At 40.1% G+C, this 140,023-nt stretch overlaps 13 protein-coding genes and 3 long non-coding RNA genes across 40 annotated transcripts in view; 8 read left to right on the top strand and 8 right to left on the bottom strand.

Moving 5' to 3' along the window:
- The window catches only part of LOC147754924 (uncharacterized), a 3,840-nt gene extending 610 nt beyond the window's left edge, over window positions 1-3,230 (top strand). For both annotated transcript variants that reach the window (XR_015330371.1, XR_015330370.1), the window contains exons 2-3: window positions 2,566-2,720; window positions 2,898-3,230. This is a non-coding gene — a long non-coding RNA (uncharacterized LOC147754924). The remainder of the gene's footprint in view (window positions 1-2,565; window positions 2,721-2,897) is intronic.
- The window catches only part of hob (bridge-like lipid transfer protein family member hobbit), a 22,731-nt gene extending 11,677 nt beyond the window's left edge, over window positions 1-11,054 (bottom strand). For 2 of the 5 annotated variants that reach the window (XM_022810460.2, XM_022810459.2), the window contains exons 1-16: window positions 10,295-11,050; window positions 6,754-6,886; window positions 6,341-6,634; window positions 5,566-5,760; window positions 5,131-5,442; window positions 4,591-4,916; window positions 3,974-4,197; window positions 3,710-3,807; window positions 3,324-3,540; window positions 2,878-3,131; window positions 2,576-2,671; window positions 2,258-2,389; window positions 1,722-1,993; window positions 877-1,234; window positions 345-523; window positions 1-176 (exon numbers count right to left, since the gene is read on the bottom strand). The exon at window positions 1-176 is cut by the window's left edge and continues 1 nt beyond it. In XM_022810460.2, the coding sequence (XP_022666195.1) occupies window positions 1-176; window positions 345-523; window positions 877-1,234; window positions 1,722-1,993; window positions 2,258-2,389; window positions 2,576-2,671; window positions 2,878-3,131; window positions 3,324-3,540; window positions 3,710-3,807; window positions 3,974-4,197; window positions 4,591-4,916; window positions 5,131-5,442; window positions 5,566-5,760; window positions 6,341-6,634; window positions 6,754-6,886; window positions 10,295-10,368 (3,340 nt within the window). In that variant the 5' untranslated portion in view covers window positions 10,369-11,050. Of the gene's footprint in view, window positions 177-344; window positions 524-876; window positions 1,235-1,721; window positions 1,994-2,257; window positions 2,390-2,575; window positions 2,672-2,877; window positions 3,132-3,323; window positions 3,541-3,709; window positions 3,808-3,973; window positions 4,198-4,590; window positions 4,917-5,130; window positions 5,443-5,565; window positions 5,761-6,340; window positions 6,635-6,753; window positions 6,887-10,294 lie in introns of those variants that run through there. The other 3 variants (XM_022810462.2, XM_086993136.1, XM_022810463.2) reach the window with 2 other exon arrangements.
- Window positions 11,055-12,537: 1,483 nt separating this feature from the next.
- LOC111253258 (uncharacterized) lies at window positions 12,538-17,977 on the top strand. Of its 2 annotated transcripts, none has more exons than XM_022812409.2 (6): window positions 12,538-13,382; window positions 14,271-14,426; window positions 15,024-15,234; window positions 15,511-15,911; window positions 16,330-16,467; window positions 17,062-17,977. In XM_022812409.2, the coding sequence occupies exons 1-6, from the start codon at window positions 13,266-13,268 to the stop codon at window positions 17,419-17,421; spliced, it is 1,383 nt and encodes a 460-aa protein (XP_022668144.1). In that variant the 5' UTR covers window positions 12,538-13,265; the 3' UTR covers window positions 17,422-17,977. The 2 variants fall into 2 exon arrangements, with proteins under 2 accessions (XP_022668144.1, XP_086849298.1); XM_086993172.1 differs by lacking the exon at window positions 12,538-13,382 and adding an exon at window positions 13,424-13,561.
- A 236-nt stretch (window positions 17,978-18,213) lies between these two features.
- Window positions 18,214-21,582, bottom strand: ND-SGDH (NADH dehydrogenase (ubiquinone) SGDH subunit). Its single transcript, XM_022812410.2, has 4 exons — window positions 21,192-21,582; window positions 20,196-20,446; window positions 19,846-19,968; window positions 18,214-19,275 (listed from the first exon to the last, which is right to left on the bottom strand). Exons 1-4 carry the CDS (start codon window positions 21,253-21,255, stop codon window positions 19,144-19,146), a joined length of 570 nt encoding a protein of 189 aa, XP_022668145.1. The 5' UTR covers window positions 21,256-21,582; the 3' UTR covers window positions 18,214-19,143.
- Window positions 21,583-21,684: 102 nt separating this feature from the next.
- Dbp73D (putative ATP-dependent RNA helicase Dbp73D) lies at window positions 21,685-30,200 on the top strand. 7 transcript variants are annotated; one of them, XM_022812355.2, is made up of 16 exons: window positions 21,685-21,806; window positions 22,130-22,223; window positions 22,381-22,412; window positions 22,565-23,078; window positions 23,296-23,411; window positions 23,632-23,739; window positions 24,212-24,261; window positions 24,603-24,754; window positions 25,037-25,152; window positions 25,396-25,579; window positions 26,640-26,745; window positions 26,867-27,008; window positions 27,537-27,759; window positions 28,001-28,355; window positions 29,366-29,561; window positions 29,882-30,200. In XM_022812355.2, the coding sequence occupies exons 3-16, from the start codon at window positions 22,399-22,401 to the stop codon at window positions 30,009-30,011; spliced, it is 2,406 nt and encodes an 801-aa protein (XP_022668090.1). In that variant the 5' UTR covers window positions 21,685-21,806; window positions 22,130-22,223; window positions 22,381-22,398; the 3' UTR covers window positions 30,012-30,200. The 7 variants fall into 7 exon arrangements, with proteins under 7 accessions (XP_022668090.1, XP_086849274.1, XP_086849273.1 ...); XM_022812356.2 differs by having other exon boundaries at window positions 21,690-21,801; XM_086993145.1 differs by lacking the exon at window positions 21,685-21,806 and adding an exon at window positions 21,861-21,879.
- A 10,026-nt stretch (window positions 30,201-40,226) lies between these two features.
- On the bottom strand, window positions 40,227-46,522 carry LOC147754925 (uncharacterized). Its single transcript, XR_015330369.1, has 4 exons — window positions 44,401-46,522; window positions 43,824-44,005; window positions 43,057-43,203; window positions 40,227-41,574 (listed from the first exon to the last, which is right to left on the bottom strand). It is a non-coding gene; the product is annotated as an uncharacterized LOC147754925 (long non-coding RNA).
- Window positions 41,901-50,520, top strand: LOC111252778 (uncharacterized). The gene is made up of 5 exons (XM_022811205.2): window positions 41,901-42,946; window positions 47,851-48,008; window positions 48,365-48,479; window positions 48,820-48,945; window positions 49,243-50,520. The coding sequence occupies exons 1-5, from the start codon at window positions 42,836-42,838 to the stop codon at window positions 49,426-49,428; spliced, it is 696 nt and encodes a 231-aa protein (XP_022666940.1). The 5' UTR covers window positions 41,901-42,835; the 3' UTR covers window positions 49,429-50,520.
- Window positions 50,521-52,422: 1,902 nt separating this feature from the next.
- On the bottom strand, window positions 52,423-55,164 carry LOC111252634 (protein patched-like). Its single transcript, XM_022810854.1, has one exon. The coding sequence runs from the start codon at window positions 55,162-55,164 to the stop codon at window positions 52,423-52,425; it is 2,742 nt and encodes a 913-aa protein (XP_022666589.1).
- A 4,952-nt stretch (window positions 55,165-60,116) lies between these two features.
- On the bottom strand, window positions 60,117-69,176 carry Pex5 (peroxisomal biogenesis factor 5). 7 transcript variants are annotated; one of them, XM_022811774.2, is made up of 8 exons: window positions 69,005-69,176; window positions 67,108-67,219; window positions 66,246-66,474; window positions 64,607-65,013; window positions 62,652-63,212; window positions 62,003-62,250; window positions 61,672-61,849; window positions 60,117-61,490 (listed from the first exon to the last, which is right to left on the bottom strand). In XM_022811774.2, exons 3-8 carry the CDS (start codon window positions 66,463-66,465, stop codon window positions 61,302-61,304), a joined length of 1,803 nt encoding a protein of 600 aa, XP_022667509.1. In that variant the 5' UTR covers window positions 66,466-66,474; window positions 67,108-67,219; window positions 69,005-69,176; the 3' UTR covers window positions 60,117-61,301. The 7 variants fall into 7 exon arrangements, with proteins under 7 accessions (XP_022667509.1, XP_022667508.1, XP_022667507.1 ...); XM_022811773.2 differs by having other exon boundaries at window positions 67,108-67,222; XM_022811772.2 differs by having other exon boundaries at window positions 67,108-67,286.
- Window positions 69,177-69,709: 533 nt separating this feature from the next.
- On the top strand, window positions 69,710-76,393 carry PrBP (Prenyl-binding protein). Its single transcript, XM_086993175.1, has 5 exons — window positions 69,710-70,803; window positions 71,739-71,801; window positions 72,724-72,847; window positions 73,227-73,360; window positions 73,735-76,393. The coding sequence occupies exons 1-5, from the start codon at window positions 70,658-70,660 to the stop codon at window positions 73,814-73,816; spliced, it is 549 nt and encodes a 182-aa protein (XP_086849301.1). The 5' UTR covers window positions 69,710-70,657; the 3' UTR covers window positions 73,817-76,393.
- Window positions 76,394-78,580: 2,187 nt separating this feature from the next.
- Window positions 78,581-81,235, bottom strand: LOC111253353 (retinal rod rhodopsin-sensitive cGMP 3',5'-cyclic phosphodiesterase subunit delta-like). The gene is made up of 5 exons (XM_022812617.2): window positions 80,994-81,235; window positions 80,293-80,355; window positions 79,965-80,088; window positions 79,412-79,545; window positions 78,581-78,814 (listed from the first exon to the last, which is right to left on the bottom strand). Exons 1-5 carry the CDS (start codon window positions 81,074-81,076, stop codon window positions 78,733-78,735), a joined length of 486 nt encoding a protein of 161 aa, XP_022668352.1. The 5' UTR covers window positions 81,077-81,235; the 3' UTR covers window positions 78,581-78,732.
- A 13,169-nt stretch (window positions 81,236-94,404) lies between these two features.
- Window positions 94,405-101,646, top strand: LOC111253174 (proteasome activator complex subunit 3-like). 3 transcript variants are annotated; one of them, XM_022812224.2, is made up of 4 exons: window positions 94,405-94,728; window positions 97,694-97,837; window positions 98,831-99,019; window positions 99,454-101,646. In XM_022812224.2, exons 2-4 carry the CDS (start codon window positions 97,778-97,780, stop codon window positions 100,009-100,011), a joined length of 807 nt encoding a protein of 268 aa, XP_022667959.1. In that variant the 5' UTR covers window positions 94,405-94,728; window positions 97,694-97,777; the 3' UTR covers window positions 100,012-101,646. The 3 variants fall into 3 exon arrangements, with proteins under 3 accessions (XP_022667959.1, XP_022667958.1, XP_022667960.1); XM_022812223.2 differs by having other exon boundaries at window positions 97,697-97,837; XM_022812225.2 differs by lacking the exon at window positions 94,405-94,728 and adding an exon at window positions 98,304-98,449 and having other exon boundaries at window positions 97,697-97,837.
- A 3,441-nt stretch (window positions 101,647-105,087) lies between these two features.
- Window positions 105,088-113,957, bottom strand: frtz (WD repeat-containing and planar cell polarity effector protein fritz). The gene is made up of 12 exons (XM_022812591.2): window positions 113,518-113,957; window positions 113,145-113,231; window positions 112,816-112,857; window positions 112,359-112,537; window positions 111,865-112,041; window positions 111,400-111,674; window positions 110,996-111,216; window positions 110,170-110,393; window positions 109,407-109,866; window positions 109,066-109,168; window positions 108,821-108,905; window positions 105,088-108,606 (listed from the first exon to the last, which is right to left on the bottom strand). The coding sequence occupies exons 1-12, from the start codon at window positions 113,597-113,599 to the stop codon at window positions 107,779-107,781; spliced, it is 2,763 nt and encodes a 920-aa protein (XP_022668326.1). The 5' UTR covers window positions 113,600-113,957; the 3' UTR covers window positions 105,088-107,778.
- An 18-nt stretch (window positions 113,958-113,975) lies between these two features.
- pen-2 (presenilin enhancer, gamma-secretase subunit) lies at window positions 113,976-118,059 on the top strand. Of its 2 annotated transcripts, none has more exons than XM_022812597.2 (4): window positions 113,976-114,100; window positions 114,461-114,604; window positions 116,242-116,343; window positions 117,175-118,059. In XM_022812597.2, exons 2-4 carry the CDS (start codon window positions 114,590-114,592, stop codon window positions 117,361-117,363), a joined length of 306 nt encoding a protein of 101 aa, XP_022668332.1. In that variant the 5' UTR covers window positions 113,976-114,100; window positions 114,461-114,589; the 3' UTR covers window positions 117,364-118,059. The 2 variants fall into 2 exon arrangements, with proteins under 2 accessions (XP_022668332.1, XP_022668333.1); XM_022812598.2 differs by lacking the exon at window positions 113,976-114,100 and adding an exon at window positions 114,183-114,201.
- Window positions 118,060-120,519: 2,460 nt separating this feature from the next.
- Window positions 120,520-140,023, top strand: part of VhaSFD (V-type proton ATPase subunit VhaSFD) — a 20,775-nt gene continuing 1,271 nt past the window's right edge. The window contains exons 1-12 of one of the 4 annotated variants that reach the window (XM_086993164.1): window positions 120,521-121,179; window positions 125,112-125,227; window positions 127,645-127,722; window positions 130,042-130,144; window positions 136,081-136,162; window positions 136,483-136,579; window positions 136,917-137,237; window positions 137,462-137,559; window positions 137,847-138,042; window positions 138,208-138,372; window positions 138,623-138,861; window positions 139,327-140,023. The exon at window positions 139,327-140,023 is cut by the window's right edge and continues 1,271 nt beyond it. In XM_086993164.1, coding sequence (XP_086849290.1) covers window positions 127,684-127,722; window positions 130,042-130,144; window positions 136,081-136,162; window positions 136,483-136,579; window positions 136,917-137,237; window positions 137,462-137,559; window positions 137,847-138,042; window positions 138,208-138,372; window positions 138,623-138,861; window positions 139,327-139,537 — 1,551 coding nt within the window. In that variant the 5' untranslated portion in view covers window positions 120,521-121,179; window positions 125,112-125,227; window positions 127,645-127,683 and the 3' untranslated portion in view covers window positions 139,538-140,023. Of the gene's footprint in view, window positions 121,180-125,111; window positions 125,228-126,468; window positions 126,795-127,644; window positions 127,723-130,041; window positions 130,145-133,535; window positions 134,315-136,080; window positions 136,163-136,482; window positions 136,580-136,916; window positions 137,238-137,461; window positions 137,560-137,846; window positions 138,043-138,207; window positions 138,373-138,622; window positions 138,862-139,326 lie in introns of those variants that run through there. The other 3 variants (XM_086993165.1, XM_022812596.2, XM_086993166.1) reach the window with 3 other exon arrangements.
- Window positions 135,564-140,023, bottom strand: part of LOC147754926 (uncharacterized) — a 10,878-nt gene continuing 6,418 nt past the window's right edge. Inside the window, exon 2 of the long non-coding RNA XR_015330373.1 lies at window positions 135,564-140,023. This exon is cut by the window's right edge and continues 4,301 nt beyond it. This is a non-coding gene — a long non-coding RNA (uncharacterized LOC147754926).

Here is a 140,023-nt window from a genome sequence, read left to right on the forward strand (position 1 = left end):
TTTTTGCTCGAGCAGTTCCTTCCTGTTCAGCTCCGACAAGCTTGCCAAACCAGAAAAAGTCGTCCACTTCGAGGAGTTTCCGAGGGAAGTCTCGGAGACGGCATTCGACGCTTTTGCAACTACCGCTTATCACACGGCACCAAAGCGTCGCAAACTCCATATCGTCCGGCAGAGGACTGGAATAAAAATATTACAAGGTTTATGCAACGTGCTTAACGTAATGAAGGTTGGCCTGTGAGCAGAAGATCGAGACACCTCTTATGTTACCTATGGACTGCTTAGCTTCCTGAACAAATAACATATCATTAGTTGCTTCATACTCTTTGAAGCCAGAATAATAATACCTATTGGGATTGAGGTGTTTAATAACTGCTACCACCCGTTCCTTTCCATGGAAACTTGGGTCCGCCATAGCTGAAAACTCAAGGTGCTTGAAGGTCCAGTGCACCAGTGATAGCTTAGAACTTTCGTAGAGCTGTCGTGACCGTTTAATGTATTGCTCGGAGTTCATTTTATCCAGGCCCTGCGAAAACCGAATACGATATAAGTAAACAATTTGTAAAATTACAGCATTTACCAGGAAATTGAATACTGAATTTTCCAGTATTGATATAAATCTATCTGAATTTCATAAGCCTCAAAATATCCCGTATATTTAGCCGGGTCATACAGCAAAGACAAGGGAAAACTGTGTTACTAGATTGATTTACCATAACGATCAGCAACGGCTTATCTAAAAATATGAAATTTCTTCCTGTCGTTCGCATAAGAGTTTATTCATTTTCAGAATGTCTATTCCATGTGACTTTACTCTGCGTAGTATCTAGACACTTCTCTTAATGATTTTGCCTGAATAGAAAGCGGCTAGTTACGCACCTGATAAAGTTCCGCGATAGTAGCTTCTGAGATAAGTATATTGGTTCTGCGAAGTTTGTCAATTTTTTGGTCGAGTGTCTGGCGTCGTTTGCAACTTTCGAAATATTCGTCCTCAAGCAGCTGATAGTTTTGGCGAAGTTTTACTTCAAATGGATCATCTTGAATTTCGAACGAGACACTTTTTGCCCGCACAGTCAAATCGGCTGGCAGTGGAGATTCGGTGGTAAATGGTACACGTTTCTTGCCGTGAACTAGTCTCATCCATTTGAAACAGAGGATAAAATCTTCACTAAAAGCCTCCGCGAAGTTGTAGTCGTGCGGGAACTCCACACCAATATGTCCAAATGACAGCAGCCATCTACGACAGAGCCGAACAGGTATCGGATCAAGTTAAATGCTCTGTGCTAACTATACATAACCCTTGCGCATCGACTGGACAGAATTGTTCAGACGTCCTTCATCGTTTTGCTCCTGGTACTACAAACTGCACTAGTAGCTTGTCAATTAATCACATTTCACTATGTAGACTTAAGTTATTAACGTAAACAGGCTGTCTGAGCACGACATTGATTCCACAAATGAGGATAGATAGCTATCAGTCCCACCATCGTTGTATCGAGATTGAAAAGGACTAAAGATACCTTACAGAGCCACATTTTTTCCTTATGGCGATGTGAGTTGTTGATTTTATCCTAAAATTACCAAATTTCAGTCCTCAATACAACTCGTATAGTCAGTGGATTTCGGCAGTTAAAACATGTGCCTTCTGCGGCACTTCTACGAATTCGTAAACGAAAAAAAAAATAATAATCATACGCTTTTAGTATCGATAGATAGAAATATACCGTCGATTTGCTTCCTGTTCGACCGCACCCGACGATTTGAAATGTCTTCGCAGTAACCTGCTCTCCTCATTAACGGGGCAGAGTGCGTACTCAACTTTCTCAAACGTGAATATGTCGTGCTTATCAAAACGCCATATAAGTCGCTCACTGCTGATGCGAGCCTCGCGAGGTCGACGCTTCCACACGAAGTCGTGTGCAACAAGAAACATCGAGTGGCGTTCGCTCAGGCGAAACTCTAGCACCGAGTCACCGCAGAAAATCAACTTGAAGCCCTGGTCAAAAGATCCAACAAATTTATCAGCCCAATAGCTATTACCGAAGAGAAACATGTATGCTTTAAGCTGAGGATTGTTTATGAGACAAATAGCTATTAATGTAATCTGCTGTGTAACTCTGAAGATTTTCTTCGCAGAGGGCTTTGCATTAATGCAATTATTAACCATAACAAGTAACATCTCCTATTGTTGTAATAAATGTATCCAAAATAACAATGTCTTAACAGCTAAATCTATGTAGCAATAAGGTAAGATACCCACTCTGGCCTTAGGCGGATCGGTTGATGCGGTACTCGAGGTTGACTCACCGGACGATTTAAATATGACGCGAGTGTCATCAATGAGAGTGATCACGTGCAAGTACGCTGTCGTCGTCCACCATAAGCGCGACATCTGAATGATTCAAACAATACCGGGCTAGATACGTCAATATTCATTCGGTCAAATGAATCTTTAACGCCTTATTTGCGGCGTATTTGGCCATCTTCGAAATACGTTGCTGTCCTTGTGATGCCCGTTCTAGTTAGGTAAAAGAAAGGAAAAGACCAAATTACTATTTCGAATTAAAGGAAAACTCACCTCAGCGAACTCTATCGAAGTCTCCTCGGGTCTGCATCGTAATGTCATGGTCTTCACGTAGGCGGAGCAATTTGACATTAACTTGGCAGGAACCACCTACACAGAGCGAGTAGTCACAGAAAGCAACGACAAATAATCGGCAAAGGTATGATTTTTTTTGTCTTTTGAAAAGTGATCAAAAAAAGTTTCAGCACAGTCGCTTCAGTCCATCTAATACCCATTAAGCGATCCTTTCAGATGAATTTTTGACGCTGCTTTTATTAATATCCCTTTAAGTTCTGATACATCCACTTATCACTCACCTCGAATATTCCACCTTCAGGCTGAATCACCCTTAAAGCGCTCTCTTCTGCAACGAACTTGAAAGAACGACGATCGGCATTCATCCGTAATGTGTCCATTCGCAGAGCCACGTAATGTCCCACTGAGTTGAGGGCAAACAGATTCCCGTTGGTAACTGTCAGCTCGATCCCCAGCCGCTTCGTTGAAGTAGCCATCATTTGGCCATTTTCGGAACAGCCACCATTATCAGTGTTGGATTTCCCACATGTATTAGCTACAATATCGATTTGAACAGCATAAGGTTTACTAAATTATACTGAGTGGATACAAAATAAGAACATTAAATGAAGGAGCACAAACTGTTAAACATCAATGAGCCTAATTAGTGTATACACGTATTATATACGGGCAATGGAAAAGAAATTAACAATTTCCATTTAGTCTTTTAATCTAATTAAATACGCACCGTTTTCACTTTGAACGGACGCATTTGAGTCATGCCGTTTCCTACGCTCCCGTAAAAGTTCACGCAGAATATGGAGCAACTGTGGGGTCGTCTCGATGTGGATGTCGTTCATGGACCCCTCAAGATAAAACTCCTGCGATGTGTCACGAACCTGAAGGACGCACATGCCAAACGCAAGCGGCATGTTCCACGGATGTGACTTCTTTAACGTAGACGCCTAAATATGACAGAGAAAGTAGTAATAATGGTTACTCTGTATTTGAGAACAAAAAACAAATTTGTAAGGTCAGAGAACAACACCAGACGCGGAAATTGTTTAGTAAACATTTCGAGTTACTTCTAGAACTTCAAAGGATTATCAGGGATAGTGAAATACAAGAACGCACCTGGATTGTCGGGGGGAACGGACCAATCACGCAAACTCCTGTTGCCATCAAAAGCTCTGCTTGGGTCTCCCATTCACCACAAAGGTTGCGTTGGAGATCTGCAAAGGGATATCCGTTATTCAATAATTAGTCCATAGATTTTTCAACCTGCTTGTTTTAAGCGAAGTTAGACTTGCAACTGGATGCGTTTTTCACACAATTTCTATGAGTCTAATCTTATATAACTTGTTTTTTGAGTAACACAGTGACTGTAAAAGGACTTACCGAGCTCAACGGTAAACCGCGATACACCAGCATTAAGTTTGCGTACGCGAATCTGCGGTCCTGAAGGTTGCTCAGAGCTAGCGCTGTTCGGAGAACTTGGCGTGAGCGAAGTCACCAGATCCGTCACCTGAAGCGAGGCGTTTATTGTTCGAAAAAGACCATCTTCCGCTATAACGTTAAGCTGGCTCGAACCCTTCATCGGAATCTCGTCAGTCGTCTTCCATCTGAAATCATTACATAACAAGCGTTCCTCATTTTTTGAACTAGGAAATGCACTGGCAACGACACTAAGCGAACTCGACTTATCATATGCGAAGCTCAAATGTTTATCTACGCAGGAGGACCGTATAATAGCCGCGGTAAAAAAGCTTGGTAGGTACAGCCAGGCCTGTCGGAGATATGAAGCGATATCAGTTGTTTTGATGTGCTATGGCCAACCCTTCATCGTTCGCTTGTATGCTGATGTAGTAGGCAAAAATAATTGATATTCAAGTCGACTATCTATTGAAGCACGTGAATCTGACGAACGTTCTAATGTTTTAGTAGCTTGCTGTCTCAAAACAACCATTATCTAAGGTAATACTTTGTTGGTTTTGTTTGAATATGTATCAACGCACATAGTATAATTACTGTCAATGGTGTTGGCATCATGGCGAATACCGAAGCCGCTGTTTGTATTGGCTATTGCGCTTCCGGTACTGTCTTTATCGTAGGTAGAAGATGGCGGATGGCTTGGATTTATTCCTTGACCAATTTCTCCAACCTTCGCTATCCAGTAGTGCATTTCATCGCTATTGTAGTGCGTGTGGAGTGATTGCACCTTAAGAGCTACTGATAAATCGCAGTAGTTTTCCAGCGTTGTTTCCATTTCGGCTAATGCCAGACTCGCCAGCTGTGCTGTTTCCGCACTGAAGCGTGCTTCTTTCACACAAATATTACAGACCTGTACGAAGCAGAACAAAAAAATTGAAGAATCCAAGGATAACTAAATAGCGGTATTTTTGCTCTATCATCATAACTTTGTAGTTTCTGCACTCATAGGAAGAATAAATGTACGTTGGTAAGCTTCTTTCGTCGCCGAATTTCTCTACGTGGGACAAACAGATACGGATTTCGAGATTAAGACAGATGAAACTCAAGAGACACGCTTTACCTACCGCTCCGCTATCATTACAGAGTGAACCTGTGAAATGGACGAGTTCGAAAGATAATCCTGGTACCCAGTTATCTTTCATAACTTGAAAGCTGAGGGAATTCATTGAGAAATTGACTTTTCTAGGCAGGCGCAGCATGAAGCCACGCAGTCGGCCTCGACGCGATAATTGCGATTCCTCGTTCAGGGTACCGCCGTCCAAACCTGAAGCATCAGTTGACGACGCACGACGGCCGCCCCAATCGCCCAAATTATTTAACATCTTGTGCAGCTGAAGATTCTCACTGATCGTCAACACTGGATTGCGGATGTCAACCTGAAAATACATAGAAACAAAAAAAAAATATAACCTATATTCCGTTGCAGTGCTGCATTTGGTAGACGAAGACGAATACAACCACCTCCATATCCGTAACCTATTCAGAATCTCCTAACTTACTTCAAGCGACTTGAGCACGACAGGTTGTGAAAGCAGAATTGAGAGACGGCACTCAGCGTCAACACAAGCGTTCGCAAGGCACGTGTCCCGTTTTCTATCAGGCGGTTGGTGAAAAATCCGCAGAGCTGCCGACGACACTGACGCAGTTAGAGCGCAGGCCTCTTTGCCTTTCGAATAAGCGTTCAATGTTAATTCCTGTAGTTGATAAGCATGAATACACGAGTTAGGACTGTATATCACAACTTCATCTATTAGGCATGTAATTGCGAAGGGACTTTTAGAGATAAGTATAATTAGTGTTCAAAGGAAAAGGCAGCTGTCTTCTCGTATATCCAGTAGATGAAAAGTACAAATCGCGTTAAAACAAGCACTAATCTAGGACTAGTGACAGAGTAGTGTGTGAATTTAGATGGTACTTGTGTAGCCGGATAATTCTGGCCAAGGTATCATACTACTGTCTTAAATACCCAGGCATAGGACCCGGTGTCTAGAAAAGATGTACACATTATTTCCTTAATTTATTTATTATTTCCTTAAAAAATACAAATATCTAATAGATTTCGTTCGTATCATTCATTGAAACGAAAGCAACCGAGAACAAAATGGGCCAGTAAGAAACTAGAAATAGAAAACACTGGCAACCTAAAAAAACTGTCCAATCGAGCTACATATATGCCGTGCCGATGATAAACTGACAGACTGATCCTTACAGGGTACTTTATAGTGACAATATTTTATCTGCTTTTAATATAATAGTAGTCATAGTATTATCAACCTTAAAAGTGGTATGAACAAGAGAATCATTGCCGCCGTCCAGTCGCATAATATCTACGTTGTACAGATGAAGCGAGATGTTCTTAAGGGCTGTAACAAGCTTTGCTGGCAAGCGATTTCCACTTGCCCCGCCCACAGCGCCCTGTGCCGAACCCTGCGCCGTCTCATTTCCGCCCTCATCCTCGAGAAGTCCATCCAAACTGAGCTGCAGCCGAACGTCAGAGAAACAAACAGCTACCAGCGAGGAATACTCGTTGGAGAAAATGCAGGATGATATCCACAGTCGTTCAGCCTCCTGCAATCATATCAAGGAATGTAGGTAGAGTTTAGATGATTTTATTCAGCTGAATATTAACTAGGTAAATACGTTTCCTTTACTAAGTAGTCCTTTGAATTATATCGGAGAATACTCACGAACACTGTTCCATTTTTTAACTGTACATAAAGGTCCTGGACGGAGAAGAACTTGAAGAATTTGAGAGTGCCGATTCTCACTTTTACACTTAGCTTCCGTTGAATATAACGCGTAATCAAAAAAAGAGCTAGCCTGAAACAGATCAACAAAAAACAAGTATCACCTAGCTTATCATCATCATTATTAATAAAGCTTGGGAACAGTGATAGAGAAAGGCAGTGGGTACAGTAGAAGGAAATTAAAAAAGAATTAGCTTAAATTTACTGTACAGCTAGCTTCACTATTTCCAGTTTTGCGAGTCCGGTACTGAAGTCATTAGACAATGATTCAGACGGCTGGTCAACACCTTCTTGTACGAAACGGAGTGTGCCTGCATTCGGACTTGAACTTAGACCCCCTGTGTTCCTAAGTTTTTTAGGCAAACACGTTAACGCTGTACTCTCCCAGGACGAGCTTACTTGACGGCAAGCATTCGTAAAAAAATAACCTATGTTTACAAAAAACTTGCAAAACTAAAGTAGAAATTTACACAAAATGCGATCAAAATGTTTCAACTGAAGTCATTCGACGACAATTTGAAGGGCCGCGAAGGTACGACGTTATTGTGCCGAAATATATGGATTATATTCTAATTAGACAACCGTATTACACTTCAGAGTTGTTTTACAGCGTGCACTCTTTTCTAGAAAATGTATGCCATTAATATTAGTTTATTTAACTCATAAATATCAAAAACAATCGCGATAAATTGGCTTTGCCATCTTCGGACTGCCGAGAAATATGCACGGTTATATTAGAATTCCATTTGGCTAATAGCTCATGTTGGGAGAGAATTTCTACATTTGATCGTCAAAATTTGTCTGTCCTTTAATTGCCTAACTCTTGCCACTCGGCCTCGAAACACTACTTACAAACTATGTCATATGTCTATATATGTGTGTGTATGCATTTGTTTTTTGGGCTTGTATATTCAGTTTATTATTCACAAATCGCTTATAAATAGTGATATTTATTAGCCATTTATTAGACATAAATTTCATCATATTTAAGTTAACATTTATGTCTACGGCTTGTATAACAGCTGCGTATTACATCGAACGGTCCTGATCTCAGCGAAAGATAACTACTTCATCTATTGACGACATTTTTCCATTGTATCTTTGTGTCATTTAAATAGTGTACCTTTTACATTAACCACAAGAAGCGCAGATACACGTGTTAACATTATCCGGACTCTGGAATATCATATAATTCGCATTCAGCTCAGCATTGTATACACGCATGGTATTGCGGCAGGCAGTAGAGAATTGGCAAGTAATTTTTAAGGACTTTCAAGTGGCCCAGATGTGGCCACATCTGATGATTGGCCCAGTGCTTGCTGATGCCAGGCCAATCGTCAGATGTGGACGACCTAGCCTGGATCAATTAGGCATATCTTTCAACGTCGTAAACTTGTTAAAACCTGTAAACAGTTGGATAAGATCAAGCACTCTATGGAAAACTCCTCGAATTGCACGACCTTTCTTCGTCATGTCTGAAGTGTTCCCAAAAATTAACCTAAGTTCATTCAAACCAATAAGATAAATAAGAGGTGTGTACACGGTAACAATTTCTTCCATGAGGGTAGATGGCACGACTTCTGATTTGCCAAAACCAAAAAATCAGACTCACGATTACATGAAAACAACAATTCTATGGCTCGCAAACCCGGTTATTTTATAATTAGAGCTAATTAAGCTACTTATTAAAAAAACACTATTCAACGTTAAAGCAGAGTAAACAATGATTGACGGTCCACAAAAACCGATCTGAAACTGACTGTCAACAGAATCTCAGCTTTAGCACAAGTTCATCAAGCAATCCGGTGCTTATGATATCCATAACATATCCTAAATGGACGAAGATGGCGCGGCGGTAACGTGGACGCTCACCACTCTGGCGGGCCAGCTATTCCTAAATGTTCGATACTTAATAGACAGGTCTCGTAGAAAAAAAAGTTTCGATTAAGATTAATGCCTAAAACGCAGCTGTTCTATTTACAGCTCGCACCATATGATATCTCACAAAAAGAAAGCGTAGCCTGGCACTAACTCAAAGCCGTGTTGTCGAGAAGCTATTCCACTAGAAACTAACCCAGTAAAATTATCTCAGCAGAAACTACACTGACCTGGTATAAAATTCAGCTTTACAAAGTCAGCTAATACTTTTTCGTTTGTAATGTAATAATCGTCTAGTGATATCATATTTGAAATAAAATTTATAATGACAGAAGTATGTATTCGTCTGTACTGTTTTCAGTCAACGGAGAGACATCTTAAGAATGCCTACCAACGTATCATTGTTAAAGTCTATAAAAGGACGGGAGAATATAAAAAATTATCAAAAGCAAACATTTTACAACACTACGTACTATGATAAGTGAGCGGCTTCAAGTAATTCACACAAATCACATGTACTGCTAGGGAATGCGTCAGAGCTGACATGGGACAATACTGATTGTTGCCACCCAAACTACATTTTGTTCCCATCGGAAAGGCACCAACGGGTCCCATTAGGCTGGATACAGAGAGTTAAAAATACATATCTATATTCTACGTTAATGACTTCCAGCATATTCTGTATGAAGGCAACGCCAGAGAAACCTGGCATAAGCTAATTAGCCGAAACAATAGCGCAGCGACAGGAATTACATATTCATTTGATATACTTGTCGCCTTCACTATAAAATGCGGGTAATAACCCTCCTTCATATGATGTTGAATTCTAATCCATTTAAGTATATTAGATCAACATCATGTTTTGCATAGCTACTTAAGCTGTTCGGTATTAAGTCAGATGGCTGACCCACAGCACGGAACGAACTGATTCGAGCCTTCGCCAGCACTACGTCTAAGCCTCTATATTTCGAGTTTTACGTCCGGCAGCGCCGTTAGGATGATTTGACACGCCTAACACCCAGAAAAGTTACCCACTAAGTGACAAAGAGGCCGACATTTATCGGCAGAAACAAGACTGAAGACTGTCGTAGCATCTTTGTATTGGCCTATTGCGCAACACACTTGTGGCACACTACAAAACCGCATACATTAGTGAAGCTACCCAGCTCGTGTTTGTATATAAATGATGGTTAAGTTTTTGCACTCAAAACTTCGAATAAGATCCCTTCCGAGCCGGAAGCTGATCTTGTATCACGTGTCTGTGATTCGGTTTTCCGTGTCTTCACCGCAAGACACTCCAGCAGACGGGTGGTTCCTAGCACGAAATGAAGGGTGTCTATCCCCGGCTTTGAACCTAGACAACGTGTCCTTAAAATAAGCAAATAAATGCGTTACCCACTACAGTTCATATCACCCAAGCAAAACTAGCCGTGTACATCTTTTCTCTATCAATATCGTGATCTGTTTTGGGTTGGCACCAATAGCCCGCGTACATTCTAATCAAACATAATTTTTTGCGCGATCTGATGAAACTGCTTTTTATTCAGTAGCAAAAATCATTGTCTTATTATTTAATTAAAATCTCGATATTAGAAGTTCATACCTGTATAACAGAGCTCCGGCGCAGACGAGAAAAGTTACAAGTCCCGCTAGAAGTAGAATGCTTGCTAAAAGCATCTTTTTATTGGTGAATACGATGACGGTCTTAGGGTAGGTGGTTCTGTAGCGCCCACACACTAATTAAGTCGACACTTTTCCCACTTTAGAGGACACTCTTCAAACAGGAGGCGGCTTATGAAGCCACTTCCTAACTGCAGTTTCACGAAACATTCACATATCGTTTTAGATTACATCTACATCTGACCTGTGTCAGTCGGAGTATTCTAGTCACTTCACTTGGATCCATTCATTGAGAAGACATTCTAAAAAATGGTTGGACCGGCAAGCAGTCGCAGTTGATACTGAAAAATCTTCCAATGCAGAACCCAACAAAATAAAAATGGTGTAACAAACGAAAACCTATGCTGCCAACTATGCGAGAAAACACAGTTGTTTGCATCTAGTCGACCATCGCGAAAGACTCATAACTCACAACAAAGTCCCCGGAGCACCGCATAAGTCTCCGAGACTCTCGCTTCGACAGTGGAGTGGTGTTCTTGAGCGCCAAAATAACAGACACCTTTCGACAGCAGCACTGTAGTCAGCTGAGACAAGCGACCAACAATTAATCGTCACGTACTGCCCCAGCAGCTAGCAAGTTACCACCGGTAGCGTCTATTTATCTGAGCAATAGTGGGCAAATGCCAGTTAGCACAGTGACACCCACATGCGCAGCGATGCCAATGTGTGTGTTCTACAGCCTGGACTGCGCCATCTTTGCTTGTAAGAGAGGGTTTATCGTTTGCAGCCGCGAACTCCAAGCCGCGCCTATTACGAAATAACGCAAGTTAAGTAAGAATAGCGAAAATCATGAAGTTGCCATACCACTATAAGTGAACAAACAGGATGTATTGGAATTGAAAGTAATATAAACATCCTTTATGGATTCATGTACACATGTATACAAGTAATTCAAAGCATCGGGTGTCGCACATTTTTGTGTGTGATGGATGAAGGTTATATGTGAATTTTGCTGGCATGGACTAGCCGTATTGGTCTAACATTTTCGATATATATATTATAAGTGCTTCGACAATCTGTGTCGCCGCCCATTCGTGCCGTTAATCACGGAGATATATCTTTATATTTCAGGACCGCTTCATGGTTGTATAATACATTAAGGGTCGGTGGAGTAGCCACGTTGCTCTAGTTTAATCTTTCCGGAACTTTTTTTTCAGTGTTTAGTAGCGCTAACAGATCCCTAGGAGCAGGCGTATGCCGATCCGTAACTTTGTACAACTGAAATTCTAATTAAGTGAAGCGATGTTAAATTTTGTATTAAGATAGAAAATAAGTTCCTAACTGTTTTTTTTTACAATTGCAGTAGCAAGGGCCGTTGCTATCTAAAAATGCATTCTAGAGAAAAAATGCTAGGCGAATTTTGGGCATCTTAATATCAGATATTTCTAAATTTGCTTCAATTGTAGTTTACATATTCTTACACATTGTCTTGTTAAAGTTTGTAATAGCTTAATCGCCAAGTTGGTACTTGATGAAGTATTCATTTTAGGTGAGATATTCCAGACTTGACACAGATTGCAACGCATATACTTAACGGATATATTCTCTAAAATAATTAAGAGTCTCACGAAGTTTCGTTAAAAGGTTTGGCGTATATAACAGCCATAATCCCCTGCTTCTTCCTCCTAATTTTTATCTGGGCAGCCTGTCAGGTGCAGCGTCTTTCAAAGTTGGAAGTGACCCGATTCTCTGGACTGCGCTACAGCTAATGGTCTATTACCTGACGCGAGTTTTATTTTTCACAAAACTGTAAAGCTTCTCAAGAGAATCCGCGTACCGGTAAAATTGTACACGGTTCTTCTTTAATATTGTTCACTTACCGATTATACCTGTTACCTCATAACAGTTGTTTTCTGCAATGCCAAATATGAAAGTCTTCCGCAATGAATCGGAAAGGCCTGTGGCCATGAAAGGCCTACAATCACACTTTGTGCACAGGACAGTTTTTTGACGTTCCACATCACAATGTTCTGCGTGTCGAGTTGTGTTTTACATAACGCGATTCGAGCTATGCGTTTTCTCTGACCGGTCCCCATTGAGCACCTGAACGTCTACTACAGTGATATTATGTCATGATTCACATTTATCATCGAAAATTTCTACAATAAGCGTTTTATTGTTATCATAAAGCTCTTTTCGATATGGCTATGTTTAAAAAAAATTATCTATTAGTACAGTGCTTACGGAAGCCGACGCTCACGAGCTGGATTGGCCTATTAATAATAAATATACTATTTTAAGATTTACTGAATCAATTTACGTCGCTTTCTTGATCGCCGTCATATGCAGCACATATGTTAGAATCACACGCTCTACCACTGACGATCTCGGACAGCATGCCGCCGTTCGGCGATCGAAACGCACACACCATTGCTGTCACATTAATACAAGTTGGGGGCATGAAACATACGTTGACTCGCAGTTCGTGAATCAATCGAATCGTAACCGGCTATTGGACGGTGACCGTGTCGATGGACTAAGTGAGGGAGAGAAGTTGCATTGGAGGTAATGTCATATTTCTTCGAGGATCGTCAATACCGACAGGTGAAGTAGCTGTTAGCCTAATACCTCCTGCGATCAACGGTGGCGGCGTCGATAGACGTCTGCAATGAAGGCGCCACTGTCATCAGCTCTCATCCCACAGGCCAGTCGGCGATGACCAACAGAGTTCCTCAGTTGATAAGACCTTGCCTAGTCGAAAACATTAAATCTTATACTAGTCAGACTATCGCAGGGTACCCACGCAGACACTAGCGACACTGTACTCTAACGAGATAGCAGTATTCTTGGGTCGAGAAAGATTACTGCGATTTTGTCCGTCCGACGTTTTTGTGGAGTTCGACAGTTCCGGCTGGTCCGTTTCGAGTGGAGCTAATTCGTAGTTTCTCGTTGAAATGGATACGCTGGCACAAGAAAATCCAGATTTTTTCGACCCAATCCCGTTGCATCCTCTTCTGCGCCATCGGCGTTGTCACGAAAAAGCCATGTTCGAGGAGAATGTGCGAAGAAAGGTGCGTCTGAACAAAAACAACAACCTCGAACTATTCTGTATATCCATATATCTTTAGTGTAGCTCATGCTGGTGATCTTTCAGCATTGCCTCGGTAGCCAATGTCTGTTATGCCCATAATTTGGCGGCAGTTGACTATTTTTGGTTCTACTCTTCTCTAAATTGGTTCAACTATGCAAAGTCTGTAGAAAGGATGACATTTTATTTTCCATTTTATTGGTAAACAATTATGAAAGTATGTTAGTGAAATATTCTACAGGTGAAGCGAAAATAATTTTAATTAATGATTTCTTGAATTTTATTCAATTAAGATTGACTACAGTTGTGAATAATTGATCAATTTTATTAATTTGATTCTAACGAAAGGACGTCCAGAACGTCTAGGTAGAACTTAGGAATACCATGGTACACCGTGTTTGTTGTCCGTATGCATCGAGAGTTTTTTGGTTGATTTGACCAAACCAGTTGCTCCAGTTATTGGCCCAATCAACATTTTCAGAGACGTCACACTACTAATAATCGAGTGGTCAAAACGATCATATGTACGTTATATAACGAACGCCATTTGCCAGTTTGAAAACCTTGATTTTACATTCATCAGAGTATAATAGGATAATGACATTTAATGAAAATAAGAGTAAGTGAATAAGAGAATACTTTCAGATTATCAGGAGATTTTGTAAGTGAACATTTTTGCACCTAGATTAGATTACTAACTACGCGACCTTCTCGTACCCGTCCGCCCCCCGCCGAATGAAACCCTGGTTTTATATTAGCACAGGCATTGAGAATTTGATGGGGTGTCCTGTAATGATGTTGAGTAAAATACGCCAGTTTTCTCACTGTCGATTAAAAGTATTGCGTTGTCTTCCGCCGTTTCGAATAACAGGCGATACAGCTCGTAACATTGATCAAGCCTGAAATCATCTTGTACACAACAAAGGATAACCCCGGAGCTGTCTACTATATGGAGTTGAGCATGAATAAAAAGCCCAACATTGGAAAGAACGGATGGGTTTATCATTTTCGAAGCAAAGTTGTAGCGGTAAGGATTCCATTCAACTCTATTCTGAAATCACCATGGTTTGTTGTAGCTGACTAGGTGATTCATTAATTTTCATTTTACTGCTTAACACCTCGTAAGCAGCTACGAAAGCTATTCATAAATCTATTTTATTGTCTATTTTCCAATAATATAGTCGCATAATTAGCGAACCGCTCGCTAGTGGCTTTTTTCTACAAAATAGTTTTTTTTCCTTTATTTCTTTCGAGTTCCACCGTTTCTCCGGTATCGAAGCTTCCGCTCTCTTATAGCTAACTTTTGGTTTTTAATGTAGGAATGAAAAATTGCACTTGTATACGAAAATGGTTCTTGCCTAAAATAAAATCTCCCAACAAATAATTTGTCCTAACAGAATTCTAAAGTTGAAACGTTCTCGGCAGGTGTTACACTCCGTTATGCTGATGTCATGATGCACTCATTTAATTCAGATGCAGAATCTCCTTAAAATCCAATGTTTCGGTTGAATGTGTAGCATTTGGATAAGAATATTGCGTGTGAAATGTGTATTGTTTTTTAAAAGGGCTTCTTAAGAAGCCACTACTATACATAACTATGTGTTTTATGTATGTTTCTTATTAGATACTAAATCTATCATTCGAACACCGGGTTCGGGTCGGATTTCTTCTTACGGACAATACCATGCAAATTGCCTTGATTGATCAAGAGTTTCGTTGGCAATCGAAAGGGCAAATACGTGGTGCAGCTTTCGATTTAGAAAGATCCCATCTCATGGTCTACAGCCGCACTTTAAATGCTCTTTTTTGGCCATTCCCGAGCGAGCAGTGTGACGGTAAGGTAACTTAAATTTAGTAACACCATGTTTATATCGTGCCTACATATTCCATCTTGGGCATCCCAATGCAGCAGGCTCGTCAATATAAACAATACGTAATAACACATTCTAGTTTGCAACCCCGCGTTGACGCAACGTTTGAACATACGACTAGCTTTCTTTAGGGAGCGATGCGCGCTCGGTGGCGCTGCTCAAATGAACTAAGTTAGCAATCGTCGATGCGAGTTAAAGTAATTCACCAACCAGAACTACCCGGTATTTCACCTTCAATAGACGCCGATGCTCAGACCGACGAAAAAAAATGGGACGTACAAATGTGCAACGTGAATATCCGTCAGCAAATCACCGTTTTACGCGGACTGCCCGAAATGGAGTTACAGGCACTCAAGGACGAACTTGTCATCTTGTTTCGCCGGCACGGAGTGCTTTTCCTCGAATACAAACAACTGAAACCTCTGCTACCTAGCCATGCGGGGTCGAATCGTTTATATATAGACAAATACGAACGTTATCATGGCTGTATAGCTCATCGTCACACATCGCATCTAGGTAGGGATCAGAACGACGGACGTACAAACGAAACCCGCGATTGGTCTGACCGAATGAGGCCTCATGATGAAGATTCAGCCATCGGTTCAACTTTTTCGGACTCCACTGAAATGCCTCCGCTACAGGTTCGTATTAGGTAGCAAATGGGCGTTTTTTCCATTTTATTTGTTACTCGTTTTTTTTGTATAATAATGTTAGCTTGAGTGTTATTTGTCGCAGCGAGGCAGATAATTGCTGTAGATATTTTCAAAATACAACTTATATTTAGGATATATATAAAAAAAAGCATACACATTTTTGTCGATTTTTGTGAATCATCAGTCGGATCAGAATTCTTAATTTCTGTCTGAATTATGCTGTAAGCTACAGCAGTTTTTACAACGGTCCACATAAAATTGACAAAAAGCTTTTGTACTTTACCGTGTCACTGCATTGTCTATCGTCACATTTAATAATATCGACAATTTGTCGGTAATAATAAATACATATCGACAAAATTGGCCTTCAACTCACTCACCCATCATGTACCCGTTTATATTGCAGGGAATACACTGGAGTCCAGACATGACGTACTTCGAGTCTATTAACGATCTCAATGCTTTTAAACCAAACAGAACGAAAGTCGTCTTGAGAGGCCATTGCCATAGTAAGGATCAGAAAAGGCTATATGATAGAAAGACGGTAAGGATCATCACAGCTTCACTGTAATAACAACATATCATTGCGTTATTATCAAGCTATACGTACAAATACACTTTTCAAAGGCAGAAATACTGCGCACAAAATGTGTGTGTTTAATGAGCATTACCATAAAAAGAAATTGGTTAGCATTAATTTAAGGTTAAAGTTTTAATGCTCTACGGATCTTTAACGTTCTGCCAAAAGCCAATAGATTATAGAAGGAAGGTATTCTTAGTTTGCAAAAGCATTTTTATTTTACTGGTGTCAACCTGGGTTTCTACTGATCTGTATTACAGATTTGTTACGTACTCAGGCCGGGTTTCCCTCGACCTATAAGCATCATCTTCAAACTTTCAAATTTTGGCTATTTTGTCGCGCTATTCGTTCCATTACTGTTCGTTTCCTTTGTGACCTTGTTTGGGATATCTGCAAAGAATTATAGGGCACATTATGCTAACGAGTTTATGAATTGTTTCAGTATACGAAGAACTACTGCATTGAAAGCATTGTCACTGGAATTAAATGCTAGCTTTATCGTTTTATCCAAAGTCTTGATCGTGGTTCAGTGTTTGAATGAATGTCTTTCACTTGCAGAATAATGACGAGGTGAAGCGAGTGATAGCCCTCTATGGTGACATTGTTTATAAGCTCACACCAAGTACCTGCGTGCCCCTCACGTCGATAAAGGTGCCGATTGATCTGGTCGAGCCATTCCAGCTGATGTTCCTGAGTCGAATCGTGGTTGTGTACAACAACCGAACAATCGCTGGCTATATGAACTCGTCAACGCCGGTCAAAGTTCGCAAGGGGGAGTTTCTCCTAGCAGGTTATGGTATCGTCGTGGACAATGACGGCATCTTCAGAATCAAAATGTCGTTGCCGAAGTCATACGAAAATGAAGAGAGAGACCCCTATCAACACCCGCCATCACCCTTTTTGCCAATTCAAACGTAGTGCGTTATCTCTGTCGACATGCTTTGGCGGCACTTTATTAAAAGTTAAACTAAAAACATCGAATAGAGAAAAAAAAAACAAAAAACTTGGGACAAAAATGAGCAAAAAATCTGAGTCAATGTTTTCTTAATTTTTTTTAACTCTTGGCACCATATAAGTGCAGCGATATTTTAAACCAATATATGTATATGTATATATATATATATATATATATATATATATATATATATATATACACATATATACATATATCTGTCACAATAATATATAAGTATACACATACAGTATATAGATGAATGAGCACATATTTAGATATTTAAGGTAATGTATTTACTATTATGCAAATATATTTATATAAATATACTCCAAAGCGGAATTAGTCTTATTTTTACAAACTTAATACACAATCACTTCGGATTTTTAAAAGCTATTGTGAGTGTGATTGCACACATGTGATTCCGCTACATTAAGATGTTGTCGAGCTGCAATTTATCGGCCTCAATGAGCGTATTCTGGCAAAAATAAAAGGTGGTGTACTTTATACACTCACAATGCACATGCTCTGTCCTTTTTTTATTCTTTATTAGTTACCTGTGTATGGAATCAGCCGTGTCCGCTGCTGGGCGACATAGCTGCCAACGATTAAGATAAGTCCAGAATATCACACTTGATATATGGAACACAGTATGAGACTGTAGATGTTCAATACCTGTTTACACACATCAGATCGTTGTCTAATATGGGCCACTATAGTAACGGTAGCCACTCTCTAAACGATGGCTATATCCTGAATAGTGAAATGAATTGCTGTTTATTTAAATCTAACCAATTTGACACACAAGCTGCCATGTGTCGGATTAATATCTTGTAGAAAAAAGTTCTGTTAGGATATCTCTGTTTTTATTTGTACACAAATGTACAGATTTACAAAAACACGAAGCGTTAGAATTGGAAAACATAAAACATTCTGCATTACCTGAATCGCCATGCCGGAAATAATTTTGTGTTGCACTTCCGCATATAGGTTAACTAATTGCGAATGACGACCAGCTCATAACTTTCTAGCTTCCGAAGGAATTATTACGTCTCCTTTTACTCATCATGTACATCATACATTGCCATCGAATATTTTTCGTGCGTACTTCCTATGCGTAATTACAATGTGCATAGTCAGTTGGCCATACCATGTGTACCTGCCTGTTATCCGTGAGGTATAACTTCTAGACGTCTATATAGCTTACTGTAGTGAACACAAATAAGGAACGTTAACTTACATATGAAATGCATGAAGATGATGAAAATGCAAAAAAACAACAAGAGATAGATTGAAGACGATAATTTTAAGAATAGGAAACACATTTTTTCATTACGTTGTTCTATAACAGAGCCCGGTCCTTTTTATTTAAAGTGACAGCCATACATCATATAGAGAATGGATAAGTTTTAGTCAATGCACATCCGATAACACATTCTTTTGCATTTTTTACGTCAACCTAAAACACAGTGGTCAAAACGATATTGTCCCTTCTTCGAACACGAACCGCCTCTCCTTGTTCCATTGGCTTCAATCTAAACTCAATTTATCTCACTTTTCTCTTCTAAAACTATCGATTTCAAGTGTTTAGCTCTTAAGAGCATCGATGTTAGTTTACGCTCTCCCTTCTTTAGCTTGTTTCCCTCCATGAGCTAATATAGTGTCGTGATTCGCTTTGTCTTTCGCGCTTAGTCGACACGGCCATAACCTTCTTTCAAATTCTCACGTTCATAGACCTTAACTTGGGTGTACTTATACGCGTCAGTGGGTATGTAGAAGTTACCCATGTAATCACCGCGTTGTTTCTGCAGCAGGTTTACCTGAAGCAAAAATCCTGAGATATTATTGATGATCATTTACCGCATAATCGCAAAAAAACACGTTAAAATCTAAAGTCATATTTAGAATCACCGGGCTCGTACCGAGTACTAACTATTGCTATGTCCGCTCTGGGCAAAAACAAGTAATATATTATTTACGGTCTTCAAAATATACGATTACAACAAGGAGACCACTAGTTAACCCTAACATGGATATCGAAATTTCATTTATACAGACCATATCAATAAGCTGTACAAGATTCGCTTTTTTAGAATCTGCCGAATGTGACTCCGTTCACAAATGCTAACACTATTAGATTAGTGGCAAAAATTTGAATGGGCGGCCAGAAAACGTGTTCAACAAACTTTTGGTTATAATATGATAGTATTACCTTTGAATTACGCAGTTGCCATACGTTACGTATGTATGAGACACGTGGAGATTTATGGAATTTGCTTTAGAACACTTTTCAGTTTCTAGCATTACGTGTTACGTTAAAACGTCGCTCATTATCGCTTACAAACGGAGAACATCAAGCCGATTCTTCAGATGTTCCGTTTAGCACTAACCTTAGCTTCGATTCTTCTCATTTGTGTCTTTTCAAACTCTTGCTGAAGATGGTGCATAGCTCTCTCATAGTTAGCCTGATGATCACTATAAACGTACTTGGCAAGCCAGCGAGTAATCGGGTGCTAAAAATCATATCAAAGAAAAACGACTTCATTTCGTTTAAAACCCGTGTCTAGAAAGGAATTACTGATATAACATATTTTTTCTGCCTTAAATCTTGATTCATCTATTCAAAAATCGATTTCCGTGACAACAGATTGCACTCTACGGCGCTAACGGGATTAACAGGCACAGGCAAATATCACCTCGTGAATATTTAGAGCTAGTAAGTCGAGATTGCTTTTCTTACGCTGTAATACTCGTAATACTCAGGTACATAACCCTCGGGGGTTTCAGCCAGTTCCGCAGGGCCGATAAAGATGTTGACGAGATGGATGAATACGAATACGGGTATGGCAGCGCCCCAAAAGTACAAATGCAGCTCGTCTTTGCATTTATGCCACGACCATTTCGATGGCGTAATTTCCATTATGCGATGGTGGTCGCTACAAAAACGGGTCGAGTGCCGCTGCACAAGGTCACTTGTACTACTTTTGCCATCTATCAATAATACCGAAAAAATACAAAGCGTCAACAAGGTTTAAGCTAATGGCTACGTAAATTCGAACGTTGAGCGTATTGCATAGCTGGTCAATAGTAGCTGCACTACTACTATTAATAATAATAATACAATTATTATCATGAAACGAACGAATTAATAAGATGTCAGTGTCAAGATTGCGTATATAAACCTGTATGATCTGACCAAATTTCGTGTTATAATAATTATTGGTTGTAAATGGACTCATGTTTTGTACGTATGTATGATAAAATATAATTTATGGACCACATTTAAGCCAGAAATATTGCGATTTTGAAACAGTGACACCGTCACAAACCACTAATTTACTCACTGTGCTATTACCGAAAAACTTCTTAGGAACTATGCATCTTTAAACAATTTGTTTATTGCTAAAAGAACATGAACGTTCTTTTCAATCCTGCATCCTGGGTGACGCTGTTTTGCTAAAAATCATGTATATGATAGAAGAATGTTCATTTTACACAGTATCTATTATGTCCAATTTTCTCATTACATACTACATAGCACGCAGGCAATCAGTTGGAATTCAAGCTGGCGTTCCGCCTCATACATAACGAAAAAAACACGAGTATTCACCGTCGTTTGTAAATGCAGCAAAGAAAAAAGGACATAATATTTAAAGGCACAGCATAAGGCAAATATAATAATAGGAAAGATTACACACTTTGGTACCTAACGTATCCGTTCAAAAAAGGTACACACTATTTAGGGCGACGCGAACTATCGGCCTGGTGGTTGCGGCAAGAAGGCGACTAAAAACTGCCATTGTCCCTTGAGCTAGATGATCACACTGAATTCATGAGCAACGAAAATCCGCGACAACAGCGTGTCTTGCGCATACAGCGCTCCGATAAATATTTCACAAAGACTCTAGCAGGAGTCGTAGTGTTAGCTGACCCTCTATAACACATTCGCCGTTCAGGACACGACGACCCGTTTTGTTTTGATCATCTCTCTGTTCTATGCTAAAAGGTCGCTGTATAACCCAAGCAGGCAGAAGGAAAGACTGGTAGATGGCAACACTTGACAAGAAAATGTATGAACCTCTGTGTATATGTGCAGTCATAAAGTACAAACAATAAAATAAACAGGTCTACGAAAGTCGTTTGGACAATATCTTTGGGGAATAAGTCTGCTATAAAAGTAATAATCTGCTTTGGTAAATGGCAACCGTGGAGTCGCCAAATACCCCAGATGATTCGCGATGTTTAGCAGACCATCTCCCTCTACTTGGTTTGTGTGTCAATACAGCAGATGATTACAGCGCACGTGTTTAAGGAGTAGAGCGAGCCATTTAAGACTAAACAGACCTGTAAAGTTTGTATATCTATTTTTTTAAATGTAAATACCGTTCTTTGTTTATTGTTTTACGCTTAAAACTCATCTTTATGTGAGTAACTGCAGGTGTGATTCCGGTAGCTACTAAGGGTTTGAAAGATGTGAAAATATTTCATTATATTATTATAATGTAGCTGTTTCAACAATTACTGAAATACTTAGTGATCTACAAAATTTAAAAAAAAACAAAAAACGGTAAACTTACACCTATTTGTAATGAGAGTTGCGTCGAATGTATATTAGTATAAAAATCTTGAAAAATGAAAGATTGCCATAAACTTGGTGTTATATGATGATTTCAGCTCTCAAAACTGACGGAGTCTATAATAGAAAATAGGTGTTCTGCGGCGGATTTTACTTGATGAGAAATCAAAAAAGCTGATATAGCTTAATAAGGTAATTTCGCCAAACGTAAAGCAGAAATAAACATATTTTTTTTATATCAATAGCATCTATTAGTTACTCTAGTTCGATATACTAAACAGTGTTTTAGAAAAATTAGAAAATTGCACTTGCGTTAGGGTTTAACTTGGTCCGCGTTCTCTCATTACAGATCACAGACAAATTTCAGATGGCGTTTGCAAAGTAAGTGAATTCTCGATTTCAACGTTATTATAAGGTATTTATTGCTAACCTGTTTATACTATAGAGTTTTAGAGCAGCTTCTAGGTAAAAACGTTTAGATTATTTCAAGGCATAACAGTGATAGCTAAAATATAGTGTCGTTTGTTATGCAGAGTCGCAACAGACGTCTCACCAGGCGTGGCCGAACGTCGAGTAAAAGAATTACTGGCGAAGGCACAGCGTCGAGCAGCTGGTCTGGATATCCCAAGTAGCCCAACCCGCTGCAGGGCAAGTAGTTCGGGATCCAGTGGTGATAGGGATGCTGAGGTTGAAGTCGTGAAGGTTAAAGAACCAAGATCAAAACAACTTATTAAAGCTTCCCTTAGCAGCGGCTCTGACTCGGATTCAGATGAGGATGTCAAACCCAATATCGTGAAGTCATCGGGCGTTGTTTCACAAGAGTTAGCTGTACTAATCAGAACCCCTAAACGGTCTCCGAGCAGCGACTCCAGTTCAGAATCCGAGCTAAAGCGAAAGCCGGAACTGAGAATTACAAGAATGAGTTTTCGAAACCCGTCCGAAACACCTAAAACCAAGGCTTCTAGTAGCAAGCCTATTCGAAAGCGAAAACGGAACTCGATTTTACCCGTAACAATCATAAACCCTTGGAAACGGAAAGCCCCTGAGGTGAAGTGTAGGGATATATCCTAAAGAAAGAAAAACATCATTCTTTACTTTCCGTTATGCTTTCATTCGTCAATCATCGCCGCGCTAGATGACACGATCTTTTGTTCAGAGCTACTCGTGTTGCGTTTTTTTATGAATTTGCTATGCTGTCATGCAAAATTTATAATGTTTACTTGATCACAACCGTTAAATATATAAACACTATTTATTTTTACAGCCGTTGGATACTAGCTCCGATCAAGAATGTCCGGTTAAAGCTTCGAAGATGGAAATAAGCTTTAAGGAGGTTTCGTCTTCTGAATCAGAGGACGAAAGGCCTCTACGGCCAGTACCGTACGTACTGCAGATAATTTCAACTTTTTATTCCCTGGTGTATCTTGCTAAATTAGGCCGCAATGCGTTAAACGATCGGATCTGTAGGCGCATAATTGGCGCTAAGAGATATGAATAAGAACCATATTTAGTCAGAAACGTTTGGACGCGCAGTTCTCTTTCATTTTTCGTACTGTAAGTTGTCTGTAATTGAAATTTCTAGAATATAAATGAATTGCAGGATACTTCAGAAGAAATCATCTTCAGATGGTTCAAAAAAACTACCGAAATCGTCTTCGTCTTCGAGTGATAGTTCCAGTAGTGAAGAAAGTGATAACGACAATGAGCAGTAAGCGATCTTTTAGTGTTAGGAAAAAACTACAGATATATGTATAATCTAGCTTTGGTCGATAAGAACAAAGATGATAATCTATATGCACAGGTACAATTGTATTAAATCGTGTTGTTTTAATTTCTCTGTTGGGCATTGATGTGCGAAATACCGCTCGCGTGCCAATTATGATATAAATAGTAATAATAATTAACGTCTTATATACGTAATACGTAATATATTTGTAGATAAGTTTCCTTAGTCGAATAAAGCTGTACTTGGTTTTTTGAACAGTTGAATACTAGAAATTTTCTAGAACAGCTTTAGCTGCTTAGAGGTATACTTTTGGTTGCTACACAGATTTTACATTTGCTCCTTTTTGACTTTAACACTAAAGATATTTAATTATATGCTTTTAATGGCATGTTAAAATAGTGACGTCTCATCTAAGATTCATCATTTATTTTCGCATTTTTGTACATTTTTTTAGGGATGTTCAACCAAAGGTTGCACCTAACGAAACTGCTTCGGAGGGAGCGGGTAGGTCAACATCAAAACTAGTGGCATTTCATTATTCGGTCACAAGAATTTTTATGTCATAACCCACATTTCGATAAGTACAATATATGCCCTCTATAGGCATCCTACAATATTCGACACTGGATAACAATTTACTTGATTTGAATGAAGGTGTCTGCTTTCTTTGTTCCGGCTTTTATTTTCCTAGAGGCTCACCCTCTATCTTCTAAAACTTCTTGATTACAATTGTTGAACCACGAATATTGATGAATTGTTCTACTTATGCCATCCTGTTATTGGTTACCTATTAATTGAGAAACTGTGTGTAGCTCTAGTTCATTTGATGATTTCGATTGCCGCAGATACTAAGAAACCTGCAAGTGATGAAACAGAAGTAGTCGCGGACACGGAATACTTCCAGACGTTGGGAACTGCCGAGGTTGGCAAAAAAAAAGCTCCAGTAGTGGCTGCAGTTCCCAAGTGGGTGCAAAGAGCTGTGCGCGTATCAGCAAAGGTTTGTCCTTGTCTAGCACGATCATTACCTTGTCGTGGATCTGTTTCTTCACCGCGAATAGAATTAGAACATTTCAGAGCGTTAACTAAGCAGTAGAGGTTATGCGCTGGATGCGTTCGATATGTTAAAATAGTTTTCTTACGAAGGTTCTTATGAAGGCACAATGTATCTCAAACCAAAGTGTGAAATTACTACTTTCCTCTTGATAAATATGATGATAAATATTAGTGTTTGCTGTTTGAGTCAAATGAGTTGAAGCTTATTCTGTGTATAATTATAAAGGTGGAATCACTCGGTGATCTTGAAGATGAAGTGGAGCTCCTTGGAACGAACTTGGTGGCCGCCCTAAGACAAAATGGAATCCAAGGCCTATTTCCTATTCAAAAACAGGTTATCAGGTATTGATGCGAATCCTTGTTTTATGAAGCTATGCTGCTGTTCTGTAATTAGTATTATTAAAATTAGTGAAAAATGTGTTCATTTTTATATCCATTCACACAGATATAATTGCAGGCCAAAATTTACAGTTTATTGCTTATTGATTGATAGAACTTCTAGCCGTACGTGAAACACATCAGTGGCCTAACTATTGGTGGATAACTGAGAAGACGCTTTAAAATGACGATGTTTTTTGCTTTCAGATCTCTCTTGGATAAACGAGTTATTCGAATGGGATGTCCTCCGAGGGATATTTGCGTCGCGGCTCCTACTGGAAGTGGCAAAACACTGGCCTTTATTCTGCCCTTAATTCGGTTGCTTGAGAATAAACTGGAAAAACTAGTACGAGCCGTTATTCTTTTGCCAACGGCTGAATTAGTTAAACAGGTATGAGATATATCTGTACTCGTCATTTTCAAGTTATGCGGACACCAAATGTGTATATATATATATATATATAATCAAGTGTTGATATATATATATATATATACATATCAATATTTAAATTTCGAACGGGTCAACATAAAATTAAAAAATAAAAATGTAATTTCTTCTTTTACAGTGGATGTTTTAAAGTAACCGCCGTTCCGATTAATACACTGTTTGTAAGGGTGCGTTACTTGTTCACAAACTTCAGCAAATACTTAAATAGGTGTTTGTGGCGCATTTTTGCTTAAATGAAGCCTTGAGATATTCCAGTGTTGTCATTTTTGACGTGAAGTATTCCTGCAAGGGAATTTGTTAGCGTCAGTTCTTGGAAACGGGCAAACTATTCTATAGAGTCTCTTCGTCGAACCCGTTTTTTCAGAACATTCTTATCAAAATTATTCGCAGTCCTCTAAATACTATTCGGAAAATTGCTGTTTTCGCTGTCGGTCATGTTTATAGATGGCATGAGCCGTTGTTAGAAAGAAACGTTTCTATTCACAACGCTACAAGATGCTATGGGAGGTTAATTTGCTGATACCAAGTTGGTGACTCAATCGTTTGACAGATTTTCTGGATGTCTCGTGATAGCTTTCCAGTGCTCTTTCTCGGCTGGAATTTCATGTCCTTGATCTTCTGGAATGTTGTCTTTAAACCATCCGTTTCAAATTTATTAACTTCAATTAATTGTAACTTGCGTAGAGGTTTCTGAAACTTCTTGCGTTATTGTCTCTATACTTCTGATACATACTTTCAGTAGAATTTTAGATTCATACAGAATTATTCAAAAGCGACTTTTGGCCTATTTTCAATTAACTGCACCCTGAAAGGAAATTACATTTAGAAAGTTATGACCTGTTATACAGGATACATAATGTTTTAAGACAATTATGGTATATATATTTAATTGTTATTAAGATATATGAAAATGTGGATCTTAAATTGCGATTCAATTGAGATCAAATTTCACGACAATTCATCTAAATGAATTACGTAATTATGTTATGATTTCCAATTCAAGGTGTTCGATGTGTTCAGCACTTTTGCTGAAGGTACAAACGTACGGGCTGCTATGCTAGCCGGTTACAAAAGCCGCTTGGAGGAGGAGAAGCTTCTTCTTAAAAAAGGTTTGTGCTTACTTCCATATTTAGCTTGTGTATCTGTATAATGGTGCTGTACAACGATTACTAAAAAAAAAACTGTAGTAGTTATTTTGGGTGGTTAAATGTTGTTTGTCACGCATTACAGGACACTCGTTGGTGGATGTAGTTGTGGCCACTCCGGCAAAATTTCTCCAACATCTTCGTGCGACGCGCAACTTCAGCGTGCAACAGCTTGAAATGTTGATACTCGATGAGGCTGATCGGATGGTCGATATGATACAATACGGGCATGTTGACGCGAGAATATATACTCGCGAAGTCTATTACTTCAAGTTTTGTCAAGGGAAGCTTTAAATTGAAGCGTGTCTGGCAAAACCATAGTAAACTAGAGCTTTAAATATTTCATTTTCCAAACCATAGTAAGCATCCGACACGTTGCGCTGTGATTGCTGGTTTGAGGAAGAAAGACTAGTCGTTATTAATTCATGTGACTCATTTCGATGTCTCTTTAACCGTTGATCGATCGTAGCTTGTTATTGAAAAGTAAAACCATTACTGAAGAATGCATTTCAAATACATTTTTTTTATAATAATTTGTTCCCAGTTCGACACTGTTTTTGGGCAGCGCTAGTAAGCTGATTCACTCACGGAGCCATATTTGTCTCTGTGATAATTCCGTATTGAAATCTTAAGGATACGCCAGTGAAACATTCTTATTCTAAGATTTTTTGTTAGAGAAGTTGCTTCAAGTGCTAAGCATACTGAAACCTTTATACTAACCATCGAAAGTCTTCCTCTCTTTCTGTTTGCCGTAGACTTATCCAGGAGATTGAAGATGCTGTGTTTACAAAAAGACCGGACGGAAGCAACCTAAGTGTGTGCAGATGCAGCGGAATAACAATTGGTCGACCAAGGCCAGGTGCTATTAATTGTTGCCTCTTCGACGCTAGCCATACGCCTTTACGAAAGCTTCTGTACTCTGCAACACTGATGTCTGACCCGGAGAAGCTCAAACACCTCAACTTGTTCTATCCGAAGGCATGTCTTGAAGATTTGCATTTTGTGCAGTCGGTAATATGTCGTCGATGTTTGTTCAGGCGAAAAATGGCTGTTGCTCGTTTTAACTCGCTTGCTTAAATCCATCTACACATCTATTAATTTCTTGCCAATTCCTGTTCATTTGTTCATTTAATCGCTTATAGCACAGAGCTAGAGTGTAAGATGTACCTAATTCTAAACAGGCCATTGTGCCAGTCTAATGAATTCCATTGTTGAGCAGGTATTCCATGCGTCCCACATTCATGAGCGCATTCTACAAAACGCTGCCACCGCTGATGACACTAGTCAGGAGCGGCAACCTGTAAAGCCAATAGTCATGTCGCAGTTGGCATTGACTTTGCCTGATAAGCTTGAGGAACGGTGGATGGCATGCGATCTCCAGACGCGTCCGCTCCTTGTTTGGTGGCTAGCGACACGAAAGGCTCATAGTCACATGCTGGTCTTCACTCGAACCCGTGAAGAATGCCATCGATTGCGCGTTGTTATTGAGCACATGGGAGATTGCCGTGTCATTGATCTATCAGCGGATATGAAAAAGCGTAAAAGACATAAGGCACTTCAGGATTTCGATAACGGTATGCTCGTGGATGGACGATGACTAGTAGGGATTAAACTAAGTAGGACTCAGTTCTGGGGATTTAGGTAGTCTGCATTTACAAGAGGCGAACACAAGAGGAGAGGTGTTAGTGTGGCAGCCTTCATTACCTTGATAGTTTATGGTTTTCACTTTTATTCGTATTGTCTTACATAGGACACGTTTAGGACGTTTAGTGCTGTGTAGAGTTTCTAAGATTTGTCGTTTGTTTTTTTAAGTTTTTATCTATTTATTAATTATTAGTTTCAATTTTGTTATAGTACGCACATTTCTATAAAATGTTCTAAGTATTGCGTAATATCCGCTTAATATCAAAAAGTTAGTTTTAGCTATCGGTAGGTTGAGTGTGACACAGTGTTAATTTGTATATTAGATTATGTCCGCTGCTGTCCACCGCCTTCTGTCTCGAAATTTTCGTGCATGTATGAATATAGCTCTCACTATCTTGTCTGTATTCCAAAAAGTTCGATGATTGCAACGGGTTTCTAAAAAGTCTCGACACTTTCTGTTTGTCCTTCACCGAGATCAGAGGCTGCTGAATCAGCCGAGGGCCGAAAGAGGTGCTTGTCTGATACGGACATCCGATAGCTATTTCATGTAGCATGCTCACACAAGCGACCCTTTTGCGCAGAATGATTGTCAGATGAGCCTATATGGCTTAGTAACAGAGTTCTTTCCCCACGTGCAAAACAGGTAGCCTCGGTTATTTCAGCAACGTTTTAACATTGGCAAAGACGAAGGATATCTCAAATTAAATACTAAGCATATTAGTCTAACGAAACGACACAGTGTAGATAACATAGTACCGAACCAGCTTTCTAATTGTAGGAGACTGTGCACCATGTGCAAACGAACGAAAGCAGTCAGAACCCCAGTCAGCAAGTAGATGCTTTTATTTAATTAAATCCTTCACCAGCTGGTCCCATATTTTGCTGTTACCCGCTGGGCCAGATGCATCTGTAACAAGTATTCAATGTCTTTACATTACAGGTTTATATGACGTACTTATCTGCACAGCTTTATTAGCTCGTGGAATGGATTTAGCGAACGTTGAGCATGTTCTACTGTACCATAGTCCACGCTCAGCCGAAGAGTACGTGCATACAGTTGGTCGAACGGCGCGGGCTAATCGTCATGGCATCTCAATAGTACTCATCAATGAGCAGGAAGAGCGTCGCCTCAAAAAGTACATAGTTAATACAGTCTTTTCACTTTGCATATATTGTTGATTTTCTTGTTGAGCCTCAATAAGTAGCAAACGATGTTACTGATCAAGTCGGTAAGGGCATTATTAAGATTACTATTATTACTGGCGCGCGCGCAAATGTAACAAAAAGCGGTAACGCGGTCCTGTTTTTCTGATTCTTAATTAACGCTATATTTCAGCATGTGCTTCGCTCTTTGAGAGTTCCAATCGTGCTTGCTTGTGTTTTATCGGTCACATTTTTAAATGTACCATGTGTAACTTTTTCACCTTAAGAGTCACGTTTGCTTGTATCTTTGTAGGACACTTAAGGTTATCGCTAACTCAAAGATTAAATCATATCTCTGGAACGCCGAAGAGCTGACGGAGTTCTACGGGCGCTATCAGCAAGCACTAGCCCTAGCCAAGAAGGAACTTCTCCGAAAGTCGTAGTCGAACGACAGCTCTGTAAATCACGTTTAATTTGCGGAAAGTCTGCAGGGTGCAACGACTACACTTAATCTTGCAAAAACATAAATCATGTTCTACCGTTCTATGCAGAGGGAAAGGGGCAAAAGATTTGTAAATTTGTAAATGTGAACTCTATAAATAAAGTTCGATATGTATGATATTTTTTACGAATATATGTTTCTGCATGTAAAACTGTAGAATGTCAATTTTCGAATTTGGGTGAAATGGGCCAGAGGTAAAGATACAGGCGTGAACCTGCTCAACGTCGCTGGATTTACGCTTTCGATATGATCTATCTCCTTTTAAAACCAGGGACTAGTTAATTAGATATCCTAGTTGGGTTTTTGGTCCAGTCAGCTGTTTCAGCGCAGTTAAAATGCAGGACTCATTTTTTTTAATTAAAATAATTCCATCATGTAAAGTTTTGGTAATAAATTTAAATGGTCATGTTATATCCTGAACAAATAACATCAAATGAGTCCGATGGAAACGGTTTCCGTTGTAGAATGTGAAAATTTTCTAAAGAGATGATCTATTTTAGAAGTTCTACATCGAGGGTGTCTAACGAAGGCATCCCTTAGCATAATGAAACATCGCTGCGGACCAAAAGCATGGTTTCGTAAGCAATATAATCTTGAAAAGGAAATAAAACTTCGTACGGTTGTCCCGTTTTCAGCTGTCGCGGCGTAGACACACTTCGTTTGATGTGAGGAGTCACCCGTCTGAAGTAATGCCAAACGGCTTACGTACCGGACGTAAAACACGAAAAAAACATCAAGCTATTCAGTTTCTCAATAATTCTATAAAGAGCCTCATATCATGTGTACAAGAAATCATGATAGGTATTGAACAAAAATGCTCTGAGCTTTCGTCATTGTCAAGGAGCTAATGTGTGCTTACTAAAAATTACATTTTTCATAGTATACGATAATATAAAATGTCATTTATCTCTGCACAGGGCTTATAGATACATTTCCCTCCGGGTATAGGAAAAGGCTCTCCAGCGTACGTTCGGTGCTGGGAACCGCACCGCGTTGTCCATGCGACTTAGACCAGCCAGCGCTAATGTTTCCATATCTCCTTTTCAATTATTTACGCAGATCGGTCCGTAAAGTTTTCATATATAAAGGCAAGGTTCATAATCCCAATGTTCGTTATATCCCTCCCCAACCAGCTTCTTGCCACTTCTAGCCTATATTTAGCAAATACACTTAGAAAGTGCCTTCCACGCTGTGAATATATGTTCGACGATTTCTTCTGTAGACTTGCAGCACACTTTTAAAACGCTGCTTTTTACGCTGTCTATGCTCTTAAGATTTGTCGAACAAGACTAGCTGCACTTGTAGGATGTTCAGTGCAAACTAATGAATGAAAATAATTAATTTGATCTCAATTCACTGAGTTTTATAGCGTCTTATTTATCACAGGCTCAAAACCATCGCTTGTACTCATACATGTATGTTTAGGTTCTTCGTATGAATATCTGATTTCAATTTCATTATTGAGACATAATAAATATAATAAATAAACAGTCTGCACGAGAAATAACGTAATGTACCTATGTAAGCCTCCCGTGGAGCTATTTTTGACCTCAGTTGTTACTGGAACTTCACGAGGCGCTTTTACGGATATGAGAAGCACACATCTATACGAAGACACGCATTCGTGAGCACAGAAAATATGAAAGTGAACATTTTGAAATTAATTGCTGTGTGTTTGGTACCGGTTGTACGCCTCAACTTGAAGCGTCCGTCCGGATAATATTGCCGACGCGGTTTCGTTGTCGAATACGTTGTCGTCTTGTTGTAGTTGTAAACGAAACGTAGCACGTTTCAGCAGCCGGCTAACATATATATATATATATAAACTGCTCAATGTTCCTTTGTTACCTTTAGCTATCTCCTCATTGGTTCGTTCGTCAAATGTTATATTTTACCAGTTTTTTTTGTATTAGCAACGGGACAAGCAATTGCAGTGGTAACAGTAAAGGTAGTGGTAGCAATCTAATGGCTTGTTCACAGCTAATTTCTTAACTCGCGTTTGTCTTCATTATTCTTAATATTCGAGTTGTTACAATATAACGAATGCCAACAGTAATACTGTGCACGATGCTTATGCCGTGTTGAAATATACCAAACGCTCAAGTTTTCGACAGTTACAGCTGTTGCTGCTGCTGCTATGCTTGTGCACAAGTCATATTGCCTTAAAGTAGCCGATGCAGAGGTAGATAGCCTGTGGCAAGTACAGCCGCGGCTGTTCACCATTGGCAACAAAGTCTAATTGGTGTTTGCTGTCGCTTCTAACGGAACATCGCCTCTGTCACCACCGGGGCCGCTATAGGCCATAGCAGCCGGTAATAGCAAATGGCAGTGAGCGACCGTGTAGCAGCGGCGGCAAGCGTTCTTATTCGCGTTTGCATCGCGTCAGTGCGCGCGTCCGTTAGAAGCGAGCTATATTATCTGCAGCTACGAAAGTAAAAGCGATCAAGTAGCAGCGGTTGTGGCAGGGGGTCGCTTTAACTAGGCTAAAGGGAGGCGGGGACCTTTTGGAAGTATTTTGAAAGCTGCTACGTGATTCTCAAAGGCTGACTGTAAAGTTGCCGCCGGCGCAGCAGCTGTTGCCATTGCTACCACTAGTCTTAGCTCCACTTCTGCCCCTCTGTCTTGCCGGGATCTACCTGACGAATTGAAAGGTATGTTCATAGGAATTAAAGGTTTGTTATTGTTGTAGTTGCTATTGGTCAGGTCTTTGTTAAATGTAGCTGCTAAGCTCACTGGCCCGTTGCGTGGCACGGACCTTCATGCTTGCCGGCGTTTGCACAATGGAGACGTCTATGACGATGCTGGGGCAAGAGCGCAACCCCGCCGTAGTGAGTGACTGACAGTGTCGCCACCATCGCACCGACCAGGCGAGTTGGTCACCCACGAGGGCCAACAACTGAACGACAATAATGACAGCCAACATAGACCAGCCCAAGTTGATTTGCATTTGGCGAGGAGCAGCACAACAGCGCATAAGGAAGGTGGAACTTGCTGTATTAGGGTAACGCGAGTCGACATAGCAGCAAGAAATCGCTTATTAGCTACTATTACCATCACGGCTAACAGTAGTTCCTATTATACTTGCTGCTCTCGCGTTATCATGGCGTTCAAAATGCGCAACGAAAGAGTGCGTCCTACGCCACGCAAACATGACTATCGTCTGAAAGATTTGTCTCTGACACCGGCCTGCAGTCCCTGTCGTCAGGAGCAGCGCAAGAAGTTCTACAGACAGCAGTCAGACATGAACAGCGGTAATAGTGACAGACGAATTTAGCAATGATCGACGTCGGGTAAATACGCTCTAAAACACATCGTCCGTAGAAGAACAACAAGTGCTTCAAGTACCGCGCGATTTGTTCGCCTTGGCCACGGTGCTAGTCTTGCGTAGAGACTTTGCCAGGGACGCAGTAGCGGTAAGGGGGAGAGGCAGTGAATCGTTTAAGCTTTGCCCCCATATCTTGCGCGAGCCACGATGAGAGTTGTGGGCTGTGGCCAAGGAACACAGCCTGTGTATTCGTAACAAAGAGCTTTATAGGGGAAGCTATCGTCCATCAAGTATTGCAGTAGAACCGTGCGCGGCAGTAGTAGACCAAATAGTGTTATATTCAGATCGACTAATTGAACGCGGCCGCAAGCAAACAGCATAAAAGCCGTTATTGAGATTTGTTTATTTTATTGCTGTCATCGTTGTTGTTATTGTTTTTCATGTTCCAGAAATGGGGGGTTGAAGTTGTCCGAATTATTCATGAGCCACTAATAAAGTCAACAATTAACTGGCTCACTCGGGCATAACGGAGTAACATATAATACAATAGTTGTATTAGTTAGAACTAGCTATACGGTTGCTGTAATAACAGCCTTTGTGCTGTTTTATGGTCAAGGGCGGCGGAAAGGATATGGAGCAAGGCCTTACCTTATACGGATTTCAGTATCTAAAAAAGGAAATTGTCGTACTCTGGTGTCACCCTTCATGTGTTTGGTAGCCTACAAGCAAGAGTCTTGTGTTGTCTGGTTAGACCTGCTACCAAAAAGCGAATATTATCTAAAGATGGGCACCCTAGCATAACGGGTCATGTCTGACTTGTCGAAGTTAACTAGCTGGCATAAGCAGATTGATCTGTCATGATTACTTTAGCATCTAGCAAGAATTGATTATGACGAGTACGGTCTGAGGGCCTTACGTAAACCCTCGACTGCACAGTCTAACCACGGTCTTTCACCTAGAAAACGTTTTGAAGCACGTATCTTCAACTGAAGACTGCGTTTGAGGATGGTGGTGTCTGCAAGACACCTACATCGAAAATCTGTAGGATCTATAATGCAGCATTTCAAATAAAAGTTTTCATTGCACTTCTAACAGGTTTCAGTGTAGAGAAGATGGCGCTCCGCCTTAAACTGATTCGAAAGTGCTACTAATTGGCTCAAACGTAATGGCTATATTAAGGATACATGTAGAAGCAAGTAAGGTACCTATTGTTAGCGAGTGAATCAAATCACTAAATGAGAATATTAATGCGTGAAAAAACCTGTCAAAGCCCAAAAATTGCGATTTTTTGCCCAAAACAAACAGTGTCATATGTTATAATATTATAAAGCTACCACCTATTTCCAATATGTCGTAGTCTCATTTTCCTTAGAATTACTCTGCAAAACAGAAGAATGTATAATGTTAGTCAGCCTGATAGTCCAAAAGGACTTTTTTTGATTTCAGGTTTATGATTATGTGCCTCACCCTAATCAACGAAACTAAATAATACTTAAAGGCCGTTTATGGAATTAGACTTTTAATCTTTAGTATTCTTCTTGTTTTTGCACTAATACAGTTCCGGTTAATACAAAACAAGTAACGTGTATGGCGCGTAACCATGTATGGGCGTGCTCACAGAACTAAAGACAAAAAAAGGCAGGATATATTCTATCCTTTTGATAAATACAGCCGCTGTGATAATATCTACCCATGTAGAGGTTTTGTGCTTCTTGGCCGTACTCCGCGCTTGGTGACTAAATACAACGATTTAAAGTATCGACCAACTTGCCTATTGTTTAACAATCCTCGTACATTTTAGAATGATTAGTAAGTTACTTAACTTGTTACTTCTGTCAAAGCCGTTTCTATATCTTGCAGGGCTTATTATTCTACAAAAATCATCGAAATGTTTGTCTCTTCCGATATTTGATATATGTTCTTCGATGGCTGTCGTCAGATGATTATTGACTAGGTTGTGTGAAGCAGGCCTTGTTTTAGCATATCCAGTCAATTTCAACCCTGCCAGTGTAGCTTCTCTAACACTTTAGCAGAACTTCCTATTTGATGTCCTTTTTATTCCAAGAGTTTATACGGGCTCTTTTCCTGTGGGGTCTCTAAATATATTAAAACGCGCGCGCTCTGTCTCTCATATGTATCCTAATTGTTCTGAATCTGGAATATTTGCAGTGCCTTCGCTTGTATTATCCGTCAATGATCTGACTCGTTGAGCCCCTATCACCTTCCTACAAAAGATGAATATCGAACTCTTCAACGACTTATAATGCCATCCACGATGACTAGAAATTTTCGAATTGCGAAATTATTAGTCGTGACTCAGTTTCAAGCTATGCAAACAACTTTATCACCCCCAAAACGGAAAACGAGTACCTCTGAAATAAAACTTCACGCTCTTATGCCGGAGGATACGAACGTTTATGAATTTGGACGAATACTCAGATTTTCAACCAACATTTCTTACGCAAATAGCTATATATTCATACCTATGACAATATAATACTATAATTAGGTATAATAGCATTTGTTACTTTTTGGCCAAGCAAGCGAAAGCCACAACGAAATGTTAGTCATGTGAACAGCTGGAAAGTGTCTAGTCCACCACCGCACCCACATGTTAGGTTAGGCTGGGTCACAAGCAGGTAATTAAGACTTATTAAAAGTTCGTTACCTCTCCCATGATTGTTGTAACACTGAATGCACATGTTCATGTTATCATTTACTATTGGATTCTGTATTAGTAGTACTGCTATGATCTCACACAACAACGGCTATGTAATCTATCAGCTAAGCGTATGATCTGACATGAGCTAAACGAATTGCTATTCTTGTTATGTAGCCATCCACCCGTCTGTCCATCCATCTAACCACTCGTCTGCCGAGACACCGACATTGTTCATTAACGTTCTGTGAACCAGTATCAACAGCATTGATTTTCCGCGCCAGCTACGCCTCCAGACACGCCTTTCCCCTCTTCACCCCCTCCTTTTCGTCACCTGACTTTCGCTTCCAGCGGAGCATTGATCGAGGGGCAACAGATTTTACAAAGCGTCAGTCCAACAACAACAAAGTAAACTATTCACAACGCTGATTGTTGCTATAGCCGGCGGGGTGGTCGACAGCCGTCGACGGCCCGTTCTGTTACCCAATTGTGTTGGCGGCTGTGGTCACGCCACAGCAATGTGTCCACGACACAGACAAGGACCAAGGCAAGCAAATTGGCGCCCCCGACAACGCCATCTATTATACTTGCTTAGGTAGATAGATGGATGGATGATCGACAACATCAACATTGACTATGCCAATGCTAGCGACCATCAGTAAACTAACACTCGCCGCATGCCAGCTAGCCGGCCAGCCAGTCACAAAAGCAGCTACTTTTCGAACAGCGACGGAGACAAATTCTAATATATTTTATAGGGAACATACGAGAAGTGAATACGACATCACTGCTTCTTATTCGGTGCTCGTTGCGACGGAGGCGATAGAAAGTTTTACATTGTCTTGTTTCGTTACAAGAAGGATTGCTGATACACGTCTAGGTATTGCGTTGTTGTAGACGTTATTGTTATGGTTTACGTTACGTTGGCAGCTTATTTAGGGCAACATTTTAAGCGTGCGCTCCGGTTGAATTCAGTTTATTTGCTCGCCTGCTACCAAAAAGCGTCAACAGCACAGAAGCCGAAAAAGAACTTTAATCGGAACGCCTACAAATCAGTTATTACCAACTACAGCAGCAGCTTGGACTGCCTCGCAGAGCAGCAGTTATTATTATTATTATTTTTATTATTACCGTGAATAAAATGCAGGTGGAGAACGAAAAAGTTAGGCCACTCAAAAATACCGTCCTAACGACTAATAACCAGATGTGGAATTATGCATCGAAATCGGATGAAGCGACGATTGCAATAAACAAATAAGCTGAGCAGCTGAGCTAGGGCAAAGCCGAGGAAGGGGCTTAAAACAGCAACAGTCGCGGTAATGGTCTATGTTCAGTCACTGAGCACCTGTGATTTAAGCAAATGAAGGATGAAGAAAGATTAAAACGAACTCAGTGGGGTAATTAGACAAAGATGAAGATTCTTCTCGATTTTGTTAGCAAGACCACTGCTTTTTTTCTTTTCGTGAAATCATTCTATTGTGAGTTTTTTTTAAGTGATCATCAAATTCGCTTATTCTTGTTGTTAATCTTGCCCCTTCAACATTTTGAATCGTACATGGCTATCAATCGACAATATGTCAAAAGCAACGGCTCGAAAGGCCATGTACCCAGTGTGGTAGGTTCATGCTCAATTTCGCGTACGACCATACGCCTGCCCAGACACCAATGAAAACGCAAAATCTCACCACCAGCGGATACATTTGCATTACTATTGCCAGCACAGATCCGGTCATTATTAAGCAACTAGAAGTATCGGCGTCACAATAGTTATACTAGGAATACGTGTCCAAATCCACCGTATCTCCACCTTTTATTTTGCCGACGTTCGTCTTGCGTGCTTAATACACCCTTACTTATATGTCGTGGTTGTGATACTAACTTTTGGAGAGCTCGGCCGCATCGATTACGCGCTGAGAGCACGGCTACCTGATTTGCATAAAACTATTGAGGTGTCATCAGGAGCAAGAGCAAACCTCATATGCAAGAATGAACAGGCAGACATGCATGCAGACGTACGATACACTGTCAAGAAGTTGACGCAAGGTTATCTTGACTAGCACCGTCATTCCGGCCACACAGTTTTTGGGTGACTGCTGCTACTGCGTCATGAATTACTGTTGCATCAGCCCAAGGCATAGACTGCCAACTAATGGCATTACGAGTTCCACTGCTAGAGTCAAGCGTCCACCCAAGTCAAGTAGCGGCGGGTCTCTGTTCTTCGATTCCCCCGAGACACTACCATAACAACAACGGAATGGACGGCTCTTTTAAGCGCCCACAAATGCTTCGATTTTGAAATCTACCATACAATACGCATGTATAATGAGTGTTAGGTATCCACGTAACACCAGCCGTGTCTGCATGTCTTACAGTTGTTTATTACAGGATATAGCTGTACAAAAATTAAGGACAAAAGATGTAGGACACATCTGTTAAAATAATATGACCGTGCCTATCTATTGTGAAGGAAGGGGCGCCGGTGTACGATCTATATCATTGTTGAATATGATACAGGTCGTACGGTTAATGATATATATTTATTTTTTATATTTGTCTCTTATTAACTCGGACCTTCATTAGTTGGTGCTGTTGTTCCAGTGTTTTAGGCCGGTAGGTCTTTTGGTACGGTGCCGCCGCGCCCTGCTTCAAGCCTCCTACTAAGATCTATTTGGGTTATGTTAGATTTAAAGTCGATGCGTATCAAGCACCGATATACTCGACCAGTTATTTCGCAACGGTTTAAGTCATCAGATCTAAAGAAAATGGCGCTTGAGGGCATGTTTCAAGATATATATATGTACGTTCAGAATAATTTTTTTTTATTGGCAAAATGTTAAGCACGGGGAAAACGCCATTTGGCTCGTGGTAACTGTGATCAAGCTAGTGTTGCTTATGGAAAATTGGACCTGCGAGGGACTATCTGTGCCTTAACGAGTATGGTACATACGAACTGAGATGTAAATGAGAAAACTATGACCTAGCTATACATGCATTATAATTCAGCCTTCTAGTCAAAACATTGCTTGTTTCGGTTTTATAGCAATATATCAGGTTTTTAGATTTTTTTAGTTGGTGCTGCTAAGGCCAAGAGTGTTACAAAACAGAACACATTTACACAAAAATAATCTTATTCTTTTGCACTAAATAGAAGGTTTACGTTTCGACGAAGGCTCATCCTGGGGACGAGACTACTTTGGGGATGTATACAAAGAACATCCACATGGTTCCGAATTCGTCTTTTAAGCACTGTCAATCTATTATAACTGGTTTTGATAGCCTAATGTTTATAAGGTCTAGAATATTAGCTAATCAATAATAATAAGAATAGTGAATAGTTTTGTGCTATTACACAAGCAGGTCAAGTAAACGTTTTCGATCTCGTTCGAGAAAAGGTCTCATTGATGATGCCTTGGCTGTATTCAGTATCCAAGAACTACAGGGAATAAGTTTTGATAATCTATTTTTCGATAAAGACAGTTATGAGATAACCTGAATTACTTACTAAATAGACCTTGGGCTGGCCCCCGCCTTACCTCAGCTGCTTACTCGAAGGCCCAATCACTGCTTAGTTCGTAAACAACGAGCTTAACCGCTATCGTGTTTGGTTTAATGTAATACAAGTGATTCAAGCAAGACGTGTATCGTATAAGGCATAATGGCAAAATCCTTCATTATCCGTGTTCAACCTTGTAAGTTTGTATTTCTCCATTAATCCAGTACTGATTGTCTGTATGAAAATAAAAATAGCATATACAGCCTAAAAAAGATAAGTCAGCAACAATAGATGGCCTTGTACTCTTTGAGTTTTCAATTTAGGTTAATTATCCAAAAGATTCTACATTAAACACTTGATAAAGCAGCGTTCTTGAATCCGAGACCGTTGCCATGTAAGAGCTTCCAGTGGGTGTCAATAGACTCTGATCACCTCTATAATCTAGAAGTTGTCAATTTTTTATAATCTGTTTTTACACGCCAAACGCCTAAGTCTTCAATAAACAAGCGCCTCAAAAAGCTTGGGGAAGCTGCATTTTACTAAAAGCAACAAATATAGCCAGCTGATGCGAGATTTGTACACGCGACCAACAATATCATGCAAGTTTTTTTTGCCAATGATAAAATGGATAAAATTTCGAATCCAATCATGGCATGGAGCGAACAGAGTTTCTGCTCACAGTGTGTAGATTTTTTAAAATATCTATTTACAGTAAGTTGCAGCTATCCCTAGATGTATGTAGACGGTCACAATATGTTGAAATTGAATTTTATTGACTCCCCAATTCGTATCCACTGTCATTGTGAACTTTTCAAGCACAGTGAGTATGATTAAGCTTATTATCGGGTAATAGTGTAAATTGTTTTATCTGTGACAGGTAGAAACTGTTGATGTTAGGGAAATTTGGACTAAAAAATTGGTAAGATGCTTAGCGTAGAGGAAATTTGCGAAACAGAAAGATTAACTGACCGAGCTGACAAAAAATCGGGTTAAACGAGACGAGTTCTCCGTACGTTAAAAGTCACTCGCCATTATCGCCAACATTATTACGTCTTATATGGTCTGAAGCGACTTATGTTTAGGTACATGCATTATATGAATTTACATACCAGCCATGCCAATTTTTTGCGCATGGATTTTACTTGACAAGGAAATACTGTCGTGAAAACGCCGTGAGTGAGAAAAGTTATTTGTAGTAAAAAAATATAAGTAAAAACTTGGCCACAGGCTCTAACATAAACATGGTTTTTCTTTGAATGAAAGTAAGCATTCATATATAATGATAATAATAAGACACATGAGTTGATACGATTCAGAAAAGGCCCACACAGTATAGATGAAAACCTTTAAAAACAAATTGTAGAATTTTCTAGGAAACTAATTTGTAAATTGGCTCATACTAGTTAGTAGTAGTTACGCTAGCCAGTTCATTAAAAAAAAAAAGGATCTATTTTATCCATTGTCTATCTATTTATTAGTTTAATAAAATTTGTGCTTATGGGAACCAGGATTTGACCTAGGAGGAAACGCCTGATTGCCTTGGATTCTACTGTCCTTTTGCCGCAAATTCTATACTCATCTATTTGTTAATAACATGACAGTTCGTCCGCTGTAATAACTACTAAGTGTGTGCAAAAACTATCGGGTGCAAAACAAAATCAAAGTATAGATAGAAGGAATAATTTCGCGGATATTAGCAAATGATTACCGTCCATTGTTTGTATTGGCACTGCACAAGCAGAAACGATATCGGCCTTATTAATTCGCTCTACGCACATACTACTCAGAGATACCTACGTGTTGTAGATCTATAGCAGTCGCACGCAATCGATTCATCAAAATGTTTAAGACAGTCCAAACATTGAGATACCTATACGGACTAGAGACGTTCCTGCTGCCGTCACAATACCAATCTAATATCGCATATAACATAGTATTATCGATATCCGTCGACGCTGTAGCGTTCGTTATCTCCTTTCGCGTACGAAAATGACGTCAATGATTTTGTGCGATCATGACGTATCGTTGCGGTCGAGATGATGCTACCAATCTAGGAAATCCACTACTTCGACAGCAGCATTACAAACCTGTAAAACAAACCGCCTCTGTTATGGTTATTTTGTTGATGAGGATTATTACTCTAACGATATCGATTCGACATATTCGATGTATCCTTTTATAAATTTGGTCGTCTGACTATGGCGGCACTGGCTGCAATCGCAGGCCAGAGTGGTACGGAAGGCCTGTTCTGGCGTACGCTGAGATGTTACCCGTCTCCTATTCACTCTCAGTCCATTCGATGGATCAGGGCGGCCCATCAACACTGCGGACTGGTGGCTGTTACCGCTACGACGAACGCCGACCAGCCCTATATACATACATATATTACGAAGCCGCCAATCGATGGCGGCGACTAGCACAACGACGACGATGGAGAAGACGCGGGCCGTCTGTGGTATCAGCTTTTTCGTCACCAGCAGAAGTGGCAATAATAGGATCGCTGCTGGCACAACGTCTGCAGCCCTGGGTGCCAGCTCTTGACCCCAACAAATGCCCCCTCGTAGCGGCCGTCAGTCGCGTCAGTTTCGTTCGACAGGTCGACTGCTGCTGCCCAAACTGCCCATTGCTGCACTCGTCGCAGGCGACTATGAAACAACGACGAACAAGATGCTGGCCGCCCTTACGCGATTTTCGCAGTGCGCGCCGCCTCTGTGGGACGTCGTCTAGCATTGCTTTGGATTATTGCAATCGCAGCTACTGGGCTTCCATCAGTTCCCAGTCATGCCGAAGCTGTCTGGATGGATGCCTGGCTGACTCCTGTCACTCAGTCAATCGTTGCTTGTTCGCCTGGGTCAGCTATCGCGTACAGCAAACAAGCTGCAAGTTGCTATCGAGCTGCAGTGGCGTTCGGCTCTACTCCCACTCCGCTCGACTGCAGAAGACCCTGCAGACCCAGACGTCGACGGTAACCGGCAGCAGCTGTTGCTATTGGCTCGTATCTGGTTGATCGTTTGCTTCGCGCAGCAGCGCCCTCCTCCTTTTGCACGGTGCGAGTGGTTTGCCTACAAAAGCCCTGCATAGCTCGGCACCTGTCGAACGAACAGCCAGCTGTCCGCCGTCTAAGGGGGCAGCCCAAAGCGACCCAGAGCAGTTACACTCACTATTACTGCTCGGTGCAGTTGAGTTGTTAAGAATTCGGTCTATTCAAACAAATCCGAAATCGCCTCAAGTCTCGAAATTGTTGTTGGGTGCTAGACGGAACACAGCTTATCAGTGCCTGCTTGATCAGTTCATGGTTGTTTTCTTTTGCAAGTAGTGATTATTACTAGTAAAGTTCAAGTTGTAAGGATGCATCGCAGCTTTGTACTTCAGTGCTGTGGCTTGTTGTTCATCGTCGGACTCGCCCTCGCAGGACCTCTGGCCAAGGACAAGTCCGAGAGGATCACTCCCAAACAAACCGTAAGAAATCTCGTTCTTCAAAATATGCAAAAAAAATTATGCATGCCATGAACATACCACAACACAATGACTATAAAAGAAATATCTGTTAGTAAATGAAAAGGATTTACCGATTGCTACTTAGACGTATATCGAAGGATAGCATCACACAATTCAGCATAGTCAAACTTGTTTTACGAAGTTATCCTTGGCCGATGGCTAAACCCTTTTGTGTTGTCGTCCGTCCGATACGAGACAATGTTTGAACATAGAGTAATCTAAATGGATGAACAGAAGTCAATGTTCAGTATTCTGTAGTATTCTTTCAAAAATCCAAAATGTTCTTCTCATTTGGTTTATATATATTTTACTAACAGGAAAAAAATCCGCGACACTTAGGTTGAGGGGTGACGTTTGAAAGGCATGATATAGAGGCGGTATTGCTAAACGGAGTGACTACGTTAAATTCTGAGGTCTTTTGAAAATTTTAATTTAAAGTGTAAAAATTTTATTCTGAAGCTGCGCTTATCATACTAGCCGAGTTCGATAAGCGTCACTTCCTGTAATTATTAGACAGACGATATATAAAACGTCATCTATTTACTTTTAACTTGATACATATATTAAATGTACGGTAAATGTTCATAGTGTTTTTGTATAACTACGTACTCAACATAGTCTTAACTTTCCTTTCTATTGTCCTCGACATATAAGAAAATAATATCATACATAGATGTCAAAATGAGCCTTTATTAAGTCCCATTGGTCTGAATTAGTCGAATTGCCACGGCAGAATGTTGACGTAAGCCTTTTACGTTTTGACAAACTGCGTAGCTGAATTTCTTTGGATTACTGCATCTGAAATTGAACGGCACAGAAACCCGTATGTATAGCTCACCTGGGTAGTACAGGCCATGGAAGTAGCTTTTGATGTAGTAGTTTTCGACATGTAGCTCAACGCTGTCTCACATTAGCCTGAGCTTTGCAAGAACATCCCTCAAAATGGTTCAGAGCCTCTGTTTTTGGAAAACGTTTGTCATAACGTTTGGATAGGTCCTTGGTTTGCCTGATTATCAATAACTGATCAAAATACTATATATAAATATACAATTTTTATTAATTATATATATATATAATTCGTGTGAATAAGGAAAACATTCATCGTATTGGTACCTACAAAGCTTGCCCGAATTGAATGATATATCACGTGATTAACCAAAAACAATAGAGGACTATAATAGAAGACTGTAGGTGCATTTGTTTACGTATACTTCAATCAGGCCATCATGTTGTGTTTAGTACAAGAGATGGGCTGATATGCTTCCTGCACCACGAGAACTCCCTAATCGCTAGTTTTCGAAGTCTGCTTATGCCGCGTAAATCATTGCCCCTCTGTATTGTCTATATATATATCAGTTGCAACATTTCAAGTCTGAACATTTCCTTTTAGTATTAGTGTATTTAATAAAGCACACTTTGGAAACTCGGTCTAATGCCATATGCTGCCGTTCCAATGTTGCACAACTTTCTTCTTCCACCGTTTTCGTCCCGTGCAACATGGCTCGCAGCTCAGAGTCGACATCAAATCCACCATCCCCTGTCGTAGCTGTTCGTGCTCCAGTCGAACGCAGTATCTCCTCTTTGATCGTTTCTCACTGAGCCAAAATCCACTCGATTTCGTTTGCACTCCCTCTGCCAGTCCTACTCTGTTATATCTTACGTTGTCTGCACAGCCTCGAATCACCGGTAGTGGTAGCGCTTACTGGGTGCGTTCTTTCGGTCGTTCATTGTTTGTCCGCCTGATGCATTCATCAAATTCGACTGTAAATCGCGACAGCCTACGTAGCTGGTCAGTTCACCTATGTCGCTGTTGTTTCTGTTTTCGCCAACGTCACTGCCAGTCAATGTACGCGCTCGACAATCGCCACCAAAACGATGTGTTGTTTTTGTTGTCATTACTCATTCACTATGCGTCTTACTATTTGCGCGATGACGCACCAACGGCTCTGAAGCGGCGTTTTGAACATGCTAATAGCCAACAAGGCACGAGAATACCGCAACTCTGATATGGTCTTAGTTTAAATCTGCTGGCCTATCTTGCTGTTTATCCACTAACTGTTCAATTTGTCGAAAACAGTTTTGGCCATTGGCTTCGAGCAATGTTATAGACAGATGGATAAAGAGAGAGAAAAAAAGGGAGAGAAACCGTTCGTCGGGGACGTCTTGAACGCAGCAACAAGAATCAGTGCTACCGACGATGACCGACGAAGTGGTCTTGTTCATTCGGCCATTGCTTGACGATTGACATGTTTACCTGGTTCGATCTATAATCGTATGCTTTGCGTCGTCTTTTCCTGCTCCTCGTTGACTTGCTAACTTATAGCTGCTACTGCTCCAGCTCTGTAGTAGCTGTTGCTTACCGGCTACGACTAGCTTGACGGTCCTCAGTGTCGTTATTATCGCCATTATGCTGCCTGTAGATTTTTGTATGCGCCTGGCGACGCGCAGCGAGCGAGTCCCGGAAGCCTAAGGTCGCGCAGCTGCTATGGGAGAATACCTGTGCCAGCCTACGGTGCTTTCAGCAGCATCTACAGGGTCAGTTGTAATAATAATAGACGTTCATGTAGACGCTGGTGTACGCGAAACCCCAACGTCTGCTTAACCCAGCCGTTGTCATGGCCACAGTCGCGAAAACTGTGGTAATTTCAACTGCATCCGCGGTAGCTGTCGTTTGCTGAGCCAACAGCGCCGCTGGAATAGATTCGAAGGGGGTAAGGCGTCGCTTGCGACGCATCCCTTTAGACGACTTTCTTTCGTTGATGTCCCTTCAAACGGTGAGCAAACGTACGAGCTCCCGTTCGCCCGCGGGGCTCATTCTTTACATTTGGTTGTCCCGACCTCACTGCGGTAATCAGTACCATCGCTGTATGTAGACATATAAGTTGACGATGGCGACTCCGCGGCTGCCGCAACTGTCAGAGCTCGTGCTTTTGCTGTTTTGGTATTGACCATCCAGATGTAGTTAACTTCGTACATCGAATAGTCATCATCGTGAAAGCCGATACTAGCAGCGACCGCGCCAAGGACGAGAAGGCAGTACGGCGACGCGGTTCGTTTAACACGGCCTTAATGCGCGAGCACTTACCTTGAGTCATTTGTGCAAAGCTATGAAAAAGGAAGGCAGGGTTCCAGCGAGCCAGTTATCACTTTCTACAATGTTGATAAAGACGGTGATGTTGCCGACGGCGACTAGAATTATGCCAGAGCATCCGAACAGCATCCGATCGATCGTTGATCCTCGCGAAAAGTAAAACCGGTCGCCTTTTATATTACTTCCATTACACCTATCTATTTATTGAGGCCGATCGGGTAGTGTTTCTTGTCGGCTCTGACGTGCTGATGATTTACCGCGTGCACTTAATGCCAATCTACGGTGTGTGGATCACGTGCAACAGCTTGACAGCACTGACGTACTGGGTTGAGCAGAACAGCAGCAAGATTCGTAAACGCTGCTAGAGCAGTGGGCAATTGTAAGCGCGCAGATCGAATAGTGATAAGACGCTGATGCACGCTGGTCGACCGGTGGAAATAAGATAGTTTCGATTACAGAAGAAGTAAGACGTCTGCTAGATCTACCATACACGCCATGTATTTTCGGTGTCTGGTAGCATGTCGATAATGTGCAATTTTTTTAAGGCCGGATTTGCCGCGTATGTATGTATGTTTCCCCCGGGCTGGCCGATTAGGCTCTACTCTATTGAGTGAACGTAATCAGCAGGTGTAGTTATTGCTGTTCATGTGACGTACCGTCGAGTAGTTGCCCGAGGTCGAAATGATGAGGAGATAGGAAACGCTTTTCTCCCTAAGAATATTATGACACAAGACAAACTATCGCGGGTTCTATTGATTTTACCGCTAACACCCCTTTTTTTTTTTTTTTTTTCCAATAGGCAACGGACAACAACAATTTTGAGAAATCCATTGGAACGTTTCGATCACTGCTCGAATAGCTAAGCTTATTACGGGTTATTGACTAACTATAATTACGGTAACACAGGCGAACACGATTGGATCATTTAGATAAATTGAAAAATTTGTTAGAACCCAAAACGATACGATCGTTTGAACTATAACAATGACACTAATAAACTTGGGTAACATAATTATAGTATTAAGAATCTAACTTTCAACTTATCTCTTTCAGCTACTTGATGATTTCTACAACACATCAACATTGGATAGCAATTTAGAATAGGAATTCAGGCCGAGCTTGAACGTCCATGCCGACAGAATATTTAAACTCTTAAAACGTTATTCTAAGTTTGGTATTAATAACACGCTTCCACATCATAACTAATTGCTATTTTTGCTACCACTCCACATTGGCTTTCTGCGTAGGCAGCAGACAAATCCGATTAGACGCAAAAATATTTGCTTGGCAAAATCATACCTGAAATAATTTTCGTCATATTTTTTGAAAACAGGTTCCAAGTGAATAGAGAAAAACAAACAACAGGCGTGCTAAATTTTGTACGTTGGTGTCAGCTATAGTTTTTGCATAAACACGATACTCACTATTGCCATAAAATCTGTATAATATAACAGACATAATATGAGAATTCCTTTAAGGATTTTAAGGCTTCTTTTCCAAGTATATTGCCTGTAGTGAAAATGATTGAGCATCGACGCACCGATGATATCCTGAACGAAACATCGCGATTGCATCGACGATGCTGTGAGTTAGATGATTAACAAAAACGTTCTCCAAAAACTACAGCGGATTAGTACACCATCTTGTTAAATGTTCTGAAATGGAGAAGCTCAATCTGAAGCCATGTTATTCCTAGAAGCATCACATATGCACCAGCATTCATTCTGGCTAATTTCTGGCATTTCTAAATAAGAAAAGTTCCGTGCCTCGTCAGGTCGAGGAGTTCTTTACATCAAACTGGGGCGAATGCGAGCCGCTGAAGAACCCTTTGGTCCTTCCTGAAATCAGTGACGCTGCCACATGGGAACGCTGCCGTGTTCATATCCCACTTTCGCCAGATCAAGTCGAGGAAGCTTTGCCTAACCTTAGCAGGTATTCTCGTATTCAGTTTCTAGGACAACTATAACGTACTAGATATGATTAAAACGAATGAAATTTCATATCGTTGCATAATAGCGCCGTATTCAGGATGCGCATACCTTACAATGACGTTGACAGCAAATATATCTGTTTTGCACAATGCCGAAGAGTGTGAACGGTATTACCATATTTAGCTTATCTAGAAGCCTTTCTGGTTTACGCTATTCTTGCACCACTATCGATTCTATCATAACACACCTATTTAATATAGATTCATATTTCACAAATAAGACAATATCTTTAGGAATTGTAGCTAACTTCGACTCTGGTTTTGGGTGTCGTTCGTGATCCCCCGTTCATTTTGTCAGATGTATGTTGAAGGTCATCGGTTGGGTTCGTGCCAATGGAAACATGAACTTGACGAAGTATATGGATTACCTTTCGCAGGCTGGACTTGACGACAAAACCCTGGAGCTGACGAAGGTCTGCCCTTATTTCATCTATAGTCCTAGATACATTAGTTAGCCGAATCCGATACTAAACTTGCTTGGTATGGTTATCCACAACTTTATGATCGCTTGTCAATTTTGATTACGTGGTGGATATCTTTCATGCTTGTTGGGTGATCGACACCGCATAGCGAAAACTGAATTTGTATAGAGATTACTTTTAAATGTTGCTTGTTTTTAGTTGTTTTCTCTTGCTAAGATTATGCGTTATTTATTTGTATGCGGCTGCAGCGTTGCAGGTTATATTTATACACAATACACTGATTTAACATAATAAAACAGGATGTCTTCTTTGACTCATATAACAATCGCAGACTGCTCACGAGAAATGTTCGCAGCGTGCTCTGTCGGACGGTTCTGGCGATTACAAGGAGCAGGATAAAATATACGTGGAGTGCATCTTCAGGCACTTTGATAAAACGTGCCCGCCCAACTTCCAGGTAAGCTATCGTGTTTTAATAGGCCAGCTAAGTAAAAACAAGCTTAATTATGATTATCATCGATATAATTTAGTTGTCAAACAGTAGAGTAAAATTGTAAATGCAAATGTGAAACAAAAGACTTCAGCGTATTGAATACTGCATCATTGCGGCATAGCTTACTATTGCGGGGTAACATCAATAACTTGAAGCCCAATCAAATGAACAGACTATAGATGCGTAATTAACTATCATTCTTTGTGCATCTAGTATAGGTTAATCTGATATGTTATACTGTTTTTTCCCGTTCAATTGTAGGCCGCTGTAAAGCAGGGTTACATTGTTGGCATTACCCAAATCTCTTTTGTGCCGCGTTACGACGAAGTTGAAGTAGAGAGTGATACGGACGCTGAAACTGAGGGTCAGGCTGGACCTAGTGTTGCTGACGCAACCGGTGAGGCGGCCGCCAACGACAACGCCAATGGCAGCGGCGGCCCGCAGTAATTCTAAGTCACAAATGAGCAAGCAGAGCGGGTCGATAGTATCAATAGATAGGGCTGCACCACCCCCTTACGAAACACTCCTGATAAAAATGCATGAGTGGATAGAAATTCTTGGAGTTTACTTTGAATGGTCAAATACACATCTGAGTATTGGCTGATAGATAGGAACAAAGCCTAGATCTGTTGAATTTGTTTTACTGGGGGGCGTTCAACCCCGGGGGTTAACCCCTCTAACACCGACGTAACTGTACAAAGTACAACCAATGCTGAGGTGAGACCGCAGGGTAGCGAGACTGACAAGCAGTTACCATTGTCGTTTATCAACGCGAAACACTGAATCTAGCAAATATTCATCTAGCTAGTATCATCTAGTAGATACCGAGACGTACTTTTGGCTGTATTTTAATACGAGCAAACAGTAATCACCCAAGCTCATTCAGTCAATCTAGCCCATCCAGACGTTCTGACTTGCTATAGGGATCTCATATCCATATTTTTCACATTTATTCTTCTGTGCTCCGATAACGGACTCTGTTCAAAAGGCAGCACCTAGTTAACAAGATTTCAGAAACAAATGTACTTGAAAAAATAGAGCTACATAATGTGTGTAATGCAAATTTACGCGCGCAGGGATCGTACATTAGTAATACGGTAATAACTCACCGACGTTAAAGCCTTAAATGTTCAAAAGGCTTTAAAAAAGATAACCCGAGGGATACTCTGCGGTGTGGAGCGTGTACGTGCGCTGCACGCCTTTCCGTCGGTGAATTAGAACTCATCGTTTTAAAAGGTGGTAAAATTATTGTGTTTGCTGTATTCGGTTTGCCAAGCCTGCACTATAGCCAGGTACCAACCCATCATTACAAAGAGATCTGTGATACGAACGAAAACATCCTACTCCACACTCTGCATGAAGTATATACACAAAGATAAACCGATTATCGCTCACTTCGAAAAAAAACTACGTATAAACTATATATAACTGAAAAGTGCATCTGTGAAATTTACATAGACGACATATTAAGCGATCGTTATCAGGCGAAACAGTTAATTCATTAAATCAGCAAGATTTTTCCATTAGACCCGATATAAATGCGTGTGTTCATTGTGTAATGTTACTATCAGTTAACATAGAAAACAAATATGTCGTTAGTAACTTATGTCATATAAGTTCGCTTGGAGGATAAATAACTTATTGCATGCAGAAGTAAACCTAGTCTAAAAAGTGTGATGTTTCTAAGAGTACCAGTGGCTAGAATCAAGCGATTAAGTCTTGCTTTTAAAAATTTTGGTTCTGTACGATTGTCTATTCAATAGACAATCAGCCCCGGATTTACGTACTTATTTTAGTTGTTACTACCTAAACATCAGTCTCAAAACCTCTAGCTGTGCAAAAGGACATGCATGTCTCCGTTCATGTGTTCTACGTAATACCGTCTAATACTATGGAGTAATCTAGTGTACCTTGTTCTGTCCAATAACTACAGGGTAAAAAATCATTTCGACTACTACCGAATAAAGTTACTCCTCATATTAACAGATCCTTCAAATAGGCATTTTAGAACTTACGAAAAAATCAGCTGTTTGAAGTATCCCCGTCTAGGATTATTACACTTCAATGTTGCACGAAAGCCAAAACCGAACGGTTTATAATAGGCGTTTTGTGATTGTTGTTATCGTAATAAGAAGTGCGATTTTGTTTCCACAAATCTATAGCGTAGCGATCTTCCTCCTAGGGCAGACCCCATGCAAAGCCTTAGCCGTAGCCCGCTGTTAGCTTGGCGCTTATCGACGGAGAGTTTGACACGGCTTTAGATCTTATTTTAATTAGCAATTTGCAAATGGAGTAGATTTCCCAGCAGCTCATATCACAGCAGTACTGTGAGGATTGTTACTGTAGGGGTTGGTGGGAAAAATCCTTGTAAACTCAGTAAGATTCCTTATCAGGAACTCATGACGAACAACTATAAATATTGAGCGAAGCCAACGACAGAAAAATTTTACTATTGTTTTGTAAATAACAGAGTGACGACGACCTTTTGATCTATCTGAGGGCAACCACTCCGGTCGCAGTTGGAGTGCCTGTTGTTCTGGTAGTATAATACAGCCTGCTCATCCGAACAGCGTCAACACGATTTTTCAATTGAATGATCTGTAGCAGCAAATCGGTTACGAAGCGATTTCGATAGAGTCAGTCTGTTTAGAGGTCTCAACAAATACCAGCGAGGGGTGAAGTCCTCTCTTTTAAATACAAGCCATCAGTAGACTTTCCTCTAAGAAAAGCAATTCGCGCAGTAAAAGAGGCATGCACTGTCGTACTTATTGTCTAGTAGTAACCAGTAAAAACCGATACAAAATTTAACAAAAAATTATCATACGAAAAATCGAAAAGGTTATAATAGTTCTAGTTTTATACATATTTGTGAGCCCAAACGCAATGGATGGTAGATTATTGCGCTGTGCTAACGGTAGCCCAAACTAATCCTGGTCAATAGTATATTCAGACATCTAACTGATGGTCCAACAGTAAACATGAAGCTGGGGTAATTAAAAAATGAAGACATTACATAACCAAATACCAAATGTATATCAGTCGTGCGAGCTCTACGTTTGCAACATGTACTCCTACAATATTTCGTGAACTGCATAGGTCCTTATGCAGCTATGCAATATTGCTCTCTTCTGTCTTCTTTGTAGCCTATCGTAAGCTGAACTCTTTATTGCAGCACATGCTACACTGCAATGAGCTATTAGACTTAAGAGAATAATAATATATAAAGGAAACTACAATTTCGATTAATCTTTTTACCGCGTTTTTAGTTTTACTCCCGGTACTGCCTCAAATGGTTAGCTCCCAGTGCGATTTAGAGTATGTCTACGTTTAGTTTTGAACCCCGACCATATGACCGTACCATACCTATTTACCGTAAAGTACATCCATGTATACTGAGATGGCACGTTGGATGTACTGCTAATATAAAATTATAATTCACGATTACCTGTCGTTTGAACCTTTATTCGCAAACAATTTCGTAGAAATGTCCTGTCCATTTATAGAATTATCTGCAGTATTGATAATCTCAATAGAAATTCGAAATTCAGACGCGACTGAAGTCGATGAAGGCTCGATTGACATTAACTCTGGAGTCATACACATGGAATCCTCTTCCCTGATAGTGGATAACGAGCCTCTACGCTGGTAACTGTGCGTAATAACAATATCTGACAAGGCACTATGCACCCCAATTGTTGGTAGCTGTGGTGACGTGACACGAATGCCTTCAACCGGATCGTTCTCAGGAGCCAATTCGCAGGAAGGTCCCACGTAGCTAAGAAGAACAGGCAGAGCAACTAAACTGTTATAGGCATAAATGGCCCATACCGCCGACAGGAAGTAGAAGAAATGGGTCACGATGAAACCAAATTGTGAGCCCAGGTATACCAATATTGAAACACCCACCAGCCTCATCATTGTGGTGTAGACCATAGGAACGCCGATATTGTTAAGAGCCACACACACGCGAGCCTCTTTGACACCGGCGGATCTTAAGAATTCTGAGGTAAAACAGACCATTGAGTCTACTCCTAATCCAACACTGATCACGATCAAAATAGCAGATATTCCATCAAGCGTCATGCCCAGCGTATGCAGAACGCCGTATGTTGATACCATACTAAAGCTGAGCACAAACAAAATAAGTATGGCGGCCCGAAAATTGCGAAGCGCTAAATACACCATGATAAATGCCGCCGTTAAAATGATCGTTGTTGCTAATTCTAAACAGTGTTGCAGATCTACATGATACTGTGCCCAGTACTTGGCATTAGCGAAGATACGAAATGTTGCGAAGTAGCGATCCTGAAGGCGAAGAAATTCATATTCAGTCGTGTCTGCAGGAATAACGTCGGGGAGAATTGAGCCATACTCGACGCGTGCACTCCCCCAGAAGCCAAAAGCGCTAAGGCATAAGAATGAAAGAATAACCAAGCTTTGAAAGAACGAATGGTTAATTAGCGATGCATACCAGCCCAATTCTGTGCCAACAAATATGGATTCGCCGCATTTACTCTCGGCATCGCGTGTTGCCATGGGCAGTCGGCAAAGTACCTTGTTGCACGCTGCCGGGAATAGATAGAGAGTTCCTATTGCTGAACACGCGTGAACGATCGCGCCTTGTACGGCAAAGTCGTGCAAAGCTGGTATCGGTATAATAGAGCCTGCCGTGAAGGCTAGAACCATGACTATGCTCGAGAGAGCAACTGGTGCACCAGTCAGCTTCAAGCATTCGGCTATGTGCTTATTCCTGGTCGTTGTACTGTCAGACATCACTTTGTTTAGTCCATGTGCCACTATGAACATACAGTTTCCTCCAAAGACAAGGGATAAAACTGGCAAAACGTGTAGGGTTGTCACGTTGAAGGCAAATAAGCCAGCACATAGGCCGAAACCGGCAGAAGTGCTAAGTCCATGTATGAACATGCCGATGAAAGCGATGTAGAGCTGTGACGATACTCGGCCGTTCAGAAGGACTAAGGGAACGCATTGGACTGCAAGCAAAACGCTGACTCCGATAGAAAAGTTACTTAGGTTCGGTGGCGTGGACTCACGTATAACTTGCTCAAGACTATTAGATGTAAATGTTATGACGCTGTACTTCTGAGCATAATGTTTTGTCGCAGAGAGGTGCCTCATTTCTTGTGCAAACCTCTTCTGCCAAGTTTCGACAACTTTATGCGCCTTTTCGATAGTCCAGTCAACGCCGTACATGTAGGGCGCCCCCATATGAGCTTCAAAAACAGCCTCGTCGTCCATGATCTGAACGCTGCTCTGTAGTGCTGTAGCACGTACCACGGTGTCAGAGGAATCTCTTTCGATACCTCCGATGGTGAGATTCTCCGACCAATGCAAGAGATTTCTAGCAAAATCATAACAACCTCCTGTTAGTGTCATGCCGATATCTGGAATGGTTCGCGATCGCTTGTTTGGAGCGGCATCCGGACACTGCCTGTTATAGGGATCTAGGCAGGGCTTCTCCTCGTATGGTGTAATTCCAGATCTTGACATAAAGCTTTCTAAAAGATTTACGGGTTTGTTGCTATGATTCACGTGTTGCTTTGTAAAATTCAGGAGACTAGTGAGGGCCAACACAACGCTACTCGGTTTGCCTACATTAAGTGTAGATCCTTCCCAGAAGCAAGTAAGAGGTGTCACTATTAAGCAGGGCATAACCTCCATAACTTTTTGATTGAGCTCGTGGCGACCCAAGTTTGAGACACTCAATGTCAAGCAGATATCTCGTAAACTCCATTGCTGGTCGAAGAGTTCGACTTCGACCTCAAGAGCCCTCCGCAATAGCTTGTAGTGAACGAGAAGAGCTTCTTCATTTAGTATGTTAGCTCCAGACCTTTCAGTTTGAATAACGAGCTGTTCGTTACCTGCAGAGTAAAGCCCAATGCGTGCTTGACTATGTTTCAGATTTTCCTCAAAGTTACCTTCAGTTTCAGTCCAGTTTTTCCAAATCGGGTTCGATGAAAGCCAAAGCTTTTCCAAGTTATATTCGTATTGGGCTGATTTGAAAGCAAGACATAGTAATGCTACGGCAAGAAGACCTACGAAAAGAATTTTGCCGGAGTGCTTATGGATCGTGTAACCAACTCTAACGAAATGCTCTTGAAGAAGATTTCTTCCCCAAAGAGATGCTCTTTGATTCGCTATCGGTGCTTTTCCTTTGTGCATTGTGATGGGCTGCATGAGGTTCAGTGCTAAACTGGTCGCTAGATAAGTCGCGTTCAATCTATTCAGATGAAGGTACCCTGGATTTACGCGTTTTTGCCGGAAAACTTCGAGCTGTTTTTATTGAGTTTCACCTACATAACAAAGAAATGAACAAAAGCTAGGTGTTAGAGCAACTCGTAATTATGAAACATAAAAGTTGCAGTTGGTTTCGCACTAACGTTTAGTATAGTAATATTTCAAGAAAAACCTGAACATTTGTAGTTAGAATTCAGTGCAAGATATAATATGGTAGCATTTAGCTTCGAACTATTTTAGCAAGCTATATGGTTTGTGCCAATAAATCAGTCTAAGGTCATAATATTATGGTTTCTCGCCCCATTGAACAAAACGATGTCTCAATGTGTAAATTCATGTGAAAAGAAAGTTCAAAAATGGGTGTTCCAAATGGCGAAAAATTCATTTTCGACACTTTCATAAATGCCGCCAAAACAATGCGGAAGGTTTGCCTCATATATAATAACGACGCCATCGCTAAAAGTATTGCTTAAAAGTAGTTTGAGAAGTTTTAAAACGGTATCCGGTACGTAAAGGATGCCCCACAACGACCGTCTCAATTTTATGACCGCTATCGTAAGATACTTGTGAACAAACAACTCGAAAACTAGCTAAAAAAAATTAACTGCACCCATACTGCCGTCATTAGCCTCCTTAGGTTTTTTTAGCTTTGCACAGAAATTTGGAGCTTGTGTACCTCATGAACTCTTTGAATTCAACGAGGGATAACAACTTAACGCTGCATCTCAACATGTCGCCCTGTAGCAAGCGTCACACGGTCAGAATTATGGCAGACCTATTATTATGTCTATGGCGTTTGTATGTCAACGTGAACTAGAGATCGAAATAAATAGTTCCAAGAAAGAAGCTAATACTTGAGATTAAACCAAACATTCATTAAAAAAAAGGATGTTTTGCGTTTGGTGGGACTGCAAGGGCCTGATTCATTAAGAGTTGCTTTCTACGAGCCAGGCGCTTGAGTAGGCACTTTTAGTTGGCCAAATTGCCTCAAGTCAACGGCTATCCGAGAGAACAGATAAACGAGGTTAGGCCATCTACGACAACAAAGCCAGACACGACAAACATGGTGCAAGTTTCCCTTTTGAATATCGAAAAGAAGCTCTCTTACATTCTTCATTTTTTTCTGGACTCTGCGCTGACAACTTCTTACCTTTTCCGTTCACTGGGCGATCACGTTCGTGGCCTTGCCTTCAGTACGAACATAAATAACTCAAAGTGCGGCTGAGAAATTTTTACGCGATGAAACCCATTACCTTCTCGTCAGACGGTATACATTGTTTGGTGGAAAAATAGGAGAAGGTCGTGAACAATGACGAGGGTTACATTATCTAATAAATGGTTCTTACAAAAATACAAGTTATGATGTTCTATCTAGTAAAAAAGAAGCGTGGATATTTTCTTTCCAACCCAATATAACATTTTTTTTTTAATCTGTGTTTAAAATCTCTCAGTTTGAATGTTCCAATCAAAAGTCGATTACCCGTAGACCACGTTTCCACGTTGAATTAATGAAACGAACAAGATCGTTTTCTCGAGATAACGCAAATAAAGCTAGTGTAATACGCGCAATTTTTGAAAGCCACACAAAACTCACTGGGCACACAAGTACTTCAACAAGGCGCGCTTCGTGTAGAACGAATCAGCTATTTCGCTGAGATGCGTGATAATCTTAGCCACTGGTGGTAAGTGCACAAAGCGCAGGTACACATTGGCTATACAAATGATCTTATTTGTATCGTAAATTGTTTCGCAGCGCTCCTTTGCTAGGACTTGATCCGCTCGTCGGAGTACGTCTCAGCTTAGTATGCATATAGGATATAGTATGAATTATATTAAAGCTATAAATCACTACGCACTTGTATGCATTTTGTAACGTCACAGTTTACGTAGAAAACGTTTAGGCAATGCCGATTATAACAAAAGCAATTACTTAGTTCTTGTCCGCGATTTCACAAAAGATTGTTCAAAAAACAAACTAATAGTCGTAAGTTCATGTGTTTATGAATTATATATGTCCGCCCAAATTTCCAGCAGTAAAAGATCGCAACTGATGAAGTCCACATCCATGTTGTCATGAAAAGGGAAATCCCCTAAAGGATTTAGTAGTAGTGCGCCTGGTTGCAAAGCTTAGAAATGGTAGTGAGGCATGCGCTAGAAAGTTGGCACAGTCCGTTTCATGCTGCAGATGGGCTATCTGTTGTAATTCCAAATGGAGGTTCTGAACAAAAAACTCAAAGCTTTTATTTCGGCCACTTAGAAGCGGCGTAAAAAAGGCTAAAATAAATTTTTTGATCGTTGGTTGATTCTCAGCTTAAAGTGCCTCATAGCTTTCGGCTTTGAAGTCTCTTGGATTTCACTACCAGCAGGCAAGCCGTAGTCAGCATTGTCGATGGGCAGTCAACATGTATGTCCTTCTGGCTTTATTGGTGTATAGTATAATTTTTCCTCATATAGGAGACACTTGTTGCTTTTAAAACTAGACCTCTAACGATCTCATATCTCAGGTGAATTCCGCCATTTTCTTATACAACTTTATGACTCTCCCAGCCCTAACGGTTAACGCAAAGCTATCTGTGTGCAGGAACTCGTATATTGCTGATTCGACACTTGACGTGGGACATTTCTGTGATCGAAAATTAAACTATTTATTAGGCTATTGTCTACGCTGCAGTGCCTCCATGCATACATTGAAGCCGAACTGGCTTCCAGAAATTTTTGCGTATCTATATACAAAACACTAAACCAATTTTCGCGGGCACCTTGGATGAGCGAGCATGCGTTCATCCGCTGTGCTCGGCATTGGCAGGAGGCTTGTGCTTTCTAAAACAAAACAACACTTTCAATTGATTTCTGAAATATGAAAGAAAATCCAGTGTTGTAAGTATATTTTCGCTGGGCAAACTGCCACTGACACTGACAACGGATAAAATCGAGGTCTGTAACAATGCCCGTTACTTTGTAGTTTTTTAAGGATTCAAGAATGATTTTTATAAGCGGAAACAGAAGATTATGTATTAGGCTGATATGACTTCAAATTTTTTTTGAAGAAGGCCAAAAACACTTCACACGGACCTATAATTTGAATGCAGAAATTAGCGGATTTGTAGCCTCTAATTACGTCACACATACTACTGATGAAGCTACTCACAAATTCAGACCGGATAAATTTTAAAACGACTTGTGTACGAGTTAGGGTCCGACCTGTAGTCGATATCAAATGAATGACAGTTACAATGGGTAGACGCATTTATCAGTGATGTCTTGATCAGCTATTTAGAAACAATTGATCACGCAGTTCGAATCTTGGCGAAGCACTCGTAAGCAAAAATTAATCACTTTTATAGCATAACATATAAATTATAAAATGAACTAAACTAGACTAGTTCAGACTGTCAACTTACGGGGCCTCCTTGTATATTGACACACAAAACATAACACACCAAATATCAAATTATATTGAATAAGTTAAAAAAAACAGCACAGTTAACACTTATACAAGAGAAGCCTCGACACCGGGGGCAGACACTGATTTGAGCCCTCCTCTAAGCAAAGCAGCCCTAGCGCTAAACCACTCTTGGAGGTAACGGGCAAGAGGACGAATATGAAGAAATGGGCAAGGGCTACCTCTCGTAGTGCCATTACAGTTTTGGTGGTTCCCGGTAGCGAGCTGGCGAACCAGCCAATCCGATCTTCAGGCCTTGCCTCATGTCAATGAAAACTTCGTAAAAGCGCTGGTTCGTAGTTACAGGTGAGGCAAATTGGACAGACTCGAGAATATTGGTATATCTCATTGCTTTTAAATGCTGTTACGATAAATGAGCTGTTATCAGCTCTCTGTTTGTATCTGCCTTGTTCACCTAACTTTGATGTCATTACAAACAAACGCCCTCGCACTGTAATTTATAGAGACTGTTAGATTTGTCAGCACAGCAGCTTGAATCATCGGTATTTATACGTGAAGTGTTTATAACAATAGGCCTTAACCGCGTGAAATTGAACCCCTTAAAATGAAAGCGTGCTGAGTAGAGCTTTTATGGAAAGATCTAATGGAATACTTGGATCCGAAACACTTTGAGTACTAATGACTTCCCAGTATCAACAGAGAGATACACAATTCAGTCGAGTAAAACGTTATTGCTGCCGTAAAATTATGGCGGGATCGTGACCAAAGGCTTTCTTCGAATAGTAGTACATCGCAACCTCTTCTGAGCTTGTATACGGTCTTTTTTTTTGAGCTAGCTTAACGCATTGTGTTTGGCATTCGTCAACTCACTGCGTCACAGAAACATCTAGGCAGAGCAGTGCTCCACTCTTTTAGAGGAAACGTTGAACGGACAAGAAAATGCCAGTATTAAATAACCCATCAGAATGCAAGTAAAGAACATCTCAGAGAACAGGTGTGCCAAGCTGCAAAGCAAACGTGTAAATAAATACGTTGCGAAGCTACGTTCAAAGGTTGACGAAATTACTTTCCGACCGGCCTAGCATAATTAGAACGCGTCTGTTTCCACGGATACATTTTGCTCGTTCGCGAATCCATTCGTCTTCTTTATTCGCAAAAGTTTATCCGAATATTCGTGTTGAGTGCGTTGAAAAAAATTCTTGCTTTGAGCAGTTTGCACCGAGGCCTACACGAGCCCGGTACTGTGTGTCTGTGGGCCATTTTTGGGATAAGAGAGAAAAGCTGTGTGGGGTCATCGAAAATGAGTGGAAAGGTATCTCGCTAGAAGCCCATATTAGGCAGGCTTATTACATCATCGTTCACGTGTTTCGCCCTTTATATATATACATGTCGTGTTACAGATTGTTAGATGTTCATATACAGAATTGTTTATAATTAGCTATTAACAGAAGAGTAACAAGTAAAAACTCATATGTAGATGTTGTAGAATATAGTACATATATTTTAATGGTAACACAGATAGAATATTGCAGCTACAGTAGAAAAATAATCATATTGTCATGGAAACTTCTCTGTTACAGCTTCTCGCAACACGTGATATTTAATTGTAACTATTGTAGCTTTATATGTCCACAATGAGCTAGGCTAGAGCACGTATTTAAGTGTACAGGTAGCTTACTTAAAAGTGTAAGATTCTCTGTAAGGGTTAACCACTAATAGAAAACTGAGTTATTCTGAATAGATTTTTGTTTAAGCGTTCCTTTTGCTTCGACACATTTCATTCCCCGTTTTCCTGTATGCCAAGGCAAATGCCTAAACGAGTTACGACTCAGTTTTTTCGGACAGCAACTAACGGCTACCACAAGATTGAGGTTTTTTTGCACACGAAGCTTTTGGCACCCGTATATTGTTATTAGGTTTGGGAAAATGTGAGATGGTCGTAGTTCGAAACCGGCGTATTTTGTGCTAAAAGGAATTAGCTCTTTGAAGCGGCGGCATTAGCACCAGATGTGAAACGCGTAGCTACAGTTCAGTACTAGACTTTGTAGTCCGACTAAACGATTTTTGTGTGTAGCATGTACTTACAAAACTGTGCGCACCCTGGCTAGTAGATTGTTCCGTTGTTTTCGAATATTTATTCCAATTTCTCAATTACACAGAAACTATTATTACACTTTGACACATGTGTTTGATTTAAGTGCCGATAAGATTAGCTGAGGAACTTAAATCACCCGCATTTACGTTACCCTAAGCCTAACTTTCGCTGCTCGTTCTGTCATACCTGAAGCTGAATAGTAAAATGAAACATATCCCTGTTTTATACAACGCAAAACGAGTTGAGAAAACCATCTATGCAACTGGCTTTTTGTTTCCTTACTCTTCTTTAGAATCTCTGTTCGTGTTAGTCCTAAACGTACACGTTTGTCAGTTAGATTGCAAGCGTAGAGCTGATAGCTTTATTAAGTCTATGAATAGTGGCCAAATATAAAAGAAATACTTGTTTTTGGGTACTCTCAAACAGGTTCCACCATAAACTGGCAAAAGTAATCAATGAGACATAGGCTGTAGAAATAACTCTGTTTTTAAGTACCGCTAGCCTTCGGTTAATATAAAAATAATCCGTATGGTTTATCTACACCATTTCATAGGATCCATTTGGTCAGGAAAGGATGGGTGTGTCTTGTTTGATGAAAATCCGGTTAAGTTTGCTGAGGTCTCTAGCATCAACGTCAGGGTACAGGTCTGTTCGGTTCATAAGAGTGAGCGTCATTCGAAGAGTGTTCCAGATATTATCCGACATAGCTCTGCTTCGTACGATTCCGTTTGCTGCTTCGGCTTTGGCGTTATCCTGTGAAGGTCATTATGGATTCATAAGTGTTTTCATCTAATAGGTCGTGTAGTGTTTCCATACGATTAAAGTACATCGTATTTTCAAACCCAAACTTCACTTCTTACGCGCCATTCTCAAATGAAAAATTTACAGATAAAGTCGCACCGAAAGGACAAATAATGGTATCATAAATACATACTTGCAGATTCAGCGCTGTGAGAAAATGCTCTGCAGCTTCCTGGTGTGCACCGAGGTTGATACATGAAATGCCGAGATTAAATCGCGCCCGGATAAATCCCGGGTGCAGCTGCAGTGACTGCCGATATGCTTCAACAGCTTCTTCAGAGCGACCCCCATTTGCTAATGTAGCTCCCAGCCTGCAATGATCAGACAGCGGTGTGATTAAACAGAAGTGTACAATTAACCAGAAACCACACCTATTCCAATATGGTATAGAAGCCTTCCTTAACATTCAACTCTGTGGGACCAAGTAGAACGCTTATTCAGCCAGGTAATCGCTCTCTACTTACCGATTCCACAGTAAGGAGTCCTCAGGCTTTACTGCAACAGCAGCTCGAAAACAATCAACAGCCTTATCAAAGTCTCCAGTAAGACTTAATAGAACACCAAGACAGGACTGTATATCGGGGTCTGGAGAGTCTGGGTTAATTTGTGCAGCGCTAATGTACATATCCAAGACCCGCTTGTGTTCTCGATCTTCGAGCACTGACATTATATGCGGCTCTGACGTCTGAGGCCCTGTCGGCTGAGATACCGGCTGGAACAAATGCATCAACGAACTTATTTTCAAATTTAAGTCAATGTCGTATTTGTCGTATTCTGAATATTTTTGCTCGTATATTTAGTTTGTGAGCAAAAGTCAATAGAGAAAATGCTAATGAAGTAATGCAGGTATAATGTCATTGCAGTGCACTCTGAATACGTAAAAATCGCCAACCTCATTAGCCCCGTTTTGTCGTGGTCTTTAGCTAAATATCCCAATTCGCGTATGGCATATTTACAGATAGTCTTTTGAAAATCAGCTTAAAAATTTCCGAATAGTTTGAAAATTTTGTCTAGCTGATCGTCTCCAACCAGTCACTAAATATTTTTGAACTTGGATGAAATGACGGTGTACCTAGAATGGCTTTTTTTTATCTGACATTTTCTTGTAATTACCTGTACAAGGTGTCCATATTTTGGGCTTGCGCGCAGCCACTCAGTGAGTACTTCACATGCTTGCCTTTGTAGACCTTCATTCGTATAACTGACCGCTAACGCCAACATGGCCGCAGCATTTTGCGGTTGTAAATGAAGACACTGACGTAGTGCTGCGATTGCCTGAATATCTTGTTCATTTTGCGCCTGAGTTGTCCCCAGCAGCTGCCAAGCTTCAGCATGTGCACTGTCCTTGCGGACCGCAGCTTCGAAAAGAAGTACGGCCGAAGGTAGATCGCCTTCACGAAGTTTTTGTAAACCTTCTTCGAACGGATTCTGCACTGCATCTTCCAGAAAATTTTGTTCGTTAAAACGGTAATTCCTATACGACTCAGGCAGTGATTCGTTTCCTTGCGCCCCATTGGAGCCCATTGTGTTAAATGAAGCGTTGCCCCAAATCTCAGCTAAATCTTTCCACATTTTGAAGTCATCGCGAGCAGCAGTTTTTTCCATTGACCTCTCTTCCTGGTCCAGTTCTTTTGCCCATCGTTCCGCAGTTGCGGCACTAGATTCACCCCCGACCTAGAATGCGTCCATATATCCGTTATACATAATGAAAGTCACCTGTTAAATTAGTTCGCAGATATATTCAAACTATTTATACTCCTCACATTGCTGGAGTGTATTAGCAAATCATCCATGCGGCCACGATTACAATGCATTGCAAAATATGAGGTACACATGTGAGGGATGAAAATATCTTGACAATGTATATATATGTATATGCCTCGCACGTATGTATTAGGTTGGAACATAAGTAATTTCGGTTTTCACTTAACAAAGACGCAAGGTTTTCTCTAGATGGAAATAACGAATAAATTCATTATGCCTCGCGGTTCTCCATGACCTTGTTTTATCTGTCAATGGATTTGTTTGTTTTGCTTGGTAGAAATTTTCAATCCCAGTGTTGTAGAACTGATCCAGACAAATTTTGAAACCTCCTTCATGGTCAAAACTACGATTACGTATTCAATTATCAGCGACTGGAAGAAATGGTAAGTCGCTGGAGCGAGGTTCGGAGAATGGTGACTGCAAAAGAACTGCCTCTCAAGCACTCACATTTTTTGCAATGTGCAGCCTGGTAGTATCTTAAAGAAGGATGACAAGGTTTTGTCTATTAGGCTGTTTTTTTCCTGTTAGAAAGCGTCATTTACTAAACGCAATTAGGCCATATACCGATCTTTGGTGACCGTTTGATACTTCTCAAGCATCTTTCAATATATAGGATCTTTCTAGCCCTGCTAAATGCAAATCATCGTCTTTTTAGGATCTCTTAGTCTGGGCTTAGGTGTATCTTCTGGAGTTACTGATCTGGAGAGTTATCCTCTGGAGTTCTTTCTCTGTTTTATGTCGACGGAGAGACAGCGCTTCCCTCGCCGAGGCCAATCTGTGTAGAAGCCTGCCATTGTGAATGCTGGTTACTTGGTACGGAGTAAAATACTTGAAATTAATACGAAGCTATGTTTCTTTTGGCATTTCATTCGGTCCATTAGGGCACACCCAAAACAATAGCTTCAGATAAAGTTAAAGTGTCGTTATTTTCACCTCCAGCCTTGATATTTAAAGCTTGAGCGAAACATAAAACGGCGTTCACTGCACAATCAAATTACAACGGACTTGCGAAAAAAAATTATTTCCGACCGACGCACAGAGCTAAGCAAACAGTGGAGGAATGAAAAGGAACGGAAGCAACAAAAACGAACCAAAATTATTCACGTTCCAATTAAATATATTGCAGAAATGTAAAATGACTTTCAAGCCGCTGTCAAATGTTTGCTCTACCATACATGTATATATATATATATATTTGAGCGCATAAAAGTTTTCCCGTTAACCCTAATCCATATTATAGCTTAAATAAGACTACATTTATTTGGCCCGAGACAACAGCATCAATATACACCTGCATCACTGACCTGTTGGACGAATTTATAGAATTCTGTCTTTTCTACACTCGGATCATTTTCTGTCCGGACGAAGTCTCTTGCAACTTTTTGCAGCTTTAATAATTCGTCAGCATTTTTCTGTTCACTTTCCGCTAAAATGTCTTCAGCCCACTTTCCACCAGCGCCCGTTTCTTCAGGGCGTAATGCAGCTGGCATCAGTTGCTTTATCGGCATTAGGATCGGCCTCTCTGGACCGTACAGTTGGGGTGTCATGTGTGGATCTCGAAGAACGCTGGCCACACGGAGACTAGCAGCGGCTGCAGAGGAAGAGGCTGTACGCGGTTCTGATATCATAAATTCGGTCGCCCAAGATCTAGCTTGCGAAGAAGGGTCCACTGTGCCGAATTCACGAACCCATTGCTGACCCCTCGACGTCGCTGCTTAGCACAAGATGCAAAGGGAAAAGCAAATTACCAATTAGTGTCGTTATAGCTAAGCACTAGAAAGAACAACTTGTCCGGGATTGGCTCGGGGGACTGGTTGTCTGCAGCAGAGATACGCTTAAGTCGGTCGTAACTTCCAAAACGTGTGAAAATAGTGCGAGGCCTTATATTTCGAAATTGAAACAGGTGAAAACCTGCAAGCATTCTTCTGACATTAGTCTATTACTGAAGTTTGCTGATCTTTGTGTAACAGTTAAACACCGTTGGCTTAAAAGAGCGCATGATGCAATTTCGATACCAGTGTTTTCGGCAGAGACGCTCTGGTGTCTAAAAGCATCTGGAAAGAAGCCACTACTCTAAAGTTCCACAGCTTACAAACGCAATAAAAAAATATGAGCGTCGCGGGTTGTAAAAGGAATAGGCAAAGACTGCGTATCAATGAATTTTACTGAAACCACATCCTCTAAAAAATGTTCTAAGCGAGACGGAATTTTAAAAAGTAACGAAAAGCGAAAACTTGTCGATCACGTTCCGTTGCTATTTGACAAGGTATATAGGTTATTTCGTCTAGATTCCTTGATAATAGACTACCCAAAAGTCATAGGTGACACATGTTAATAAGTTGGTTATTACAAGATATTAGCGACAAACGTAATTCTTTTTTTCTTCAAGACTTCTGAATGAGCGGCGTGTAAATCGACAGCACTTAATTTAGCGATCCACCTATAAGAAGATGTACAAGCGCTGAGATTACGTCCTAGATGGGTAGTTACAGTGTGGAAAAAGAAATTCGAAATCCTGGTATTCTACGGATTCAAGCCTATGCAATTACTCGCGACCGAACGTACAGTTTAATTCGCTTAAAAAAGTAATAGATAACGAACTTACGAATGGTTATACAAAGTACTGATAGTACAACGGACTGCTAACGCTTAACGCAGAAATATAACCAGAAGAGTTCCTGAGTTATATTGAAAAATGCTTTCATTTCAGTTGCTCAGATTAGAAGTACTGCTCATAGCTTTGCTCTGGAAAGCTCAATGTAACTAAAAGATTTACCTTTGTTATAATAATCAAATTACAATAATCTTCATCACTAAGCCCGATGCACTGACGTTTTTACCTTTGATCGTGCATTATTACAAACATTAATAACTAGTTACGCTGTGAGAAACTTTGGTTCACATCGACTCGGAAAGCGAATATGCTGATAAATTTTGACTTGCCAGCTTGTAGTTGTGTCGCTCCCGTTTGATTGACCTGTTGTAAGAGGTCGCCCATGTGAAAGGATGATGGAGCTGGGATAGCGGCTCCAGCCCCTGCACCTATAGGTGAAACATGCTGAGTGTACTGCTGAAGACGTTCGCGACGGCGCAATTGTTGCGAAAGCTCCCCGAGTGGATTCTGAGTGCCGCATTGAGCACTGATCAGTTCACGCGTCGACATTTTAAAAAACTAGCAAATACAAACAGCAAAAAACCTTTATCTTCAAGATACTCTAAAATAATTATATTTAAAAGCCATAATAATAAATACCGATTTGATATTTACCTACTGACGGCACTGCTATCTAGAGATTTTGACACATATATACTTTAAGTATATACTTAAATTGAAAAAAAAATTGACTATCCATTGTAACATACATTATCGTTGCTATGGCTCCTATCGTAGCAATCCTTAGCTAAACACGCATCTTCAATGAAATGGAATAGATCTTGTTGGCAGATATTCAGGAGTCTTAATCATTAAATAATTATACATTATTTTTACTTAATATAATAAACACAGTGCCATCCCATCGAGTTCACAGGGTTTGCGTAATTTGCAGTTGGACGACTCAGTTTATGGTTGATACCTTAATCTTATCGTTGTCGTAAACTTTCTTTAAAGTGGTTGCTAATGTAACACTTAAGTTCGCTAATCGAAGAAATTTGACAGCATTAATAATTCGGCTACACTTAGATAAGTGGTGATTTATATGCTCATAACAACAATAATTTAATTACTAAAGAGGTCGCGAACATGTCATCTATGGGGCAAACGGTACACATATCTACTGTTATTATTTTCGAGCATGTTCCTCACTTGGCAAGCTTAACTTTGTTCCGTCCGAGCCTATTCCATAAAGGCAGCGATCCTAAGAGCGAGTGCGATTGCAGAGAGACGATACACTGACCCACGCAGCGCTCGACGGCTCCTTCTTGGTTATGCGGTGACGTAACAAGTAGCAGCCCAGAGAAAATTGATTAATGAATCTATTCCGACTAAACTCGTATGACAAATAATCAAAAACATACTTTAGTGGCGTACCCGAATAAAACTGAACGGGTATAATTTTCCTGAATGAAGCCATGCTGCTAATACCTGTCATTGGTCGCAGTAACCTTCATGAAACAAAAGACAGCATGATCGAAAAATGTTATACACGTTTTCTCTGAAAGAAAATTGATCCACACACAATTACGGGTCGTATGTGCACGAACATTGATAGACTGTGTAGATCAAACAGTAAGGAAAGCAAATAAATCTAAAATACTTAATTAGGTAAGTTACAACTCCGTATACAATCTGAGGTACACGTCATGTGAGAGCAGATAAGTTGAACTGCATTGAAGGGGCCGCACAGGCAATGTTCGTCAGTCGAAATCTTTAGATAAATAAATAAAACAATGGAAGAAAAATTTTAATTTGGCCTTCTACGTATTTGAATTCTACGTAAAAATTGCTTTGTCTAACTACTGAAAGGTGTTTTGTTTCTTAAAAAAAAAATGTTAAAACGTAGTTAATTACGGTACTTTTCGTTTCAAAACTTTACCCGTTGCTGCCATTGAAGCCGACTTTTAAAACTATGACAAAGCTAAGCTTTTATTTATTTCAGGTCTACTCATTAAGCTTTACATCTTTAGGTACTGACATGGACCTTCTCTCTGAATACTATTTGGCTTCGTTAACAGACCAATTGAGTTATTTAGGCTGCATTTAAGTTTATTCCCTCCCACTTATTAAATACCTCTGTGTTATTGTATTGTAACAATAGACAGCATGTTTCGTCCAGCAGTAGTGTACGGTGAACTAAAGCACCTTTATAACATTTCTCGGCAGTTCTATTCATGTTTAAGTAGCGGCAAGGCGAAAGCGAACGTCCGACTAAAGAATGTCTAGAGATAGGTCTCTAAGACACTTGTACGCATGTGACAACGTTACTCAAAGTCAACGTTCGTATAGAGGTAATTTCCTGTTCAGACAGAGTTACTCAGCGAACTACTGTGTGCATACACGACGTTGCAGCTATGCCAGTAGGATGTTGTCGTAGCACTATGATACGTATCTAGTAAAAATATACTACGGTAATTGAAACGGATCATCCACTACGGGACTAGCTGAGGAACGTGTATTTATTACGGAACTATTTCTGCTATTTGTTTATTCATCATCAAATCCTTTAATTGTACAATTTCTGTTTCGCAGACGGCTCAAGTGCATCACAAAACACTTTAAAGTAGGAAACTTTTCTTATCAACAGGTTGCCTAGATTCCTTTATCATATTTATTTTATATGTTGCTTATCATCGACGTATCACATAGCTTGCTTGTACTCCCGTTTCCACCGTCGTACCAAAATCGAACTATGTTCTCACACTTATACACACGAATCAGCTATTAACTAGATATTCGATGCCGGTGTTTTTGACCGCTCGTATATATGTCTATTTGTTGGGAATGCTATTGGAAGTCCACCCTGTGAAGGCAGACGCGGCTTCCCCTCGCCGAGCACGAGCCACAAAATCAATCACAATTGAGACTGCGCCACTTACTCCTACTGGCCATCACTATTGCTCTTGTACGAGGCGCACACAGGTTCATAACAACACAAACTGTTCTACAGCAGAGCTATTCCCTCACAAACAATCGAACTAATTACATTTGAACAGCATGGCAGGTTGGCGCATGCATTTCAAGGTGAGGTTTTCTAAAAACTTACGAATCACTGCTGGCGCTGCTATCTGCAAAATGCCCAATTGAATCAAACCATTTTTAACCTTTCTTTTGCAAATATCTTTCCCTTTTTCTTTAATGACGATAACATAATCCATTCATCTTTCTCGTTTCGTCTCCACAGGCCGATTTCCCTCGCTCATGATTGCTCGTGACTTAGGAGCGCCAGATAAATGGGTTGCCAGCGAAGCCAGCTGCGCGGGCTCAGTCGTATGTTGGACGACAGACGAGGGATACTTGATTGAACGCATTTATGTCGAGATCTCGTCAAAGCAGCAGCAGCAACAATGCTATTATGCGTCCGCTTTCTATTGGGTAATTTTAACTAACAATTTGTTATGCGTCAGTTAACCAACTTAAATATCAAATGCGTGCAGTCCACGCCTCCATAGGTTGCCTTCACGGTGTGTTAAGCCATCGGTGATGCGGAGCAGCAGGTCGTCATGATATTACATCACAGCAACTAATCTCGAATCCTATATTTATTCATGTGATAGATTAGTTTTTATCTGTGCTAGCTCGGTTCATCAGCACTGGCGCGAATGTCTTCGCGGCAACCGAACACCGCTCTCGTTAGTTCGCCGAACATGCGACGCTTTCCACGCTGCTTACCTGTGCTGCCACCATGGCAACAAGCCAAAATAGAGAGCGCCAGGGGCGAGAAGGAGATTTAACGTGTTTGTGAGTACAATAAATAGAGAAAGAGAAGAACGATACCGGTCGTTGATGAGCAACCCTTAGTGCTAGTCTATCGGGCAGTAAGTTTAGGGCGAGCCATAGCTATAGCTGCCCATGGTGGCTTGCATTTCTACGTATTGAAGGAACCTCATCCCTGCTCCGTTTACAGCTGAAGGTGGCTCGCCTCATAGCTGTAGTGCCGTTTGTTATTGGTTCTCCAATAGACGTTATATTTTTGATGCTGAGCTGCATTGTAAAGTGAGCGAACATTGTAGTCCACATTCGACAGTTTGTTGGGTCGCGGAGGGTTTTGTGCTTTTGTGATTATGAGAGATAGAGGTGCTGGCTGACGGATTGTTAAATTATTTGCCGTAGTTGGGAGGTTTCACGCGTTGTGCAATAGGGGGTACCTGTATTATCAAGATCAAGTTATCTGCTGCTCACAAGAACCGCATAGAGTTCGACTAGGTATCCAATAGAATAGAATAGGCTTCTGGATTTTGCGGTCGCTGCGGGCTCAAACTGAAACTGCCGCGCACCACAGGATATCGTACGAAGCATTACGGTGGACAAATTTACACTTTAGAGTTGAAAGTAGATATACCACTATTGGCGAAAAAGTGAAGTATTGAAATAACTTTAAAACCCGATGTTCGATCCCGGATCGAATTTTCAACTGTTTCTATTTGGAGCTGCTGCTTGGAGCTGACATTGTTGCATATCTTCAACGAAAGACCCATCGCCTGCTAACCCCATTGGATAAAAGTGTCGCGGATGTAGATTGTGTAAGCATAGTGTAACATCCACAAGTGGTAGAAGACGTTGCTCCGATCTACAACGGCTACCAGTGGCGACGGTACCGTGCAGTAGAAACGCAGAGATACTCAACTAATTAACAAGAGAAATCGTTACCGAGCGTTTACTATACAGAGTAGCACACTAGGAAGACAAGTAGATAATCATGGCGTCAGAAATGATGGCCAGCGATACCTGCGTGGACCAGCCTTCATCGTTAACGATGTCGGAGTGCGACTCGATGGCGGACGATCAGTCGTCACAGACGTGTCCACAGACAGCCCCGGTTCTACCCGGATCCGGATTTCGAGTGTTAGTATATATTTGCAGACTACCCTAGTACGTTCAGAGATCATATATTCACATAGGCAAATTATTGACCAGATAGGACTTTATGTTCGCTGTAACCGCTTTCGCTTCAACTGGATAATCTCACCGACAAACTGTGAGGGAAACATGGTACCGTCTACTAGGATAATCAACTGAAATGTATGGAGTTGTTAATTGTAATTGTTATACTGATATGAGAAACACTTAATCTTCTAGAGTCGTTAAATAGACTTGAGCATTTTACTTCAATATTTTATGGTGGTCCGATATTGATCTTTTCGATTTCGCTGTTTGAGTTGTTTGTTAAAGGCCAATTTGTTTATGGATAATGCTCGTCTTACAAGTATAAAGTTTACGCAATTTTTTATTACAGTAGCATGGATCTTTTCGATTTTTCTTATTGTGAATTTATTTACTGCTAGCCCTCTTTGTCCATTGCGACAACAAGGTTCTACCATGCATCAATATATTAGTTGGTATTAACAGTACAACAGCTTTGTTTATTATTATTAACAGTTAACACCTCACTTCAGAATATATAATGACTCATACTTATCCAATAACTAATAGTAAACTGTATAGTCTTTCAAACAAGAATATTTTTTCGCATACTACAAATAGCTTCCATATATATAGACTCCTTCATTTACTACATTTTGCCATTGTTGAGGTTGTCCTTCAAGATTTTTTAATTTCACATTCATCTAGTTCTGTTTTCATCTTTAAAGTGTATACTAAAGTATTGGCGCGCGTGACTATCTGGAGCCAGTATCTTCTCTTCCTTTTCGAAACTGGAAAGATCATTGTTATCCTGATAGTAAAAGCGTAAAGCAAACACTGCTTGTATTTTTATTATTTGATATATGATATGGTACTAAATGTACAATTCTGTTCATCTTTTTTCCATTTCCTTACAGTAATTGGATGAACCTTCGAGATGCTGACACAGGAAAAATCCTTTGGCAGGGCGTTGAAGACCTGTAAGTACTCAAAAATTTTAACATCGGCATCAAGGGTTTGCGTCAACCTCCAATATCAATATTTGGTTGCCTGTTCCGTTGATTTCATTAGTTATACTTACAAGCATAAATCTATAAACATTAAGCCTTGTCAACGCGGGAGCGTTTCAATAAAGTGACTCTTTGCGGCTTTTCTCAGTAATAGGCAAACGACGAGTTGCCCCGACGTAGTGATGGCGTCCTTTTGGGGGGAATTTGTACTTTGACCTATAATCTTTGCATAGTGGTTTATAAACAAAGCAGGTCAAGCCCGCTTTCAACAGCCATATCGGAGTTCGTAAAACGTCGTATAAACACGCTTTGCTAGAAATATGTAGATTCAGAAGAATTATTCAAAGAAATCTTCTTGTACTATGCGCTATTCGGACGGTAATTTTTGCGTAGGTGATCGTTTGGCTGTAGTTTAATTTCTGTCATCCTAGGGAATCTATAGTTGATACGCAGAAGCCTTCATCTTCAAGTCAAGTATAGTTTATGCGAACATAAGAGATTATCTGGACTGAACAGGATGCTCCTCAAGCTTTTCCATAGCAGAAACTGAACATTGCTAATGTTTAGGCTCTATAAAGATCAATGCATGCCTTCTAATATATATAATTTCTATATAAATTATTCTCTATATAAATTAATGAGCTTAGTTATGCACAGGTTTACTTTATTCCTTTTTCAATTGATGTGCGCAGCTGTGAGCCACGGACACTAGCCATGACATGAATCGCAGTATAACAGTAATCTACAACAGTTATTTTTGTAGAAAAAAGTACATATATGTATGCATCTTTGTATGGCTTTTTATTTAGTATACATATGTTTTTGTCGTTTATCAAATCCGAGTGCCTGATAAGGACGGCGATAATATCCAATCTCACCCTTTCTCCTGTAGCTCAAAATCCGATGTCGAGCACGAGGCGCGCGTTCCAAAGAAAATACTGAAGTGCCGCGCCGTCTCCCGGGAGATCAATTTCTCATCATCACAACAATTGGACAAGTTCCGCCTTGAACAGAAGGTCAGACTGGTCATAAATTGATCGCGCAGCATTTATTTTAACGCGAGTATATATAATACGCCTGTATAGATTTTAAGAAGCAACAGTAGATTGACGAACCAGTCACAGACGTTGCCAACTATCCATTTTAAAATAAGTTTAAAGCACATTAGATTGCGCAATTCAACTAATCAATCAATGCAGATGTGAAGGAAGTTCGTTGATCAATGTATTTGTACCTACTCGATTTGGTATTTAGAATGAGTATTAATTGATTAAGCGCGCCCTAGAAAAAAATAATATGCCTCTTTGAATAGCATTACTGAAATCAGTTACAAATATTAGTGGTAATAAAATAGTTGCCTGTGAAGGTAATTCAACGCATGGTTATAATTTACAGGTAATGTTTAAGGGTCGCGTTTTGGAAGAGTGGTTTTTCGAATTCGGCTTCGTCATTCCGATGTCTACGAATACGTGGCAATCGATAATCGAGGCTGCACCAGAGAGTCAAATGATGCCAGCAAATGTTCTTAAGTGAGTTGTCGTTTTTACGTCGTGATTGGTTTTCCAGACTCCACATAGATTTTATTTTAACAATCCAAGTTTGCAACATTGTTATATTATTTTCTAGTTTGTTGGGTATAATGCAATCCTACTGACGTAAAATTGCCAAATGAAATTGTGAAAACGTTAATAATGGCAAGTGTACACCAGTTACCGGTTAAGAAATACATCAGTTAACCCACTACAAGTTAGAAACTTGTAGTGGGTTAGAAACTTGTAGTGGGTTAACTGGTGTATTTCTCAATCTGTGCACACGTTAAATCAGTATTTATGAACTGATTGAATCCACAGTTTTGATCTTATTGTTGCTTGTCTTTCTGTTTCCTTTTACTTCACATCCACAGCGGCAACCTGGTCATCGAGACCGAATTTTATGACGGCGAAAACCTACTCTCAAAATCAGCGGTTCGACTCTATTACATTTGAATTAGTAGTTAAATCAACTTACGTTGCTGGTGGTCGACCTCCAGGCAGTCCTGTGATTCACCCAAGCAACAAACAATAGTCGGGACGAAGCAGTTAAGCCGACAGGGCGCAGGTCGAAGCACCAGACCGTGTCAGCCATATGCGAAATCATCGTCTCACCATAGCCAATTGCCCATATAAATCAACCGTATTTCTTAATCAATTCATTTACGTCTCAGACAAATATCGGTTATGTAGAACAACATAGGCCTAAACACTGGGTACCAGCTGTTCACATATAAGTCGACCGCGCAGGATCCTGTGCAAGAACTGTGCAAGCCAACAACTATTCAACAGTACCAATAGCAATCGTTGAAACAATAAAATTGTTTATAGTAACAATAATAATATAAAAAGGAACGAGCGGAGCAAACGTTATCTTACCTGTTTGGGTAAAAACGTCGTACAACGCAGTGAGTGATCTACAAATAAGGTTTCTGTATAGATACCGTTTTATAATTGCGTGATATTAGTGTAACCTGTCGTTCCATTTTATTGAACAATTTCCCGCTTCAAGAGAAGTCGAAGATTCCGTAAGGTTCATGAGACCCTTAGCCCATGATATTATTTAAAACAATTATGGTACGATATAGAATGATTGACAACGCCTTACGGGAACGAAAACAAACAAGCAGAAAGACTTGGATCGTTAGATTTGACCATTCATATGAATAATATGGATATGAAGTTGGATATATCTATAATATAATTATTGGTTATAGTATTGTTTTGTATAGGCCTTGAAACACACAATATAATTATGGTCTCTGGGCTTACCAGCTAAAGAATCTCAGAGCAAATTAATTGTTAGTACTAGGTAGATATAATAAAAGTTTTGCCTAAAAAGAGTATACTTTCTAGATATTTTGCTGTCGAGTCCAGACGTATTGATCATGTAATGACATTAGACGAGACGTAGAATTAACCTAGGCCAAAACATGTTGTATCGCCTGACAGGACGGTCAGTCTAGGCCAAGTTACCACCTGAATTAGTGCTACTAGAAAAACGTTGTGCTTTTGTTTAACTTGCGTCAATATTCGGCTAACTGTCAGTTTACCAGAACTAGATGCCATGGCAGTATCAGTTTGCAATTGAAGCAAGGGAATTTGAAGTGGGCGGATGATAGAAGCACTGTTCAATGCCGCACACTCGTACTGAAAAAGGCACTGTAATAAGTATGCTATCGTTTTGTACGAAGCAGATTTACAAGTTTTGTAATATTTGCTAGTATTTAAAACTTCAAACGAGAAGTTAATTTATATAAATTTATAAAGTCAAAATACTGTATATCGTGGGGCCTTATTAGTCTAATTTGAGAGTAAATTATTTATGTTCGTATCACATGACCTAAAGATGTTCTAAGGCATCGCCCGCTGTATGGGTTCTGTATAACGGCAGATTATCGCAGAATTTAGCAAAGTAGTGCAGAACTATTCATTATATTTCGTAAGTATATTAGAAAGAAAAACATCTTGTTTCCTTGATTTCGAATTTTGTCAAATTCTAATTGTAAAATCGGCTTCTTCTGAGACCTACCATTAATAATGCGTACCCGTATTGTTTGCGGCTATTAAAATCTGTTATTTTTTATGTGTTTTACTATATATTTATATATAATGGTCAGAGTTCTCATCCGTCTACGGTGCTGATCATTGTGTATCGTATTGGCACACATGACTCTGCGGTTATCTGCAGTACTTCCGTATCCAGTCCAGCAATGCACAATCAAGAAGATTCAAATTGAAAATAGTTGCTGTTTTTGGGACGATCTATAGATTACTGATGTTGATTTTGAATTACTGAGTAAACGAAAGTGGTAGACTGAAGCGAGCGAGAAATTGTAACGGATGTCTATGTATAATATTGATAGCAAAAGTACGCGTCTTTCTCATTAAGGAGTGCTCCAAAATGTTATGTCGCATGAGACAGCGACGCGCTTCGTTGGAAATAAATCATATATTCATTTTCTAGGAAGATTATAGAATAATAAACCCGCCCACTCAATCGGTATTACTGCGCTGATCCTAATAAGTTGAACGCGTGAGCCGTACAAGATTTACCCGTGATGGAGAACGCATTTGGCAAAAGCATGAAAATATCCGTTTAAAGTACAGTTAGTTGTGATTGTACTAAGCAACGTAGGGGTGGTGCTTTGGCGAAGAGTTTTACATTATTATGGAAAACAACATTTGTCCTAGTAAAGGGTATGTTCGCATGACGCTCATTAGAGAAAAGTGCATCAAGAGGTAATTAAGACAATGTCTAACTGTACTTCCCGTCACCGCTTACGACCTGAGCATCACTCCGAACCTATTCAAAGGGAACACACAATAAATATTGCAAAAAGAAGCCTAGCATAGCACGATAACAATACTCACTTTAGACTCATTTCATAAATCACCTGTCCGCTTTAGCCGATGTGCACAACCAGAGCTTCGTGTTATAATACTCATAACAGCAAACACAGTGTTAATAATGGTATTGATAGAGAGGAAAATATGAATAAAGTAAGTGATCGTCGAGTCATAATAAGAGAATTTATCGGATGCTCTACTTTATAGAAATATTTTGCTTTCTAAACAATGATAAAGAAGCTGTGCTTAGAATATTGTTCTAATGTCAAAAGAATAAATTGTTGTTTGCAATACAGCTGGGGCTCACATTGATCACATTTGGGTTAGTTAGAAGAATTATAGCGAAGAAATTGCAGACGCCTGAGTTCACGGTAAAATGCAGAAACTTCTCTAGAGTTTCAATCGTGCGTTGGTTTCTAACATACGGTGAAATTTGATTTTAGGCTTCTCTCGTTTCTAATTCAAGTAGGGAGGACGGTAAATTTATTCCTGTCGATAGCATACTGAATTTAGTGTCGTTTACCTCCATATTTCGAATTTTACTTCTGGTATCGGCATTAGGTATTTCATCATACTGCTGGTTTCCAGCACGAGACAAAGCGTGTTTGTCTATGCCCTATGGATTCGAACCTAGACCACAACGTGTCTCTAAGATGAGTAGGTAAATACGTCACCCGCTAAGCTATCACGGGTACAGCGACGTTTACTTAAAGTTTGTTCTTCAACGATAACTCGGGCTACAGTAATGAGACTAGACAGAGTGGTATAGTATAAATTAATAGGAGTGCAAAAAAATTCGATAAATAATCCAAGCTGCACAAACTTGTTAATTTCAAGGCTTTTTTTTAATGTGTATGTCGATATTAACGATTTCGTACCAAGCTCCAGAGTGAGCGCCCGTATTGTTGCTGACAGGTTGAAGTAGAGCCGTTGCTGAAGAATCGGCACATATTTCTTGCTAGACCTGGGGTAATCCCCGGAGCACAAAAATCGGCATCCCTTTATTGGGATGCCGATTGTTGTGCTTGTCACCCTGAGCAACTTTAATGTTTTGACTATATGGCTCGAGTCTCGCAATACAATCATCCTCTATGGTCTGCTTCTTTTCAGATATGTTTCTCATAAATTTTAGGGAGCGAAATGGGCCTTACGAATGACTGCCGTAACCTGACTGCAATCAGGTTGTTAAAATCCTGACGAGAAAGAAAAAAGGTTTTCTAGAAAAGGGAAAATATGACACTAATGCGAGTCGAAAGGACACATTCAAAGAATACATAGGTGTGAGTCCAAGAGCGTGCGTGGCCTTCTTCGCAATGTCCTAAATCTGAAGAGCCGAAAGCTGTACGTCAGGTGTTGGCTAAGGGAATACCTCTAAACGGGACACCTATCTGATCGAGTTTGAAAGGATTTCAATATTTGATGCTGTAGCAAATGCTGCTCAAAGCCCACAAACATAGTGTGAAGAGATTGTCCTCTCGGCCTGACATGGATCGAATGTGACGCAAGGAGATGGAACAAGCAGAAAGCTTTGAGTAATGGGCTTAAAAATTTTGCTACTTTTCCAAAATAATTCTACAACTTCCTAAGAACTCGGGACAACGGCAGGACAAAAGCAGGCTAGCAGCTTGCGCCATCAGCAAACACAACGCCTTTTTTGTAATATCTGTTAACGTAAAGGTCCTTCGGGATCGTTTTTGCGCTTAGGACTTAGTGTAAGAAATGTTTTGCGCCAATTATTGGGTATCCTCCCATAAGTAGGTTTTAAAAATGGCAGTCCAGTTAGTTTCCAAAAATAAGGCTGGCTTAATATGGTAAGAATAAACATAAGACCACTTATCTCTGCATATTTCTAACTTGAACTCGATCATGGTTGCATTTGGGACCTGTGTGGCATTAGTCTAGGATGTACTAATATATAATAGCTCTATCTAGACCATGGTCCAGTATCAATTATTTTTGATCCGTTACTGCACGGCCATCTTGTAGCAAAACAAGATCGAACGAGTTTATTTAACAATTTCTATTTCAAACAAAGAAAACATGTTCACGTGCGAGATCTGCTAGATTATAGGCGAATCGAAAGTTGTCCTGAATGGCAGCCTTAGTACGATGCTAAAAACCCCTATTACGCTTGTTAAATAAACGAACTCTCCCGATTTATGTAGCATATATATTAGGAATTGGTCATGTTTTAATCCGTCAAAAATGCTATAATACGCCTTGCACACCTCTTCATTACCTTCAATAAGGAGATTCTCTGTGACTTTCAACTGATTTCAGTACAAAGTGTGACCACGTAAAGCAAGGGTTTCATTAGGTTCAATAAGATTGCGCTGATAACGATGAGACGTATAATATAATAGACAAAAATGGATGGAAAGGCCATTTATTTAATGTTTTTCGGTGATTAATTTACTCATGAGAACGCTGGCTATTTTTCGCTCGCTGTTCTGCGTGTGAACGTTGACTTCATCATCGAAACGCCTTTACAAGGTCTACTACACGTCGCTACAAGCTATTAGTTAAACGTAGTAGAGTCTCACGTTTGACTCCGTGAGCAGTTTGTTTCCGTCGAAAAAACGTGTCTCGATAACGACATTGCCACTGAAACGTTGATAGAAAGTTAAAACGCAGTTACCACCACAGATTTTTTCCAGAGGTGCATATTCTTACTTATTCAGTACAGTTTTTGTGTGTGCGTTAATTTAAGCATTGTTGTCTTTAGATGAAGTCTCTATTCACACAATATTTGCGTATTCGTTCAAACAAGAGACATTTTCACGACATACGGATATTCTGACCATTTATTGTAGAAGGTTAGACCATAGTTATCAAAATGCGCTTAATAAGGCTGCTCATAACGAGTCTTTAAGTTCAATGAAAAATTCAGCCGCTCGGTGGATCGAGTGACAAGGTCGAACAAACTGAATAATTAGGCTGATCATTTTCGCTCTTATTACCCCTACTGCATCCACCGTGGTACGTTATGCTGTAGACATAAGGTGTATCTGAAAATTATAACTGTATCTAGTATTCTTCTGATAACCCCTCTATTCTAGAATCGATACATGGAAGAGCTCACAATCAGTCGGACTCGCTGGTACGTTTTTGTATCGCTGTTTTACATTTTTGGAATATATGTTAACCTATTTTAGAGTAAAAATAATGTCGAACCTATGTAAACCCTCGAAAAAAACTTACCTCAGGACGCAATCTGGCATCATTTGGCTTTCTGGCGCAGCCTCAATGTCAGATTGCCACGTGTTCGTTGACATCGGGGTGACTTGGCCAAACTTAAAGAACCATTCCTCAAGGCAATGACCTTTAAACAAGACCTGTTGATAATAGGTTTATAAATGAAATAAATTCGGTAACTCGCTTCAGTTACTATTTGTTATGTGAGAAACGGCATTTAGGAAAAACTGGACAGTTTTGCTTAACAGAATCTAATATATACTTATATACAAGAGACGTAATATAATCTCTTGCCAAAAAACGTAATTAACAATAAATGTATGTCCACTGGAGATCGTTTAAAGTAAAGTTTATCATAAATGCTAAAGACGTATAAACCTCAATGTTAAAAACTTATAAAACTTAATTTGAAAGCTATGCTGAACCCAGTTGATATAGAATTAACTGCAGCAACGATGAGAGAGAATCGAAATCCTTTAGAAAATATAAGAGAGACTGGTCCCAGTAAAAAGAATCGTCAAATCTTATTCCTTGAGCTGTAAATTAAATTTAAGTTTACCTTATGTTCCAAACGAAACTCTTCTATGCGATCCTCTGATGAGAAGTTAATTGCTCGGGAAACTGCGCGACAGCGGAGGATCTCTTTCGGAATTCGAGCTTCATGTTCGACCTGTGGCAAGGAACTGTATTTTGCAACGTTTGGGGTTAAGTTTATGATCAACAATAGTATAATAGCCTATATCATCTGTTTATTCAGAGTAAATATTTTTAAACAAATATTCAGTGTGGAATCGTGGTCGAATTTAACTCTTTGAACAGCCTTGAAATGGTAACCATAGAGCAGGATCTGTACCACTCTAACTGAAACAGTCAACATAGACACATACACATCACTGTCTCCTATCCAAAGCATCTTTCCAGAGTCGGCGTCACGAAACGTTATCCAGTTGCTGGAATAAAGTAATTACAATAAATTATAGGAACGTGTTTTCCACCAAAATTAGTACTTGGTAATTACAGCTGTTCAAAATTCGCCCCAGTAATATGTGCATTATGGACAGAGTGTTTTAATCCGTGGGAAAAACGCGTGCATTCCTTTTTCATTTAAGGCTATTCGCTTCGTCAGTTTCGCCTATCATGTTTTGTTGTTCGGTTGTGTCAACACACTATTGTCTTGTTTTAGATGCATTTATATGAAGCTTTGCACAACGTTACTCTTACAGGTATACAACCTATAGGAATAAAAACACTTGTTATCGTTTTCCTTTACAATATTGGTCCTGATTAGCTGGATCTTGTGTTTTCGTATCGTGATTTTCCGTGAGTTGCATTCATAATCGATATATAACGATTGTTTATAATGTCTCTTGTACATGAGATAAGTCGTTTTGACAATAGTAAAAACAATGGCGACTTGCTCTTTGCCTTAGCAACAGCACAAATCAACCAACTAACAGAAAAGTTCTGCTTAATTCAACAAACAGTGTAGCTCATGCGTGCACACATGCACATTCAAAATTAAATATATTTTTAAGGCATGGACGATTTTTTATTAGTCGCCCGAGAAAATGAACTGATTGGGACTTACACTTTAAATCCAGGTCTGGGTGACACGCAAAGACCGAAGTCGTCGACCGCTGGCTGTATGTATCGCAGACACGTACTCACCATTTCGGATTGTATTGAAATCAAGCTTAACAGCTGTCAATGTTGATTCCACATTAACAACATCCGCTTGTGCTTGACAGCAGTTATGTTACCTAATGGTCTGCTGCTGTCCATAAAAATTGATGCCTACAGCTACCCAGTAACCATAGCTGCATTGCGATCGTACGTGAAATCAAATGACGCAGTTGAGTAAAGGAAAGTCCGGTCATCCTACCCATTCCACCGTAATAAGCGAAAGTCCATATTAAGTCTACAATCAAGTAACTTCAGTAAAATTATGCTATAACTTTCAGCATGGCGTCAATTCACCATGTATTACATTGGACCATCTTATAGAGCTTTGCCATTAAGCTATTCTTGTAGAGTGTTAAAGATTCATCACTCAACATGCAAGTACCCTTGAATAATGATGCAAATCGATTAAATTACACCCAATAGACACCCGTATGTAGTGAGGCCGCGCATGCCCTTGCTAAACCCATAGGCTACGTACAAGCTAAAAAGGAAGTCAGACAACAGCCGTGGACGCAAACCGGCCGAAAATACCTCAAGATCAACCGAACGATAATCAGCTCATATAACGTGCCCTTGAGTGCGCAATATTTGATTAACGGCTTCGCAAAATCCACTACAAATATGACTAAAAACAATAATATTTACAAAATGAGCACTTTTGGAGTAGGCCAGTTGAAGTAGAACGTCAAGCGAGCACTGTTGAGCTTGAGGATCAGATATTTCGTCATGTATGAACGGGCAAACAACTTAGACATGGGGCTATGTTCGTACTGTTTTTAGGTGTAGATGCATTTCATATTCCTATTTATGTGTATAATAAACTTGGAATAAACGATCCGTTTGAAAAAGGTCTTGCTCCAGTACACTGAGATGATGGCCAGAGATACAGAGTGATCTGTTCTGAAGCTTCAAAGGGGAAAATGCGACGTTTTTGTTATTGAATCTAAGAGCACCATATTAAATGGTACAGAGGATTTCCGAGTACAGAGCTTAATTTTATTTTTTGGTTCGCTTCGAAGAAGTCTTGCGCATTAAAAATATTTTTGTGTGTTAATAGAGAATATTGCTTAAATTAATTCTAACGCAGCTTTTGCCAAAAATTGACAGAGAATAATAAGAAATGTTGGTTTAAGCAAAAATATTAAATTATTTTCTTTATGTATATCTACCACACTAAAGGTCCACGCTTGAGATTAGACGCGCCTATCCGCCTAAAGGTGGATTTACAAACGTCTTGTTTTTTGCGCAATAGCTTTTTTCGAGGCTATATGTACATAGATTAAGCTTTCCATACTTACGTCTCGCTGAACAGCACGCGCCGCACCTTGTGGCGTCGTTGAAGTATAAGCGCTTCACTTCATAATCGATTATCAACCTTCAAAATCCGCAAAAAGTAAAGCGTTACAAGGTAGATGTGTAGAAGTGCATGATACAATTAACGATATTATAAATCGTTGTCCCAATGTCTGAAGCGTAATATGTGTACATAAAGTAAATTACTTATAGTAGGAGTCATCAATCAAACCAAGTCGTTTGTGGTGTTCACGGAATCATTCGAAAAAGGCTATAAAATGTATTGCATTTAAATAACGGAGGTATTAAAGCTTGAAAAATGGCTTTTTTTTTTTGTTTATCTGTCTGTAGGTGCAATGTTTAAGCTGTGTAAAGGCAGACCCTTTAGCGATTCACCTGAAGCGAACGTGAGATGCTTCTTTTTCTGTTAGGTTTTGGGTGGGGCAGATGATATTACGTGAGTTCAGCATTGACGCCTGAAGACTCAAAGCACTTTTTAGAAGATAGATGCAACTAATTAGTCTGGAAATGCTTTTCTCTTTCATTGTATTACTAATGCCCAACTAGTCGATGTATGACTTCTACAAAGTACCAGCCTGTGGAGATATATATAAATGTTCAAAAGATAGAAATGAAATTATGGAGGTATCTCGTAAGTATGGACAAACAATCAAGATTATGCTTAGCTTTAGGTTGATACGGCGCGTTCGATTTACGCATAAACCAAGTTTAAGACGTTCACAGGGCTACACTTCAAACATGGATCTCTAAACATACGACTGAAGTAGGACGCCTCTCGTAGTCCTGCCTAGAGTTATCATATTTTTAGACGATAGAAAGGTGTAGAGTAAGCATAATGTTTTTTAGATCTGCGTTCATAGTAAGTACTATTCTATCATCGATAAAATGCTCCGAGTCTCGCCAAAGACGCATACTCAACAGAAACAGTCTTTATATGTTTGGATGTTTGTTCAATAAAGTTGGTTAATTGTCCAGTGAGGAATTTAAGGCCAACGGAAGGCGTCTGGCCCTTATCTGTGGTTTAGAGCGCCTCGAGCCTATTTGCTTTAAATTATGTAAAAATATAAATGTAGTTATGTCTCTATCATATCTATTTCTACTCAAATTCAGCAACGTGTCACATTATCAGTGAAAGAAATTATCTTTACTTGTTGTATTGACAAGTAATTGTTTTACTCGACTGACCTTCGAACGTTTGGAGTGCCTTAAAACCTCCGGCTTTGGAATCTCCCGACTACTACGCACTCTCGAGCTCATACCTAGACAACTCATTCATCGGTGTACCTCTGGCTTTCTCTCAGTCTTTAATGTATTCATATTTCCAAGTGACGTGAGATGTATGCCAAGCCAGTTGACTACACCGTGTGTATCCGCTGACGGCTATTGTAACACACATTTTTTTAAACTGAAAACGTAGCCAACAACTCTCTGCTTCAAACTTCTACCAACTTATAACTTTTAGTGACTGAGAGGGCGCAAAACGCAACCGACTGAACATACTTTTCTCTTATTGTGACCTCGTATGTAACGCGAGGATGTAACACCACCTGAAATTACTATAATTACCAGATGCGTGCGGCATAACAGGAAGCCAGGAATCCATTAGTCATGATGATGCAGCAAAATACAGGCTGGTTACTCGAGGGAAGATCATTTCGACAGAGGAACAATATGACAAAAAAAAAAAGAACAATTACTACGTCCGGATGATTAGGATCGGATCTCTTACATATTCGTAGCAGAACTGTTTTATCGATTAAACTGCTATAGTTCTATGAGCACAGGGAAAAATGGCACTTCTTATGTTTGAGCCAGCTTGACCGCGAATTGCGTACTGTAGGATTTTGGCCTTTTGAGTTACGCCTTGTTGTACCTACCGGAATGCTAGGCCAGCTCGCTTTCCAAGGCTGACAGCGTGACACCGCTATAGACCTGAGATCTGTGAGTACACCCAGGGGTTACGCGGAGGCAAATCGGCTCTGCCAAAATTTCCGTTTGTGTCCATTAATAGAAAAGTCCAAGGTTGCCACGCGACTGGAATCATTAACAGAAGAGCGTTATTGATTTCGCTCAACAACAACAGCAGTGGAGGCAGCCGTGTTCATCAATACTGGAACAACGAATCCCAACAGCTGAACGCTCATTTTGCCTCTAATTGATATTAGCGGAACAGGCTTTATTTAAGATACCTTCTGGAGTCGTCGAAATGTAAGGGCGCCGGTATTGGCTCAGTGCGTCGTTAAAAATGCGTTAATACTTCGGCGCTCCCTTTCGTACGGCAATTTCGCACTCCTTCAGATATGAGAAAGCAATTTGTTCTTAATATGTTCAACGTCTATTGCCGAAAGGCGACCAGGTAATAATGAATTGTTTTGAAAAAAAAAAAGTTACTTGGCAGATTTGTAGCCATCAGTACTGTTCTACTCTTTAGATGACCATTTTTTACTATATAGATGCTATACGCAGGGTGAAATGGCTGAAAAGTTTGAAAAAGCTTTGTTCGAACGTTTATCAATTCAGTTCACTAGCACATCAGAGCTGACCATCCCTCTGATTGGCTGGACAGTTTTAATGGAAAGGATGCATACATAGCATAAAGTTAAATATATATATAGCTTTTAAGGTGATTTCTTGTTTTCTAATAATAGCTTTGTCATTAAATTAATGAATTTTCTGTTTTTACAAGTTTTCATCTCGCTGATGGTTGAAGCGGTAGCAGCGTTGGTACCATAATTCAGTTTTGGATAAGTCGTTTGTCGGGAAAACCCGACACTCACGTGAGGTGAATTTTGCGGGGATTGTTCTCACAAAGAAGTTATCTTGACTATAAGGGTCATAGTGTGAAATATAGCTAACATTTTAAAACTGCATGACATACTAACTAAGCCAAGTGTGCGTACCTCACGACTTCCGTCACATGGTCGACGCCAGGGCTGGAGGCGGTAAAGCACATTGAAAGTATTTAGGTTTTTCGATAATTCTTACGCTCATCTGTATGTTTACTGTAAATTTTACGGATAACCAAAAGAATGGTTCGAGTTTTGCTTCCAATACTGCCGCTAAGTGTCGCTTCAGATAAGTTAAATATACTTAGTCGACCAAATCGCGTTAGACAGGTTAATAGCGGCATACATTGGGTACCATGCGTTGAATAATCAACAAACGCTTCCTTCAGGAGCGAATATAAGCGGGTTCGGCGAGTTTTCTTACTCGGGGTATAAAATGAATATCATAAGCACTGAATGTTCACAGGCCAGATTAACAAGGAAACGTAAATTCAGTGATACTCAGTTTACTTGTAGCTAACAGTTAGACAAAATTTGTGCTTTCAGACATTTAGAGAAAAAACGGTAAGTATACAAGATATTCTATCAGTCGTGGACATTCTAAGGACGATACGTTTAGATGTTTGCGCTACACACTTATAATACTAAACTGTCAAAATAAATGTAACGTTGAAAGCTGTCACCGCCTTGAGATTTTGCCAATGGAGGGGCACAGAGATAATGACACACTAGCTTACACATGGCAATACCTAACCGGACGCGTGCCGAGTCTGTATATGTTTAAGGCTAAATTTATTCAGTTGAATCATAGCTTTATTGATATAAAGGAGGCTAAAGTATAGTGCGTGATGCAATCATTGTACAGTATTCACAATAAAATTAATGTTAAAAAAATGTTGCTTCCCGGTGCCGGGTGCCTTAACCAACTATGCAGCCTCTAATGGTATTGGTTAAATTTGAGTTCGCGCAATTGAAAAGTATGGTATATTTGCCCTATAAGCCTAAGGTTAAAAAAGAAAAACGATTTTTAGATCATTCTGTGTATTTGGAAGGGAGTACGAGCATTTTGCTTCTCAAATAACGATTTAAGGAATCATAAATAGACCCTTTGATTGATTTCGCACAGTTAAAATACATTGTATCTAAAAATACTTAATATCTTTTACAATGCGGTGTGCACGATAATTATTCAAAGGTACAGTCAATCTCATCGGGAACCTCGGCTGTGATCAATCTCTCCACTGTGATTGCGCTATTATCTTAAAAAGAACATAAGCAATTATCTGGTACCCTATCAAATTGTGATTTGTTATCATGCATCCGTATCTCAAAGGATCTTCTGTCAGCTTATCTAGAAACACACCAATGTGTCATTCGTATTCAAACATAATGCCGATAATCTTAGATTTATTTAAATTCGCTCAAATCATATGCTTTATGCTAGCCTATTTTTATTACCATTAGGCAAATGACCCCATTTGATCGCAAGCCGATTTGCAAAAAGCCTTAAAGCTGGTGCTGATTTCCAATGTTGACTTGGCAAAAACGATTTGTCCATTAAAAGACTCTTCATCTGAAATGCTGACATTTAGTCATCGCGCAATTGTCAGCTAGCAAAAAGTCTCCTAACAATTGGAAATACAGTCTCTTGAAGATTGGAGGGTTTCAACTTCAAGTAGTAGGATGTACGCAAATTATTAAAAAGGAGGTTTAACTATGAAACACCTTTGTAATAAAGGCATGCCACCTCTATAGTTCCTATAGTACTCTGTTATAGCAGCATAGCGTTAGTATTTGGGAAATGCAGTAAGTGTAACAACGACTACTATGAGCGAATGACTGTATGAGACAGGAGATATATAGCCCATTCCTTTTTCTTTATTTAGGTAATGTTGACTTGAAATTGTAACACGATTAAAGTTGCTGTATTTATCAATCATTATACATGCGACCGAATTTACAAGATCGATTGGTCTTTATCTACCGGTGGTTTACGAAGAGATCGCAAAGTCTGTTTCGACTAATTCTTGAACTATCGCCTAATATCGTCGGAGCGGTTACTCCATCTAACTCATCACTTGCTGCAATTAATTTTATGATTAGTATCAATATTGAAGATATCGGCATCCTTCAGCTCAAGGCTTATTTATAAAATATCTTCATAGTTATTATATCTTTATTATTATATCGATAAATGTGTGTTGTAAAGCAAATTTTCCAAGTAAAATTTGCCTTACCTTAACAATCAAATGTTATATATTCTTTGTAATAAGATAATATTGTAGATCACACTTTTCGCTATTATATTTGAGTTTAGAATTACGTCTTTCCTATTTGAATGAAAAAAAAAACGAACCCTTTGAATTTTTCATTGAAATAATTTTATGAAACAAACCTATCTACTCCAATATCCAAACCCACAACTCTACGTATAAATTATAAGACTTCATAAAGGCAACGTCAATTGTATATATCGAGGAGACGAATTTTTGGACTTGGAAGAAACAATCTAAATTACCGTGTAGGGCTGACCTGATCATTTGTACATGTTTTTAACCTGAAGAACAATCTGACATACATACAAACTTTAATTGATTTCACACACTACACTTTATCCCTGTGATAATTTAAATTGAGATACTTTTCACCGATACCTACCTAATAGCTAATAGCTGCAGTTAGTTAATAAATTAATTACCGCAGTAAAATACACTTACATGTATTTCAAAGCATAGCTGCTCTACGGAGTGGTTGGGCGCCGCGTATGTGAAATTGAAAACAGTTTTCGGTTATCAGATGTACGAAATATGTCTGTTTTAGTATCATTAAATTGAAACGTGCCAACAAATGCACTCCTTAAACAAAAACGAATTTAGGTGTATATCTGTAGTGCCTGACCGTGCAAAAAATAATTTTTCCTTGCCAAACTGAAGTGAGTGCTTCTAGTCTAATGTATTAATTAATGTATAAGTTAATTTGTTTTATGAATGTGCTCCATCGCATACAAAATTACAGGTATCGTACTAGTTTAGTTGCAGGGTGGAGACACTTTCAATGCAGAGAAGGACTATTTTACTTTTAATTAATAATACGTAATCTTATCTTTAGACATTTTCGTTAAATAATCTAATAAATTACGATCCCGACAACTTTACAAACTACTATTTGCTATAGATAACTCTATTATATAGCTACAAATTCACAGGAAATGTTATATTTTTCGTTATTTTTTCGCTATTTTTTTCAGTTGTGCGGCTTTCTACTAAAACGTATGGTTTCTTTTGACGTTTACTAAATTTCGAGCCAGTATCTTCTTTAGAGTAGCTTCCGTTGCCATTTTCCTGTAGATTATGCCGTTTCAAATATGTTATCCTTCTGTTGTGATATAGCTGCGCAGTTCCGATAGCACGCCTTACCGCTAACTGCACCACGATTGTAAACCACGCGTCATGTATTAAGCTGATTTTATCGGGACGACATGCATCGTATACATTCAAGTGTGTAAATACTTGCTGTTGTTTTCCTTTCGTTGCCTTTAGTATATAATTGTCTTAACTGTCAATACTACTTCTGTGCTCGCCTCGTATTCACTACCTCATGGAGAGCGAAGCCACTTCGGTTTTCGGACATTTCTGACAATTACTTGACGTCAGTCGGTCATTATGCCTCCTTTTTCCTTTTTCGTTTTCTAGTTTTTGTTTACGCCGCTAGCCTCGCTTACTGTATCTTCCTTTTCCTTAGCATTGCCATCGGTGTTGTTGATACGAGCCCTGCCGATCCCTCCGATAGCTGTGGCCCGCTTCTGGCTGGCTAATGTTATTAGTCGACGTAAGTGACACAGTGGCGCCGTTGTTACTGCAGCGGCTTCGAACGCTAGCAGTGCTAGCATTACATGCCCTTCTGGCGGGCTGGAGCCCGTTAGCACCTTTGTGATCATAGTGCAAGTAAATACAGATCTGAATAAAGGAAATAGTGTGCCGCAAAGTGTACATAGATAATTCTTTAAATGCGAATCCCCAGTAACTTGGTAAAGATTGAACATCAAGAGCCAGCCGATCTACGATTATTATAGTTGTTTGACAAGTGTGCCGGCGAAAATTTCCTTTCTTTTGGTTTCAAAATAATCCTTCGCTCCAGAGACTTGGGAGAAGGTTGGGAGACGTCGATTGAGGTCATTCTTACTAACGCGATTAGCCTTCCGTATTTTGAAGGTCAACAGGAACTTTGGTACATCGGACATAAGCAAAGGCAAATTTAATGAGATGTAGTACGGCCTCTTTGGCATTTCATGCACTATTAGTATAACGTGCTATATCTTAATATATATGAGCCGGAAACGAATGCTCAAAAGCAATATCATTATTATAGCTATACTGGTAGCGAATAGTTATATCGAAGCTTCAATTGCGTTTACTAAATTTTTCCACAGGGATCGTAGTAGATAGCTACTTAGGCAAACATGATATGAACTGTGTATTAGGTTAATGGCGAAACTGACTAAGGACATCGCACATTATATCATTAGTATGCTCAAAATGTTTCCAGTTGGTCGAATACCTAGTCAGAAGGATAAGTGTTTTCAGCGAGCAGAGTGTGCTTGACATTACCTACACAATACTAAGCAGTGTTGCAGAATATTTTTGAATTAATGAAAGTTTCTTAGAAGTAACTCCTGTTGTTTACTCTGATGCATCATTAAAATTAGACCCCAGACCTCTTTTTTTTAGTTCTACATGGTTTTTTGCTCTCCTGCAGCCACGTTATGAATATTCAATACCCCAGTGAAACTTATGCTTCCATCAAAATCGTCGTCAATCCCCTTTATCATATCCTTGAGTTGAATATATGTTTGAGGCGGGCCAAGTATTTCCATCATATGCTTTAATTTCATAAAGTCTAGCACATTATCGCCGTTTATATCAAATCTAAAATCAAACAAACTACATGTCATGCAACAACAAAATATATAAAACCCAAAAATATCATAGATATAGAGCAGATATGTGCAAAAATAATAGTTAGCAGCTTACCTGCAAATCGGCGTACTTTAAATTTCAATAACAGTCAACAAAATGCCCATCAAGTCGTAACGGATTATTAGCAAATTCCCGCATTTGAAGATCAATGCCTAAATAAGTGTAAGTCATAACAGTTCGCGTACCAGCAAAAATCTTAATATAGGGACGAGAAACTAATCAACAAACAAGCACGCACAGACGAGCATAAACAGGTAAAAACCTGGTCACCAATCAAAACGGTAAATTTGGCCGTCGATACAGCCCCTTTCAGTCAACGGTTGTTGCATACTAGTGATTATCACATAGGAAAGATATGTCGCTCACAGCACATATAGGTTAAAATGGCACGAACGCGTATTTGGAGTTCAATGGGTACCTAGCGAGAACTCAGTCACCGATAGTTACAAATGTAAACTAAAATTTCGTGGTATATTTCTAATCAAGCTCAAACGATACCCTTCGGCGCCCAACACGTCGGCCGATACCAAACGGATGCTACTGGACAACAAATGCTCAACAAACTGATCGTACGACAATCGTATCTGAAAATAAAAAATAAAAGTCACTAAAATAATTCGTCTTAAATTTGTTATATGCACATCTAGGTACGAACGCATTTGTCGAACTGCGCTTTGTACATGTCGATATCTGCTGATTCAAACTCCTTCAAACGAAGGGCTTTGGCATGATCGACAGGAAATGTTCCACTTTCCGCGCTCCTCGGTAAACAACCTGTTTTTCTGTCGGAACCTCCAGTTGATCCATTTCATTGCTGCGCTGATGCAGTGACGCTCATATCGGTAAAAATTGTTATGAAAACGATCATCCAATCAATAACTATATGTTTTACAGTTAAAAAAAACACATTGGAACACCTGGACCAATGCCATTGTGTTACAGCAGATCACTGAACTTCGTACGGAATCAATCAGTAGTATGGCAGCTGCCGAAGCGCTGATGTCAACCGGGGTGTCCCGTGCAGTGATAGAAATGCGTTCCGCTATGCATTGTGCTTTGCCTCCGCGATGGCAAGACTAGACTCCAACGTTCTGTCCTCTTCAGGACGATACGCCTCGCTGCGGCTCATCCTCATGTCGTCAGTTTGTTACCAGCACACACCGAAGAGTAGACCATAGGTAACGTTTTATGGTGCGCCAGAGAAAATCGCTACTCCTACTTGCAATCTTCTATTGCTAATCATACCATATGTATTTTCAGTTAATTAATTCGTTTTCGACGCAACTGGCAGAACGACTTTGTCGTCACACAGTAATGACGTTGCAAAAGCGGAAACAGGCAGACCGCACAACAACAAAAATAAACGGGAATAACTGTTTTTGTCTTTTTACATTTCGTATCTAACTGTGGAGCTCAGCAGAAATGGGTTAAAGCAAGCAAAAAACGTGGATTGTTGGGTCAACTATTCCGAGCGTTGAGGTGATTAACGGAAAGGAATGAGAACGTTCTTCTAGAAGATAGGGACAAAAAAGGTAATAACATCTTAATAAAAAGCATTTGAAATAGTTTGTTGAAATTTGTTCCATCGAGTGCACGAACAAGCATACATATTTGTGTGAAGAAGTTCGTGCCGTTGATTTCTATTGCTCACTTGTGAGAAATATTTTTACTTATAATAAAAATAACATTGTTTTTCTCTAATTTGCGCATATTTGTCTAAAATTGTACCAACTGGATGATTCTCCACAAAAGCATATCACTTATGGTGTTCTTCATTAGCTATTATTGCACCACACAGTAAGACGCAATTTTTGAGATAGCTTAGGAAATCGGAAATTTCCTAAAGTGCTATCATTACAGACGGTCTAGAATAAATATCTCAACCACATTTAAAACTGGCTAAATAATTCCAAGGTGTACGTGTCACCGCTGAAAAGTAGCGCGCTTCCCAGTAAACGTATATACGTGAATTTGCGTAACGACTTCTGCGGATCTACAATGGGCTTTCCGCTTTGCATTTGAGCACAGTCACCGTTCATGCTACAGTCGTTGGCCAAAACCATTAGTCAACATGACTTGACAGTTCTGCTTGCTAAAACGAGCACCTTCTCGAGAATAGGTTTGCGTCCTACCATCGGACGCCTCATACCGCGTTAATAATAACAGCTCCTCTGCACACATCGCTCTTGTTGCTAACTTCGTTGGCTGCTTTTTTACTACGGTGCGACGCGTCACGAGCCTTTAAGAGCTTTTATAACATTTGCAGGAGCTGCCATTCATACGCTAGATTATAATTTAACTTCTTAACCTAAATATAGAAAGAGAAAGTGGCAGAAACAGGCTTGTTTCTGTCCTAACCATTACAGACATCGAGAATGTTTGCAAATGTTTCGTACGGCACAGTTACACCTGAACAGTAGGGTTTGCGATGCTGCGTCATTGTGGATTTTAAAGTTTTAATGAAGTCTAATCCGGTTAGGCAAGCACTTTTTAAGCCTCTAACATGATTTCTATTAAGTAAATGAGTTGGACTAATTTTAAAGAGTATGAGCGTGACAGTGAGATGGTTTATCAATATCATACTTATTTCAGAAATAGTTGTAGTAGTTCATATATTCATTAGAGATGTAGAAAGAACATGACTTGTTGATAGGAACACTTGAGACCTTCTTTTGGTCTCGTTTAGGTTTTGAAAAAAACTAATCTAACCATGTTTGATTTCGTGTCTGAGTTCGGATCATCACAAAACATATAGAACATCATGAGTAAAAGCCATTGTAACAAAAGACACTGCGCAATTTACGCAATATTTATTGTCATTTTCGAATAATTCTAATCTTACAGTTTCCCAATCAATCACTCGTATCTATTATTCAAATAGTGTTTTGGAATCACGTAAGCTAATGCACATATTATGAAGGTGTCAGAACATACCATTCATATGGATAGGGAAAGTAATTTTATCATAAAAATCAATGATATTGCTGACGTTAGTATAATTACAGTAAGTATTTAGCATTCCCTCCTTAGACTTCCAACAGAATCCTTTACCTAAACAAGGCTGACAAGCAAACCTTGAGCGTAATTTCACTTAGCCCATTGGGTTGTATGTATGCAATACAGGGACGTTTTGTATGAAAGCCAGTCCCTGTTCGTGAGCCCATCTGAGCGCTGTCCATCACCTCTCTTATGGGCTCGAGGAAGATCCAAAAGTCTGCCTCTGTAAGGTAGACGGCCTAAAACGTAGCTAATGGCACTTTATCGGCATCGTACCAAACCAGCAAGTTCAGAAAAGATGAGGTCCCAGTTCATCTATGTTCCACCACATGGATCCTATAAAAGCAACTCTTGTCCAAATCGTAAATTGCTGGCTATGCGAAAATGGTCATCGGACAATCAAGTATCTATGAGAGCGTAAACGAATGACACGCCGCTTCTCCTTAAGGACATTCAAGTGAAATGAAATGCAACCAAACATGTCAACGTTCGAATTACAATCATAAAGAAGACTGAAGAATTTTATATCGCCCTTTCTGTGTGGCAAACTGATCATCTGATGGACACACCGGCAGGCACTCGTTCCTTCGCTACTTCGTGAAGTTGTTTAGAAATGTTGGAGCATTATACGCATCGATATTCATTCAAAAAAAAAAATAACATTTTCTTGACGTTTCCTACGGCTAGGTTTATTTTAGAGAATGTAAGCCAATAAAACATTAAGTATCCAATAAAATAGACATAAAAGTTTTTCATGTCTTTTTTTCTTATCAACATTGAAGCCAGTTTCCCGTAAGGCTGAGAGTGCTTTAATAGTGTACCGACAGAACAGCTTAATTGCGCAAAAGCATAGAGTCATTAATTTTAAAATATTCCTCTTCAGCAGGTATTTGAACTTGCAAAGGATGTGTACATACTAAACTATGAAACACAAAAATACGTCTCTAATGGTTTAGACCCGACTAATTCTCCACCTTTTCAAACCAGCTAGTTTATCGACATGATCCCACCCCATCTAACAGTGAAACGGGAGTTCGATAATCAATAGGTCACTCTCTTGTTTCGGGCAGCCCTGACTGCCGTAAAAATCCATTCGTCCAATCATCTACTTTCGACAACTTCTTCAACCACCACTGCATTGTTTATGGTGTCCGCTAAGACTCTTCCTTAGCAGACAGCCGGTACACTCCTTTCCACAGAGTAGCATGCTAGCTTTTGTCTCTGTCTCTGATTTCTGTTCAGCCCAGTGTTGTTACTGGCTAGGCACCACTTTATTATGCTGTGTCGACTGTTGCCTTTCAAGCAGGTGCGATAGGTATCCGTTGTTGTCCATAGCGGGTGCGAATACCAGCAGGACCAGCGTAACACTGAACCCCTGACAAACAACTGCGCCGTGTTAACAGTGCAACTAGCTGTTGGTGGTATTTGTTCGCTTGGGCACGTATTGCAAACCGGATTCTGTCTGCCAATCGTCCTTGCTGCACCGTCTGTTGTACTGTTAGCGTATGAGGTAGGACCGTCCAGGAAGGGCATTGGCGTTATAAACGAGACAGCCATTAACCCTGCAGTAAGTCAATCACTGAACTTGGCTATTTCTGATTTGATGTGCCTCTGATTACTAGATCGACTGCGTTATAAAACGAGGAAATAGTCCGTCATATATTATTTTTTTCCATTTATTATTTATAGAACAGCTAAACGTGCAGCATTCGTACACCGTATCTGGACGGTGCTCTCTTGGGACGATTTTCTAGCGTTCGTGAAGCGTTTTGGAATTGCAGGCATGTCTATTCATAGTTGTTCACATACGAGAACGTCAAAGTTTGCTATGCAAACATGTTCACAATCGTACATGCTTTGGCGATTGTTTCGGTGCTGGACTTATTACGTAGAGAATAGATCGGTGAAAAATGGTGCCTAAAATGTTTATCATCGTTAATATTTATTTTTCGGAGTGCCTGTTCAATAATTATCATGAAATTAGCCTTGTCTTTCGGAAAAATCGAATCGGTTACTCGAGAACACTGTGTTCTATTCAGTCAAAAACATTGAATAAATTTATTAGAGATGGAATTAATATATATATATATATATATATATATATATATATATATATATATTATATTCAAGCTATGGCTTAAACTTTTAGCATCATCCGAATTTTATACGTGGTTCTTGCGTACACGAGCTAATCTATTCTAATCTAAAAATTTTATCGTATTCCTTTGAATGACGCTACCAAGATTTTGCTTAAATATTTAATTGTTATTAGAAAGAAACAGATCTACATGATGATATACAAATGGGCGGCACATTTATTTGGACAGTGGAGCTGAATGTAGTTAATTCTGTCTAATAGCTGAAGCCAATGAGCCTATAGTTCAAAAACAAAGCGATTAATGTCGTTTTGTTAGAATAACGAGTTGTTTTTGGGGGGTTCTGGTTCTCTATCTTTGTGATTTGGTTGCAATCGGCAACTTAATTGCCCATAAAAGAGCCTCGATTCGATCGATCGAAATGATACTTGTTTATGGCCTAAAGCTCCTGGCTGATTATCAGTCTACGCAATTGAAGGGAGACAGCCATCTTCTGTCAATATACAGTCGTTCAACGGATATACGGCTTCTAGAATTCTAACGATATATCTCATCGCAAACGCATTTTTCGCCAACCCGACATTATCATAGATTTTGATTCTGCTGCCGTTAGTAGTTACAAAGTTCTGCTGAACTATATGAAGTTGAACTTTTAGTGGTTCACAAACTGCATGACTGGTAGTTATTGCTTGTTCGAGCGGTGTGAAGGAAGTGGATGAACGATGTGGAGGCCGTTCGGTACAGCCTTATTCGCATGTAGGTCTACTTGAGTCTCAATGATTACCAAACATGGCTTCTCTAGAAAACACCGAATGGTCACGATGAAGTGCCTAAAACAGTTTACTTTTTCGAGATCCATCCGGATGAGTTCGCAAAACCTTGGCTTCCAGCGGGCACATGTATTAGTCTGTGTACTGTGAAGTGAATCACCTGCAGACACGAGAGCGAGCATTGCAAAAAGGATTTCATAGTATATTTGGAAAAGTAAAACTGTATGGCTCTACTAAAGTCTTAGAATTTTAAAGAAAAACGTTAAGTGGTTTCTTGGAGTAACACGTTGCAAAGAACATCTTTTTCGATTACCGCAAGGGACGCTGACCGTACAGTCCTAAGAAAATCTGAATCCAATACTTCCCTGCACGCCGGTCGCGCAACTGCCCTCTACGTTTACGTTAAGTTACTTAGCAAGTTTTTACGTAATTGATTTCGGCTTGAGCAAAATAGTCTAGCATGATTTTTGCGCATTAGTCAAAATATGCTATAGATGACGAAATTCGCCTCTCGACATGCATCAACGTATCATACGCGAATGAACGTACGCTAAGGCAAGCCCGTCTGGAGTACCAGCAGCTGCAGCTTCTTTATCAGCCTTTAGATGTCACTGCAACAGGGTATTTCTCATCTTAAATTCACAAGTTGCCTCTTCATCGAAAAGGCCTCTATCTGCAACAGCTGTAGCTTCTTTGTGCACAGTTTTGAGCTGCATTTTGTCTCTGTCAGCCTTTTTGGTGTCTAAGCACCACTTTAATATCTAGTTTACCAGCAAACCACTATATCATTTTCTACAAAACGAAAAAAAAAAAACATGAGATCTGGGTTGCTCCTGCAAAAGTAACGACGATAACAACTATCAGGGTGGGGCTTGTGGCTCAAATGATCGTGTGATGCATATCGTTTAGTGCTGTTCGACAGGACGAAGCGTTTAAGTAATTTCGGAACATGATATTCAAGATTATTATATATTCAGGGACTTCATATCTTTGACAATATCGTTGTTAAGTCTCGACGATGCGCTACGAAATCATGATTGTTCCTCTTCAATGGTGATTTATAACAATACGGGCATAACAAGTTCTTCCAAAAGCAACTTTCAAAATATATGTATATGTGAGTGGCTTGTAGTCAGATTTAACACCTTATATTCTATTATATTATTTTGTATAATAAACAATGGACAATATTGTGTCGTATAGGCTCGGAATAATACTGGTTTATAGAGCTTCCAGGGTGATTATGTAATAGGACTTAATGTAATGTCTTTTATAAAACATAACTGGCTTTCAGTTTGTCATTGAAAATGTTGCAAATGTTGAAACGGGCGAACCAGTGGTAGAAAAACGAGGTGGTTATTCTGTCGTTTAACACAAGTTCGACAGGAGCAAAAAAATGCTTAGCTTTTCCATGCAATCCCACCTTTTTAAATTCAGCTAGAAAAAAACGGCCCACATAGCCCCGGTCACTCCTTTCATATACGCTGAAGTCTTAGGTTAGCTTTTTGGTCAGATATGAGCATCCTTTCATCTTTAGCCTAGGTTCCGTACGTGTGATTCTTGCGTACACGGGCCAATGTACGGAATTTTCTATAAATCCTACTGTATTGGTGTGAATGGCGCGGGCAACGATTTGCATGTTCCTAAAATTTAAAAATTTCATCAGCAGGTTAACGCCTAGGGTTCACAGAAGGAATAAAAGTCTACGGAAACTGTCGCGACATCTCACCTGGCACCTGTTGCCGACAACATGGACTCGCTGTATGACACGGCTGAACGGATCTCGGCGTCCAATTCGGGAAAGAACAAGGTATGGTGGTTTTTATACATGGATTCCAATTGTTTAGAAAATACTTGAAAAGTGTACTTGAAAGGGCGTCAGATTTAAAAGCTATGCGAAGGCTATGTTTCCAAATTGGCACAAAAAACATGTTCTTTATTTCACCCTTATATCTATCTGGCGAATGAATCTGAATTGGCGATTAAAACCAAATCCATAAAAATGATCCAAAAAAATTATACAGCAGTTGGCATTAGTAGCTATGTAAAGCTAAAATCACCTTATTGTCAATAGATACGGGGCGTTAGGGATGAATGGGGTCCGCCTTTGATTAACTGTGTCTTGTAAGGGACACACGTTTGAGCCACCGTCCTCAATACTAGAGAAAAGCCAGTTCTTTTCTAGAATAAAACCACTAACTCTTCATGCTGAAAGCAAGAGGTCCGTGCTCAGAATATTAGCGAAGATCATCTATTGTTCAATGACTTCGCACCAGACGTACCCCACCAAGATTGCAAACCTAGGTGGTTGCCCGAAATCGACGGTCTACGATGTTGCCAGTCTCCATGCAGCAAACATTGTTGGCTGTTTTCGAGAGGAGAGTATGTATCGTCCATTGGGTCGCCCAGATAAGCCCCAACGGTTAGTCATCTTTAGACTTTTTGGTCCAAAAGGTCTTTTTGAACCTTTTAAACGTTTTTCGACCTTCGGATTTTTGGGACTCTAAACCTGTTATCAGCTCAAAACCGCAAATGACTTTAGCCGTTTAGGCTACGGATTGAAGCCTTGACCAAAGCGAATGGCAGTCACTTTGAACAAACATGCCCGCGAGGGACGCCCTATCGACACATACAAAATATCTGTTTTCCTTTAGTTTACATTACGTTGTAAACAAGCGAAATTTGTAGAGTTTTGATATATTTCAATCACCCTGTATGTAGTGCGGAGCATTGAATAAAACACGTTGTTGGAACTTCTTTTTGTGTCGTTGCAATGTATTTCCTTGCTACCGAATCTACTTAGATCAAGGATTTGAAAGAGGAGATGAAGCGAGACGCAGAAGCACTACTCTTGCAAAAATTCCCGGCTCGAGTACTTCGTCTCGAGGAACTACTTCGTTCGCCTGAATTCAACATTCGTCCGACGGAATGTCATGCTGAAATCAACGTCCCCAGGCCTTCACCTGTTTTCGACAATAGTAACCAAGCACAGGTGAACACTTGTCATCTCGAGTTTAGCCATTTATATATCCTTTTACATTCTATTTTGTATTCTTGTCGTTTTGAACAGACGACTAAGTTGTTGCTATAAAACAGTCCTTGTTTGAAGTCTCATTAGGTCGCACGACCAATTCGATATTATATGCTGAGATACTCGCTCGTCTGAATTGAAGTCAGGTGCAATCCACACACCCACACTCACCAGCATTCTATTGCAAGCACAAGAATATAATAAGTAGCCCTGTTATGCAGGTCTTATTATCAGCTAGTTGTTTAACTGAGAATAAGTTAAATCAATAGAACAAGTTAAACAAGTTAAAGCAATTAAACTAAACTTAAGAAAAATGTGAACTGAACTTGCGGAATAGCTAAATAGTTGCTTGCAGCAAGGTACAAGTGGACTGAAACTAGCTTTGTCTTTTATAGGAGTCCCCGTCGAAAAACCATTTAAGTGAGAACGGTGAGCCTAAAGCAAAACGGCTGTGTTTTATCGAGACTGACAAAATCGGCGGTACAAAAGTTCTTGCCTTACCTGGAGGTGTGGTTGGCCTAAATGAGGCAATCACGTCAATGTACACGGTTGTAAAGCCATTAATCGCACAGCTAATTAACGATTGCAACTTGCTCAAGATGTGGATCCAGTTTCTCATACCAAAGGTCGAGGACGGCAACAACTTCGGTGTCGGTATTCAAGAGGACTGCCTCGGTGAGGTTCGGACTGTAGAAGTGGAAGCGGCAGCGTTTCTCGATCAAATGTCTCGTTATTATACAGCTCGCGGTGGCATGATCACTAAAATAGCAAAGTACCCACACGTCGAGGATTTTCGTAAGGCTGTTGATGAACTTGACGAAAAGACCTACGTTACGATTCGGCTTACTGTCACCGAGCTTCGTAACAACTATTCCACTCTGCATGACATCATCACAAAGAACCTCGACAAGATCAAGTTGCCTCGTACATCAAATACACAGAACCTTTATTAGATTATGGTGGGTTGGTATATCCGAATAGTCCCTCATACAAACATAATATTAGCAACAACAACGATAATAATCTATCAACTAATTGAAACGAACACCGGTCGTCTATGTCATGGCACAGACATTCATCATCATGTTCGCTTGCACTGGCTGAACTGAGGTAGGCATTGCGCTAAACATGAAGACCAGAACTCACGTCAACTTCGAGCCCAACCGTAACTGGGCTAGTGTGCACGTTTTATGACGGTCACATGGGCATAGTTTTAATAAGAATTAAGATTCTTAACAATGGCTCGGGAAACGTGCGCTAGGGAACTTGGCCGTAAGCTGGATGATCCGAAATTAGTGCTAGTAAAGGACGGTGTGGCGCTAAATGAGTTATGAAAATTCCATTTTTCAGATCGAGTGTTAACAATTTGTATTCCACTATCAATCACAAACTATGTAAAAACAACAAGCACAACTGCAAGACAAGTGGAACCTGTAAGTGCTGTGCAAAGGAAGTCTTTTCGTGATAACATCTCCAACGCGCATGTCTGAAACCGCATAGCACGAGCAGTATAAAGAAGTAAATCACTAGTGTGGAGCCTTTTTGACAGTGATAAATGGCCGTGGCAACTATTAAAAATAATGGTTTTTATCACGTTTGTAATTTTTTTCACCTCTGAAAACCAATTATAAGGCTGCTGCGCTTAAAAACAATTGTATCATGAATACTTAGACAATGATTGCTGTGTTATTTATTACACAGTTCATAATAAGATTCAGAATGATATTAGGCCTTTATTCTTTAGGGAACACAATTTGTTCTGCTATCTTCCCTATCCACCCATTTCAGTTATCTCGTATCTAACATCATCGCTCAGGTGGTTTCCTTGTCGGCTGTTGTCTAGTAAAACGAACTGATGTTGATTTACTGATGTCGAGATAAGAGCAGCGAGCGCACAACAAGTAACAACGAGATTATAGAGAATATAAAAAAGTTATGAGAAAGCTTCCATTAATAGCGGATGGATTGACTCGCTGATAGTAGGGCAGAAAAGCCTATTTAAGTAACATGGTCATTTATGGACTACATCGACGGACAGACACCCTGTAACATATTGTAAAAGGACAAAAAGGCCGCTTATAGAAGGACGGTCTGACCTGACAGTTGAATGGTTTGCCTGATGAGTACTGCAAAAAATGTGTTTCTCCTAAATATAGTACTTAAGTAAACATAAAATGGGAGCGGAAACCCAGCATAATTATTGTGTCAAGATAACTTCGTTGTGTTAAGTGCCGCTGCCGCGAATTATCATCTATGTAACAGATCAGTTTGTATGTATATTTTTCTTGAATGAAAATTAGTAGCAACGGAAACGATTATCCATATTTGTATCTTCCTTGTTATACTTTGTTGTCACAAGAACCGCATTAAAAATTAAAAGTATGGAAATCTGACACTAAACATGTGTAATTTTCTAAACATTAAAAGCGAGAGGGGAATATAGCTTTATTGCGAACGCAATACTCCGTCAAGGCTTAAATTTGTTTTTGATCATCCTGTTAGAACTGCTGTCAATTGTAATGTATGGAAGATATATAAGAATAAAGAATCACAGTATACGTATGCTAAATAATAGATAACAGACAAAATTTAATGATATAGTCAATTCGATTTCTTGAGATCTCATTTTTAAGTATTTCATTTTCGAAGCTATGCCACTACTTTTTAAGTGAGAAACATTATAAAAGACTCTCCCAATTAAAAGACACCATAGATACCATTGTCACCTTCACCGATTAGGAAATATGGTAAAATATTCATCATTATCAAACAAACTTGCGTAAAATAAAAAATAGTACAATCATTTAATCTGACTTCGATTTTACTGTAAAAAAGAGAACTGTCAGTCTCGCCCCATTTCCTAGTAGGCTCTAGCCTTTTTCATTTGTAAATTGACCAAATATAAAGCTGTCGAAATTCGGAATTTAGTGTAGTATAATGTAATACAAATCAGTTTATTATTATTATGAATTGTGTCGGTTAGAATAGAGTATTATATAGTATGAAAATGCCATCCAATGCAAACAGGTAGAGAGAGGGTTTTTTCTGTAATATAAGACAGTCGCTGTGCTACACACGCTCGAGGTGAATGAAGGGCTTGCTGAACGAGCTGGACGCGCAGGAGCCAGATTTTAAGTTAGTTAGCCGCCAACAGTAACAACATTCTCTTCGTATCTGGATAGCATACCGAGAAATAGGTAAATTCGTTCCCTTGCTTACGGCTGAAACCTCTTAAAGCTAAAACTCTCCTATGAAAAGCTTGTATGCTAATGACGCAATTGCTTGATTAATACAAAAAAAACTACGTTCGCCGTGTGCTTTCGTTAATTAAGTTCGTCTATAAAATCAAGCTAATCATTTTTAAATGATCAGAATTCCAGAGTAAAGTGCTGCCGGGTAAAAAGCGTATCTTTTGTTCAATGGCATTTAATATAGCCTATATATTTTATATAGGCTACGATATAGGTGTGCCTGAACTTGATGGCGAAATTTCACTATCCTCGTTCGCTGCTGGAACGAGGATAGTATAAATGGAGAGTACCGAGACGATAAACGAGGAACCGGCGAGAACATATGACCATATAAGTAAACCGAATTAAAGTCGTAAGTTCGCGGGTACTGCAGGCTAAAAGTAATAGAGTACTGGCTCAAAAATATTTCCTCGATATCTTTTTTCTTAGTTTATAAATGTAATTCGTGGAACACTTATGAAAAGCGCCTTGATGGATCTGACTGCTGAATTACAACTTCGGATTTTTCAATAATTTTTGCAATTATCCGCCGTATAACGGCGCTAGTTAGGTACTATATTTTTATTAATTTATAGCAATGTAAGGATATATCTTTACAAGCAAATCACGAGGTCGGGTTTAGAAAACTTCGGGCTGCGATCCACACTATATTGTATCGAGCTGTAGACGTGCAGGTTCCAGCCAGATTCTATGGAAATAACCTGGATAAAGAATAAGTTAACCAGTACGCGCCGTTGTTGCGGATACGTGACAGGAGTCAAAGGTTAGTAAATAATAAAAAAGACTAGCTATAATTTGGTTTTAAGATCTAATGGTAGCAACTCCTGATATCGCCATAGTGTCCATTGTGTCCAGGCAGGTAGCTAAAGCGATAATGCAAGATGACAGGATGGCCCTAGCGAAAGATAGAGTCGTCCGGGTTTTGCGCTACAGTTCGGTTGAACCAGCAAAACTAAACGCATAAATAGACAAGCCAGACACAAACAGTAATCTCTATTCTTATAATGAGCATTCTTCGGTCTCTAGAATAAGGACATTCTATTATATAGTGCTCTCTTGATGCTTATTTGATTCTTCGGAGAGTTTGTGCCGATGCCTTTTGCTCGATTATACCACTTATTTATATCGATATGGCTTACTAGCGTCTGATAAAATTTGATCTCTGTTTAATTAAAAAGAACTAAAACATACGACACTTGGTAATTATTTATGCACCCTCCTAGCAATTCCGAAAAATGTTGACCCAGGAACTGCCCCCATCATGAGCGTAGCAACAAGCCAAACCTCAGTAATGGGTTCCGTAGGAAAACAGTGTGCTCATACGAGAGCGTCATTTGTAATTACGGCGTTCAAATGTCTTCAGTAAATATAACTGCTTGCGGATCGCCAAAGTGACAACGCTTTTCGGGAAACCGTTAAAGCCGCTGAGCTGAGGACTGCGACAGAGGTAACAGTGATGGCCGACGCAAGTGCTAGATGGACAAGCTCAGTCACAGAACAGGGCCGAAGTAAAGGTTTGATGTTAAATGTTTTATGCCCTCTTATTAGTGCCCAGTTAAAGGCGTATATGACAAGGCCGGCATGGAACTGTGGTTCTAACAATATTTGAGCTGCTAATAGGCCGTTTAAAGATGTGTGATGGTATATAACTAAACATACACTGGTCAGACAGACACTAATAACGAGAATGACTGAGATAAGGGTTTGCGATATGTCTCGAATTTTGATCACCTTAACCAGTAGCCCTACAGTTATTTACATCGTGTGTGTTCTTGTAGTACCGACGATAATAGCCTGCGACGGACAAGGAGTAACTCTGTTTCAAGACTTGTTTACAACAAATACACAATCAAGAAACGTATCGATTTCGGAGTTGAACCGTGATGAAGGGTCTAGGAAGATAAAATGCCAGAGTATTACATACATGGCATCGCGTGAACTGTGGCATCTTACCAGGCTTTCTGTTTAGTTTTTCGGGTTAAAGAAGTTCCAGCAAAGACGACAAACCAGATGAGTAATATAAAAGTACACAGAAACAACATAATCGAAATCGCAGCAAATACAACGGCCTTCGAGCGGGCAGCAGCCATATCGCGTTTTATTTACATCTATTTGGTACCCACGAAGAATACTGCTCGTACTGGCAGAAAATCTCAAGGAATAGTTTGTACGATTCGAGCAACAAGAAATGCTTCGGATGTCATCGCGAGCTTATTGTACTGTAGAAGACGTACTAAAGTTTTCTTGCACTGAAAGTCACCGCGAAGCAAGTACGGCAAATTTATATTGGTTAGACTAGCCGGCTCAAAAGCAGGCTGCTAATGGGGTGTATACGCGATACAGGGATAAATAGTTTGGCTAGTCTGAGTGTTTAACTATTGTATAGCGGGGTGGTTAAATATGGCCGATTATTAATGGCAGAAGTAACTTACGTGCGTTTTGGTTTAAAGGCGAAATCACCGCTAGCGACAATAATCATGTACACTTAACTATTGTCTATCTAGATTTAAATGAACAAGGAGGGTTGATAATGCACATTAGAAGATTTGACATGACCATATAGAAATTGATAACAAATGAATGCTAAGACTCCCAAGAGTACCCTCTCTACAATCTTCACAGGCGTTTTAAGCATCTGCTTTCCTTAGCGTTCATAACTATAGTTGAATTTAATTCCTTACAACAATTTTTGCATTGGTTCATTAAAATCAGTGTGACTCAATAGACTTTATATGTAGAAAAAATAACACTCGCGTGCAAATGATTGAACAGGGTAAATAAATTAGGACTGTTAGTTTATTTGACTTGCAACAATGACGCATCGACATTTATGTTAAGAAGTTTGTCCTACAACAGGGAACAGTCATATTTATCAGATCTCCAGATTCTCCCGAGAACTATTTAGGTGACTGACTTAAAAGTATACTGTGATTTTGTCATTTGTTTGTATTTTCGGTCATTTTCTTAATGCTTCCTGTTTTCTATATAAGCTGTTCAACAGCAGTTTGTGCTAGCACTTGTTTCTGTGAAGGCAGTATGAGCTTATACGAACTCAAGCACTGCGCAAACTGGCAGTATACGACGCAATCGTACGCGATCTTACGAGACCGCACAGTAGACAGTAACTTTCCAACCGACAAATTGCGTTCTATATAGGGTAAATGGAAGATTCGGCACCGAAATAATGGGCTCAATGTCGCTTGCAAGCACCTGTATGATTTGGCCATACGTTTATATGTTCAGGTACGTTGTAGTAGACATATTGTATTGCGTTTGTAATAATAATTATTAACGTAAACAGTCAAGTGTTTTCGCTGCCATGGAAAGCGTTACATTACACTGAATTTATGTTTGCAAACTTTGCAATAGTAAAAATGAGCAGAGAAAATAGGTGTTTGTTCTCCTGGAATATGCGCTTTGTGAAACCTATTCCTTTCGATGATTCTGTAGTTTACGTTGTAAATGTTGCACACTAAATTTGCCCTGCATTCAAAATCGTTTATTTTTTACATCTGCGGCACCTGCACGATGACTGGTCTATGAAGACTACAGTGACTTTTCCAAAAATTTCCAAGAAATGCCATAAAATGCCACAGGTCCATTACTGATGGTACGCTTACAAGAATGTTGTGTTTCGCCCCGATGCGCTACTCAGCTACTGTTTACCGAGCATAGTCACAGCAAGGCATAGAACTGTGCTGATATAACGACGCTTAATACGTTGCCTGGTACCTTTTTGTGTGCATGCTTTTTGGTAGTACCCTTATTATCGCCAACACCTCGAATGAAAATTGGCTGGCGCGGTTATATTGAGATTAGAACATTTGTCTTCCACCATACATCTAGGATTATAATACTAACTGAGATAGACAAATTCTCATAAAATATTCCTGGAAGCCCCTTTTGGCATCGAAACGTGTTTAAATACATATTCAGGGATCGAGTATCAGCTATTGCATTTAGGCCGATACTGTCCTCTTTTCGCTCGTTAGGTCACTAGAATTGCGCCTGTTCTGTATGATACTATAAATGGAAACATCCGTGTTAGGATCAGGGATGTGCACGTTTTCGTATAGTGAAGATTTGTGTTACGGGTTACTTATAGTACAACATTAGGCATTGTAAATAATTGAAAAACAATTCGAAAAAGTCCTATTGTGCAACCGTTAATTTATACCTCAATCACTGCAATAATTATCACGTATAGCCATGGTGTTGGCCAAAAGAGTGACCTCTCCTGTTTATACGTAGATATATATATATGAACCTAGATTTTGGTCTTCTTCAAAGATTTTTTTTCTGGTATTTAATATTTCATACCGACTATATTAAGGGGCGCTGGGAAGCTTCCAGTATTACTAGATAAACGGATTCTACTCTATTATATCTAGCCGTTAATGCATGGCGTGCTCTACAGATAAGCGGACACAGTGCGGTCAGAAATTAACATCATTCGTATAAGATGAAGTATCGTATAGTAAAACATATCGCCGTAAACATGAACCTTATAGGAGAAAGCCACAGATTATAATACAGCTAAATAATGCGCGAAGTTTGGCCAGCGAACTTCACAACACGTGAAGTCCGAAACAATCGAAAACATTTAGAAACACCTTTTTCATTTGAAGCTCATTTGCTATTGAACTGGATAGACACGACTTCCGGTTAGAAATTAACGTGCATCAAAATTAGTTAGTCTTCAGTTTAATACGTAACACTAATCCATGGCCTATTTTCCTAAAATCGGATGAACAATTATTTTATATAATTTAAAATTTAACTCAAATGGTTACCGTCAATCATCGACAAGCCATAAATAGATTGACAATGAACCTGCAGCTAAGATCTAGTTTGTATAAACATGTGTATATACATTGGTACACTAAGCAAGTCAGAAGGTTAAAAAAACATGCAAGGATTCTGTCTATTCTACATACCGGGATATGCGAGAAAACATTGTTTTCTCATTCGTAGAATGGCAAGACCATACCTAGCGTAAACCTATTTTGATGAATCTGAACACCTTTACATCTGCCCAATAGGATACAGCACGCTTATAGAGAATAAGGAAACCTAATTAAGCAACAAGGATTCATTCAAGCCAGCACTTTGCGCGAAAGCTTGCCCTGTGTACGGTGAAATGCGGAACAATGTATTCTTGCCTACACAAAACTTTCAGCTTGGGGGTTTAATGATTTAAAGGCTTGGTTTTTAGTCAAGCAAAAGAATGGAAAAATTAATTCTTTGGCTGTTTCCAGCATTTTGATTTACCAACTGTCGCGTTGGATTATCGCATTACGCACAGAAATTCTCTTAGTTTAGATAATCGCACACAATTACGATTACTCTGAAATGGTCCAGTGATCCAGACCGTGAACACGAACCTATACGACTACGATGTCTCCAACAAGTCAGATTAGACATTCGTTATAGAGACTTAACCGAAATTATCATTTTTTTAATAAACTCTTATAGCTGTCCGAAGTAAATACACTCAATTCCTTTTGTCAACTGACGGACTTGTTCTGCATCCGTTTCACCGCCTAGGCCAGTGCTTTCTGGACGATCGCCCACACTTGTGGGACTGCGTCGGTTCCATGCGGGACTGCGGGTCGACACAGGTCCAACCTCAAACAACTTGTCTTCACCGAGAGCAGCTATTTTCTCTTCATTTTGCCCATGACTTGACTGTAAAGGAACACTGGGAGTATGCGAACTGCGTTCACGGTAACGACTCAAACTTAGTTTATCAACAACGGCTTTTCTCTGTTCCGTATCGGGTCTATCTACAGCAGGTGACCCCGTTGTAGGCTTCCCGCTATTACCAGTTAGCTGACGCCGTGTCGTAGATACAGCCAACGCTACAGCTGAGTCCGCTGTCGGCGCAATTGGCGCTTGAGGGAGAAGTAAAGCGCGCGGCAAGTTTGTCCCGGATACGGTTTGCGCGAGGCTTCCGGTGGCGTTCATACCGGCACTGGTTGTCCCACTAATCAGTCCGCTCGCGGAACTACCACTGCTGGGACCTAACGTCAGTTGTTTTGTCGGCGTGGCGGCCGCAACCTTCACTTGAGTGGGCTCTAGCTGAATAAACTGGTGTTCTCGCCCAATCCAATCAAGCTCGTCGTTTGACGAACTCCCTGATCCGGATCCAGAGGCATCTGAATGGTCCGAACTGCTTGAGGTACAATGTGAACTGAATGATGATGAGCATGTTGATGATTCGAGCTCTTCGATCTTTCGCTGTGAGGCTCGCACGAGACCTGATAGCCGTAGACGTTTTGCAATGGTACAAAGGTCCTGAGGATTCAGAACGAAATAGATAATTGGAATATACACTGCTTGAATCAATCATTTTAAATACAAGGCCAACCACATTGCAGGCAAGCCGCTTTTCTTATCAAGAAGAGAAATACAGTCCACTAAAGGTTCCGCTCCACTAGAGATAAGGATCTTGTTGCTCTTATGATGGAGGATTGATAATGCTGCTGCAAAAGGATGTAGGAATGCTTACATAAAATAAGTCAACGGATTCAATGTCAACGGCGAGCAGGAAGGCCTTCTCGTATCGTCCGTGCCTCATTAACTCGAAGAAGAACCTGTAAAATAAACGATGTACTTAAAAAAAAACGGCTTGCAGCGAACAAACATTCTAATAGCTGATTAGAGAAAATACTTCTAGTAAATTAAGCACCAGTATCATTAAGTTTATCATTAGTGTCTACAAAGATACACCCTCCTTTAGAAGATCGGGCTTACCTTCTGGCCAAATTGACCACCTTTGGCATAAACTGGGCTAAAATTCCCTCCTCCAAGCATGGACCCTCGCAAAAAAAGCTTGCCATGGCACACTCAAGTTGTGCTGCAAAAAACCAAGCATATTTATGATTTAACAGCTTCTGTGTTCAATGACGAATTAACAACCACCAGGCTTGTTGTTTTTGACGCAGGGTAGTTAAAGTTTTAATGCAAAATGAGTGTACTGGTGCGTCCATGGTTAGTGCTTCATCTTTATTTCTTTGAAGAGAACCATCAATTAAAGATCAATAATTAAATGAGTAGCTGAAATGATAGCCAGAATTGGGGAAACGAACATTCACCTTCCACGTGGTCATCAAAAGGCTTCGTTAGTAGTCGATTACAGCACTTGATTAGCATGCGATAACAAAGCGGAGCAAATTCAGCCCAACTGAGAGCACGCAACAGACTCAGAGCCGCATCCATCGCTCCTCGTCGACTATAAAGTTCACATAGTTGTACAGGTCCCCATCCTCCGCACCATCCGGGTTCTCCGGCTTCTGGGCAGAGTGGACCCCCGTTGCTAAGCTGAACGTTGATAAATACAAGGCAGGTCCTATCAATTACAAGCACACCCAGTCCACTGGTCGTATGATCATTGCTTTGGCTGACACTTGACCTTGGCTCCCACTCAATACACAGAGGAGATGGTTTATGACGAAAGAACGGGTTGAGATCGAGTAAATCGTGAGGTGCAGCTACGTCCGACACCGCGCATAGTGGAAGATTATTAAGAGCCATATCAACTGCTAATAGCTTCCCCTGAGAGCCAGACATATAAAAGAAATGAAACGTTGCTATTAAATGTTTGTTACCGCTGCTTTAGCTCTGTCGAATTGATAATACACATAAGTAAATGGCTCGCGCCAAACAAGGTATTTCCATAATGCCCAAAAATGCATATGTAAAAAAAGCAAAACAGTTGTGTAGCCCTAAAGGTTGTGCTCAGTTGAATTCATGTGGTTGCAAATTACTGGTTACCCGGAATATATTGCGGCCACTGCTGTGATAACGCTCATCAGATCGTCGATGTCAACGAATTATAGTTTTTATCGAATTGACTACCTGTAGAGAGGCCAAAAGGGCGAACGCTCCATCCGGATGCCAGGATATACGATCGACAGCAACTCCTAACCGCCTTGTGGAGCTTTTCCGTCGAACAGCGTCGTAACAGAGAACGGTCTGTTCACGTGTCGCAATAAGAACTCGCTGCAATGCCTGATAGAGACCACAGCCGGTCAGAGCCGAATCGAGCGATATGGTCACGCAGGATAAACGCACGAAGCGACCTGAAACACGCTGGCAGTCATATTAGTCTTTGCTGTTCGAAAGCATCTAGAACGAGGTGAGAATTCTCTTCACTTTTTTAAGTAGCAAACATTTTTTTTGATTCTGGTGAGAACAAGCAAATCGGAGGATTAGGCAGCGAAATTAACTAATGGGTTAATACATGCTTCAGGTTTAACATTTGGTACCAACGTTAAACATTGCGTCAAAGGAAGTAGGAAACGAAGTGTCTATGCTTGGTTTCGAACCCAGACAAACATACATTTTGCGAACAAGTGAACACTATATTACCAGGGAGACTGGTTAAAGGTATATTAAAGCGGTTCTTTTCTCAGTTTTTTTTATTCATGTTTTTTGTATTACACCAATGGTGTGAATCAACTGTGATTAATTAAAGCGCCTATTTGGGATTCGAAGCATAATATCATTTGCTATGACATTCTCCGCATTAGCCACCCGCTTAACACAGAAAACGAATTTTGATGGCTGTGTTGATTAGTTTTTGTCGCTCGATAACCAGCTTTTTAATGCAAGGACAAACAGAGCTTCAACTGTTCATACTTCTTGGCGTCGCAGAATTGTCTAATCTATCCCATATACTAACCATGTCCAATTTGATAGACGCAGACATATGCTGCATGAACAGGTACAGGTCGACTTCTCTCATGTTTTCGATAATCGTCATCAGCCTCAGAATCGTTGGGATCTTCCTCGGCAGCTGGTGGTCCTTCAACCGTGATTAGGTTATTAGCCACATGGTGACTTAGCTCCGCTGCATGAATCGCGCGTTCAATGCGACCATACGAAAACAGTTCTATAGCGTTGCTGTACAAAGGGCATACAATTTTTTTCTGAGTTTTAGTCATTGGAATATTTTAATAAATTGTTCGCGAAACTTACTGCACATTACAAATTTAACATATAGCAGAATTTTTTTGACTAACTTTTTAACAAAACACGTTACACAAGTATCCAGCAACAGCAAGTCTTAAGTTTAAGCATACGAACTTTTCCTGCAGCATCGTGTATATAAGAACGTTTGCACGTTGTTTATCGGTTAGAAGTGGACTCCACGGTAAAGCATCGTCCCGAGCGGCACCGTTCCAGAACACCACAAGCCAGCCCCGAGACGGAGCCCAGGTCAAACGACGATCAGCGCGTCGACCTCCGATACCCACAGTTGCTAATGCCGTTATTCGAGCATCTCCAGCCAGAGGTCGCCACCGATGTCCTCCACTAGATGCTAACGAAGATAGAGATCGCAGTAATCGTACAACCAACACCTGCAAACGATGCGGGATTGTATTATCGCTTGTTGAAAATAGCTATGCTGTATATACTGAATATTCCGATCGCTCCACCGCGAGCTGAGTTCTACCCTAAGAACAGTAGAATTAAAATTATATATCGATAAACAAACGTTCCACTTCAACCGAATTCTCCTGCTCGAAATATATTTCATATCACTCATACCTTTGGCTCGTAGAAAGAAACAGCAATGGTCTTCCCATGTATAATTGCGTGGACAGGTCTCTCAGAGCGGTTCTCCGTGAAGCGATCACATAAACTTCGATCTATGAAGATGCGCGAAACCGACGGACCTATGCCATCCGTCTGTATAATGCAAAGGGCTCCATTGCCGAATAGCATCTGGATACAAATATATAACGTAAAGTAAATAGAACATGAGTCCATCAGTCAATAATCGTCGGTAAACCATTTTCTATTTCATATACCGACAAGAGTTTCCTATTATTAACTTACATGAATTCAAGCACTATAATCAACACTAAATACAAAACATGATCCTTATGGTGCTGGAATGCTTCTATCACTAGGAACACGAAACTCGGCTCTGCGCAGAATATAATTCGGTAGACTCGCTAGAGCGTGCGTATATTTATAAACAATTGAACAAAGTCTTTTTTTTTTCAGAAGTATTAAGCAATCATTAAGAATCAACCCACAGTCAACAATCTCGGTGCAATCCACGATACTGCTAGACATCGTTCTTTTTCCTGGAGACTTTCGAGTTCCCGAAGGTGATCTTTAAGCTTTCCTGTTAGCCTCCATGGGAGCTTTTTTGAGTCCTGAAGCGCACGACGGGCTTCTCGCAACAACGGGTCAACTACTCCAGCCACGGACTCTGTAACAGGTAACCCCAGTTACGACTGTCTCGTGTATGAATGAAAAATACCGACGGGACTGCGCTAGCATCGCGTCAGAAAAATTTGAAATTTAGACGTCTCTAGTTTTTCTACGCAGACTTGCTACGCGGCATATTCAAGTCTTCATCGGACACTTCAACTCCATTTAAAAAAAGTTCACCACTTCAATTGACCTGAATGAATGAGGCCTCGATTCTAAAGTTATGTTTCAGCTTTTCGACAAAGTTCTTTCCTACACATATGTGTAGTTACATACCTCCGGCTTTGTCGTGCAGCCGGTAACATGCTTGATCCAAATCTGAAAATAAAAACGAAAATCATCTCTTGAATCATTTACAAGTCGCTATGAAGGATAAGCAGATTCTAATAAAAGATCAACCCTTGCGCCGGTAATCTTTCCATATGTGGTGGGTACGTCAGAAGCCCAAGGAGTGTAACTTAAATCTGTGCGTATTTAAATTTGGCAGCAAGCACAGTAGTAGACCTTCACCCATGCGTGTAATCGGCTACATATGGAAATGTACTAATAGCGTACATATGCGCTTTACGTACTAGACACGTTCCACAATGTTACGTTACCATTACCTTTTACTACAACGGTATTAGATGTGGTCAGGAACACCAGCTCGTAGGGGAGTGAGGCCGCCGCGGTCATGAGGATTCCTTGTTTATCTAATCATTGCATTCACATCGACACATTATCAGCACCCTATTCTTTTGGCCAAGATAACAAGACCGGCAGCAGGAAAAACTTTTGACACGAGTTCACACTCGCTAAAGCCTATATAACTATTTGAACAATTTGTAAGCATTACAAACAGCGACAACTCGAAGAACGAATTTCTATGCTTTCCATCATATTTTAATCATAGTTATCCACAGCCAGTAGTATTTTGAAGTATTTTGTCTTCACTGACACGAAATTTTATAACTTTTAGAAAGTTTTCTTTCTTTTTACTTTTTATGTGAAGCTTTTTATATTGTTTGCTAAGCTTGTTGCCTAATTTGAACGTGATTTTTCCACATTCTTCACAACACATTTATCCGACACGACAAAAACGTTATCTTCGCATGTTTCTTTTGCTTCGTGTATGAATTCAGGCCACTGTCATTGAATTAGACACCATTCTAATACCCGTACTGGATCCACTTCCAGTGACTGATATAAATAAACACGTCTTCCTGGTACCAAAAACATTTGTGGTATAATCTGAACCCTTTTGTGTGTGCGAATTTTTTGACTGCTTATTGGGTCAATTGACGTTAACTGCAGGATGTTCTTCTTATGTTTAAGAGTTTCGTCCTAGAGACAACGACGTAGGACTGTGTGGAATTAGGCGCCTTATAGCAAACGTAATTTTTTAAATTGAAATTTGATTTTTGTCTTTTTTGAACTTTGTTTACTTGACCGTTCCGTCGTCTGCCAAACAAGCGACAGGAGCCATGATCCTCATCATTGCGATAGAGCTCATTCACCATAGACAGAAGGGTTGGGAAATACCGCTTACACGGCTGTTCCGCCTCAGGAGAAATCGAACTAGGTAAATAATAAGTAAAAAGAGAAGTATACACACGGCAGTTGATCGATGATGGCAAAGAGATACTATTGGCATGTCAAATGCTATGCCACACCCGGCTTTGAGTAGGCTTAATAAGACAGAAGAGAGCGGTTGGGAATAAACAATTATCGGCTGTTAGTGATAATTAACGACAAGGGTCATTAATACGGTTTGGCAGCTTCAACGGAGTAATAGACAAATCTCGAACAAATAACTTGTGCGTTCCAGCAGCAAATGAGGTTCAAATAAGGGCTACCAAGCTTAGGTACTAGGTTAAGGGAGATTTCGTCCTGGATGTCTATGATTGACGCATTTTCACTGTTATTTTTGACTTTTTGGTAGAGTGACATCTATGAGTCACTTTCCAAGAAAGGACCAACGTTGATATTGCCGCTCCTGTATAAAGACTGAATAAGACTGCTAAGAAGTAACAATTTCGTGTCCGTGAAGTGTGTGAGTGCTACGAAAAACATGGATCTTCGTAAGGTAGGAGCCGAATCAGAAAGATGTAGTAATGTTTAGAATTAGTCATGAATCATACTCAATTCGCGAACTCTTTAGGAACAAATTGTTTGAGTATATATTTAGTAACTTTTGTAATATGAACATTACTAGGCATTATAGCCTTAATATATTGGCTTAAATTTCAGTTGTATATATCTATGTTTAATGTTTGCTATTAACTACAGTACACATCTGCTATTTACGAATATGTACTCATAAAATAGCTGGCAGCCAAACCAGAATCAGCCTTTGTGTGCAGAAGTTGTGCTCATACGTGTGCAATTCTGTTCTGAAATATTAGATTGACGATGCGTTTAGGTGACTGGTGGTGATGCTAAACTCAAGTACAGATTTTAAATTAAAAGTTCCTACAGAACAGTAAGATTGCAGTGCTTTTTGAATTAGCACCGTACGGACTGTGATGGAAAAAATTAAGCTTTGCGCAAAAAAAATTTATAGTACGAAAAGTATGTGAATCATCTCGAACAGGGCGGTACAAATTCAAAAAGTTGGATACACTGACAGTAGAAACGATGACGTATTAATTAATTCAAAGATGATAAAGCAACTTTCAGCTTAAAAATAGCAATTACCAACATGAGTCAACGATAATCTAGTACATTTGAGACACACGCTCGCGAACACTGAATGAAGGAACTTAAGCAAATTTACCCAAGAAGAATCGACCAATCATAACACCAACGTAATGCCCATAGGAGTCCTGCAGAAAAGTTTAGCCTTTAACAGCAGCCAAATTGGTTGCTTTAATTCACGTTTAGTTAACAAACTATTGCATAGGTATGGTAACCTGGACCAATCAATCCAAATTTAAAGACGGTTTTTTTTCTCGATTACTGTATCTTGACCGACATTGGTGAGCTTCCTTACGTTCATAAAACACTTATTTTTTTTCACAATGAAAAAACCATTTCCAAGTAATATACATACATCCATGCAAAAATATCGAGTATGCTGAGAAACTGAAGACGTGGAAGTTAAAATTTTTTTTTAACTAGGCTACAAAATATGTATGGTCACCTGTAGCTAATAACGAAATAAAGTCGTACAGCATCAGTTGCCATTTCTCGAACTACTATTAATATATTAATGTTGTGTCGAAGTAGAAAAAAACTAGTTACCTTTATTCGTTCGTTAAAAAACATCGAATCTATATAGAGCACTAGACTCGACCTGGTGTAACATTACAGCGTACGGAGTTGAATTGGGTGTTTCTGATTCAGTTTCTTCAAGAAATTTTATTGAAATTAATTCAATTTTTTTTTAAGACTTAGGAAAGTAAACCTCTATAGTCATGTTTCTGTGCTTGTTGTAAATATATTTATTCGTTTCAGTAAACGAATTCATTTGGTGATGAATGTTTTTTCTTCAATTCTTCCAGATTATATTGTTTTTTTTTTTAGTATAAAGAATTTGAAAAGTGATTAGCTTCTTCAAATATTGTGATTCATACAGAATTTGATATTTTAAACATTTTTGTCTTGAACTCCATTAATTAGTGCTTCTGGATCAAAGTACGTCTTGATCGCCATACATCCCTTTAGTGTTTTTGCATCATTCTATACTCATGTATAATAATAAACATTTTAATATATTCGCAGGTACGTGATGAGGAGAAGGTGGATCTCTGTCGAAAATACTTCATTGGTGGTTTTTTCCTTCTGCCATTTCTATGGGCTGTTAACGCAGTCTGGTTCTTCAGGGTAGGTAAAGCTACGCCAACTCAAGTTCGTCCATTATATAATATTAAATAAGTAAGTTAGCCGTGGCCTTTTTTTTGTTTATTTCCTCGCGTTCTTAACTTTTCGCGTGCTGATAGCCATGCCTTGTAAACTGTTGGAAAGATCTTCCTTTGATCTGCAAAGTCGTTAGCCTCGTTTGGCAACAAAGTGTTAAAAAATGAGTATAGCAACGAAAAAGAAGTGAAGAACGACAAAACGAAATATAATAAGGCTCATAGATGCGATAATCAGGACGGAAGCCGATGATCTGAGAAGTTTAGCTTAACACATAAAAATATAAACCTATTTACTATATCCTCGTCTTTACTAAATGCTGTGGATACATTTTATCTGGAATAAAAAAAAGACTTCCAACTGCGGCGTTGCAACAGTTTTGGCGTCTTCAGTACTGTTGTTCTATCCAATTTATTAATACTGTTTGTAAAAGGAAGCTTGCATAGATGGGTAGCGTAACAGCAGAATGGGGTACAATCAGGATCCGCAGCAAGTTATTTTTTGTAATCGGATTTGATCCTCTGTCAAAAAGGATGTTTCTTGTACCCGTCTTCTTAAAGACAATGGAGATGTCTTACTGGTTTCATGCTCTAAGCCTAATAAATAATTCGCGCCTAGAACTAAACGGGCACGTAATTCCACAACTTCCGAACTCTTTGATGCCTATCGTCTGACAAAACGGGTCCATGGGAATAGGGTCGACCCGTACCTGGCAACTACGAATAAGAAAACGGGGCCAATTTTACCGCATGTACCCTTAAAATCATTAATAACGTAATTATTATGACATAATTTCAGGACGCATTTTTCCGCGAGGATTTTGTGGGCCAGACTGAAATTCGGAAGTACGTTGTCAGATCTGCACTTGGTGCTTTTGCCTGGCTAATCATCGTCGTGTCGTGGAACGTTGTGTTCCAGTTAAATCGAACTAGCTGGGGTGCGGACGGTGATAAACTCTCGGTTATCATACCCCTTGGCATACCCTGAACAGGAACCTCATCCGCCATCACACGAGCTACAACTTCTACAGAGAATATGCAAGCTATTGACCTGATGACCATTATTATTGGTAGGAAGAGATGAATGATCGTTACGCACATCGTGTATGTCCTTGTTCGCTTGGGTACGGGTTATGGTCAAGCTCTATATAAGGGATATAAAGCGACACTTCTCTAATCATATTAGTAATAATAATGATTATCGTAATTATAATAAAGTATACATGTTCCTGAACGGCAATATTTGACTTCAACAAATAAATCGGCCATAGGGAAGGTGAGCTCTTCACCTGTTGTGGAGTGAGAAAGAATCGGAACATACAAGGTTTGGGTCAAATGGCTCTAACAACATCCCCTCACTCCGAGATTCTTACTACTGTTCAAAAATATACGAAACTTCATAGGATGACAGCGAACTAATACAGACATATATAGTGAATGTAAGATACTATGTAAACTCTCATTCAAAGAGCAAGGGTCTTCTTGATAAGCTCACTAGAATAAAATAGTGTGCTTAATAGTAGTGCGGCCATCGATGTATATAGAAAGAACACAAAAAAACAGAATCTGCAAGTAAGAGTTCGTTAAAAAAATCTCCACCAACAAGAACGAATGAAATTGAGGCTTTCAATGTGTACAACTACTGGTTAAATAAAATAGTTTTATCCAATAAGCATTAAATAAAGTGTCATTTCTACTTCAAAGACGCAGCATATTTTAGTTGTCTGGTCTGGGTTAAGCCTGCTGGAAGTTCGTTTTACCCGAGACGGCCCATAAATTAACTCTACTTGTTGCTATCAGTTACTCAAGGAGCTTATGGGACATAATGTTGGTTATCTTTAATGGCTTCAAGGCTTATTATAATTAGAAGTTTAGTACGTTCAAGTTAGATGGGAACGAAGTCTTTGTAGTTTTGGGACCTAGTTCTACTGAACTACTACGGAAATACTACTACGGAATATGGGCTTAACTTATGATCGGAAGTAAATACAATCAAATTCGTACTGGAGAGAGCCGGGCTTTTGGCGCTGTGCTTGGCGGTAGGATCGGATAGGCACTAGAACAAAAAGTGATGGGGTTTTTTGTTTGAGTCGCAGAGCGTAAGTGACTGCATGTACTATAATGCAGTCTGGCCAATTTCGTCTCTATCTATAATTAATCATGTCGGTTTGTTAGCAATAAACAAGTAGGAAAGAGCTGAATAGCAACTACATTTTCATCTGATTAGATTAAGCAGTGAACGATAGACATATCCGGCAATAAACGTATGGCTAGGTTTTCAAGAGCCGTCTTAGTGGAAATTATCTAAGAGAGATATAGGTAAAGTGCAATAGATAGCTACAATACAAGCAAATACAAAAATCTACTCATTAGAAAATCGTGCCCAGTATCGTTTCGGTCATAACCCGGCGACAGGCATTTAACCTACTGCGGTACCCTATACCACTTACTGGTGGTAATTTTACGCTCTAAGGATGCTGTCTCACCGTCAGTTCGCCGTAGTTAATCTGTGCTAATCCGACGTGTGATTTTTGACAACCAGATCTATCGTACAGTCGATTAGGCTAGGAAGACTTGTCAGCTATTATTTGCAACTATTCGTTTAGCTGCCGTGTATGGTGGGCAAAACAAACACCCGCATCGAATACAGCGCCACTGACAATAGTCGCAAAACGACTATCCAAACCGAGGCCAGGTGCACATCTGGGTACCGTTTAATGCGTAAGCTATTGTGCCTTGTAAGCATGTTTGTCCAATAATCTGCACGGTGTAGATAAGTACAAACCTTTTAGAATGACAGGAGGGATAGGCGTGTCCTTTTTGGAATCAAATAACCTGGACGCTCGTACCGTAATGCTCTTTCGAAACGTAAGGATTTTAGCTTGGACTACGCCCCTTCTGATTATTCCGCTTTCGTTATATGATAGGGATTTGTGACGATTTCATGGGTTTCCTATGGTGTAAACCATGCAGAACCCGGCAATTTTAATCTGGCGCAAGTATTCGCAGTCGTTGCCGACATAAACCATCTATGCGTTTCAGATGCGGCGGAGTCATATACGCCGACTATTCCGCTAGCTGCAGTTGACGACCGCGCGAAATTCATGCTCGTCACGTTTAACATGTTATTCTAGTCGGCTGTCACATATTTGCTGGTATTCTTCCTTCAGTGGTATTATTCAGTCTTATCGTGTTGTGTTTGTTACTGGCCCCAGATCGTTCTCATAGAACCACTAATGCCCCTGCCGTATCTAGCTATTATTCGGGCACATAGCCCACACAAACCACGCCCATTATGAATCTTTACTTGTGCCTGCGTGCTGCCTACCCGCCTGCCCCGAGACAAAGTGGCAACATCCACCTAGTATAGATACTCTGTGGAGTGACATAGCGAAAAATGCGTGGCAAAGGCATTGGCCACATCGTCATAGGTTTCAGCGGCACCTAACTCTAGCGAATCTGTTTTGCGTACTTCTGTGTGCGCGCGCAATAGAAATAGCCAACAGTCATGTGCTATTTAAGCACAGTACCGACAATCTCAACGACGGTGGTAGTAACGGTAGATGAAGAGGAAGTAGCAGCAGCAGCAGCAGCAATGCCAACGATGGAGATCTCCTAGTGGTTATTTGCACTAGCGGAACTATGATGGTATGGCAGCGCTTTGGTCGCTCATCGCCATTTTCCGTTAGTTTCAGCAGGCGACTATTGAGCCATCCGCGCCACCCTGTACTTAAGAAGCAGAAGCAACAGCATCCACAACAGTCGACACAGCTGTAGTCATAGTAACTTAGAGCCGGAATAGCTGACTGCTAACAAAATTTCTGCCGCTACCGGATGCCGCATTACCAGCAACAGCAGAAGCAATCAAATTCTAGTACAGCAGCATTTAAAAGTTGTCAGCTGGTAGCTATTAGTAGTGCTAATGAAGCAACAGGTTGGAATAGAAGAGCATCGAGCACAGCAGGGATCGCGAGGGCGGCAACCGTCTCGTCGTCTAGTTAGCCGGTTGTACCGACGACAGAAAAACAGCAACGGCAGCCGTGATTGCTGCCACAATAGTCGCCGCTGCCTTTGCAGTGAGGGCGCTAGCGATCGCTTTCCCGTAGGGGAGACAGCAGACCAGCAGCAGCCGTAACAAAACGGCGTCCGAACAGAGAGATCTACTACGGTCAGTGTAAATTGCAGAGTGGCGACTGAGTAGTCCGTTTCTTTGTGCGTCCCTCCGTCCCTACGTGAGTGCGCCACCGGCGTCGCGTTTCGATGGGAGTCATATGACCAAGTCGCATGGTTGGCCACCCGCCCCATGGAGCGATTGCAGTCACTCGTAGTTCTCCCGAGGAAAACTAACCTGGCTTCTTAGCTGATGGATCTCTCTTACTTGTCTACGACATATACGCTTCATTGGGCAGAGCTTAGTATACCTGGACCAGCCGGCTGGAATTGCTACCACATAAGAAGAAGGACAGCTTAGAAAAGGAGTTCAACGAGTACAAGATGACTTGGTAGCGGAGAGGACCACTTGGCGGAGGAACGGAGGCTTGCTGAACGAGATTAAGACGAGCGTGATTCCAGTACGTCCTTACGTTGAAAGGGGACGATACCATAGTTACGGCAAAACGGAACTAAGTAAACTCTGCGAAATATCTACCGTACTAAAAGGGCAGGAAGACGAATTACAGTAGGCGATTAGTGCATGTACTGGATCTGAATAGAACTACTAGTGGATAACGTAGTCCCAAACATTGCGCGAGTCGGGCTGTCAAAGAAACGCCTTCGGTGTCTTCGAGGGTCGTTTTTCAAAGTGGTGAGTCACTGGGAAAGGCAGCACCGCAATCTTCTTGGTCTGATTAAACTTAATCTTGTCTTCATGTGTGTGTCTCTGTGTGTGTGTGTGTGTGTGTGTGTGTGCACGTCGAAGTGTATCGACGAAAAACAATTCGTTCCTACAATCGGTGTCAATGCTGTGGCATAGAGCGCGCAGTTGTCGAAGCAACATTATCCCTACATTGGGATATTGTATTGAATCTAAGTATAAGTTAGAAAGTGAAACTTATTGTCTTTACCTCTAGGAATCTGATTCAGTTGCTTCAGGTTTGACTTATGTGTGTAGGTAATGAATTTCGTATTAATCGGTAATATCACGTTGCTCTTGCTTTTCTAAGGAAAGTGTAGAAGAGGTACGGGGAGCAATTTCAGCAATATCATCATAAGTCAACCACACACATTCTTACAGAAAGGAGTGGTGTGTCACAGTTCGAGAAAGACGGTCACATATTACCGTGATAGGCTGGCGAAGATCAGTCATCAAAGATGGATTGTCCTTTACGGTTTGGTTTTAAACTCTAAGAAAGAAGTTACAGATCGATTCAAATGAAGAAGTTGAACACACAGTATGTAATCAAAAACTCTGGACGTTCGATCCAGGCCAGCCTGATGGAGATTTGGTATGGACTGCGTACAATACTTGTCCATTCAACGACAAGACACCTGTGACATCTGTGAAGAGCAATGCGTAACGATCAAAGCAGCAGACCTTAAACTCGAAGTACTCAATTGTATAGCAAAATATGTAGCAGACACACGGAGAAACCTTCGTTAATTCGCTATAGATTCTAACTGATTGCTATACTTTTTGTCTAATACTTTGCCTTTCCTTTTCCATCTATGTTTAAGACAATAGTCAAATACTTATCACCACGAAGTAACCTTCTCATAGGATATTATTCGTCAAAAAATACCGCAGTATAAATTTACATACGGCTTATTTCAACGATCGCAATATGAAGTATTTGAACTTGAGGCATAACTTACTCAATGAATCAAATGAGGATGCTTAATGTCGACGTGAGAAAATCATTGGTTCGTAAACAACGAAAAACTGTGACTTTGTTAAGCAGCAGTCAGGGAACATAGATAGCTAGCCGTCGACGTCGTAAGGAGCAATTGTCCCATGACGCGATTGATTCACGTGACGTCCTGTAGCAGCCTGTTTCTGGAAAACTCCAAGTGTGTCTGTAGCGTAGAGTATAATGTGATACACAACCCTATAGGACACGTTTTTCAGCTGTCAGGGAACTTACGGGTGATTTAACTATAGTCGCATGCTGTTGCTCCGCACCGCAGCCCAAGTGAATTTTTCGTGTCATTGCCAAGGACAGAGTATTTCTACTTAAAGCTAGTGCCGTTATTGTCCATCAGATAACTTATATTCGTTAATAAGTTAATCGTGGAAACGAGCGACAGTTCTGTAAAAAGCGTTGAATTGAATTGATGATAGGAACGTCATAAGACATTTGTTGGCCTGTAACAGCCTTGTAACCAGCTGCGGCATGTCGTAGCCTTTTAATGCTTTGCGTTGATTGAAGGATCCACAAGCCTTCCTGGCACAGGTCATTCGCCAGTCAGCCGGTAGTTCGAACTGTATGTTTCCTACATTTGTAGAGGCCATGGGAATTCGGAAGGTATCACAAGATGACCTTCCGTTCTCGAAACTAGTGCCTTGAATCTACTAAACGCAAACGATATTCGGACCTGATGGATACGATCACTGCGCTGGAGTGTTGATTTACAGCGAAAGCAGACGTTTAGTTAAAGGGGAACACTCAATCTATAGACTGTAATATATTGCAGAGAAGAACATTTTTCTCTGAAAGCAGATACTAAAGATGATTTGATATCAGTATCGATTGGCCGTAGCTTGCCCAGGCAGGGTTAGCGTTCAACTTAAGGCGTTCAACCTACTTGTGTACTTTGGCAGTTCGGTGAAAATTTTAGACTGCTCGAATGATCCATGAGAATGATGCGCAGCACGATATACTGCTACACAACGAGGATTTTTACCAGTGAAAACGAATGCTTCAATGACGTTAATTAGTGCACACAATGACAGAGTATCAAAAAAAGGGAGCGTATTCTACCTTAATACGTAGATTGCCTTAGTAAGTGTCTGGTTATTCTGTCCGATTTTGCAATGTTTCGCACAACTGAATTGCAAAATACTGCTAAATGTTGCTAGCCAGCCTTTGTTGCTAAAAACGTATAGGTCAGCGTATAGTCGAGATGCGTATAAAGTAACATAGTAGTCGAAAAAATACGTCTATTCGGACTGCTGGTCGAGACTGAAGCTTTTTTCAGCCGTGTTCCGTTTTTGTTGTTTAATAGTCGCATCTTGTTTGCTTTAACAGTCAACAAAGCAGCTCGGCCATTTTGCCGAAGTTACTTCAAACATTGTCTCATTTCTGTCAAAAGCGAGCTCTATTCCAGTTACCCTTTGTTACGCCACGGCGTCGCACAATTTGTAACGGCCAAATCATACGAAATCCAATATCACCAGAGGTTTAATATCTGCTGATCATAGCCATATTCTTTGTCCGTCTACATACATAAACCTGGATGAAGTATATTCTATCGACCGTTTCCCTACGAGCGAACTGCGACTATTAATTTTCGTGCTTTGCGTTACGCCTTGCCTTTCTTGTTGTCATTGAAGCTGGCCATAATTGAATCGAGTGCCCAATTTAAGTTAAGAAGTTCGTAATTTACGATTTAATTTTTCCTACTTTCGCCGATAATGCTGCGCATTTGAATAGACGTAATTTCGAGTTGTTTAACAATGGCCTTGTTATCAGTACATTGATCACTTAGTGGACAAAGGTCAACTTCTATAACTTAACGAGCCAATCTGACTGAACTGCAATGAGAAGTACGTAAGCATTGTCTACAACGAAATTTAGCTTGCGTTAGTTCCTTCGAGATCCCCCAACACCTATTTATTAACAACATGTAATGTGCTACTTAGTTTTTCCAATGTCGGCGCAGTCGGTGTTCACTTAACTCAGTCTTTTTTGATGTTGAAATTGCATTGGCTTTCAACATAGTCACTGTAAATTCACAAGCTGTCATATTTCACTATCATTCATTTTCTTATAATTTTCGAGTACCATTTTGTAACCAGTCGCTGCTCCAGCCGCTCGTTTTGCGTCCTTTTTTTTCTCCTTTTCCTTTTACTTTAATCTACATGTGTAATTAGTCAGCTATTTTATTAATACGCGAAGTTTAGTTTCATCTATAATATTACTGTACGAGTGTGTATTTAAAACTTTGAATTTATTTTAAATGGAAGTTGAGTCTATAACCACTCGGCAGACAGATCAGTTAGGCCGGACAAACAAATCTATATTGTGTACCAAATTTTGTGCAAACCATGTTTTCATAGTTTTCGAAAGCTTTAGGGAAAACTTACCTAAGAAAAGTAGAGAACTAACATGTAGGATTTCTCACTGGATATCAGTTCGTTAAAGCGAACGTTGATTATCATTTTCTTGGATAGTAAAAACTGATTTAGCTATCGTCGGCTTATTTAATCAGTCCTCACTGTCCTTAGTCATTGTACGTGCGGAAGTTGGTGGCACCGGAAACTGGCAGCGATTAGTGTTAGCAAATAGTTCCTATTTGTGACGCAGAAAGCTCTGTTGGTCAATAAAGAATTCAGGTCACGTAGGCGTCGCTCTAAGTTATGAAGTACTAGCCTTCTACCGACCACCATTTTAATTATTAATATTTTTAATAAACTTTGTCCATCCTAGCTATAAAATAAACACTGCATCTAGAATCCAATAGTACAAATACTGATCCATAACCTCGACTGTGCTGGCAAGCTTGTCAATTCAATAACACCTAATAACATATCAATACGTTCCGTCCCTTGATTTGCGCTCGACCCATTTATGGTGATAGTTGAGTGCCCGTTTGGTGACACGTGTTCAGACAAGACGCAACGGGCATTAGCTGTGGAAATAACTGTGATAATGCAACGACCCGTCGGCATTGGACTTGACACCAACAACTGAAAGGTGAGGTTCGAGATGCACAAGAAGACCAGCCGGTCCTGAATGTTGCAAAGAAAACATAAATAAAGACGAATTTTGCGAAGGAGATCATAGAAACATCGAGAGAAGCGTGTAGGCTTACATTATACGATCTATTCCTCTATTGCAGAGATGCCACACGAGGCTTCATATATTGAAGCAGTAGCAAATACTATTTGAAGACGAAAACGCTTCAAATCAATTGGGAATGGCAATGGGAAAAGCGTTCCCTTATAAAACGAAAGAACGTTCTTTTCACTCCGCTAACTAGTCGCATAAGTATTAAAGAATAACACTTGGGTCAACGAAGCAATGTGGGATCGATTACGAGTAGCCATATAATATAATAATTATATAAGACATTGATATAAAACAAAAAAACATGACCTATTGTTGACAAACTGCGAGGCATCTTTCCTGCATTGTTCCGTTGCAACGATCATCGTCGGCGTTCGGCGATGCTGATTACAAGCACACGTTCTTTCATCCGTTCCACTGGGGTTTAAATAGGACTTATTCAACTTAGTGCACTCCAAAAAACCAGTCGTGGCACCATTACCGTAAGCGGTCGACGTGTTTGAAGGCTGCTACGCGTTGTGTACCGGGTTCGCTTATATAGGTACGTACATTTAGAACGTTTAAAGGCTACGACCGTTTAATGTAGCTTCCGTCTAGGATTGCTTATACGGTCTCGCTCTCGAGGGGAGTTTCTAGAGAACACCAATACGGAGAATGAGTCGGCGACACGCCTACAACCCCACGAAGTTTTACAAACCCTACAATAAACTCAATTTGATGGTTTAGCAGGGGTGCTTACGTACGTCGACAGCTGGGGGACAAAATTGAGGATGGCATTGTGCCAGAAGCCAGTCAAGCAGCGTACTCCGGCGTGTCAGAGCACCCGCCCCGCAACGGAGCGATTGACTAAACAGCCACGACGACAGGGCAATCGCAACGAGCGTGTCGAACTGGGTCGGAGCCACTCACCTCGCTCTGCTCTGCATTATGTGGGTGCGTAAAAGCACCAAGCTGATTGGCATGGCTTCCATTGTTGTTTCTACTGACCGCACAGATGGTTCATTGGCCGCCAGCTCTCCATGGACGAACAGTTCCTGACATACGAGAATCCTGTACATTCCCCTCTCTTTTTCTGGTCTATCCGTGGTGTAAAGGTGCATCGAGTGTCGTCTCCATGGCCAGGCAGACAATTGACGATGGACGTCAGAGACGACATATCTGCCGTAGAAAGTAGTGTTTTCCGTGACCGTCACAGAGTCTAAAACGGTGATGGAGCGAGTAAGAGCGGATGAGCGCTGAGTGAAATGCTGGTGTCGAAGCAGTGACAGCTAAACCGCTAAACAATAGGCGCTCTGGCCACATTAAGGGCCAGCAAACGAAACGATTTTACGCACTACCGTAATAGTAAAATTGACTAAGATCTGTTGGCAGGCTGGGGGCCTGTTCGGTTCGTGGTCCTGGATGGTGACACTCGCGGTAGACTAGTGCAGAGTCCTTTACTGTGTATAGGCAACAGATCGAGTGCATCAGCATGGTAGGCATAAGAGAGAAATAAGACATTCGTTAACAGCTGCTTGGTTAGCAAGTAAAAAGAGTTGTTTATTGGAATTCAGTTTCTGAACATAGTTGGAAAACGGCCTGTGACATGGATTAAGAATATACTCAGTGGAGATATGTTACGAATAGGGTACATGATAAAGCAGTTGGTCGGCTGGTTTGTGTTTGTCTGTTGGCACCATATAAGCTAGAGCTGCCTTAGACACAGCCTTCCTTGATTGTCGAACATTAGTGTTCTGTGTGAGAGATTCACGCGTAGGGGACAGAAAAACGGTGGCAAACTATTGTACAAGGCTTAAGGAGCTCCATCGCTACGAAAAAGAACTGGATCGCTCTGAACTCAACAGAAAAACAATTTCAAAAGCTCATAACATGATAAGCCCGTGATTACATAGCATGCATATATATTACGACGTACGTAATTTTTCACAAACCCCACTGTTCGGCAAGACTTGGACCGTGAGCATAGTGAATAAACGATCTTTTAGTTTAGCTAGTATAGGGAGATCTTTATTTCTGTCGTTGCTCCCGAATTTATTTTGCGTCTCGTGCATTGATGGTAATTTAATTTATAGTCTAACGAGAGTTCCTTTCAAATATGGAGGAGTACACAACGCTTTGAGAGAAACGCCTTGAATGACTTTTCTGGCGAATGTGGGTTTGTACACGTGATCAATGTGTTTTCTATGTAGGTGTAAATTAATATTCGGATATGACTACCTCGTCTTTTTTAATTTCACTAACTTATGTGCTTCTCAACAAGGTTAGTACTTTTTTGTTTTAAAATTAATTTGTTTGTCTTCTGTTACTAACGGATGCTCTTTCAGAACCACCGGCCACCTGCCAAGCAGCTTCGCGGTTTTAAGATGACGAAATACGCGATAAAAGAAGAGCAACATGATCAGGTATATATATATATATATATATCAATCACACAGGGCTAATCTTCTCACCCTTAACAGATTTTACTAAGCACTATAGTTGGGCTGAACAATTTATTCCAATACGTAAAACTCGTTTGGGAGTTTCGTTAAGGCACGATCGTAGCGTATGAGGAAGACATCGCGCGCTTACCACATGAAACACTGGCCGGTGACACAAGAGTGCAAAGCGAGCAGGAAAAGGATAGCAAAATTGGACTATCGTCACGCTCACTGTTGCAAGCTTCATATAAAATTTTTTATCGTTGTGCTAATCTATCGTAACTATCATAAGTCCTCATCATAAGCGCAGCTACATCAAAGTTTGGGTTTTTATGACCAATTTTACCATTAGCTGATACACGCATAATACACGTACAGATATCCAGTGTCAAACTCACCAGTGGCCATCGAGATTTCTTTGTTTAGCGGAGTGTGCTTAGAGAATACGATTTCTTCGATGTTCGCAGACTTGTTGCGGCTCTGTGAGGATGAATTGGTCACCACTCCTTGCGACCTGTCAGGAGCGGGCACATTTTCCTTTGTTACAGTAATACCTTTCTCAGTCATTTAGAGCGTGATTGAACCAAGCGATTTTCCGTCGAAAATGTCTATACGAAGAATTCTACAATAGTGAAGGGCAGAAACAAAGCCATCTTAAGCACATCTTGCCTAATTTCTAAGCAAATGACGATAATGTGAGAGACAGCTTCCACCTCAACATGGTTGACGTGCTGGAACTAGAGTATTCTCTCCGAAAATGTATAGGCACTATCAGTAAAGCGTCCAGTAGACAAGAAAAAGTTGTGCTCAAGATGCCTACTGTTAATAATTGCAAATTAAGAGATGGCACAAAGCTTAAAACTATGATATATCTTCAATGAGCAATAATCATTTGGTACTTTGGTCCACGTACTCAATTTATTAAATTGAAGGCAGAAGCCGCTGAACACTCAGTCACAATCAGTTCCGCAGGTATTTCATCTTATCCTGCCTTAAGGTATTCATCATAAAATCAAGATGAACTAAAAAAATGTTTGGAAAAAGATAACCCAATTTTATGATGAATGAACAAGACGCTTGCAAAGATAAAATGAGTGTTCCGCTAATCTAGCCTTAGGTATTTTAACGGATACCCCCTGGTGGCATTGAAAGATAATAAAATTGAAGTGGTAGACACAAGCGAAACGGGCCCTCGAGTACGAATGTAATGTCTAAATCTAAAAAACACTACGAAAAACGATGTGTAACAATCTCTGTTATATAAACACTATGGAGAACAGTTTTTCTTAAAAATTATAGTAAGTGGCGAATTCGAACAACAAAGTTCTGCTTCTTGGGCTGCATAGACAGTCGATTATTTTTGCAACTCGAGCTGCATTCACTGCCAGGCTAGTTCTAATCCGGCCTGGGCTTGCGATGATTTTATCATGCACGAAGGTGTTCAGTGATTCAACTTTCCATTCAGCAGAGTCTATTAATTGGCTATTACAGTTTTCATTCCAGCTGCTAGTTCACTATACGATAAAATGTTGATAATCATATCTTGAAAGTATGTTCGAAACTTCACGAGTTTGATTAATATCCAACATTGCCTGCGAGCATCAGTTCATCGTTGTTTATGAAGTATACAGAATATGATCTTTGAATGTTGAAAAAGCCATAAGATATGACATAACATTCAGTGTATATATATATATATATATATATATATATATATATATATATATATATATATATATTCAATCAATCATATAAATGCTAAATTTTAGCTGAGCAGAAAATCACTGAATCAGTGATATAGCGCTCAGCAACTAGAAAACCGTACGTATATTTCCACGCCATCGAAGTACGGTTAAGATTAATTAAAAGCGGTTTTAAGAGAAAATTGTATTAAATTTAATCTAAGTTAATTAAAAAATTATTTCTATAATATGTTTGAAGAATATATGACTTCCGAGAACGACATGAATTATGATATTCAGAAAACGACCCCTTGTATGCACACATGTGTGCATACAATAAGATGGACGGCCTGAGAATGTTCGTTAATCATAAATATACTAATGCGTAATCTGTATACAAATGGCTATAAACAACTGGCGTTACCACCGTATTTGCCCTCGAAAACACCAGTTTATCTCACGAAGTCACTGCCCTCTTTTTGTGCATGATGAACATAGCAATAAAGTCACTGGCTCAAATAAGATAATCGATTTTTCAAGCCGTAGCTGACTGATGCCGTCATCATTTGTGTTGTTATCTACGATTTTCGACTAAATTCGTTGATTTCCTATTGCACAGGTGTTGCAGGTGTTTATGGAAACGGCGCAAACCTATCGAAGGCTATCAACCGCTCACCGCCGAACCTCGATCGTTGACGAGTTTGTCAAGGACCAGCGGATGGGTAAGTAATCTTGGCAATATTCTTAAGGAGAATCGTGTATATTAGTACGAGCAGGTGTTTCGGCCAAATCGGTAAAATCTCATGTACTGGGATTATGTTACATATTTTTTATATTGGTACATACGGAGCGTACTGCACAAAAAAATGAATTTAAGAGAATTAAAAAGTGGGCCAACATAGTACAATTCCCTTAGTTCGCTTTGTGTTGGGTTTTCTCTTTCTACTAAGAAATTGCATTGCAAAGTAAGCACTTTTGCTTTTGGTGAAGGTATCGGCGTTGAGAGCCTGCAGTCCTGGAGGAAAAGAAAACTATAAAATAATATATTAACAAGTACTATATATATATACGTTTTAGAAGATACTCGATACAGCAAAAATGCTTGTTTGGTAGTCTCTCAATTGTGCACACTGGATTATACAAATACATAAAATATATAGGCTACGTACACCTATGACGTATATGAATTGTTGCTCCATAAACAATTTAGCTCTGACAATATCAGAATTAGCTCCGACGCAATCTCTGCAGCCAACAATACATGATTATAGTCAGTTTTAGATATTCTACGGATCGCCTTGTGCCCCACCCATAAAAGTGTCGAGCATCGGAATGAGCACAAAGTGCCGCTTTGTATGAGGCATACGAAGAATCTGTGAGCGACAAGCACGTATGGTGACGAACAATGGAAGAACACTTTGGAGAAGGTGTATAAATTGTCATCAAATCCGCAACTCATTTTAAGCTAGTCGAAACGTACATATGAGGTTGAATCAAAGATCGGCTTATCTTCTACATTCCCGGTGGTGCGGCAGCTGTCAAGTTCGAAAATCTGAAAGCGTTACAAGATGCCTAGACATGGTTCAACACAGTTACATAGCATCAGCTTATTGACGTACTAGTTTATGTTGAAGATATAATCCGTCAAACTAATGGCTGCATGCGGGACTCACGATTGTTAGACTTTGATATATTGCTTGCGCATGTTCACACGTTAATTCTCCGGCAAAACACACGAACTACACCAGTCCTTCAGGTCGAAAGGCTGCCGATTTTTTCGCGCATTCTCTATCTGCCCGACTTGCCGGCTATAGGGTATCAATCGTTGCAAAACGGCTGCAAACGACCCTTCACGGAACCACGGACTGTCGCTTGAACTGTGGTTACCCTTGACTAAGCTATTGTTGAGGTTTAGTTTACGTTCAAGGGCTGCTTATATTTGCAGCACTACTCATATCGGGAGCTTCCTATCATTTATCTACACCGTAGGAATAGGTCGAAAAAGAAGAGAGAACAACGAAGCCGACCCCTACTCATGCTCGGCGTTGATAGGTTTCGCGCCAGAGTAGAATTTAATTCTTACTGAATGCGGCGTTGTGGTCTAACTCTGCCTGGAATTCTGTAGTCCTGTGATGGTAGTCAAGTGACCTAGTGTGCTGTATGTCGCGTGGCGGGGGTGCTCAAACTAGGCCGTATAGCAATAGTTCCGATCTTTTGATTACACTAAGGCCCTACTAAAGTCGTCCTGGATGTTATCCAGAGGCGTGATTGTACCCGTATGTGTGGTTGGACGTCACGATGTGTGACAATTTTTCGAAGCGCTCTGCGGAGAATGTTCGGTGCGCCGAGAGGCGGAGCTACTTATAACAGGAAGATTAAGAAGAAGAAAGATTGCGAGAAAAACCAAGAGGCTAAGGTGGAAAAGACAACGTCTCAAATTCTCCGAGAGGTTCGCAAACGGTCAGACAACAAGGGCTGTCCAATACGCCGAGCCAAGTACAAAAAAAATTTAAGTACGGATAGGGCGCGGAATCGGAGCGAAAACAGGGACGACATCTACACTCGGACTGTGGGAACGGTACTGAAAGATATTGAAGAGCTAGAGAAACAAGATAAGCTACGTAAGGCTCACCAGAAATTACGAAAGGAAAAGTTTAGACGTGTCGAGCAGGAACCCCCTGGTGAGTTACCATGCTGCAATGACTCGATCCATTAAGGTATGGTTTCGTTAAACACGTTAAATGAAATCGGAAAAACGCGAATGGTAGATATTGAGGGACGCATTAACAAACATAAGCGCTAAACATATAAATGTTAGATATATTTGGCTTATTTATTAGTAATTGCAATTTGCCACCTAACAAAGGTACATCATTCTACTCGGATTTGCCGTCATTCTCTTCATTTTCACCCATGTCTTAAGTAACTGATTTGTGCCGTTTCGTATCTGAAATATCCTTCGATATCGAAAATATCGAAGGATATTTCAGCAGTTTTCATTGCAAATATTCGATATCGAAGGATATTTCAGCAGTTTTAATTGCAAATATACTCTTAGGCATTTCCTCGCCAGCGATCGAAGGGTATGGTAATCCGACGGTGTGGAGCCTGAAGAATATAATAAATGCAAAAACCTCTAGTACAAGGATGGCTTCAACCACTTTTACAGCCTGTAGCCTGGCTTTGTCGTGGGAGGAAATAGCCGGGCTTTCTCTATTGGGTCTTTTCTGTTGCAAAACCTTGTTCACGTATAACATGGCTTATTGCATGCTGACTGATCACAATCCATGTTCCCGGCTAATTCGAGTTGTCTACTAGCTTTCTTCCTCTGAGTGCCTTCAGGCCACCTCGGATGACCGATCGAGGCACGGTTCATTCTCTAATTTCAGGATGGCATCTAATAATGCCACCTTTGACGAGCCCTCTTAGGCAGGGAGTCCACACTTTGCCGGACAGAGATGTCCTAGGCTTATTTCATAGTTTTTTTTTCATTTTGCTTAATAAGGAAATAAACTAAGTAACAAAACACATTTATAGCTTAAACTCGACATATAGATGTACAGTTAACCCTTCGACAATATTATAAGGACTTCTGTACAACTATATTATAGCACAACTATATTATAACAAACACCTGTATGTGGGAGGGAAAATGCTTCTGAATGGATAAATAAACAATGGACAAATAAAGCGAAAAGAGGACGTTAAAAAAAGACGGCATTTAGTTATGCATAACAAGAATAGTATATCAAACTATTACGGCAAACTTGTGTGCTCTGGCCAAAGTACCATCGCTTTTGTAATTTTATTTGGCCACCGTGGGCGTCATACCGGATGGAGTGGTAAGGAATAAGTCCTTAGCTTTCTATAAATTATATAAAAGCGTTCCTTTCGGGTATTGCTTGGCGTTATATTGCTGTGTGTAAAATTATTTACTGAAAAATTAGCACATACATACTTTTAATAAATCACGCATGAACTAGTACATTTTCGTTACCCTTAATATAACACCGTAAGTCAAGTAAAGAAAGAAACACTATTAAATTTGGCGGGGTTTCGCTAAAGGTCCCCCACTCGTGTTCAACGTAATCAGCTGATTTAACTCCGCTCGTTTAGAGCTGCCAATGCTCTTGCTGATTCAGTTACTACTTTTGCCACAAAGCGTTGCTGTCTACGTATTATTGGTTTAATATGCATCCGCTCTGCGTCTAGGTGACCGTGTGGACAAAAAGCACCATTGAGTTAACTATTTGAGTGGTACCCTAGCGGTGATTCCCTTGGAGGAAGACCGCACCCATCTCGAGTGAGCCAGCTAATTATCGACGTCTCGTCACATAAAAACGCATCAAAAAGCTTTTACACGAGAGACCAGTTTATCTATATAGGGTTAAGGTTTACACGCAGAGCAAGACCAATCGGGCGCTCAAGTCGTAGCAAATCGCGCACGACCATCTCAGAATCTCTCACATTGGTTGAGAAGTCACCGTTATACTGTGATAGACATTCGTTCCTCCTGTTTGAGTTTTCTGGTGTTTATATGAACGAACAATGCTTGAACTATAAGGTTGTCCTATACGTGTCTCCGTGTGTATGTGTATATGTGCGATCTGATCCAAGACAGGGCAGCGTCGTAAGCGATTTTGTGTTATTTTCCTTCACCATTTGCAAGTAAACTTCATGTAACCGGTGAAGCTTTCGAGGTTATAACAATATTGCGGGTGCCAGACTGAGTACTGTGCTCTGCACGAATAGGCGAGGGAAATTCGTATGCGCCTCATTTTCTTCTATAAAAAGCAGTAGCTGATTTTCTGACAGTAACCCCGTCAAAATGTCAGGCCGTCAACAGAGCTTTGACCAGATGCTCTCGCACATGCCGAGGGACATAGAAAAAGGTATGTCACAAAAGAAAAAACTAACTTTTGCAAAAGCGAGTTCTGTCTAGATTAGGTGTGAACACGAGACGAGAAAAATAAAACTGAAAGTAATTTCTCTTTCTTTAATTTTCGCTTTTTCTCAGACCAGGTAAGCATCCGAGTGGTAATACATAGAAGCATTGAATCTAAAACTTGCACGTAGCTACAAGCTCCAATGTGTGAAGCTCATTTCACTTAGGAGACTGCGAATGAAATTGTATGGGAAAATGATGCACAATTAGGAAGTATAGTTTTGTAGCGTGCATACATAGATATAGAGGTCCCTTGTGCACATGTGAACATCTTTCTAATTTACATGTTGAAATTCATGTAGCAGAGGTTTACATGTCTAAGCTTCATGCGAATTGGGTGAGGACGCTATTAGACGGAATGCAAGCCGTATTCAACTAATTTTAGTGCAGGAACTCTATATAGATTACCCTTTTGGGGGAGCCCATTCCCGGTATGTCCCAGCATGCCAAAAGTGGTCACCTCAGGTTTTATCTCTAAAAGTGGTGAGTTTTGTCATGGTTTGAGCTTCATTGAAACATCAGCTGGATTTTAGTTGAGTACTTTGTGACGTGCATTATCAGTTCATGTACGTTCTATTTTTATCTATTTTTCCAAGATATTGAAATATTTTTTGAATAAAATAAAATTTCTGAATGGAATACGGAATTAAAGATGTAACTGTCCCACTACGTCTTAAATTTTCGAGTAGCCTTTTTCCAGCAAAAACCCATTGGACTATTATTGAAATCTTTAAATGCGAGGCCAAGCATTGGTTCAATACTAAGCATACCTTTGAATTATTAACGACAGTTTAAGTGACACTCTCCAAGGGCAAACCGTAGGCTGGCTCGAGTTCCGCAAAGCTGTACCTTATACGGTGCAACTTTACATCTTAAAGGTTACCTCACGTAACCTTTAAAAATAATCGAAATACTGGCAAATACGTTGAGCCAAAATAAAGCGAGTGGTCTTTGTCTCTAGGTAGTGTTAAAACCTGGTACGGCTTTGTAATGACCTTTGGTCAAGTTGGCTGCATAAACCTCGTAAGGAACCTGGATGATGTTCTAAATACAAACAACCACGGGAAATCTACGGCATCTTTTAAAAGGACTGAACTCGCATAGCTTTATGAATACGATTTATTTGAGGAGCCGCAGGTCACACCGACTGCGCATTTATACTGAGCTTGGAAACAATCAGTAATAATAACATACTATACATTGAAGTGTTTCTTGTTGTATTTATAACAAATAATCTAGGAGTGAGGAATTCTTCTTATTTCGGACATGTTTAGGCTCCGGAGTTCTACGGTCACGCAACTTCGCGATTCGAATAAACAAATATTTTAAAAAACAGGAATGGAGAAATCCGAAAGCCAAAAAGCCACCGTGCTCGTCAATACGGTGCTATATATCGTGATATGAGGATACAATTTAGTTGAAATAGTATTTGTTTTCTATACGTTTATCGTTATCTTTCAGTTTTATTTTGTCTTTAACAGTTCAATGTCCACATTTACGCGTTTTTGTCAAAATAATAGTAGAAGGCCAGATATTCAATCTAGTTGCTTTTCAACCTGCGTGTTTATGATACCAAAGAGCAATAAAAAAAAACCGTAATGAAAAACGGTGTATCAAATAATGAATTAGCGGCATTGACAGAATAAAAAAAGAGCAGTATATTTTTCGTTGACATTAAATGACATTTTTTTTGGTTTTTATTCAAATTTTCAGGCGTGGTCGCAGTCAACAGTTTGCTGCACCAGAAGGCGCTCGATATCAAGCAGCAAAACGTCAACTGGGCATCCTACAAACAGTTCGTATTATTTTCTCATAACATTTGTGTGGCTAATTGGCAGTACATCGATTCGTCCCGCCTGTTCAGCATTTAGACGTATTCATCCTATATTGTGCAAACGTCGTTCGTATGCACGCACGTTTAGAAGTAACGCCAAAACGCTGCTTGTATGTGAACGCAGAATGTGGAAAAATGCGAACGAAGAGATCAATTTATCTTCTGAGTAGTACACTTTAATCCGAAGCCCCTTTTCTCTGCTTTTCCCAAAAAATGAAATAGTTGCCCAGTTAATTTAAATTTTAATGCTTCCTCTTTTGTTGTTAATAAAATCTCATCAGGATGCACATGATCACCCAGGATGACTACCAATTCCTGACGTCTTATGAACAGGCTACTAACGCTGAAGCTCGTACGAAGCTTCTTAGCACCGAACAGGTAAATTTAATACAATTAGTATCATGAAACAGCAGTTTGGCTAAGCGTCACGCAAAGCGACGTACACATTTATCGCTAAAATGCTGATAAGTAACAGTGCACCGTGTTTCTGTCACCATTCAGTGGTAACGAATTTGCCTACTAAAATCACTGACATATGAGGTGGTCCAAGTTCATAACCGAGCCTAGACACACTTTATTTCGTACTGGAAAAACCAAGCCATTCGAAGCAGTATTTAAGGTAAGTAGCACGAGACGCAGATCTAAAAGCATTTCTTTAGTTAGATTGTGCGGTAAACTTTACTTGAGTTCTGGCGTCTCGTTTGAATGAAATTAGGCTCGCCAACAATGCGCCAAGACGCTGTGTAGTTTGGTGGCAAACATATCGAAGGACCAGACCGTACAGTATCTGCTTATCCTTATCGACGACATGCTCGAAGAGAGTCCTGATCGGGTGGACCTGTTCCGGGACTACACACGCAAACACAAAGAATCGGTATATGCGCCATTTCTCGATTTGCTTGGCCGTCAGGACGGGTTTATTGCGAACATGGCGGCCCGTATTATTGCAAAAATCGCTTGCAACGGAAGACTTCGTATGGAGGATCCCGATCTGTCAAAGTACCTCATCTGGCTACGGAATCAACTTAAGCTGCCGGTAAGCATGATGGAATTGACTATTTAGGCGACTACGTTTCTTTGTACTTTACCTGTTCGTGTTGGCTGATATTATAAGAACAGCAGCACATAATGGAGTATATTGGTGGATTGAGCAGATTGACCTATATATCCGCATTTTACTACTAAAAAGTATTCGTAATTATTAGTGTACTTAATTAATTGTATTATTATGTACTACCATGTTCATCACTTTCTACTTAGAATAATGAGTACGTGCAAAGTGCAGCCCGATGTCTGCAGATGATGCTGCGGATTGACGATTACCGAAAGCCGTTTGATGCAGTCAACGGAATCAATACGTGAGTCAACATTTTTTAACAAAAAATAATGAATATAAGAAATTTCGAAAAAAAGTTTGTCTGAACTGTCTTATTGATTAGGCGTACCTTGTCCGACAGGTCTGAAACGCATCGGATTGTCTTCACTAGATGTTATGTTAATAATATAAATAATATAAAACTCGTTCTCACGAATTTTATCTACGAATTTTTTTACGAGTATTATCTCAGTTTGCTCATATCTGTTTAAAAAGTTGTTTAGCTTTTACATAAATACGTATATGGCTAATTCATCACACGTTCTGTAGCATTGTGGAAGTACTTCGCGTGGGGCAGCTCAACTTCCAGATGCAGTATCAGTGCACGTTTTGCCTGTGGGTGCTCGCATTCAATGGGCCGCTGTGTGCTCGCATGAGCCAAATGAACATCGTGCCAGTCCTCGCTGACCTGCTCACTCAGAGCCAGAAGGAAAAAGTAACTCGAATTGTCCTCGCCACGCTCAGGGTACGAATAAGCGAACGTTAGTAGTGGTCACTATTTTTTATATCGCAGTGAATGGTTGACGAAGAGTGGGGTCACTAGTGATTCTAACACTATGGATTAAGTGGTGTTTGGATCTTATCGTGCGTTCAACGTATTCTCTTTTTACAATTATTTGTCTTACGATAGAATTTCCTGGAGAAGCCCGAAGAGCCTTCAATTGTTCGCGAAAATTCGATCAACATGATCCAATGCAAGGTGCTCAAGAATCTCGTGAACTTGCAGCAGAACCCGCGTGAGGATCCGGATGTAGCTGAAGATATCACCTACCTTGTCGAAAAGCTCCAAATTCTCGTACGTATTCATCTCGGTGTATTTGTTGTTAAATCATAACTGTAGAGATGTTATGTATAACGAATCGCTTTGTTAATCTATGGGTTTGATACTGATATCTGTAACATCACCTGTTCCTTTTCAAGTTATTCCGTTCTTCTTAGTCGTATACAATGTCACTCACATATCTTAGCTAACATGTCATTTGCCTTAACCAGCAAAATGTGAAAAGGATACCTACAGAGCGTGAAAGTTGTCTATTTCGTTGCAGGAACAAGACATGTCTTCATTCGACGAGTACGTTAATGAGATCAAGACGGGCCGACTTGAATGGTCACCGGTTCATTCGTCTGAGAAGTTTTGGCGCGAGAACGCTGAAAAGCTGAACGAAAAGAACTATGAACTTTTAAAAATGCTTATCTCGTTGCTTGAAAGTGAGGACCCCTTGATTGTGACGGTGGCTGCTCACGACTTGGGAGAATATGTTCGGCATTATCCCCGTGGAAAACAGTAAGTGACTTCATATTATAGGAACATCCAGTTAAATTATTAAAGTAGAACCTAATAAAGCTAAATAATTCATCCTTCACCAAACTTACTGTCAAAAAAATTCACCAAACTTACTGTCACTCCTTACATACGAAGTTGTATATACTATGTTGCTGTTTTTATAATTAAAAGTCGATTTTAGTTAATTTGCTGGAGAATTAATTAGAGGATATTAGCGGATGAGCGACCTTTTCAATTCACAAAAAGCCAATTTCAGTGAGATATGTGAAAATTTTTTAAAAAGGTGAAGTTAAGCGGTACTTGTGTCACGAATCGTTAACCTGAAGCCCCTAATTGGACCCAAATGACTCTGCTATAATGTCATAAACAACTGCAGTTATTTACTCTCATTATTAGTCCAATTTTCTATTCTTTATGGCTATTCTAATTTGCTTGTTGAAATCATTTGTGATTGCCTCGCTGCAGGGTCATCGAAAAGCTCAACGGAAAGCACCGTGTGATGCAACTGCTGTCGCACGGTGATCCAAACGTTCGCTATGAGGCTCTTCTCTGCGTCCAGAAGCTCATGGTCCACAACTGGGAGTATCTCGGCCGACAGGCTCAGAACGAACAGCAAAACCTCAAGAAAGGAGCCGGCCGAGGTCAACAGCCCCAGCACGCAATCCGTGCTAATTGAGCCTAAAATTTAATCAATAATGAATGAACAGCGTAAATTACTGAGTCAGCACAGTCCTACTAATAACACATGGAACAAACCTTATCAATAGCCAATTCCAAGTATATTCTGCGCTCTGCTAGTCCACAGGCAAACATTTCAAGATAGTAATGACATTTAATGATCACAGGACGACGCCATTGTTGATGTATTCGGAAGCAAACAAAACAGAACAACAACTATTATAACAGAAACATAAGGAAGAATGAAACAGCTATAAGAATAGATATTTTGGCAGCAATGGTTGACGCACACGAGAATATAGACACACACACGCACGCACGTTTTTAGTGGGTATCGTTTCGTCAGGTCAAGTAGGTTCTTTGTGGTCGGGAGAGCTAACGTGTAATGAGGGTGGCATTTCTTGCGCAGTAATATTGCCATTACTAAGAAACCGTTTGGCAACTTCCTAATTCTGGAAATTTCGGGACAAGTTCGTTTGCAAGC

Source organism: Varroa destructor, unplaced genomic scaffold (genome assembly GCF_002443255.2).
Source record: "Varroa destructor unplaced genomic scaffold, Vdes_3.0 BEIS01000006.1, whole genome shotgun sequence".
Taxonomy (NCBI): domain Eukaryota; kingdom Metazoa; phylum Arthropoda; class Arachnida; order Mesostigmata; family Varroidae; genus Varroa; species Varroa destructor.

Excerpts from the sequence above, each read along its gene's own strand:
- LOC111253258 (XM_022812409.2), top strand. The coding sequence starts at position 13,266 with ATGGATACGCTGGCACAAGAAAATCCAGATTTTTTCGACCCAATCCCG. Across the intron at positions 13,383-14,270 it reads AGGAGAATGTGCGAAGAAAG|GCGATACAGCTCGTAACATT; the intron begins GTGCGTCTGAAC and ends TTCGAATAACAG. Across the intron at positions 16,468-17,061 it reads GGCTATATGATAGAAAGACG|AATAATGACGAGGTGAAGCG; the intron begins GTAAGGATCATC and ends TTTCACTTGCAG.
- ND-SGDH (XM_022812410.2), bottom strand. The coding sequence starts at position 21,255 with ATGGCAGTTTTTAGTCGCCTTCTTGCCGCAACCACCAGGCCGATAGTT. Across the intron at positions 20,447-21,191 it reads AGTTCGCGTCGCCCTAAATA|ATGGCAAAAGTAGTACAAGT; the intron begins GTGTGTACCTTT and ends TATTATTGATAG. Across the intron at positions 19,276-19,845 it reads TGAGAAGAATCGAAGCTAAG|GTAAACCTGCTGCAGAAACA; the intron begins GTTAGTGCTAAA and ends TTTTTGCTTCAG.
- Dbp73D (XM_022812355.2), top strand. Across the intron at positions 26,746-26,866 it reads GAAGCTTCTTCTTAAAAAAG|GACACTCGTTGGTGGATGTA; the intron begins GTTTGTGCTTAC and ends CACGCATTACAG. Across the intron at positions 28,356-29,365 it reads ACTTCAGGATTTCGATAACG|GTTTATATGACGTACTTATC; the intron begins GTATGCTCGTGG and ends TTTACATTACAG.
- LOC111252778 (XM_022811205.2), top strand. The coding sequence starts at position 42,836 with ATGCATCGCAGCTTTGTACTTCAGTGCTGTGGCTTGTTGTTCATCGTC. Across the intron at positions 48,009-48,364 it reads GCTTTGCCTAACCTTAGCAG|ATGTATGTTGAAGGTCATCG; the intron begins GTATTCTCGTAT and ends TCATTTTGTCAG. Across the intron at positions 48,480-48,819 it reads AAACCCTGGAGCTGACGAAG|ACTGCTCACGAGAAATGTTC; the intron begins GTCTGCCCTTAT and ends TAACAATCGCAG.
- LOC111252634 (XM_022810854.1), bottom strand. The coding sequence starts at position 55,164 with ATGCACAAAGGAAAAGCACCGATAGCGAATCAAAGAGCATCTCTTTGG.
- Pex5 (XM_022811774.2), bottom strand. The coding sequence starts at position 66,465 with ATGTCGACGCGTGAACTGATCAGTGCTCAATGCGGCACTCAGAATCCA. Across the intron at positions 61,850-62,002 it reads GACTCCTTACTGTGGAATCG|GCTGGGAGCTACATTAGCAA; the intron begins GTAAGTAGAGAG and ends TGATCATTGCAG. Across the intron at positions 61,491-61,671 it reads TCACAGCGCTGAATCTGCAA|GATAACGCCAAAGCCGAAGC; the intron begins GTATGTATTTAT and ends TGACCTTCACAG.
- PrBP (XM_086993175.1), top strand. The coding sequence starts at position 70,658 with ATGGCGTCAGAAATGATGGCCAGCGATACCTGCGTGGACCAGCCTTCA. Across the intron at positions 70,804-71,738 it reads CCCGGATCCGGATTTCGAGT|TAATTGGATGAACCTTCGAG; the intron begins GTTAGTATATAT and ends ATTTCCTTACAG. Across the intron at positions 71,802-72,723 it reads TGGCAGGGCGTTGAAGACCT|CTCAAAATCCGATGTCGAGC; the intron begins GTAAGTACTCAA and ends TTTCTCCTGTAG.
- LOC111253353 (XM_022812617.2), bottom strand. The coding sequence starts at position 81,076 with ATGGTGAGTACGTGTCTGCGATACATACAGCCAGCGGTCGACGACTTC. Across the intron at positions 80,356-80,993 it reads CCCAGACCTGGATTTAAAGT|CAACTGGATAACGTTTCGTG; the intron begins GTAAGTCCCAAT and ends ACTTTATTCCAG. Across the intron at positions 79,546-79,964 it reads AGTTTCGTTTGGAACATAAG|GTCTTGTTTAAAGGTCATTG; the intron begins GTAAACTTAAAT and ends TATTATCAACAG.
- LOC111253174 (XM_022812224.2), top strand. The coding sequence starts at position 97,778 with ATGGACTCGCTGTATGACACGGCTGAACGGATCTCGGCGTCCAATTCG. Across the intron at positions 97,838-98,830 it reads CCAATTCGGGAAAGAACAAG|ATCAAGGATTTGAAAGAGGA; the intron begins GTATGGTGGTTT and ends GAATCTACTTAG. Across the intron at positions 99,020-99,453 it reads ACAATAGTAACCAAGCACAG|GAGTCCCCGTCGAAAAACCA; the intron begins GTGAACACTTGT and ends TGTCTTTTATAG.
- frtz (XM_022812591.2), bottom strand. The coding sequence starts at position 113,599 with ATGTGTTGTGAAGAATGTGGAAAAATCACGTTCAAATTAGGCAACAAG. Across the intron at positions 110,394-110,995 it reads CGTCTATCAAATTGGACATG|GTCGCTTCGTGCGTTTATCC; the intron begins GTTAGTATATGG and ends AGCGTGTTTCAG. Across the intron at positions 109,867-110,169 it reads CCCTTTTGGCCTCTCTACAG|GGGAAGCTATTAGCAGTTGA; the intron begins GTAGTCAATTCG and ends TCTGGCTCTCAG.
- pen-2 (XM_022812597.2), top strand. Across the intron at positions 116,344-117,174 it reads ACGCAGTCTGGTTCTTCAGG|GACGCATTTTTCCGCGAGGA; the intron begins GTAGGTAAAGCT and ends ACATAATTTCAG.